The 144,179-nt window shown below is 36.9% G+C and overlaps 1 protein-coding gene and 1 pseudogene across 4 annotated transcripts; both read right to left on the bottom strand.

The window, feature by feature from the left end:
• Positions 1–54,854: 54,854 nt before the first annotated feature.
• Positions 54,855–101,293, bottom strand: Vamp7 (vesicle associated membrane protein 7). 4 transcript variants are annotated; one of them, XM_071606207.1, is made up of 9 exons: positions 101,184–101,293; positions 95,259–95,413; positions 90,315–90,372; positions 88,006–88,143; positions 85,699–85,789; positions 69,130–69,197; positions 63,814–63,873; positions 59,586–59,678; positions 56,586–56,737 (listed from the first exon to the last, which is right to left on the bottom strand). In XM_071606207.1, exons 2-9 carry the CDS (start codon positions 95,402–95,404, stop codon positions 56,669–56,671), a joined length of 723 nt encoding a protein of 240 aa, XP_071462308.1. In that variant the 5' UTR covers positions 95,405–95,413; positions 101,184–101,293; the 3' UTR covers positions 56,586–56,668. The 4 variants fall into 4 exon arrangements, with proteins under 4 accessions (XP_027778826.1, XP_071462308.1, XP_027778829.2 ...); XM_027923028.2 differs by having other exon boundaries at positions 101,195–101,293; XM_027923027.2 differs by lacking the exon at positions 63,814–63,873 and having other exon boundaries at positions 101,195–101,293.
• A 14,479-nt stretch (positions 101,294–115,772) lies between these two features.
• Positions 115,773–116,104, bottom strand: LOC114081547 (eukaryotic translation initiation factor 1 pseudogene; annotated as a pseudogene).
• Positions 116,105–144,179: the final 28,075 nt, after the last annotated feature.

The following is a 144,179-nucleotide window of genomic DNA, read 5'->3' as shown; positions in this document are numbered from 1 at the left end:
AGGTGCGATTTCAGCTGAGGCCCAGAACAAAAGGAGCAGTGAAAAGCTAGGGATCCCGGGGTCTGAAATGCACACCAGGTGGACAGAGGATGGACACCAAGAGCAGGAGTTGGGGCTGTCCAGGAAGCACAGGAAGAGCCGAGGTGGCCGAACGGTACAGCACTGAAGAGAGCCCAGCGGCCCTTCCAGGGCGGAGTGTGTACGGAGAAACCCGAGAGACAACCAGAAGAGCTGAGGGCGGCTGAAGTGCAGAGACTTGGCGAAGAGAGCTGAGTGACCTCGGAAGGGCCGAGTGTGTACGGAGAAACACGAGAGACATTGCAGAGAGCGGAGGGCAGCTGTAGTATTGAGAGTTGACGAAGAGAGCCTAGTGACCTCGGAAGGGCCGAGAGACAACAAAAAGAGTCAAGATTGGCTGAAGCATCGAGAGTTGAGGAAGACAGCTGAGTGGCCTCGGAAGGGCCGAGTGTATACAGAAAGGGCCAAGGACCGACAGGAAGAGCTCTGGGCTGCTGAACTGTGGAGCTGAGAGCCGAGGGGTTTTGGGGAGGACCGAGTTTCTTCGTTTCTTCGGAAAGCGTCGAGGGTCGAGTGCAGAGTCAAAAAGGGACCGAAAGAGCCGATGTTGGCAGGGAGTAGTCGAGGGCCAAAGAACGGGTTGAGGGGCGGCGCGGAATATACAGGTCTTGAGAGGACCTAGGGGGAGCCACGCAGAGGGCACTCGGAGGGCCAGAGACTGTGGACAGGGTCGGGAGCGGTCGGCAGGCGGGGCAGGGAGCAGGGCGGCGAGAAGTGACCCTGTGAGCTTGCCGGGGGCGGCCGGCAGGCATGGAGGAGGGAGGGGCTAGGGAGGACGCTTGGTCAGGGGCTGGATATGGCTGGAAGTGGAGTAGGTGGATGGCGAGCAGCCGTCGGGGGCGAGGCCGGGGACAGAGGAGGGGGCGGCAGGGAAGTGACCAATAAGCCTGGGTCTGGCTGGGAGGCCGGCAGCCTTGGAGGAGGGAGGACTCGGGAGGACGCTGAAGGTGGGGACTGGCTGGATTGGAAGCAGAGTAAGGGGCGGCCAGGAGATCCCAGGGCTGGCGCGAATGTCTGGAGGAACTGGGGCAGGTACAGTAGGGGGCGGTGGTGGAGGGGCCCGGGGCGCGGGTCCGGGCCTTCATTTGGCTGTCACGGGACCGACGTCCGCTGTTGGGTGCCGCCTCGCCAGGATGTGGAGCAACCCCTGGGCGTTCCGGGGCGACTTAAAACCTGCCCCAGGGGCTCTCGGTGGGCCTGGGCAAGGGACGCCTGGAAACACTGCTTGGGCTTGAAGAGGGGCAGGTAGAGCCTCGGAAAGTCACCAGAAAGACTTTCTCATACCCAGCGCTGGACAAGCCTCAAGTCACCTACCTGCGGCCTGGAGCCAAGACTCTGGTTCATCCCTGGAGGTGCGCCTGGAGGAGAGCTGGCAGGGCCATCACAGGACTTGACTGTCTTGCTGCCTTTCTCGGGAAGCTGTGAGGATCGTCAGAGGAATGCCAGTGGGCCTGGGACTTTTCCATACTTTTCCTTTGGCTGACCCCTAGTCCCTTAAATCTTTCAGCAAAGTGCTTTGTAGTAAAGAGACTCATGTTTGCATATTCTTTATGCATAAGGAGGCCCCGTGTTCTGCACTTTATATTAAGCAAAGTCCTTAAGCGCCTCCTTGGGGCAGTCCAGTTCAGGTATACCCTGAAAACAGCCAGAGGAAGTACTACTTTCACTTCTGTGGTTAGTGAAGGAAGAGGACACATTTGCGAGCCTCTGGAACCCTCAGGGAACCTCTCTGTGGAAGTTCGCAGTCCAACACCCCTCAGAGGTCTGATGGAGCTCAGGGGCACAGTGTCTTCCTCTAGTGTACACTTGGGAGACTGGGGACACAGTGTCTTGCTCCTATCTACACTCAGAACACTCAGGACACCGGTTTTCTCCCCTGTCTACACTCAGGACATGGCTTCCTCTTGTCTTGGTTTCCTTCTATCTATACTCAGAGGACTTGGGACACAGTTTCTTCTGTCTACAGTCTGCTAACTTGGGACTTGGTTTCCTCCTGTCTACACTCACTGACAGGATTTGGTTTCCTACTGTCTTCACTCACTGGAGTAGGTTTTCTTTTGTCTGCACTCAGATGACTCAAGACCCTGCTTCCTCCTGCTCTACATTCTTCTGGCTGAGGACATGGTTTTTTTCCTGTCGACACTTAGGTGACTCAGGACTCACTTTACTCCCTCCTGTCTACACTGGAAGCAGCAGGGCTCTGGTGTTAGGAAAGGAAGTGTGGATTCAACCTGGATGCAGCAGTTTTGTCAAGGAGGGGAAAGTGAAGGCCTCATCCCTGATGGGTAAACCCTGGACCCAAGCCTCACCTAAACCCAAGTCTCCATCCAAACTCAAGCCTAACCTAACCAAATAGATATCTTCTCTCCTGGCTTCTTTGCCTCTGTCCACCTGCCACTCTCCCACCTTCCTGATGCCAGGGATTTGAGGTGACATGAAGCAGAATATGGACAATGTCATCACTTTCAGCACTGACTTCTAAGTAGCCTCATCTGTCTCAATATTAGGCCACTCAACAGTTCTCCCAGAGGAAATGGGCTTTGCTACCTACCTGCAGGGACACCCTGTGGGTATGACCAGGGAGAAATAGTGCCAGGAGAACACATCTGTCCACTGTGACAGAGTCTTAAATGTGGGCTCACTTGGTCCAGCCAAAACCCACCAAAGAGCTGAGGAGGGTGTGGCGACAGAGTTGAAAACAGACCTCCAAAGACCACTTTCAGAGAACTCAATCCACTTTATTATTGTGTAGGCAAGGCTTTTATGCATAGCCTGTTACTGAGCAAATTAGCTGAGGGCCGTAATAATCCAATGAGCTAGCAACACCCTTACAAGTGGCAACCAATGGGCTAATAGGTCAGCAGTAAAAAAGCATAAGGGAAGGAACATGCTATGCACCTGAGGGTGGCCAGATTACCATGGTGATGGGGCTGATCATGGTTAGTGTTCCAACCACAAATATCCAGATTCAGTGTGCTGAATCCTGAGAGCCCCTCACACAGGCAATATTGGCTGCTTTCCAACTCACAGGCCCAACACTTGGACACAGAACCAGATGCACATTGTCCACTGTGACTGAGAGTCCTGGACACACAGATCTGGGTGCACACTCTCCACTGTGGCAGAATTGAAAGGACACTGACCATTATGACAGAATCCTGGACCCAGTCCTAGGTGGAAATCATCAAGTCTGACTGACAGTCCTGGACATAGGCTTGGGTCCAGTGAGGTTTTTGGGTGCACAGGCCTGAAGTGGTCACCGTTTGGAAGGTAAACAGAATATAGGATTCCTCAGAGATCTCTGGAAGCATCATCCTGGGCAGTGACTATTGTCCTCCTGCCATCCTCCTGGCCTGTCATTCTTCTGAACCTGAATTTCAGACCTCAGGCCATTACCTACCTGTGCCTGCAGTGGCCATGCTGTGGCCAGCCTCAGGATTCAGCAGTGATTCTGTGGGGCCCCAGCCTGGAGAGCACAAGTATCCTGGAGAAGCCAGTGTAAGGGTACACCCTCTACAAGGACAGGCAATGCCTGCTTCCTGCAGGTGTGATGTGCACCTCCTTGTACTCCAGCTGTCAGCTAATAGATGTCTGGGTAGCTGCAGGTGACCAGAGTGAGTTAAGACAGGAGGAGGGCTGGACACCAAGCTCTTATTTTTCTCTTGAGTTCACAAAAGCTTGCAGGAATCACTTTAATAGAAAAACAGGAGAAAAGCCATTTTAATTAGAGGTTTTGAGGTTCACGACAACCTACACCCCTGACTACAGTATGTGGATTTACATTAGATTGTAATAGAAAGGGGGAAATCAAGGACAGAGATGGGAGCTGCAGCATATTGATACAGTGACTGTGGCAGACCTACATGGGGTCCCCTCAGTACCTCAGTTTTGCTGACCTCTGCAGCTTCCTTTCTGGAGTGCCTCAAGGCACCTAATGACTAGGGCTCCAGCTGTCACATGTGTGCTCCCCACCTGCACCAGGAGGAAGAGATAGCAGGCGGGGACTGTGGCCTCCCTCTGTCTCCTCCCTAGAAATTCCTCACAGCCCTCTACTCAAACCTCAGTTGTGTGACCACACCAGAGCCATTATCTTAGGAGAGTGGCTACTCCCAGCACATTGCAGATCTTTTATGGAAAAGAAGAGAGTGAGCCTTGAGCTGACAAGTTGCTGTTCCAGCCACCAACCCATAAGGACTGACACCATCTGTTAATGAACTCCTTGTCCTCAGACCAGTCCTCACTACAGGAGCTTAGGGAATCAGGCTCTCCCATCTTAGGCTTCCATCTTTCTGTCCAACATGCTTGCACAGTAGTGCCTACAAAAAATGCCCTGAGCCATCCTGGCAATTGCCTTTTAACTTGTTATTTTAAAATTTATTTTGGATACTAGTACAAGTACTTGTGTGGGGGCTGGGGATGTGGCTCAAGCGGTAGCGCGCTCGCCCTGCATGTGTGCGGCCCGGGTTCCATCCTCAGCACCACATACAAAGATGTTGTGTCCGCAGAAAACTAAAAAAAAAAAAAAAAAAATTAAAAAAAACAAGTACTTGTGTGGGTGAAGGATCATTCTCAGAAAGCCAGTCCCATCCCCTGGTGGAAGCCCCTTCCTTATTTGAGATCTCACCACTCAGTCCACATCAAACCCGAACTCCACCTGCAGCCCACTCACGGAGGACTTCATCTCCATTCTCTATTGTTCCTAGTCATCACAGGGGAGATGTACCTAGAAGCTGAGAGTGTTTTGCACTCACTATGGAGATACCAGGGTGGGACTTTAAGGGTCTGGGCTCATTTGGAGATGGAACTGAATAAACCCTGAGAAGATTTTCTTCTGACTGAGAAGATTTTCCCAGCTGTGGTTCTTGTGTGTCAGGGCCCAACACCTGGAGAAAGCAAGTCTCAAGGACAAAAGATGCTGGGGGCCAGGCCTGAAAGCTGCTCCACAGATAATCTGGGTGTGGTCATGGATAGGTTGCTACATACAGACCCAAATCTGCCAAATGCAAAGTGACTCAGGGACTGGAGGAGGAAAAGTCATGGGAAAGATCACCTGGGCAGTGATTTAGAATGGGCAGCTTGAGAGAACTCCCAAGGATGGAGCCATTGGTATTTATGTTCCAGGGAACTCAATGTAACCTGCCTGGAGCCAATAAACAGGATGTCTAGGGCTAGAGGCCAAAAGGAGCTGGGAAGTTATCCTTGCTCATTCTGCCCCTGTTCCTGCCTAGGAGTCAACCTTCATTCAGAGGAAAACCCAGGTCCCAATATAGGCAGCAATGTATCTTGGATAGAAGGGGGCAGGGGAAGGAGGAGGAACTGATCCTGCAACAGGGCTCAGCATCAGGGGTCAAAGACCAGCAGAGGTCCACCATGCTTAAGTCTCCGTCAAACACAGGAAACAGGACTACTTGGTAGGAGAAACCAGAGTTCCATCCAGGACCTTTGCCTGACAGCCATGGCTGTCCTGCAGCATGTGATGTGGGATCCAATCCATTTGATCAAATCCTCTTCAGAGAGAGGAGGTGCGTCCACAAAAACCAGGTAAACACTAAGTTGGCAAATGTATTACACCAAGGTAGTAAGCAGGTGATATTTTTTGAATATTTGAAGAAAAGCACAGAGTTACAAAAATAGCTTTTACATTATCAGGGGAAAGTGCTAAGAATCAACCCTGAGAAGTGAGTGCTTTGACCTTTTAAAAAATTATTGATTTTTTAAAAAAATAAATGACAGCAGAATGCATTACAATTCTTATTATAGAGCACAATTTTCATATCTCTGGTTTTATATATAGTATGTTCACACCAATTCATGCCTTCATACATGTACTTTGGATAATGATGTTCATCGCATTCCACCATTCTTGCTAAGCCCCGGTTCCCTCCCTTCCCCTCCCACCCCTCTGCCCTATCTAGAGTTAATCGTTTCCTCCCATGCTCCCTCTCTCTAACCCACTATGAGTCAGTCTTCTCATATCAGAGAAAACATTCGGCATTTGTTTTTTGTTTTGTTTTGTTTTGTTTTTGGATTGGCTAACTTCACTTAGCATTATCTTCTCCAATGCCATCCATTTACCTACAAATGCCATGATTTTATTCTCTCTTATTGCTGAGTAATATTCCATCGTGTATATATACCACATTTTAAAATCCATTCATCTACTGAAGGGCATCTAGGTTGGTTCCACAGTTTAGCTATTGTGAATTGTACTGCTATAAACATTAATGTGGCTGTGTCCCTTGGATATAGACTAAGGAGAGGAATAGTTGGGTCAAATGGTGGTTCCATTCCTACTTTTCCAAGGAATCTCCAACCTGCTTTCCTTATTGGCTGCACCAACTTGCAGTCCCACCAGCAATATATGAGTGTATCTTTTTCCCACATCCTCTCCAATACTTATTGTTGCTTGACTTCATAATAGCTGCCATTCTGACAGGAGTGAGATGATATCTTAGAGTAATTTTGATTTGCATTCCTCTAATTGCTAGAGATGATGAACATTTTTCATAAATTTGTTGATTGATTGTATATCCTATTCTGAGAAGTGTCTGTTCAGGACCTTGGCCCATTTATTGATTGGGTTATTTGCTTTTTTTTGGTGTTTAGCTTTTTGAGTTCTTTATATACCCTAGAAATTAGTGCTCTATCTGATGTGTGGGGGGGTAAAAATTTGCTCCCAAGATGTACGCTCGCTATTCACCTCACAGATTGTTTCTTTTGCCGAGAAGAAACTTTTTAGTTTGAATCCATCCCATTTATTGATTCTTGATTTTAATTCTTGCACTATAGGAGTCTTATTAAAGAAGTTGGGGCCTAATCCCACATGATGAAGATAGGGCCTACTTTTTCTTCTATTAGGTGCAGGGTCTCTGGTTTAATTCCTAGGTCCTTGATCCACTTTGAGTTGAGTTTTCTGCATGGTGAGAGATAGGGGTTTGCCATAGTCCGGCTGGGCAAAATAACCGAGAGGTGACAAGCAACTTGAAGGTTGAAGTGGGAACTACTTTATTGCGAATGAACTCAGCGGGAACTGAGTAAGAACTCAAAGTAGCAGGCACCCAAGGTAGCAGGAGTCGCTTCTCTGCAGGACAGCAGAGGTACATATACCCAACTAATTACACACAGCTTAACTTAATTAACATCATCTAGATACAGCAGTCTGTCATTAAGGAATCCTCATCATCTTAATGGGTCGTTGGCGTTGCTTAACAAACCACTCCTCCTGGCAAAGTGCCAGGCACCATCTTGACTTGATTTGCATCCCCAACGGGTTTAATTTCATTTTGTTGCATATGGATTTCTAGTTTTCCTAGAACCATTTGTTGAAGAGGCTTTTTTCTCCAATGCATGTTTTTGGCAACTTTGTCTAATATAAGATAATTGTAACTTTGTAGGTTAGTCTCTGTGTCTTCTATTCTGTACCATTGGTCTACCCGTCTGTTTTGGTGCCAATACCATGCTGTTTTTGTTACTATTGCTCTGTAGTATACTTTAAGGCCTGGTATAGTGGTGCCACCTGCTTCACTCTTCCTGCTAAGGATTCCTTTAGCTGTTCTGGGTCTCTTATTTTTCCAGATGAATTTCATGATTGCTTTTTCTATTTCTACAAGGAATGCCACTGGGATTTTGATAAGAATTGCATTAAATCTCTATAGTGTTCTTGGTAGTATGTTAATTTTGATAATATTAATTCTGTCTATCCAAGAGCAAGGTAGATCTTTCCATCTTCTAAGGTCTTCTTTGATTTCTTTCTTTAGGGTTCTGTAGTTTTCATTGTATAGATCTTTCACCTCTTTTGTTAAGTTGATTCCCAAGTATTTTTGTTTTTTGAGACTCTTGTAACTGGGGTAGTTTTCTTCATTTTCCTCTCAGAGTATTTGTCACTGATATACAGAAATGTCTTTAATTTATGGGTCTCAATTTTATATTCTGCTACTTTGCTGAATTCATTTACTATTTCTAGAGTTTTCTGGTGGAGCTTTTTGGGTCTTCTAGGTATAGAATCATATCTTCAGTAAATAGTGCTAACTTAAGTTCTTCTTTTCATATACAAATCCCTTTAATTTGTTTCATCTAATTGCTCTGGCCAGTGTTTCAAGAACTATGTTAAATAGAAGTGGTGATAGAGGGCATCCCTATCTTGTTCCAGTTTTTAGAGGGAATGCCTTCAATTTTTCTCCATTTAGAATGATGTTGGCCTGGGGCTTAGCGTAGATAGCCTTTACGATGTTGAGATATGTTCCAGTTATCCCTAGTTTTTCCAGTGTTTTGAACATGAAGGGGTTCCTTTGAGCAGTATGTAATGTCCATATTTATCCCTTTTGATTAACTTTGGCTCGAAGTCTACTTTATTTGATACAAGGATGGAAACCCCTGCTTGCTTTCTCAGTTCATGTGAGTGGTATGATTTTTCCCAACATTTCACCTCCAGTCTGTGTATGTCTTTTCCTATCAGATGAGTCTCCTGGAGGCAGCATATTGTTGGGTGTGTTTTTTTTAATCCAGTCTGCTTGCCTATGCCTTTTGATTGGTGAGTTTAAGCCATTAACATTCAGGGTTATTACTGAGACAGGGTTTGTATTCCCAGCCATATTTGATTATTTTTGTTATTTAACTTGACTTGATTTTCTTCTTTGATTAGTTTTTCCTTTAGGGTACTACCTCCCTTTGCTAATTTTCATTATTGTTTTTCATTTCCTCTTCATGGAATATTTTTCCAAGGATATTTTGTAATGCCAGTTTTCTAGCTATAAATACTTTTAACTTTTGTTTACCATGGAAGGTTTTTATTTCATCATAAAATCTAAAGCTTAATTTTGCTGGATACAAGATTTTTGGTTGGCATCCATTTTCTTTCAGAGCTTGATATATATTGTTCCAGGATCTTCTAGCTTTCAGGGTCTGTGTTGAAAAATCTGCTGTTATACTAATTGATTTTCCCCTATATGTAATCTAATTCTTTTCTCTAGTGGCTTTTAAAATTATCTTTTTATTCTGTATGTTGGGCATTTTTATTATATTGTGCCTTGGTGTGGATCTATTGTGATTTTGTACATTCAGTGTTCTGTAGGCTTCTTGAATTTGGGTTTCCACTTCATTCTTCATGTTTGGAAAGTTTTCTGACATTATTTCATTAAATAGATTACTCATTCCTTTGGTTTGAACCTCTATGCCTTCCTGTATCCCAATAACTCTTAAATTTGGTATTTTTATGCTATCCCATATTTCTTGAATGTTCTGCTCATGGTTTCTTACCATTATCACTGTGTAGTCTACGTTCTTTTCAAGAATATATATTTTATCTTCATTGTCTGATGTCCTATCTTCCAAGTGGTCTACTCTGTTGGTGAGGCTTTCATTTGAGCTTTTATTTTGGCTTATTGTTTCTTTCATTTCAAGGATTTCTGGTTTGTTTGTTTGTTTGTTTGTTTTAGAATCTCTAACTCCCTGTTGAGGTGATCTTTTGCTTCCTGTATTTGTTTATACAGCTCCTTGTCAAAGTGATCTCTCACTGCCTGTATTTGCTTTCTTATATCTTCCTTGAGTTCTCAGAACATTTTAACCATGTACACCCTGAACTCCTTCTCTGTCATTTCTTCTGCTGTGGCTTCCAGTGATTCTAATGATGTGATGTCTTGATTTGTTTGGAAGTGTGAAAGAGAAATCTAATGAAGAGGGTTAGTAGCAAGAAAATAGATAGGAAGTAATTTAGGGTAGGCAAGTACATAGGAAGACAGTATTGTACATAAAACAAACACACATATGTATTTAGAAAAATACAAGATGTTAAAATAGTAAAATTTGGAGGAGGAAAGAAAAATGAAAGAAGAAAAAAGAGCAGAAAAAGGGCATATACAACACCTCTATATTATATTATTCAGATGACTTAGTCCTCAGAATCCTATTTCATGCAACGTTCTTGGTTTCACATATGTTGGGGATGTGAGTGCTGGAGGATAGAAGGGTAGAAGAGAAAGAGAGAAGGAAAATTTTTACCCAAAGGAAGAAACCAGGGTTGTTGCTAGTTTTAGAGATCTGTATCCTTTCTGCTTCTCTTCTCATCCAATAGTTGGGGTTGTCTGTTGTCAGCTGGTGTCTCTGCCCTCAGGATGGTGGAAGTAACCAGGTGGGAAGGCTGGTCCTAGTGCAGGATGCATGGAAGCAGGGAATGGCACCTGCCAGTCCCTGCAGGGAGACTGCACCTCATGGGTCTTTTTTTGGTACTGCTAGGATGACTTGAGCACCCAGTACTTCCCCCTCTCTTGCCTGGAGATTTCCCAGTTCCTGGTCTCTCCGTTAGGCTCCAAACTTTAGCCCAATCTCCCCTTCCCTTAGCTGTTCCCAATTGCGGGACCTCTCACACTGGGGCTCTTGTGGGCAGCATCCCGGTTGCACTGCCACTGAGTTGTGCCATTTCTGTGTTGGGTTACTGCCACTGGGGAGAGGGGGAAATTGAAAACCTTGTACCTGGCTAGCTGGAGATCTGATCTGGGAGCTGCCCCCACCTAATATGGTGAGAAGGGTGATCCAAGAGGGAGGCAGTCTGCTTCCAGTTCTGGGGTGTCTGGTAAGGTGAGGAAAGCCGGGTGATGGCATTGTGCTGGGTGTAGGTAGCAGCTGAGTGACCTGCACGGGAGTGGATCAAAGTCTAGGAGTTCTGTAGAGGTGCTAATATGTGATTCTGCAAAGGCACTCCCTAGCCCCACATTTGTTGAAACTTTGGCTTTGGGTGTCAGGAGCCAGGAGTCCAGAGTCCTGATCAAATGCTGAGGTCCGGAGCCGTGCGTGGGGTCACAGCATTTGTGATTTCTGTGGAAAGCAGCTGTAGAGGGGTCCTCTAACATTCTCAGAGATGCAGTATTCTGACTAGGTGAGATCTGGATCACAGAGAGACACAGAATGCTGCCTCCCTCTGTCCTGCTATCTTTGTTCTCCCTGCTTTGTTTGATCTTTTTCATGTACTCAGAACACAAATGAAGAAAATCAAAGGTTGCTGAAGAATCTGGGTAACGTGGGTTTACAAAATTTAAAGGACATACTGAAAAAGCCAATTAAATGTACAAGTTATTAGAAACTATAGGGAATCATAACTTCTGGAACAGGTCAAAGTCTCAGGAATGCTCAGCTGAGTTGAGGCTGGCTGAGCTTCCATGGGAAGGGTGGTTTGGGCATGAGAGCAATTTGGAGGGGCTACATGTGAGGCCATAAAGGAGGTTAGGGGAGCTTCACAGGGGGCCATGGAAAAAGGTGATAGAGGGTGACACCAGAGGGGATGAGAGGAGTAGGTGGAGAGATACACAGCTCCCTCACCACCCTTTAGCATCTCCAAGACAAGGAAGGAGGGATCTCAGTCCTTGACAGGGACACCACCTTGAGGAGGTGGTGGAGGGCTAAACTGGAGCCTATGAGAACAGGTGGTGAATGACTTGAGAGGAGGTGGTGGAGTGAAGGAATACACAGGGTCTGAGAGGACATGGTGGAGGACTAACCAGCAGGAGATAAAGGGGTTGGTGAAGGGACTAATTTTCAGGGGCCTTGAGGGGAGATTCTGGAGAAATACTAGGACAAAAGAGGAGGTTGTGGGAGAATACACTGGAGATGACAGGAGTTGGGGTAGGGCTACAGAGGGAGAGACAGTGGGGGAGGGACCATGAGAGGAGGTGGGGGAGCGCTAAACAAGCAGTGGAAGATATATCAGAGGCCCTATGGGATGTGATAGAGGGCTACACAGGAAGCTGTGAGAGAAGTGGTGGAGGGCTACTGAGCTCGTCATAAGAGGAGGTGGTCAAGGGCAACACAATATGAAGGACAGTATCTCAGGGATGCTGAGTTCTAAGGAAGTTTTAGTTTGACCATAATCCTCGCCTCTCTTGCCTATCCATAACTCTAAAACACTAACCCTATTCCCATCTCCTTTTACCCTAAAAACCCTAAATATAAGCCCACAAACTATGCACTTCTGTTTAACATCTACCCTATAACCCCCCACACATACACACACTACCACCTATCCTGCAGCCAATACCTGACCAAAAACCCAGACCATAAATTTGCTCATTCTCAACCCCAAGCATAATTCCCACTTAACCATAAAGCTCACCATATAATTTTGGTGTTCTAATATTGACCTTGAAAAGGAGCTGGGCTTTAGTGTGGCTCACTATGAAAAGATTCCAAGTTCTGGTCTCACTTTTGTGCTCTGTGCAGGTTTGAGCCAGGTTTGTAGGTACAAGGAAACTCTCTGAAAGAGCACTGTGTTTGCCCATTTGTCCAGTTAGGGCCTAGTAGCTGCAATGGACCAGCAGAGCCTGTCTCCATCTGCTCTCTTCTTGGGAGATTGGTTGTCAAGGTTTTTAGCCCTCATTCCCTCCTGACCTGCGGGAGAGATGGGGAGAGCACGCCACCACTGACCGTCAGCACCCAGCCCTCCAGAGGACAATCAGGGAGACCAGTCAAAGCAGGATCTCATTTAATGAGAAAACACACACAGCTAATGTAATGTACAGGAGCTAATCAGGATAAAGGTCATCAGGGTGGGGAGAGTTCATGGGTACACCCATCCTACAGGCAGTAATGGGAGACACAAGCTGTCCTCAAGGGTGGAAGGGATCTGAGCCTATCCTAGAGGTGGTCCAATTTTTCATCACAACCCATGGCAACTCCTTCTGGCTGATTGCCAGGCACTATCTTAGCCACATGTGGCCCCAGGACCAGGAAGCAGGTAGCAGTCAGCAAGTTAGGTTTCCTCTTTTCTGGTGCAACATGCCCTACATGTTGCATGCCCTACATCAAGTTAAGTTTCCTCCTTTATGATGCAACATGCCCCACATGTTACATCATGCCCTACAATTGGTAATGTTGAATGATGCCAGTAACTTTCTGCCACCACCTCGCCTGGCCTGTAAAGGGTGACTCCTGGTCTGGCCTGCATGGATGACCAGTCAGATTGTGCAGTGGTCACTCTTGGCAGAGAAGAAGCTACGTTTGGGCCTGAGATGAGCCAGGACATGCCTGGAGGGTCTGATGAAGGCTGCTGCTGACTCTCAAGACGCTGGAAAGTGAGTTTGAAATGTACAAATGATCTTTTTTTTTTTTTTCAATGTGTCCTGGCTGTGTTCCCAGAGGCTGTGCCCAAACACCTGTGCTTAGTTTAAATTTCAGCCTTGGCTTCTGAAATTACTGGTACCTCAGGCTACCATATCTATCCATTTCTAATTTTGGATGGTTTGAATTATCTTCCAAGTTGTTTATCCTGATCCTGCAGGAAAGTTCTTTTTGAAGGTTTGATTTGGGTTCACTTGAACATGCATTGATATTTCTTCAGACGTAAGACATAGTTAACATCTAGCTAGAAAAAAAATTATATACTATTAGCATCCCATAAACATTTTTTGTTTGTCTTATTTTGTTTGGTTGTCATCTACTCCTTCATTCATTCAATCATTTATACCACAGCCCTGGGCATCATATACTCCAGGGAAAGCCTCTACCCACTGAACTCCATCCCCAGCCCTGTGAGGTTAGCAATTTAAGGTATGGAAGATGGCATGTTCCCCCAACAATGCTAATCCCAGGAAATACAGCCTGAGACACAAAGAATTTGTTCTTCTTCCTTAAAGAAGAAGCCCAGACTTCTTGGATACCCATATACATATTTAAATAAACTGTCTAGTGACTAAGGTGGCTGAGGTTGGATGGTATGTTTAAAATGATCCTGTGTGAAAGAATTCCCCACGCAAAGACACTTCGCCAGGAGAATTCCAATTTTATTGCAAAAAGCTGTGTGCTTATATAGAACTAAGGGGGAGATGGTAGGGCTTAGATAAATGGCAGGCAACCCGTTTATTGGCAAGTTCTTCCAGATATCAGCTCCGGAGCCCAGGAATTAGTTCTCATTGGAGCTAAGGTTCTCCGCCAGCGAGATTTGAAATTGGTGCCGGCGGGAGAGTTCACTCGGGCGGGAAATTTTCGCGCCACTGCAGAAAAGAAGAAGGTAGGAAGAAGAGGTCCTTAGGCGCCATGTTGGTTTTTTTTCTCTGGGGTATGGCTGCCGTTTATACTTTTCCCAACACTGTGTAGTCTCACAATACCCTGTCTCAAAAAAAAAACATAAAAGAGTCTGAGGCTGGGCTGGGGTTGTGGCTCAGCAGTAGTGTGCTTGCCTAGCACATGCGAGGCCCTGGGTTTGATCCTCAGCACCACATAAAAATAAATAAATAAAGGTATTGTGTCCAACTACAACTAAAAAAAATTAATATTAAAAAAAAGGCTGAGGCTGAAGGTAGTATGGACCTGGGTTTACTCCTCAGCATCGCAACAAATAAAATTATTTGGTACTGTCTTTCCTTCCCTCTATTACTCTCTATTTTCTCATTTCTCTCTGAAATGCTGCCTTTATTCCAGGAAGAAAGAGAAACTAGACTTTTCCTTCTCTGTTTGTCCATGACTTTCTGTTCCTGTCTTCATGATAGTAAGAGATCATGACGTAGTAATTATATGACCATTAGAGGACACTCTAAGGATAATATAGTAGTACTCCTGGCCACTGTGTAGACACTACATTATGATTAACATCACAGTGTAGATATTATTTTAGTTTTAGAGGTTGCAGTGTGGACATTATATTGGTGTTAGAGGCCACATTGAGGGTATTATATTAGTGTTCATGACCACAGCACAGATGATATATTAGTGATAGAAGCTTTAGTGTGAGTATTTGTGTTAGAGGCCTCTCTGTGGAGACTGTATTAATGTTGAGGCCACATATGGATATATTAATATTAAAGTCCAATGTAGATATTCTATTAGTATTAGAAGCCCCATATGGAGAATAAAGTAATAAAGTAGTAATAAAGGGTCCTGTATGGACATTACACTAGGGAACATGTGTCTTGGGTGTAGGTGGAAACAGTGGTCACTGAGTTTCTTTCTACAAGAAGTTCTTTCTCTACTGGGTTCTCTGAGGTCTCCCTCCCTGCTTTCACGGTGTGAACAGGAAGCTTTCACTCATCGCTGCAGGACAAACCACAGCACCTCATTTGTCTCTCTCTGTCTTGAGGTCAAGCTTGACTCTCTCTGGATTTGACGCCTCCATTCTGAACACCGTGGGTTCAGAGGTGGTTCATGCCCTTTTGGTGGCCACCAGGCTGCAACACAGGAGGCTGTACTTCAGCAGTGTACACAAGCCCCCATCCTGACATTCTTGAGAAATGTCTGAAATTCAGTACTGTATTCAGATTGTTCTATGATCTTGGAAATTCAAACCAAAATGAACACCATTAACCATGATTTTAAAAAAATGGTTATGGAACAAGTATTTGGAAACTATATTGAACAAAATAAATGTAGACACAAACTGGTCTACAAAAATTTAGTCAAAATAGTCTATGACTGAAATTTGAGAAAAAAACTTTTAAAAATCTAGAAAAAAAAAAACAAGAAAATCTATGCAACCTTAGACTTACTGATAAGGTTGTGTGGGGCAGGGTTCTGGGGATCAAACCCAGTGCTTTGCACATGCAAGGCAAGCACTCTGATACTTAGCTACATACCTAGCTCTTTGTGATAAGTTCTAACACAATACTAAAAGCCAATTTACAGAAGAAAAATGTTGATAACAGACTTTATATATTTTCACCAAGAATATGTTTACACTCTTGTAATCCCAATACTCAGGAGGCTGAGGCAGGAAGACAGTAAGTCTGAGGCCAGCATGGGATATATAACAATACCCACTCTCAAAAAGGGATGGAGATGTAGCTCAATGGTAGAGCACTTGCCAACATGTATGAGGTCCTGGATTCAATCTGAAGCATTACACAAAAATTAAATTTTATACTTTGTAAAGGAACTCATTTAGAGAAGAAAAAGACAAGCCACAGACTGGAATAGATTATTTACAAAACACATTTTTTGAAAAGGAATTCTTATTCAAAATACAAAAAACCAACAACTGAAAAACCCAAGTAAAAATGGGTAAATGCCTGAACAGACCCGTTATTTCAAGTTCCTGGATTCTTGTTCTGAGGGTGCAACAACCTATTATCACAGTACAAGAGAGAATTAGTAGCAAACATATCATTCCAATAATATAACATGTAGAATGTTTTACTATATTCCCAAGATGGGAGCCATTTAATTTATAAAGTATTTGATCAGCTAGAGATGCAGAGCCCATTAAATTTGTCCTGCTTTTTTAAGTATATTGGGTGCTCCAATGTATCCCCATGAGGTTTAAGCCATTATTATTGCTATGATAAACTCCATCAGATGATTTCTAATTTTTTCCAAATTTCATTGGGAAGCAGAAAAATTGACTGACATAATACAGGCCTACTTATATCTAGCATGGCATTTAAACCTTTGAATTTGGGAGTAGAAAGCTTATTATTGATATCTATAATAATAGCTTTTAGAATATTTAATTTAGTTGTAAACTCTTACTAATACTTACCTGATTGCATAGGACTTTAGAAATATTTTGAGTCAACTTATTAAGAAAATGAGCTTAGTTAGATTACATTTTTTACAATTTACAGGATATCTATTATTTATTTTTATTTCCATTTCTCCAATAATTAAACATAAGAGGATTGAATAGAGGCTTGCAGGTCATAGCAGGAACCCTCCTTGAAGTTCATGCCTATAAAGTTAGATATGAGGCCATTTGCAAGATGGAGAAAATGAGGCAACAATTAAATGCCAGAGATCTTTTTGAATATCATCTTCCCTGAAAGTTAGAATATTACCAATGAAATTTTCAAGGATCATTGCATCATAAGAGAATGGATTATGTCCATAAATATAGTGAATATGGGGTCAGATATAAGCCTGAAAGAACACATTAAGATATGTTGGACCCAAATTATCATCAAATAAGAAATGACTATTATAAATCCAAATGTGAGTTATTGATCTTTCTAATGTAACATCAATCAGTTTGCCAGGCTTTAATTTGGCCTTCATTATATGGCTGTAAATAATACCCAAACAACAGGGAGTAATCTATATCATATGGATTTTTAAAGAATCAAAATGATAGTATATATAATCTTATTTTTTATTCAGAAAATAGTTTTAGATAACCCAATTATATTGCTAGCTTCTTAGATCTTTTACTAAATACTCCAAATTAAAACATAGTTGTTTGCAAATTTCTTTTAAGAAGTAGAAGTAAAACACATTTAGTAGCAGTGCTTCCACATTAAATCCTCCTGACTTTGGATTTTCTATTGGAAGTGGTGTCTTGATATAACTGTCTTTCATCAATTTTTTGAAGATTAGTCCACAACATATCTATCACCTCTAGAGATTTTATGTTGCACTGGCAAAACATTTGTACACTTCAGTCACTCAGGAAAGATACCAAATTCTATTGCAGAATGATTAGGGCAGTAAAATACTGGTGGATATTCTGTGGAAATAACTGGCTTGTTATGAGAAAATTTTATTTCAATTCTATTTTAATAACTGTACAGATATATAAATACAATCTTAAGTTCTAAGGACCAGTATGACTTGTTGGTCTAGGTCCTTCCTATGTTGTCCTTTCCTCAAAAGTTTTCATTATTAGTAATAAATAAAAAAAATTATTTCCTATGCTCACTAAGTATATATATATATATATATATATATATATATATATATATATATATAAAGATGTATATTTATGCCTTCTATACCTTTATAGAGGCCACATCTCATAAGTTAAAACTCTTCCTCTCGCATCATTCCAAGTTAAGATACCCATCCAGGTTCATTTAAAATAAGGTTCATAGGACTATTCTAGGCCATTATGTACAATTTAAGGCTAATGATACAATTTAAGGCTAATGATAAAGTTTAGGGCTGCGGTTGTGGCTCAGAGGTAGAGCACTCACCTAGTGTGAGGCACTGGATTTTGATCCTCAGCACCACATAAAGTAAAATAAAGACATTATGTCCACCTATAACTTAAAAATAAATTAATTTCCACAGATCCCTAAGGTCAGAGGAGCCATCACAGGACCCCCCAAAAAGGTATCTCTGTCTATTGTGTGATTATTTTGTGCAGCTCAGTTCGCCTGAAGTGATATTGAATGTTTAGTTGTGAGGAACGCGACAGGTATCTTAACTTGCAATGATGTGAGAGGCAGAGTTTTAACTTATGAGATGTGGTACGAAGTTACAGAAGGCATAAATAGACATCTTTTTTAGAATTATATATATATATATATATATATATATAAAATATATACAAACATATATATATTTAGTAAGCATAGGAAAAATTATTTATTACTAATAATACAAAATGAAATAGAAGAATGAATAGTCTTTTACTTGTCAATTTAGAAAAAAATTTATTATCATTAAATCTAATGTTGATCCAAGTATGGAGAACTAATACTTTAAATATTGATGGGTAAAGTGAGTCAGTAGTATTGTTGGGACAGTGATTTAATGAATTACTTAGAAAAATTTAAAATTTCATATGGCATTGACTCATCAATAACATCTCAAGGGACTTACATCAAAACAATCTTTATGTATAAAGATATAACCATATGAATATTTTTAATAATTTTGATTTGAAGGCAGTAAGATTAACATAAGGTTTTGGATAAAGGAAGTATATGATAAAAAACTTGGCATTAAAAGTAACATTGTAAAAGAGCATTAACAATATATAGTTTTAAATTATTTTATAAGTTTTAAAAATATTAATATGATCCTATATTTGTATAAAATATGTATATCTATATGTATAGAAAATAGTTTAGAATGCTGTGTATTAGATATTAACAGTGGTTATCTGTGAACAGTAGATTTTTATGAGATTTTCATGTGTACCTCTTAATTTTTGGAACAATGAGTTTCTTGGAAAAAGTTAGGTAAGGTGTTTTACATGTATGAAGACATGAATTGGGTGTCAACATACTTTATATACAGAGATATGAAAAATTGTGGTATATATGTGTAATAAGAATTGTAATGCATTCCACTGTCATTTTTAAAAAATCAATTAAAAAAAGAAATTAATCTCAGTTTATCATTTGAATATCAGCCTATAAACTTTTGTATGTAATTTTTTGGGTCAATATAAACTAGTTGACATATTTCAATGTTATATCTACAATATGAAATGGACAAATTAAGAGAACCTTTAATCCCTTCTTGAGGGGAGATGTTAAAACATTTTTATATCTTATGATATAAGCTAGTATCTTTCAATTGTCTTTTTAAAATATAGCTAAGTCTACTTCCCAGTGTAAGAGTAATATGTAAGCTGTATAATATATTTATATAATTATAGAAAATCATATAAATAGATTTTTAATTATTTTGTTATTATATGAGTTGGTAACAGATCACTATAAAAATTTTTAGTTTGTAAAGCATTAGTTTAGTAAAATGTTCTCTTAAATCTTATAAATATTTATATATTTAGAAAACAGAGATATAATTGATATATAAGAATTAGTAATAATTATCATAATTATATTGATATTTTAAAATCAATTAAATTTAGCTTTTAAAGAGAAATTTGAACTTTGGGATTTAAGGTTGCAATTGAAAATAATAATTTGTTTAAGTAAAAATGTATGAATCTTTTTTTTTAAATATTTATTTTTTAGTTATAGTTGGACACAATACCTTTATTTCACTTATTTATTTTTTATTTTTACGTGGTGCTGAGGATCGAACCCAGGGCCTTGTGCATGTGAGGCAAGTGCTCTACCGCTGAGCCACAACCCCAGCCCCAAAATGTATGAATCTTAATGTCTTAAAAATTAGCCCCTTTTTAAGTAATAAAACTTAGCAGGCATAACTAATTTTTTTATTGGAATGAGAGTAGATTAATATTTTAAGAAGTTCTTGTCATCTCAAGGTATAGGTTAAAATTTTGGTTTATATTAGCACATTAATATTTGCTCTTAGAGGAAAGCCTCAAATATTTTAAATTGATAGTTATATATATCTCCAATTAGTTACATACTAATTGTTCTCTATTTACTCAAACCTTCTATATTACTTACTTAGACCTTCTGTATGTAACCATATAAATATTTTTCTATCCAGAAAAATATTTTTCTTTGTATAATTAAAGCCTTCAATACATAAAAATCTTTTTACTCAGAGATGTTTTCTTTCTTCCTTCTAGGACTCTCAAATTTTTCTTTCCTCCTGTAGAAGCATTTCTTTCTTTCCTTCTAGAATTCTTCTTTCTGCTTACATTTTGGAACAATTCCTCTAAATCTTTGAATCCAGGTAAATTATTGTATTTTAATAAGAAGAAATATTTCAATGATAATGTAGCCAAAGCTTTTGGACACCTTTGTACATAGAATTATATCTGTTTACCACTTTATGAAGACCTAAACAATAGTTAGGAGTTAAGATTACTTGATGTTAGCATCTTAACTTTATAAGTCAGTATCTCTTGAAATAGGCATTTATATAATGAATTATATTTACGCTGAATTTATCTTTAACTGTAAAAGGCAGGGCATCAGGTAAACACATAATAATATGAGTTATATATTTCCTGTTGAAGAAAAACTGTTAGAAGCAAATAGACACGTGTTAATGATCCTACAAATTAAAAATTACACTAGACTATTTAACCGGCTGGAAAAATATGTATTAAGAATGAAGATATACTTTATTTTTATTTAATTAGCCATTTTAAATTGAGTCTTATTAAGTCATGATTTAAAAGTATTTGGATCCATTTTTATTTTACTTTAACTATTAAGAATGCACTCTTTTATCTATGGAAACTTTGACATTATGTAATGTAGTTAAAATAGAATTTTCATGCATATACATATTTAATCCTTGTGTTTGCATATTTAGAAATAAGAAGAATACAAATTTTGGCCATTATGAGAATGTTGTGCGATTAAACATTTCAGATTGCCAGCTTTTGTTCTCATAATGGTCAAATTTACAATTAGTATCCCTAAAAAGAAAAATAATGAGTGAGAAAACATAAGTAGAACATCTTTTATCAATGCAATAATTTTTTGCAACTCTTTCTTAGTAGTATGGCTGTAAAGAGCAGGGGCAGGGGCTGGGGATATGGCTCAAGTATTAGCACGCTGGCCTGGCATGGTGAGGCACTGGGTTTGATCCTCAGCACCACATAAAAATAAAATAAAGATATTGTGTCCACCTAAAGCTAAAAAAGTAAATATTAAAAAAAAAGAACAGGGCAAGTTCCTTGGATAAGTCTGTTAATGGAATTAGAGATTAGTGTATTTAACAGTACCGGGAAAAAATTAAGAACAAGACTGTTAAAGAGGCAGGAATTTGTTGGTTTGGATTTTGCCTGTAAAATTCTTGTTGTTGTTGTTAGGGAGTATTTATTTAGAAACATGAAATAAAATTTTGTAGCTGGGTGTTCCTGTTTAAGGCACAGAGACTGCCACGTGCAGGCTCCACAAAGCTGGAGGGTGGGGCTGGAAGGCCCAACAGAGAGTTAGTGAGAGGGACTGAGAGAAGGCCAGAGAAAGCAGTCCGTGGCTGTGGGAGGGTGCTGGGAGCCATTAGCCAAGTAGGTATGACAATTTCCTTGCCAGCGTACCCCATGTTGCAGTGACATTGAATGTAGGTGACCTTGTTCAAGGACCAAGGCGGATTAGGGCGTTCCCGGTTTAGGTTCCAGGTTTAAGGTTTAAGATTATTCCTGCTGGGAATAGGGCGTATCCTGCTGCCTGAGTTCCCCTTGAGTTCTCACGGGATTCAGACAGTATATTTTGGAGATAGAAGCCCAGTGGAGGTGGATTTGGGCAGAGAACGTGGATTTCCCCAGAACGTGATTGTAGACGGCTCGTGTGAGTTCGGGAATAAAGAGTTGCTGTTTGAATCTACAAGCTGTGTGGTGGCTCGTGATTGTGTGCCCAGCCAGACTGCGGCATTTGTGCCCAGCCAGACTGTGGCAGGAGGGGGGCTTGGAAGAAGCCCAAGCAGAAAAAAATCCACCAAGTCGCTTGCAGCATGGCCAGAGCCACTCCCTCGCAACCTCCATGCAAACTGATATTTCACCTACAGCCCTAGGGTCCCCAACCTGCATGCCATCCTGACCTGAGTGCCCTCCATGCCTGTCCATCTTAAGTTAGAATACTGGTAGTCCTGGCTAGACCCTGCCAGGCCGAGAACAGCCCTGTTGGTCCTGGGTGCCGTGGGGCCAAGAGCCTTAGCAGCCATGGCCCTGCATTGCTTGCTCTGGGCCAGGTGAGCTGCTATTCATCCCAAGAGCTTCCCCAGCTGCTTGAGTTCGCCTAGGTCTGTGAGCCTCCACCATTATGCGTCTGGCTCCCAGGCAAGCCCTTGTGCTGCTATTTGCCCTTAGAGCTTTCCCAGCTGCCTGTGCTCCATCTTGCACCACCTGCAGGTCTGCCTGCCTGCACCTATGGACAGATTTCTCCTTATCTGTAGGCTGGTGTCTGGGCTCTTTTTATATCTTTTCCTTTTGTTTTATTATTATCTTCAGAATTGCAAAATAAATTTATTTCACTGAAGACAAAGAGTTCCATGTGCTTAACACCCCATAATAAAAATTCTTTCCTTTTTCTCTCAATATACTAATCCACAATATTCTAATCCAGAATATGTTAATCCACAATATGCTAATCTACAAATGGCTTTTCCTGTGCAAGAGGGCCAAACACCCACTAGTTACTTTTCAATTCCATGTGACGAGGTTCCCTGTTCCAGGCACCAGTTCTCGCCCATGTCCTGCAGGGGCAATAAAAATGGGGCTCCCCTTGGTGGAATGAGCTGGCTGAGAATAAAAGCTAGGAAAAATAGGACAATAAAAAAGCAAAGGACACAGAAAGTAGTTTCAAGAGTGGGGGCAGGACAGGCAAGCCAATCAGACAGATCGAGCTTCTATACTATGGCAAAATGGAGCTGTGCCTGCTTTATTTATATCAAGAAACATCAAAGGTCTTCCACAGAATGTTCTTTACCAAAAAAGGTTAAAGGTGGGCTATCTAGTTCCTGATGGGTTATGTCCATTTCTGGAGCTATATGAGGGATCTTCCTAGCAGAGCAGAGATAAAGGTCATGTGCATTGAGCAATCTCTTGCAGTGGGAGAGCCATGGATAGTTTGCAATGTGAAACCTAAATCTCCCTGGCTACCATACCCAGAGAAGATCTGTTGTGGAGACAGAGAAGGCAAGGCACCAAAGACAGCAGGAAACAGTTTTATTTGGCTGCAGCCAGGTTCAGCGGGTACAGCCTTTGCTGTAATCAACCAATCCCCTGAACCCCGAGTTCAGGGAGTTTCAGGGTTTTATACCAGCATGAAAGGGAGGAGCTCAGAAGTTCACAGTCTGCAGAAGGTCACATAAAAGCAGCTTTTTCTTTCACTGTTCTGGGCAAGTTAACCCTTCAAGGACAACCCCTGAGAAGGGGAGAACTTCTTCTCCCCTCTCTCTCCTCCCTCTGCCAGCTGTTACCATGGAGCCCATTTGTAACTTATCTTCAAAATGTAGACCTCTCTGTGAAGCCCAGCTCAAGGCCAGAGGCCTTGTTTGCACATTTCTTCAAAGTACTATAGTGGATACGTTTGTGAAAAATTAGTAAGAGGGTGTCCAGCACCTGGAGTGCTGGTGTCTTCTCGGCCAGTGGCCAAGTACACAGGGCCTCACGAAAATAGGAAGTTTATCTACAATGAACTCTTTTTGCTGACAGTCCTAAAATCAGCCATGGTGAAGAGGGCTTTTCTGTGGAGAAAGGGGGTGCCACTTCAGATCCTCATGTAATTCACAGTTGGCTTCCCACAAGGAACCAAGATCAAAGAAGAAATGTTAGAACAAAAGATAATCCTAACACCTCTGTCATTCAGGAAATATGAGGATTTTAGAAGTGTTGCAGAAGAAACTGGGGGCAGGTCAAACGTATTTTTTTCTTATTGTGTCACAACATCTAATCTGAAACAATAATGAATTTATTGCTCATAATGGAAAAAGGAATTAATTACATGGCAGAAACTAGGAGCCAGGTTTCTCATGCAGGGATGAGAAGTTACAGATACAAGGAGTGAAGGCAGAATGATCTGTGTCAATCCATTGACTGAAGATGTCAGTATAAACTCATGTTTAGCAGAGTACATACATAGATTGTTCCTCATGAAAACAGTTATAATTAGGTATGTGTGTGTGTGTGTGTGTGTGCGTGCACATGTGTGTAGAGTAGAACACACATATACACTTCTTTGCATTGTCAGTTGTGAGGGTCAAGATACAATGGGCATATTTAGCTGACAGATGGAAGTTTTCTTTTTTGTAATTTGTTTTAATTAGTTACATATGTCAGAACAATGACCTTGACATATCATACATTTGAATCAGATGGGATATAGTTTCACATTTTCTGAGTATACAGGTTGCAGAATCACATTGGTCATGCAGTCACATATATACACACAGTAATAATAATGTCTATTTCATTCTACTATCCTTCCTATCTCCCCAACCCCTCCCCTCCCTTCCCATCACTTCTCTCTACCTAATCTAAGATAAAGCTATTTTTTTTTCCTCACATCTTCATACATGCATTTTGTATAACGATGAGTGTCTCCTTCCACCAGATGTAAGTTTTCAATACCATTGTCTCTCCACTCCTTAAGTGTAGGCTCTACACAGTGATGTCCTTTAAAACAATATATGCAAGGGCTGGGTATGTAGCTCAAATGGTAACTTGCTCGCCTGGCATGCGTGGGGCGCTGGGTTCGATCTTCAGTACCCATTAAAGAAAATAAAGATGTTGTGTCCACCAAAAACTAAAAAGTAAATATTAAAAAAAAATTTCTCTCTCTCTCTCTCTCTTTAAAAAAAAACAATATATGCAACATGGACATGTGGAGAAAAGTAACTTTACAAGAGAAACCTGACAAACAGTACCTCAGCCAGGTGATCACACCTAATAATAACAAGATATTACACCTTGAGAGTGTGAGACAACAGAACAGCACTTCATCTCTGTGACCTGCCCTCCAAAAACCCATAACCTCAGTCTAAATATGAGGGGAAAAAAACTAATGGAGGACAATCTATAAATACCTGATAGGTTCTTCTCAACACTGCCAAGGTCACTGGACCAAGCAAGATCAGAGAAACTCTCACCACCAAGAAGAGCCTATGAAGACAGAATGACTAAAAGTTATGCAGGATCCTTGATGGGGTCCTGAAACAGGAAGAGACAGAAAAGGGAACCCAAACAAAACATGGACTTCTGTTAATATCATGACAGTATTTGTTTGTTCATCATGAAAAATAATATAAAATGCTAGTACCTCTGGTATAGCTCATATAAAACATAATAAGGGAAAAAACTAGGTCAAGTCTACAATGGGAAATCTCTGTATTTTCTTTTTCTTTCTGAAGATAAAACTACTCTAAATAAATAGATCATATATTATGCCACTAAACAACTCTTAGCAAATATAAAAAAGTAGAGATATTACCCTGCATTCTATCAGATTATAATGGAATGAAATTAGGAATCAATGATAAAATTAAAAAAAAAAGCTATTCCAACACTTGGAAACTAAATAATATGCTATTGAATGAACAATGGATTGCAAAAGACATCAAAGAGGAGATTAAAAAATTCTTAGAAGTGAATGAGAATGTATGAATGTATCGAAATCTCTGGGACACTATGGAGGCAGTACTAAGAGGAAAGTTCATTGTATGGAGTTCATTACTTAAAAGAAGAAAAAGTTGGGCTGGGGATGTGGCTCAAGTGGTAGCATGCTTGCCTGGCATGTGTGAGGCACTGGGTCTGATCTTCAGCGCCACATAAAAATAAAATAAAGATATTTTTAAGAAAAAGTCAACAAATAAATGACTTAATGTTACAGCTCAAAGCCCTAGAAAAGGAAGAACAAATCAACACCAAAAACAGTAGAAGATAGAAAATAAATAAAATCAGAGCTGAAATCAATGAAATTGAAACAAAAGAAATAATTGAAAAAATTGACAAAACAAAAATTGGTTCTTTGAAAATATAAATAATATTGACAAACCTTTAGCCATGCTAATGAAGAGAAGAGAGAAAACTCAAATTACTAACAGATGTGATGAAAAAGGAAATATCACAACAAACACTACAGAAATACAGAAGATAATTAGAAATTATTTTGAAAACTTATACTCCAAAAAAAATAGAAAATATTGAAGGCATTGACAAATTTCTAGAGTCATATGATTTGCCCAAATTGAATCAGGATGATATACACAATTTAAACAATAGAAAGACACCATTAGAAGCCTACCAACCAAAAAAAGCCCAGGACCAGATGGATACACAGTCGAGTTCTACAAGACCTTTAAAGAAGAACTAACACCAGGCTGGGGTTTTGACTCAGTAGTAGAGTGCTCGCCTAGCATGTGCAAGTCCCTGGGTTCAATCCTCAGCACCACATAAAAATAAGTAAATAAAATAAAGGTATTGTGTCCAACTACAACTAAAAATTAAATATTAAAAAAAGAAGAAGAACTAATACCAATACTCTTCAATTTATTTCAGGAAATAGGAAAAGAGAGAGTACTTTCAAACTCATTCTATAAGGCCAATATCACCCTGGTTCCAAAATCAGGCAAAGACACATCAAAGAAAGAAAACTTCAGACCAATGCCTCTAATAAACAGATACAAAAATTTTCAATAAAATTCTGATATATCAAATACAAAAACATAAAAAAGATAATGCACCACAATCAAGTAGGGTTCATCCCAGGGATGCAAGATTAGTTCAACATGCAGAAATCAATAAATGTAACTAATCACATCAATATACTTAAAGATAAGAGCCATATGATCATCTCTATAGATGCAGAAAAAGCATTTGACAAAATACAGCACCCCTTCATTTTCAAAACACTAGAAAAACCAGGGATAACAGGAACATGTCTCAATATCATAAAAGCTATTTGTGGCGAGCTTCTCTGAATGATTACACCTTCCATTCCTGAAGCACAAGGCTCTGAACAATCACTACATTTCATGGTGACTTGGGCATTGTCCCATCTCAAATTGCAAGGTGGGTCTCCAGATGTAGGCATCACCTGTGGGGGTTGAGCTACACTCACCTATTCCCTTGTAATCCTACACCTTGCCTCATTTAAACAGCTTCTTCCCAATAAATGTGTTCAGCACATGCTCCTCTCTCTCACAGGACCCAAAGAAAAAGGTATTTCTCTGTCTCTGTGTGATTATTTTGTACCAGCCCAGTTCACCTGGAGTGACCTTGAGTGTTTAGTTGTGGCAACAGCTATCTACGCTAAGACCCAGGCAAACATCATTCTAAATAGAGAAAAATTGAAAGCATTCCCTCTAAAAACTGGAACACAGGGATGCCCTCTTTCACCACTTCTATTTAACAGTTCTTGAAACACTGGCCAGAGCAATCAGACAGATGAAAGAAATTAAAGGGATACACATAGGAAAAGAAGAACTCAAATTAGCACTATTTGCCAACAATATGATTCTGTACCTAGAGACCCAAAAAATTCCACCAGAAAACTTCTAGAACTAGTAAATAAATTCAACAAAGTTGCAGGATATAAAATCAACTTCCATAAATCAAAGACATTCCTGTAATATCAGTGACAAATCCTCTGAAAGGAAAACTACTCCATTTACAATAGCCTCAAAAAATACTTGGGAATCAACTTTACAAAAGAGGCAAAGGACCTCTACAATAAAAATTACAGAACATTGAAGAAAGAAATTAAAGAAGACCTTAGAAGATGGAAAGATCTACCTTGTTCTTGGATAGGCAGAATTAATATTGTCAAAATGATCATACTAACAAAAGTATTTACAGATTTAATGCAATCCCAATCAAAATCCCAATGACATTCCTCATAGAAATAGAAAAAGCAATCATGAAATTCATCTGGAAAAAATAAGAGACCCAGAATAGCTAAATCAATCCTTAGCAGGAAGAGTGAAGCAGGTGGTATCACTATACTAGACCTTAAACTATACTACAGAGCAATAGTAACAAAAACAGCGTGGTATTGGCATCAAAATAGACTGGTACACCAATGGTACAGAAGAGAGGACACAGAGATTAACCTACAAAATTATAATTATCTTATATTAGACCAAGGTGCCAAAAACATTCATTTCAGAAAAGATAGCCTCTTCCACAAATGGTGCTGGGAAAACTGGAAATCCATATGCAACAAAATGAAATTAAATCCCTATCTCTTACCATGCACAAAACTCAATTCAAAATGGATCAAGGACCTAAGAATTAAATCAGAGACACTGTGCCTAATAGAAGAAAAAGTAGGCCAAAATCTCCATCATGTTGGATTAGGCCCCTATTTCATTAATAAGACTCCTATAGTGAAAGAATTAAAATCAAGTATTAATAAATGTGACAGATTCAAATTAAAAAGTTTCTTCTCAGCAAAAGAAACAAACAGTGAGTTGAATAGAGAGCCTACATCTTGGGAGCAAATTTTTACCCCACATACATCAGATAGAGCACAAATTTCTAGGGTATATAAAGAACTCAAAAAGCTAAACACCAAAAAAATAAAAAATAAAAATAAACAAATAACCCAAACAATAAATTGAACAAGGACCTGAACAGACACTTCTCAGAAGATGATACACAATCAATCAGCAAATATATGAAAAGGTGTTCATCATCTCAAGCAATTAGAGAAACACAAATCAAAACTACTCTAAGACTTCATCTCATGGCAGCTATTATGGAGACAAACAACAATAAGTGTTAGCAAGGATGTGAGGACACATTCACACACTGCTGGTGGGACTGCAAATCGGTGCAGCCAATCTGGAAAGCGGTATGGAGATTCCTTGGAAAACTGGGAATGGAACTACCTTTTGACCCAGCTATTGCCCTTCTCGGACTATTCCCTGAAGACCTTAAAAGAGCGTACTACAGGGATACTGCCACATCGATGTTCATAGCAGCACAATTCACAATAGCTAGACTGTGGAACCAACCCAGATGCCCTTCAATAGATGAATGGATAAAAAAAAAAAATGTGGCATTTATACACAATGGAGTATTACGCAGCACTAAAAAATGACAAAATCATGGAATTTGCAGGGAAATGGATGGCACTAGAGCAGATTATGCTAAGTGAAGCTAGCTAATCCCTAAAAAAACAAATGCCAAATGTCTTCTTTGATATAATGAGAGCAACTAAGAACAGAGCAGGGAGGAAGAGCAGGAGGAAAAGATTAACATTAAACAGAGACATGAGGTGGGAGGGAAAGGTAGAGAAAAGGGAAATTGCTTGGAAATGGAAGGAGACCCTCATTGTTATACAAAATTACATATAAGAGGTTGTGAGGGGAATGGGAAAAAAAAAACAAGGAGAGAAATGAATTACAGTAGATGGGGTAGAGAGAGAAGATGGGAGGGGAGAGGAGGGGGGATAGTAGAGGATAGGAAAGGTAGTAGAATACAACAGTTACTAATATGGCATTATGTAAAAATGTGGATGTGTAACCTATGTGATTCTGCAATCTGTATTTGGGATAAAAATGGGAGTTCATAACCCACTTGAATCTAATGTATGAAATATGATATGTCAAGAGCTTTGTAATGTTTTGAACAACCAATAAAAAAAGAAATTATGGCATTTGCAGGTAAATGGATGGAGTTGGAGAAGATAATGCTAAGTGAAGTTAGCCAATCCCCCCCCAAAAAAATATTATGCCAAATATTTTCTCTGATATAAGGGGGCTGATTCATAGTGGGGTATGGAGAAGGAGCATAGGAGGAATAGATGAACTCTGGATAAAAGGGTCGGAGGGGAAGGTAGGGAGTATGGGGGTAGAAATGAAGGTGGAATGAGATGAACATCATTACCCTAAGCACAAGTATGAAGATAGGAATGGTGTGAATATACTTTGTATACAACCAGAGATGAAAAATTGTGCTTTATATGTGTAATATGAATTGTAATGTATTCTGTCATATATAATAAATTAGAATAAAAAAATTTTAAAAATTCTTATCAAATGAAGGAATAACAAAGGGAAAAAACTACCCTAAATTAAAACTTTATGACATGGTTACACTTTATTCAAATAACACTTTATTTAATTATACTGTTAATTAACTAGTACAGATATACTTTAAAACAATTTTAGTTGTTGATGGACCTTTATTTTATTCACTTATTTTTATGCAGTGCTGAGAATTAAACCCAGTGCCTCACACATTTAAGGCAAGCGCTCTACCACTGAGCCATAACCCCATCCCTATAACAGATACTCTTAACTAGTACTGAATTTTATTAAGAGCACTTGTAGCACAAAATTAAATAATTCAAATCAATATATAATTCAAGATAAGTGCTTCTTTTGCATTTTATGTTGAAGTAATTACACACGTGTAAAATTATTTATAATGTTCTATGCTGTCACTAGGTTCTGGGTGTGGCTTTGAAAAACTTTTATCACTTTAGAGAAAAAAAATAACACTTAGAAACTATATTTCAAATCATGGCTTAACTTTCTCAAAAGAGTGACTTTGTAAAAAAATATTTTCTAATGGCAAATCCACTCAGGGTCACTGGATCACTTATCCCAAAGAATCTTTGTCTTCATTTTGTTTCTGTGCATATCCTTCAGCACCAACAGAATCTAATATTTTCCAATACGACAAATAGTCAAAGAAAAGAAAAATAAATCAGGATTGGCAAAAATGATGAGTGTTACCTCCTGAGCAGAAGGGTTTAAGGACACCGGCATCCATCTCCTCCATGAAGCTCTGCAGGAAGTAGTGAGCCCAGAGAAGCACAGGTGGCAGTAAGTCCAGGAGTGACCCTAGATGATGCTGTGTTGTGGGAAAACACTCTGCCTTCTAGAAACCACAGGAACTATTGGATGCCCAAATTCTTTTTATTTGTTCTTTTTAGTTATACATGACAGTAGAATGTATTTTGACACAGTATACATACATGGAGTATAACTTTCCATTATTCTGGTTGTACATGATATGGGATTACATTAGTTGTATATTCATACATGAACATAGGAAAATATGTTTGATTCATTCTACTATCTTTCCTATTCCCTCTCTCTTCTCTTCATTCATTCCCCTTTGTCTAATCCAAAGTGCTTCTATTCTTTCCTACCCACCCCCATTGTGAATTAACATCTACATATCAGAGAGAAATTTGGTCTTTGGTTTTGGGGACTGGTTTATTTCACTTAGCATGATTATCTCCAGTTCCACACATTTGCTGGCAAATGTCATCAAGCCATTCTTCATGGCTCAGTAATATTCCATTGTATAAATATATCATATTTTCTTTATCCATTCATCTGTTGAAGGGGACTTAGTTTGGTTCCATAGTTTAGTTATTGCAAATTGTGCTGCTGTAAACATTGATGTTGCTGTGTCAACTTAGTATGCTGATTTTAAGTCCTTTGGTTATATACAAAGGAGTGGAATGGCTGGGTCAAATAGTGGTTTCACTCAAAGTTTTCTGAGGACTCTCCATACTGCTTTCCAGAGTAGTTACACCAATTTGCAGTCCCACCAGTAGCCCAAACTCTTTAATGAAAAGAAAAAGGTAAACAGGATGAGTGATGCTTTCTGAGCAGAAGAGTTTAAAAGGACACCATGGTCCATCTCCTCTATGACACTCTGCAGAAAATGGTGAGAAAGGAGGAGCACAGGTGACAGCTCAGTCCATGAGTTATCTTAGATGCTGCTGTATTGTGGGAAAATACATTACCTTTTAGAAATCATAAACAATTTAGTTGAACTACCATGTCATTTTATTATTACTATATCCTGTCATGAAGCTAATGAAAACTAAAGTATCTATGGGAATGGGTATGCAGCTCAGTGGAAGAGTGCTTGCCCAGCATGCAGGAGGCCCTGTGTTCAACCCCTCAGCACCACAAATGAAAATTAAAAAGATATTGTGCGGGGCTGGGATTGGGACTCAGTAGTAGAGCTCTTGCCTAGCATGTGTGAGGCACTGGGTTTGATTCTCAGCACTGCATATAAGTAAATGGACAAAATAAAGGTCCATCAACATCTAAAAAAAGATATTGTGCCTTATTTGTATAATCAAATAGAAACTGAATAATTACTGTTGCTAGGAAAACATGTTGGACCTGAAACACAGTTGAGACTATCAGAATCAAATTATTCTTCCTTAGAATCAAATTACTCTTCCTTACAATTGATTGCACAGCTAGACTATCATAAACAGTGGTGTCACATCATAAAGCATGTTCACATTAAGGAAACCATCAAAACAACAAAAGGCTATATTGGTTGTTGTAAAGAAGAAAAATGGACATAGTATAGCTTAGAAAATTAATAACAAGTTGGAAACATATAACACTGACATAAAAATCTTCCAAGACAAACCAGGCATTTGGATGCATGCTTGTAATCCCAGCTACTTATGAGGCTAAGACAGGAGGATCACAAACTTGAGGCCTGCCTGGACAACTCAGTGAGAAACTGCCTCAAAATAAAATAAAAAAGGGCTGGGAATGTACCTCAGTGCTTCCATAGCATGTGCAACTTGGGTTCAATACACAGGGACAAAAGAATTCTCCAGGCCAGACATATAATAATAGACAACTATATAAAAAAGGGTAGAAGCCAATATGTTGACCTCCTAAAAAAATTAAACTAAATTTCTACTTTGTTCACCTCAAAATACTAACATGTCAGATTTCTGCTTTTATTAATTCAAATATAATAACCCTTTAAAATGTGATAAACAGAATATGTACTTTTAAATGAATCCAACAATATGAGATATAGTCAACTCTGTTCTAAAACTACCTTATAAGAACATAGGAATACTGGCATTAAGAGAAAATGTACCCAGAATATCCAAAGCAATGCTGAGCAAGAAGAGCAATACTGGAGGCATTGCAATACCTGATCTCAAATTATACTATAGAGCTATAGTAACAAAACAACATGGTGTCTGTAAAAAAATCAAAAGGAGACAGAAGCAAGATGCAGAGGCAAAATGGTTGCTCATCTAAGCTGCTGAATTTATTTATACCATTAGTTTACATTAGGTCACTGGCACCATTAGTACATTATTGTTTATTATATCACTAAGTAGCTAACAGCAGGTTACAATGAGTTCAATTGTGCAGAATGTTCCAGCTGTGGGAAACAAGATGCCTATTATTCTCTGGGAGTCTGCTCACCAGAGAAATTTGCTGTCCTGTATATTCCCACAGTCAGAATTCTTACAGGTGTCAGCAAAAAAAAAAAAACAGACCTAAATATCAATGGAACAGAAGAGAAGACACAGAGGCAAACCCACATAGATACAATCATCTGATACTCAGATCAGCACCAAAAGCATAAATTGGAGAAAAGACAACCATTTTAAACAAATGGTGCTAGAAAAACTGGATATTCATATGTAGAAAAATGAGACTAGATCTTTATCTTTCACCCCATACAAAAGTCAACTCAAAATGGATCAAAGACCTATAAATTAGACCATAAACTTTGCAATCATTAGAAGAAAATATAGGGGCAGCATTCCAACATATTGGCACAGGCAATGACTTCCTTAACAAGACACTACCCACCTGCTCAAAAAATAAACCCAAGAGTCAATATGTGGACAGCATCAAATTAAAAAGCTTCTGCAAAGCAAAGGAAACAATTAAGTGCATGACATGGGAGCCTATAGGAGAACATCTTTTCCCACTACTTCTCCATCAGAGGATTAGTATTCAGAGAATATAAAGAATTCAAAAAACATACACAAAAAATCCTACAAATAGACCAATCAAGAAATGGGCAAAAAACACACATTTCTCAAAAGAAGAAATACAGATGGCAAACAAAGCTATGAAAAATATTAAGCCACACTAGTAATCAGTGACATTAAAATCAAAGCTATATTGAGATTTTATCTCACTCAAGTTAGAAAGGCAATTGCCAAGAATTCAAATAATACTAAATGCTGGCAATGATGTAGAAGAAATGAACACTGATACAAGGTTGGTGGGACTGCAAATTAGTAGAACCACTCTGGAAAGCAGTATGGTGATTCCTCAAAAAACCATCATATGACCCAACTATCCCACTCCTTGGCATTTATGTAAAAGTACTAAAATCAGCATTCTATAGTAATATAGACACATCAGTGTTTATGGCAGTACAACCTATAATAGCCAAGTTATGGAACTAGCTCAGATGCCCATAAATAGATGAGTGGATAAATAAAATGTATACACACACACACACACACACACACACACACACACATACACACACACATAATGAAGTTTTACTTAGCTATAAAGAAGAATGAAGTTACAGCATTAGCTGGTAAATAGATGGAATTGGAGAACATCATGCTAAGTGAAATAAGCCAGATTCTGAAGTCAAGGGTCAAATGTTTTCTCTCATATTCAGAAGCTAAGGGAAAATAGGGGGTGAACACCATGAAAACAGAAGGAAGATCAGAGGAAGAGAAAAGGAGGGTTGAAAGGGAGGGTGGAGGGATAGGAAAGGGGAGGAACAGCAGATCGAGGTTGACCAAATTACCCTTTGTGCATGTGTGATGTACCAAGAAGAATTCCATCTTTATGTATTCCTATAATAGTCCAATTTATAAAAACAATAAATAGATGGGGGAGGCCAGGGGAGCAAGGTGGGAGAATGGGTTTGGGGGAAGAAAGGGAAGAAAGGAGGAGGTACTGGGGACTGAAAAGTAACAAATTATATCCCATGATTATGTCAAAATAAACCCCACTATTATAATGATGTACTAGCAAAAGGGGGGGGGATAAAATGTAAATATGGCACTTACCAGACAAGATAACATTTACTAAATATGTGTGTGTGTAATCTGAAAAGTAGAAATTCAAGTTTCTGAAATCAAAAGCACATTGGTACAATTTCAAATGATAAAAGTTAATAGAGTTCTCCACTAAGAACTTCTGGTAATATATGATCATTTTAATGACATAGGAATATATTTTCTAAATTTGAAAAGTAGAAAAGAATGTGTGTTTAACAAAAAAGTTTATTTTTAGCAAATGTATCTGATTTACAAGTAGCTACTGACTTGTCTTGTAGGAGTTTTGTGTTTGGGATTGGGGTCTCTGATAAACTTCATGATTGTGGCATGTTTGATGACTAGGAAGTTTCTGTGCAAAGGTACAGAATTCCTGGCTGCTGGGAAGTTTCTGTGCAAAGGTGTAGAATGCCTGGCTACTAGGAAACTTCTGTGTAAAAGTCATGGGATGCTGGCCACTGTAGCAATGCTCTTCACAAGGGTTTCAACCTTGATCTTAGGTACATAACTCTTGGGAATAGAAAAATTTGTTTGATAGATAACGACAATGTTTCATCAAGCTTCAGTGCTCCTGGAGCTGCCCACCTAATAGTAACTTCAGACAATGGACTATCTTGAGAACTTCACAAAGTTCCTAACATTGCATATTGTAACTGTGAAATGTAACTGCAATTAAGCAACTTTATTGATACTCTAAACAATAATGTGGTTATGGTACTAATGACCTAATATAACCTATTGGTATAAATAAATGTGGCCGCTTGGACAAAGGGCCACTCTTCTACCTTCCCTGCCCCTGCACCTTGTCTCTGTGTCTCCTTTCTTTGAGATTCTTTACATTGTTTCTTACATATTATAATGTTTTGAGTCTTGAAGAAAAATTATCTATAGTAGTTTTAGGCATAATACAATATCAATAGATGCATTAAAATATTGCCATCTTGTTTCTATCTTCTAATGAATTTGCAAATTTTGGTTAGAATAATTTCATCTAAAATTGAAAGAGGTCTGGAGTGTATGTATAAATATATAATCTTTTTAAACAATACCTCTGACATTTGGGTCCTGTAAAAGACATCCTATATTTGTGTACAGTGCTGGGATTGAACTCAGGGCCTCACACATACTAAGCAAGTACTCTGCCAATAAGCCACACACACAGTTCCCAAGCAGAAATTAAAAATCATTTGGGATTATGAAAATTGTCAAACAAACCAAGATGCTCCAATAATAGAATCCATTGACAATACAGTAGAAGAAATGTCAGAGAAGGATTTTAGAAGGCACATAGTTAATCTGATCTGGGACATAAAAGATAATATAAGGAGTAAAATCAGACATAAATTTCAGGAGGTGAAAGATCACTTCATAAAGAGATAGAGATTCTGAAAAGAAATGAAGCAGAAATCCTCAAAATGAAGAAATCAATAAACCAAATTTAAAATTCAATGGAAAGTATCACCAAAAGACTAGACCAATAGAAAGACAGAAACTCAGACAATGAAGACAAAATATATAATCCTGAAAATAAAGTTGACCAGGCAATAAAGATGGTAAGAAACCATGAACAGAAATTCCAAGAATTATGGGATAACATAAAAAGATCAAATTTAAGATTTATTGGGATAGATGAAGGCATAGACATACAAACCAAAGGTATGTACAATCTTTTAAATGAAGTAATATCAGAAAAATTTCCCAGACCTAAAGAATGGAATGGAAAATCAAATACAAGAGGCTTGCAGGACCCCACATGTACAAAGTTACAACAGACCCACACCAAGACACATTATAATGAGAACGCCTAACATACAGAATACGGATAGAATTTTAAAGGCCACAAGAAAACATAATCAAATTATGTATACGGGGAAAGCAATTCAGATCTCAGGTGATTTCTCAACCAAGACCCTCAAAGCTAGGAGGTCCTGAATTAACATATATCAAGCTCTAAAACAAAATGGATTCCAACCAAGAATTTTGTATCTAGCAAAATTAAGCTTCAGATTTGATGATGAAATAAAAACCTTACATGATAAATAAAAGTTAAAAGAATTCACAACTAGAAAGCCTGCACTTCAGAACATTCTCAACAAAATATTCCATGAGGAGGTAATGATTAAAAAAGTTAGAGCCAACAAAGGGAGGAGCTACACTAAAGGAATAGTTAAAGGAGAAACTAAGTTAAATTAAAAACCAGAAATAAACCAAAATGACTGGGAATGCAAATCACATCTCAATAATAACCCTGAATATTAATAGCCTAAATTCATCAATAAAAAGACATAGACTGGCAGATTGGATTAAAAAACAGACCCAATAATATGCTGTCTCCAAGAGACTCATCTCATAGGGAAAAGACATCCACAGACTGAAGGTGAAAAGATGGGAAAAATCATACCACTCACATGGACTGCATAAACAAGCAGGGGTTTCCATCCTCATATCAGATAAAGTTGACTTCTAGCCAAAGTCAATCATAAGGGACAAAGAAGGCCATTTCATATTGACTAAGTGAATTATACATCAACAAGACATAACAATTATAAATGGTTATGCCCCAAACAATGGAATATCTACATACACCAAATAAACCCTTCTCAATTTCAAGAATCAAATAGACCACAACACAATAATACTGGGTGACTTTAACAGAGCTCTCTCATTACTGGATAGGTATTTCAAACAAAAACTAAACAAATAAACTATATAACTAAATAATACAATCAATAATTTAGACTTAATGGACATATATAGAATATTTCATCCTTCAATGAGTGAATACACTTTCTTCTCAGCAGCACATGGATCCTTCTCTAAAATAGACCACTTAGCAAATACAAAAAAATAGAGGTAATACCCTGCATTCTATCATATAAATCAATGATAAAATAAAAAATAAAAACTAACACCTGGAGACTAAATAATGCATTATTGAATGATGAATGGATAGCAGAAGAAATCAGGGATGAAGTTAAAAAATACTTAGAGGTAAATGAGAATAGAGATACAACATATCAAAACCTCTGGGACACTATGAAGGTAGTGCTAAGAAAAAAGTTCATTGCGTTGAGCTCATTCATTAAAAGAATATTAAAACAATGAATAAAAGATTTAACATTATATCTCAAAGCTCTAGAGAAAAAAAAACCACAAAGCAATACCAAAAGCAGTAGAAGACAGGAAATAATTAAAATCAGAGCTGAAATAATGAAATTGAAACAAAAGAAAAATTCAAAAAATTGACAAACAAAAAGTTGGTTCTTAGAAATAAAGAAATAAAATTGATTAACCCTTAGGCACACTAACAAAGAGAAATAAAGAAAAAACTCAAATTTCTAAAATTCATGATGAAAAAGGAACAATGGACAGAAGATAATTAGAAACTATTTTGAAAATGTGTACTCCAATAAAATAGAAAATCTTGAAGACATTGACAAATTTCTAGAGACATAACCTACCCAGACTGAATCAGGAGGACATGCACAATTTAAACAGATCAATTTCAAGAAATGAAAGAGAAGATTCTATCAAAAGCCTACCAACTAAGAAAAGCCTGGGACCAGTTGGATTCTCAGCAAAGTTCTATAAGACACTCAAAGAAGAATTAACACCAATACTCCTCAAATTATTCCATGAAATAGAAAAGGAGGGAAACCTTCTAAACTCACTGTAGGAAGTTAGTATTATCCTTATACCAAAACCAGACAAAGACACATCAAGAAAAGAAAACTTCAGACCAATATCCCTCATGACCATGAATGCAAAAATTCTCAATAAAATTCTGGGAAATCACATACAAAAACTTATTAAAAAGATAGCGCACTACAATCAAGTGGGATTCATCCCAGGGATGCAGGGTTGGTTCAAGATATAGAAATCAATAAATGTAATACATCACATCAATAAACTTAAAGATAAGAATCATATGATTATCTCAATAGATGAAGAAAAAGCATTTAATGAAATACAGCACACCTTCATGTTCAAAATACTAGAAAAACTAAGGATAGTAGGAACATACCTCAATATCGTAAAAGCTATCTATGCTAAGCCCAATGCCAACATCATTCTAAATGGAGAAAAATTGAAAGCATTCCCCCTAAGAATTGTAACAAGACAAGGATGCCCCCTTTTACCACTTCTATTCAACATAGTCCTTGAAACTCTAGCCAGAGCCATTAGACAGATGAAAAAATTAAAGGGATACAAATAGGAAAAGAAGAACTCAAACTATCACTATTTGATGATGACATGACTCTTTATTTAGAAGATCCAGAAAACCTCTGGAACTAATAAATGAATCCTACAAAGTAGCAGGATATAAAATCAACCCCCATAAATCAAACACATTCCTATATATCAGTGATGAATCCACTGAAAGAGAAATTAGGAAAACTACCTCATTCAAAATAGCCTTAAAAATAAAATACTTGGGGATCAATCTAACAAAAGTAGTAAAAAGATGTCTACAATGAAAACTGCAGAACATTAAAGAAAGAAATTGAAGAAGACCCTAGAAGATGGAAAGATCTCCCATGCTCTTGGATACAGAATTAATATTATCAAAATGGCCATACTACCAAAAGCACTATACAGATTGAATGCAATTCCTATTAAAATCCCAATGACATTATTCACAGAACTAGAAAAAAAATCATGAAATTCATTAGGAAAAATAAGAGGCCCAGAATAGCTAAAAGCAATCCTTAGCAAGAAGAATGAAGCAGGAGACATCACAATACCAGACCTTAAACTATACTACAGAGCTATAGTAACAAAAATGACATGGTATTGGTGCCAAAACAGACACATAAACTAGTGATACAGAATAGAAGACACAGAGACAAACCCACATAAATATAATTCTCTCCTACTAGACAAAGGCACCAAAAACATTCATTGGCATAAGGATAGCCTCTTCTGGAAATACATATATGGCAAAATGAAATTAAATCCCAATCTCTCACCCTGCATGAAACTCATCTCAAAGTGGATCAAAGACTTAGACACTAGAATGAAAAACCTGAATCTAATAGAAAAAAAGTAGGCCCAACTCTCCATCATGTCAGCTTAGGACCTGATTTCCTGAACAAGAAGTGCAAGAAGTAAAATCAAGAATCAATAAATGGGATGGTTTCAAACTAAAAAGCTTCTTCTCAGCAAAGAAAAAAATAACATGAACAGTGGGCCTACAGAATGGGAGAAAATCTTTGCCACCTGTACCTCAGAGAGAGTATTAATCTCTAGGATATATAAAGAGCTAAAAAAAATAACCCTTAATTCCAAGAAAACAAATAACCCAATCAATAAAAGGGATAAGGAACTGTACAGACACTTCATAGAAGAAGAAATACAATCAATCAACAAACACATGAAAAATGTTTAACATCTCTAGCAGTTAGAGAAATGCAAATTAAAACTACTTCTATGATTTCATCTCACTCTATTCAGAATGGCAGTTATCAAGAATACAAGCAACAATAAATGTTGGCGAAGATATGGAGAAAAAGTTCACTTATACATTGTTGGTGGGACTGAAAATTGGGGCAATCACAATGGAAAGCAGTATGGAGATACCTCAGAAAACTGGGAATGGGACCACCATTTCACCCAACCATCCCACTCCTTGGTTTATATCCAAAGGACAAAATCAGCATACTACAATGACGCAGCCACATCAATGTTTATAGCAGCTCAACTAACAATAGCTAAACTATAAAAGCAACCTAGGTGCCCTTCAACCAATGAATGGATAAAGAAAATGTGGTAGATATGTACAATGGAATATTACTTAGCCTTAAAGAAAAATGAAATTATAGCATTTGTCAGTAATGGGTGGAGCTGGAGAATATCATGCTAAGTGAAATAAGCCAACCCCAAAAAAACAAATGCCAAATGTTTTCTCTGATGTGTTAATGCCAATTCACAATAAGTGTGGGTGGGAGACTAGGGAAAAATAGAGGTGCTTTGGATTAGGCAGAGGGAAATAAAGTGAGGGGACAGCATATGGGGGTATGAAGAATGAACTGGAAATTAATACCCTATGTGCATATATGATTACCTGACCAGTGTGATTGTACATCATGTACAACCAGAATGAATGGGAAGTTATGCTTTATTTATGTATAACCTGTCAGAATGTATTCTACTGTCATGTATAACTAATTAGAAAAATTTTTGAAAACAAATACATGGTAGAGAGGCAAATGTTTGATCTCCTATATATCAGTGACAATGTATAGAGAATTTTGGAATTTGAAAACTAGAATAAGAAAACTTAAAAAGCATTACCATTTAAAGTATAGCACATCCCCAAAATGCCCTTAAATATAAGTCTTAAAGTATAATAATACTTTTGGAAAATCTTTTTAAAAATATATTTCTTCCCTCTCATCCCTCTGCCCTATCTAGAGTTTGCCTATTCCTCCCACGCTCCCCCTCCCACCCCACTATGAATCAGTCTCCTTATATTAGAGAAAATATTCAGCATTTGTTTTTTTTTTGTGATTGGCTAACTTCACTTAGCATTATCTTCTCAAACTCCATCCATTTACCTGCAAATGCCATGATTTTACTCTCTTTGCTGAGTAATATTCCATTGTGTATATACCACTTTTTTTATCCATTTATCTACTGAAAGGCATCTCAGTTGGTTCCACAGTTTAGCTATTGTGAATTGTGCTGTTATAAATGTTGATGTGCCTGTGTCTCTGTAGTATGCTGATTTTAAGTCCTTTGGGTATAGACCGAGGAGAGGGATAACTGGGTCAAATGGTGGTTCCATTCCTACTTTTCCAAGGAATCTCCATACTGCTTTCCATATTGGCTGTACCATTTTGCAGTCCCATCTGCAATGTATGAGTGTGCCTTTCTCCTTAAATCCTTGCCAACACTTACTGTTGTTTGTATTCTTGATAGCTGCCATTCTGACAGGAGTGAGATGAAATCTTAGAGTAGTTTTGATTTGCATTTCTCTAATTGCTAGAGATGATGAACATTTTTGCATATATTTGTTGATTGATTGTATATCCTATTCTGAGAAGTGTCTGTTCAGGTCCTTGTTCAATTTATTGGCTGAGTTATTTGTTTATTTGTTTGGGTTTTTTTTTTTTTTGGTGTTTAGCTTTTTGAGTTCTGTATATGCCCTAGAGATTAGTGCTCTATCTGATGTATGTGGAGTAAAAATTTGCTCCCAAGATGTAGGCTCTCTATTCACCTCACTGCTTTTTTCGTTTGCTGGGAAGAAACTTTTTAGTTTGAATCCATCCCATTTATTGATTCTTGATTTTAATTCTTGTGCTATAGGAGTCTTATTAAGGAAGTTGTGGGGCCGGGAGTTAGAAATGATGTTGGAATGTGATGGACATCATTATCCAAAATACATGTATGAAGACAAAAATTGGTGTGAATATACTTTATATACAACCAGAGATATGAGCAATTGTGCTCTATATGTGTAATATTAATTGTAATGCATTCCACTGCCATATATAAAAATCAATAAAAAAGAAAAAATATTTTTAGTTATAGGTGGACACAATATCTTTATTTTATGTATTTATTTTTATGTATTGTTGACGATGGAACCCAGTGCCTCACACATACCAGGCAAGCACTCTACCACTGAGTTACAGCCCCAGTTCACTTACAGAAAATCTTAAACACAATCAAAAGAAATAAAATAAAATATAAATAAATACAGAGATATTCCTTGGTTAGGTCTCAATATAGTTTAGATGAAATTCTCTTAAACTTGATCTGTAGATTTGGTGCAATCCCAGTCAAATGTTTTGAACCTAGAATAGATGACACTGTCTGGAAAATAACAAATGAAGGATTCACAAATCTGAATCCCAACACTTGTCAGAAAGCTAACACAGGAAGAAAATGTGATGATGGTGCAGGAATAGACAGAAATAAATGAAGATGAGAGGAGAGCTCAAAACACACCCACATACATATAGACAGCTTGCTTTTACAAAGGGATTAAAGCCTTCACTGGAGAAAGGAGTGTCTTCTTCAAAGATGGTGATGGGTCTCTGGGTGCTGGGCCCTCCCTGTACTACTTGCACCAACCTGAGGTTGTGCCTATGTTTACAGGAGAAACGGACAGAGGCAAACTTTATAAATTACCAAAAGTCACTCAAAAGGTTCCATGCATTTACATTTAAAAATATTTAGTTGTAGATGGACACAATGCCTTTATTCTATTTTTTATGTGATGCTGAGGATTGAACCCAGTACCTCATGTTATGGGTCAGGCTATATGGGTAATGACCAAACAAACTCCATTTTACCCTGAGACTCCATATCATGTAAGAAATGCTTCTCCCATGGGAAAGTCCCACCTCTGTGCCCATTAGTAATTGCCTAGCATAGTATACTTGGCAACACAAAGTAGCAATTCTTATACAATGTAAAATTGTTCTCTTAGGTTTCCATTTTTCTTGGGCGATATATCTTGTCAGAGATTGATTGTCTAGACATTAATAACCATTCTCTAACTTGTACTCAACTAGGGTCATTTTGACCCCCTTCCCTTCTGCTTGCTTTCTTCTATGCCAACCTTGAAAATCCTGTGGGAAATACCCATGTACCCATTGCATTGTCTCGCTAACTGCCCAATTCAGCTTCTTTACCTGCTTGCTTGCAGCTACTTCAACCCTGATGTGGGTTTTGTGATTTTTGCCTTTAAATATCCTAAAATGCTCAGGCTCGGGGCTAATCCTTGCAGAGACAGTAATGGGTTCTGTGGGGAGCAGTCATTGGCTGCCCAGCTAAATAAATACTCTTCAATTTGGACAAAACTGAGACTTGGTATGTTTTCTGAGTGACCTGCCCCACAATACCTCACACATGCTTGGAAAGTGCTCTACCACTGAGCCAGAACCCCAGCCCCTCCATACATTTACATTTAAAATGTGAAAATGTAACAATTCTAGAAGAAAAGCAACATGACCACAAGTTTCATGATGAGTTTTTAAATGCAGTTCAAAAACAAATCCAAGAAAGAAAAAAATTGATAATGTGGACTTTAAAATTGACATGTCTACTCTGTGAAAAAATCATATCAAGTGAACAAAAAGATCAGCCACAGACTGAGGAAATATTTGGAAAATTCATACATGAAGTATATCATATACTATAGCAAGAATCTCAACAATAAGCAAACAAATAATCCAATAAAAATGGGTTAGGGTTAGGGCAGGGGTTCTCATCAAAGAAGATATACAATTGGCAAAGAAGGATAGAAAATGTTGCTTAGCATCATTTGTCATAAGAAAAAGTAAACTACAATACTGTAATAGCATTGTGCATGTATTAAATGGCTAAATTTTTTTTGCAGTACTTGGGTTGAACCCAGGGATGCTTTACCATTGAGTTACATCCTCAGCTCTTTTTATGTTTTATTTTGAAATAGGGTCTTGCAAGTTGCCAAGGCTGGTCTTCAACTTGCAATCCTCCTGTCTTAGCTCCCCAAGACCCTGGGATTATTGGCATTGAATTCCTATTTTGAATTCAGTATCAGTTGGAGGATGTGGAACAAGAAGAACTCTCATTCATTGCTGGTAGAATGCATAATAGTTCACCACTTTAAAAAAAGTTTGATAGTATTTACCAAAGTTAAACATGATCTAACCATATAATCCAACATGATCCTAAGAATTTAGGAATTGAAAATATATCTAAATAACAGTATGTAATTCCATACAACAGTTCTATTCATAATGACCAAACATCTTAAGAAACCAGGCTCGGGGCTATTCCTTGCAAAGACAGTTATGGGTCTATGGGGAGTGGTCACCGGCTGCCCAGCTAAATAAAGACTCTTCAATTTGGACAAAAGAAATTTATTCACCTATTGTGCTTCAATAGGTGAATAAATTACAGAACTGCAGTGCATCAATGCCATGTATTCTGTGGGATCTCTGAGCTCCCCCAGGTCTCTGCTCTGGTCTACACCTGGGCCACCTTGCCTTTTTTATCTCACAGTGGGGCAATGTGGGTTCTATATGGGAATACCTGTAGATGCAGATGAATGAATACCTGTAGATGCAGATGAACTCAGGAGAATGCAGGTGCAAAAACTCAGGTCTGCATCTTGGCCCACAGGAGCCTCCTTTGGAAGGACAGCCAGACCTGGAAGCAACTGCAGGAGCCCTACAGGGCCACACCTGCCAGGGAAAAACTGGAGGGTGACTCCAATGATCTAACTCTGATTAGCATGGAGGACCTTGTACTGTACCTTGATTCCCCCCAAACAACTTTCATTTATTTCTTTTGACAGGCAGCAACTACATTCTAAGCCTGCCTAGTCCAGATATATTCCTTAAGAAATTAAGTGTTCTGATTATTCCATGCCATAATTTTGGCCATTTAAACTGAAATATCCTACCTTTATCTGAAAGGATGGTGCTATAGTTTGAATGGTTGTTCTTCACAATTCATTTGTTGGAAACTTACTCCCCAAAGTCATATGCTGGGGGTTTTTAGAGGAGGGACTTTTGGTAGGTAATTGGCTCATGATTAGTCCATTCATGAATTGAGTGACCAATAGGTCACCAAGGGAGTGGCTCTGCTATAAAAGCAAGCGTTGTCTAGCACACTTGGCTTCACCATGGCCAGCACTGCCTCAGGACTCTGAAGAGAAGCCCCACCAGAAAGAAGGACCTCAACAGCTCCATCTCCTTGACGTTGTACTTCCTGGACTCCAGAACAGTAAAAAATACATTTATTTTCTTTATGAAGTACTCAATCTCAGTATTAAGTTATATAAGAACAGAAAACAGGCCAAAAGAGATGGTAAGAACAAAATAGATGATCAGTAGATAAAAATCAATTGAATTTGGGTGTGTTGGCACATGCCTATAATTTTGGTGATTTGGGGGGAGGTTGCAGAAGGAGGATCCTAAGTTGGAGGCCAGCCTCAGCATCTTAGTGAGACCCCATCTCAAAATAAAAAGTAAAAAGGGATGGGGATGTATCTCAGTAGTAGAACAACCCTGAACTCAATCTCCAGTATTTTAAAAAGTCACTAATGTCAGTAATATAAGAATAATTGAAATTTGAAATTTAAAAAAATACCTTTTACAGAGGCTGGGGCCATGGCTCAATGGCAGGGCACTTGCCTAGCATGTGTGAGGCACTGGGTTCAATCCTTAGCACCACATATAAATAAATAAAATAAAGCCATGCTGTCCATCTACAACTACAAAAAATAAATAAAATAAAATATACCTCTTACAATAGCATTCAAAAAAACTAAAGTACTGAAGTGTAAAAGTACCAAAATATGTACAAATATGCATTCAGAAAACTATAAAACATGGTTAAGAGAAACCAAAAGAAATATGAATAAATGCAGAGATACTCCTTTTTTAGGAACAGTAAAATCATTATTGTTGGTTGATAATTCTTTTTAAATGCATCTATAGAATCATTAAAATCATTGTCAAATTCCACTAAAGATACCAACCAACAGACCCCAAACTTAGAACAAATAGCATGAGTCTGAAGAAGGAAAGTTAAAGGACCTAGACTCAGGTTTCAAACACTTCTAAAGTTACAGAAGAAAAAAGAGTATGCTATTGGGGAAGGAATAGACAAATGGAAGGTGAAAAATGGAACTGAAAAGAGAGCCCCAAAATAAACCCATGTAAATATAGTCCACTGATTTTTTTTTTGTCAAAGGAACAAAGGAATTCAATGGGGAAAAGTGTGTTGCAAAATGGGCTACAGAACAATTATGAAAAAAATTGAACCACTGGAACACATATGGAAAAAATGAACATAGACATAAACTCTATGACTTACCCCAAAAGTCACTCAAGATAGTCCATAAACTTAAATTTTCAAGTATAGGAAAATCTATACAGCCTATTTGTCCTTAAAAAAGAATTCAGAAACAGAAACTTATATAGGGAAATGTTCTGGGGGAAATTAGAGCTCTGTCCCTCCTTTTTACTTAACTATATATCCTGACATCTGTCCATGTTAGTGTACAGCAATTCACACGAGCCTTTCAATCCTGGGATAGAATTTCACGATGGGCTGTGTGTCAATTGAAGCCTCAGTCCTCTACTGATGAATACTTGATTTTTCCAATGTCCATTCTATAAGCAGCATTACCCAGAGCACAGTAGATAAAGCTGTATAACTTGTTGCATTGAACAGCTGGACAATACACATCAGTTCCTCCTGGGGTGCTGGCTCCACAGGAACAGCTCTGCCCAGTTGTCCCTGAAAACTCAAGCAGCATTGTCATGAGCAGCAAATGACTGATGGTCTTTGAACTGCCGAGAGATAGAGGTAATGCCCCTCTGGAGAACTCTTGTGTCGCTCCCTGCAACAAGGGTACGTGGGAGACAGGCAGGATCAGCCTGTCATCTCTGAGGCACCAGCTGTCGGAACCGCCCTCCGACAGAGGTAGTGAAGCGCACTAGACCGGCTAGTGTCTCCTGGGCTGAGCTAGAGGGTTTAAGTATCGCGACCTGGCCCGCCACCCAACCTGGCCCACAATCGCACCGAGTCGGGAGTTGAGTCAACCATAGAGGTGCAGCAATCTCAACTTTATTTTGTCAGGGACAAGGTTATATAGTGATAGGAGGGAGTAAGAAGAGACAGTAGCAAGAACCAATAAGGGGCAGTTACGTCACTATCACTAAGGGGCCTAGGCAGATTTCAGATTAAACCATTAGGCGGGACTAAGGTCAAAAGCCCCTGCATGGGCTAAAAGCCTGTGAACACCAATCCAACCAGGTCACGTATATGGAAATGCTCTAGAAGACCCCATGAGGCCACCTCAGCCAACACCCAATAATGGCCACGGTCCCAAGGGAGATAAAAGGTCCCAACACTCTTGGTGTGAAGGTACCAGTGGAGATTGCTTGATTGCTATGGTGACATCCTGTTTAAAGGGAAATTCTTTGCTAGGCAAGGAATTTTATCAGTTTGTAACCTTGGGTTCAAATGCCTGCTGCCCAGAAGTAGAGAATTATGGGTGCAAGCTGATAAATTCTAATTGGTCTGCTTTTACCCTCAGATTTGGTTTTGTTTATCTTGAAGAAACTTTATCACAATAAACCCTTTTGATGTTTAAACCTATATAATAAACATACCAAACTTGTTCATGGTCAGTCTTCCTCTATCAGAAATTGGCTGAACCACTGTGCCCCAGATTTTTCTATACTTTTGTGGGTGTTTGTCTTTTCTTCATCCCCTCATTAACTGATCTGGGTACTTCTGAATAAATTGACCTGTAGGAGGCAAAACAGCATTCTGGCTCCCCAGAAGGCATTGCAGAGGGCCTTGCCATCTGGCCACTGCACCTGGAAAGCCAACACAGCATTATTGCAAGGTGGCCAGCACCTTGCCAGGGTAATTTTTCCTGCACAGGAGGGGATAAACCACCTGAGAAAAACATAGTCTGAAATAATTGGTGAAGAAATAAGAGACTAAGTCAGAATTAGTTTTTAAAGCAGAGCACCTGATAAATTCTTCCAGTCCTGGTAGGAGCTGGAACAGAAGAGTTTTTAAAATGGCTCTGATTCTTTATTTAAAGGAGAGCATCAAAGGCAGGGATAAAGTTTCAGGGGTGGACTCTTGCTTCATGGTGTCTTGAAGTCCACAGGTTGATTGGCATCTTGACCAGTCACACCCATCTCTGAGAGGCTGTGTTGCTATGTGGCTGAAGCAGGTCACCCCATCTCTGGACCTGTGTGGGACCTTTGGCAGAGAAGGGTGGGAGTTCACATGTATTTGGACCATCTCACCACTGTGAGTTCCCAATACCAGATTTTCTCACTCAATGGCTTCCATGCAAATTGATCTGGTCCATGCATAGTTTATGGATGGCTCTTGACAGAGCATCACATGTAAAGATACCTTTGCCAGACTCTAAGGCCTGCCTTCCCCATGGCCCCTTATTGGCTCTGTCAAGGTCCAGACTCTGGACTCAGGAGGGGATGCTGCAACTCAACCCCAGTTCCCTGTCCATTTTTTTCACCACCTGTTTTTTCATTGCAACAGCACTAACTGAACCATCTTCAGCCATGATCAGTGGTCAGGAGTTAAGGGTGATGCATACAAACCTTTACATGGCTGGAAGGCTTAGGTCCATGGTGCCTAGGATGGCAGATGGGCTGGCGGCATCTCTGGGGGGCTTGGAAGAGGCACAGTGCTGGTATAAGCTCTGTCTCATAGGTGACAAGATCTGCCAGTCCTGCTTTTGATGTATCAGGATGGGCTCTGTCTTAAAGGAACACTAAGTGACAAATCCCCTGTTCTGCTCAACACATCAGGATGGGCTTTGTCTCAAGGGGACGCTAATGACAAGATCTTTCTGTCCTAATTTCTACATATAGGTCGGGCTCTGTTTTAGGAGGACAGTAGGTGACAAGATCCCTACCCCAGCCACACATCTGTACAAAAGGAGCCATTCTGGGTGCTCAATCCCTATTAAGAACATTCTTCTTGCAAGGAAGGGTTTATAGGGTATCAGGAAGGAAATATGACATACAGTGAGCAGATCACTCCATAGGTCACAGAGAGCAACTGAAAACAGTCTCAGAACAAGCTAATGAAGATGGAGCCAGTGAGCACAAACATGAAGGAGGAGATGGCAAAGAAGGACAGGCCTGAGGTGGGAAGTACCAAATCAGAGGAGTGGAAGGGACAAGAGGAACTAGGCAGGCACAGTCACTCAGGACAACAGTCAGTGATTCCTAAACATGGCAATACATACCTAATGTGACTATACCATTGCACTCCCAGTGTTCACAAGGGAAGTGAAGGTAAATGTTCAGAGCACACACATCAGAAATGTTCACAACAGCCTTCTCTGTAACTGACCCAAACCACCAACATGCAAAAGCCATTCACAGAAAGATAGATAAACAACCATAAACCACCTATCACCACACAATATTGCTTAGCAATAAAAAGAATAAACCATTAGTGCAGCCAACAACAATGAATTACACTGAGTGAAAGAAGCCAGAGCAAAACACAAAGTAACCCTAAGTCTATATTGTATGTACATCAAATTCTAGAAATAGCTTATCTGCAGTAACAAGCAGATCCATGGTCCTAGGGTGGCAGGGTCCTGGTGGGTGAGTTGGAGAGCAAGTACTATTGTGACCTTTGTTAGGGTGGTGGCTTCATAGTGGATACAGAAGCCACACTGAGAAACTACTGGTCACCCCTAAACACATGCAGTTCACTGTGTGCTAGTCACACTTCAATGAATCTGTTTTAAAGAAGGACTTCAGGTCCTCAGATCAAACCAAGGATGGGGAGGAGGCATTAAAGTCAGAGGATCAAGAGGAAGGTCAAGACTGACACATGGAAATGTCAAGAGACCAACAGGCCACCGATGGCCCTGAGGCATCTGTCCTACCCCAGCTCCCTGCTATGAAGGCAACAGCATGTACCTCTGTGTGGTTTAATGTTCAAACGATCAGGCTATTTCAGCAAGCACAGCATGGATGCAGGGGCTGCTCCCCTTTCTCACAAGTTCCCTGTAATTCTTCCTCACTGGGCACCTGCTTTGAGTCACCTAGTCTTCAGCTCTAAAATAGGAAGGCCCCTCTACCCTGGGAACCTGATCCTGATGGTCCCTAATGGAGATAGGACACATGTCCACTGGAATAGGATGGATGGTGGTGAGCCCCTCCCCTCCAGAAAACCCCAAACCACCTCGCCACACCCTTCCATTCCTCCCCTATGTCTCTGCAGTCCCCTGGCCTGTCTCCCCAGATTGGAGGCCTTGGTCATCTTCTCTCCAACAGAGGACCCCAGCCCACCCACACCACAGTGTCCACTCTGTCTCTGTGGTCCCTCAGAGACCTTGGTCATCTTCTCTCCACCTCTGACAGTCCACATTTTTACGTAATTAACAGAAAATTCTCACCTAGGCTGCTCAAGACTCTCCCCAGCCCCTTCAAAACTATAACTTGGAATACAAAATCAGGATCTTGATGCTGACCAGAACCTTGACAGTCTTTATCTGGGAAATAAAATGCCAGGAAGAGGCTTCTGGGGGCCCAAGGTGATCTTGGGTAAGGGATGAACACTGAGCACCATCCAACAGACAGGATGCCAACATCTGCTCTGACATTTGGGGATGTTCTTCTGTTCGAGGGAAAAACTACTGTTGTTTTTCCTATTTGTTTGCTCTTTCATTTTTTCCACCCACATTTGTGGATGTGCTGTAGTTGTAGATAATTATGGAACCTGTTGTTACATATCTGTACATGCACACAATATAATTTGGCCATTATCACTTCCTAGTACTTCCCCTCCCTCCCAACTACCTGCCCCTTGGTCTCTTTCCTCTATTAATCTCTCCTTTATGAGATCTTTCCCATCTTGCATTTCCACATATGAGAGAAAACATAAAACCTTGACCTTCTGAATTTATTTTGCTTAAAATGATGGTCTCTAGTTCTATCCATTTTCCTGCAAATGACATAATTTCATTTTTCTTTATGGCTGAATAAAATTTCACTGTGTATATATACCTCTTTATCCATTCATTTGTTGATGGACACTGTAACTTGGAGAGACTTAGTAGTTTACAAAAATCCATAAAGATAGAAGAATCTGAGATAGTGAATCTGTAAATTGGGAATGATCCTACTTGATTGTCCCAGCCTGCGGCTCTTGGGGTTTACCTCTGGTGGAGGATGAATTCAGGAGCCTGTGGTGTGGGCTCTGTCATCAGGAAGCTGTTCACCTCCTCCAGCCACCACTTGTGCCTGGACCCTGCTCCAGGTACATGCTCTGGAGATTGCTGCTAAGTGGGATGGTAGAACCAGCAAGCAAAGAAATTTCACAACCTGCTGGAGGGAGGAAGAAGCATGGTCCATATGTAGCACAACCATAGCCTCAAGTAGGGAAGACGACACTGCATCTGGTCCAGCCAGCCAAAGTCATGTGACCCAAGCTCACCTCCACCACCACCCCCAACTCCATCCCTGGCTTCAGCCTCTTTCTGAGGAAGGATCTGTCCCAATGTTGATATGAATGTTCCTGCCAGGCTTCCAGTGAAAATACAGCTCTGCTGACTTCGACAGCTTTGCCATTGTAGCCTCAGGCCACCCCCATGCCAGACTGAGTCAGGATCTGAGGCATGCATGTTCCCTCCCACAGTGAATTCATCCTCTCCCAGGGGTAATCCCCCTAGAACCACTGGCTTGGAAGATCAGGTAGGATAGTACCCAATTTATAGATTCACTATTTCATTTTGTGCTGATTACCTTTCTTTATGGATTTCTGAAAACTATCAACAGTCTCTCCATGCTGTATCTTTCAAAAAACTGAGAATTTTTGTAGGTCTTCCTGCCCAAGTGGGTCTGTGAAGAGAGATATGGAAAGGTTTGTGAAAGCCACAGCCTCAGACGTGATGCCAAGACCTGGTGGTAGGCTTGTTCCAATTGGTCAGCAAGGCCAGAAGTCCAGAGAATTAGTTGTATGTGGATTGGAGGAAATTTAGGAAAACCTGGGGCACATTAGGCACCTAAGGATTTTCTGTCTCACTGCCCTGACCTTTGGAGGGCACTGGCTTCCTCTTCTGCTCTACTTTAAGGTTAGGGTTAGGGCATGTCATCCAAGGATTCCTCAATTCTCTGGACACCTTTCTTCTAGTAGCTCTAAGCAGGTGAGCTTGCCACATGCCACTGCCCTGGGAGAAGCAGGACCAGTCTGCCAACAACCTGGATTAGGGCACTGAACAGTACTTCTCACCAAGGGAGAAAGAGGAGTACTGGATGCTCAGGATAAGTGTTCATGAAATGATATCTGAGTGGTCTGAGTTTTACAGTTTAGAAAATAAACAAAAAGGAGGTTACAGCAGACTAATGGTTACAATTGCATTGGGTGACAAGAGTGGCACAGATTGTTGATTTGGAAGTGGTCACCTGAGTTATACATGCCAGGTGGCAAGGAAGAAAATGTTTCACTAGGGTTATTACCTCTATGGTATCAGGGAGTCCAGTGAAACCTGTCACGATGAGTCAGAAAGAACTAGATGACTGTAGTCTCCTGCCTTGTGCCCGCTTCCCACTCCCACTGGAGAATTTTGTGACTTCATGTGTGATGGCAAAACCAGGTCTGGTTGTAAAATGAAACTTTAAGAATCTTATGAAAAACTGGTGCCAGGGGAAAGGATTAGCTCCCCTCCCCTTCTGTCAGCCTTTCTTCAAGAAACCTAATTAACCATAGGTCCGTAACTTTTGGATTATAAATAGGGGTCTGACTACTTCCCTTTGAAGTGTAAATATCCCTATTCCAGGCTTCAGACACAAGTCTACAGACCAGTGAAAAGAGCCAGTTTTTCTCCTTACAGCACTCTGGCTTCTCACTAGAAAGCCAGCACAAGGCCTTCTATCTCATAGACTATCAATTTTATGACACCAGATAGCCTATAAATGGTGTGACAAACTGGGAATGGGGGTTCAGAATTTGATCTCCTCTGGACCCACTGGCATAAAATAAACTTTGAGTTCTCCCATTCTCTAAGTGCCGTTTGTAGCTTCTTGACCCCTCTGCTTCCTGCAACACCTTTGTGACATTTTGAATCTTTTCTCAAGGACAGCCAGTCATCAGTACCTCTGCATTAGGTGAGGCACATATTTGTATAAATCAAAATTCTATATTCAATTCCTTATACTAATCCTGTCTTGTCTCTGTTCTCCTCACCAAATTCAAACTGATACACAGGTGAACCACAACCACTACTGCCACCACGTCTACCCATTTATTATTCTTGAGAAAATGGAACTGTGAGAAATAAATCTGCTTCTAATGTAGAATCCCATCAGTAGGGTTTAGAACTGTTATTATTGTCATTATATTCATTTCCATAAAGATATTCTGGGAAGCAACTCAATTTCTTTGCCTATCTGGAGGCCAGGAAAGATAGGTACCAACATAGTTGCATAAGCAATAAATAACTGAGTGTAAACCACGTTAATTATTCTTAAGGAAATTTCTGGATTGTGATATTATTTAACCTTGGGGAAAAGGATTTTAAGGAAAATAATTGGTATTATTTTGTTGTTGTTGTTCATAACAACCAATTAAACAGCAACACAGAGCAAACTTCAGTTGAAATCTGGATGACACTTAGGGAAAACTTAAATGTAGTGTTTTAAGTTACTCTAGCCTGTACAAAGACATTATATAATACCAGAATTCAGCCCCCTATATTCACAGACCCTAAGGGACTGATACCTCTTTGTTGTGGTCTAGATTTTTGTATATTTTATCTCTGTTCCTCCTTTTTTATGTACCAGAGATTGAACCCAGGGTGCTTAACCATTGAGCAACATCCCCAGCCCATTTTATTTTGCAACAGGGTCTTGCTGAGTTGCTGAGGCTGGCCTTGAACTTGTGATTTTCCACCTCAGCCTCCCAAACTGCTGGTATTACAGGCATGTGACACTGTGCCTGGCTTTCCCACCTTATTATTTGAGCCATCTCTTTCAGAACCAATTATATATATATATATATATATATATATATATATATATATATAGTAGTGCTATACATGGAACCCAGAGACTTGTGTATGTATGCTAGGAACATTCTCTACCACTGAGAAATGCCCCAGTTCCCCAAAGTCATGCAATTTTATGCAGAAAATATTTTCAAAATTATGTTAAATGGGATGGCACTCTCTGGGATTGTTTTTCTGTTTAGTCTAAATCAAATGTTGTGGAAGTCTGGAGTCATTTCAGGATCTTTCACTGTTTTCAGTGTGGCCTAAATATTTTGTTTAGTTCTTTTGTATCTTTTGGTTCTGAAGAAATTAAACACACCTGGCACTATACTATAGACATTTACTAAAAGGATTCAGGTAATATTTCTTAATATGTTTACAACATAAAAATTTCTTTTGTTCTGTACACTAGGCTTAAATGTCATAAGAAGAAACTACATCCAGGAAGAACTTCTAAAACAAGACATTCATCGTATTATTCTTAAATTTTATTAATGTCTTCAGTTTGTGTATCATTTACAATGAGACATGTACATCAAAAAGCATTCTCATACATAAATAGACCAAAAAACAAATTTAAGTAATCAATCTCTAAAACATGCCCATCTATTTTGTTCAGGTGTGTATGAGAAAGGGAAATAAGTTTTAAGCCTTTTTCTTTGGATCAAAAGCATCTGGATATTATTCAGGAATGCCAAATGTTTTTCTGAAACAAATGTATTTTTCAAAAGTAAATGGTGATGCAATTAAAAGGCGTTAGTGTTTATAAAGACTGGAAAAACATTTGTGGTGTGCATGATCAACAAGAAAATAGATGCAGTGAACCTAAGGTACATGTCAAATAAATGAATTAGGTAGCATGAATTGAATGGTACAGATGGAATAAAACTTACCATAAGGGACTCATATATATTCAAGGCACATGACTAGGCTAAACAGGTGGCTAGATTCTATAGACTAATTTGTTCTTTAATTGGGAAAGGAGAAAAGTAAAATATAACTTCATTTAATGGCACTTATTTATATATAAACGCAGTTAGATCTGGGTTAGCAAATGGCTTCCTTTCAGATACACACCAACCACGAGATAACAGATGTCAGAGTAGCTGAAGCAGTATGATTACATCCCAATTTTTGTGCAATGCAGTAAATGGATGTTAAACTGCTATGTGTTGTGTCTATACATCATACTGTCTATATTCAGGTTTCACAAAAGAATTCTTCAACATTAGGCAGATTAAAGGATTTAGTAAACCATAAAGGATGCTCAAACTATTACTCAACAAGAGTCAATTCCAAACTCTGGAGTTGAATGCTGACTGTATTCAGTTTGGGCTTTTCTCAGAATGGAAAAAACTTCCCAAACTACCCCACTTTCTATAGCTAAAATGCTAGCATACCTACTATGATTCCCTTGTTTTTCTTTGGTGAGTCACAGGAATTTGCCTCCCACCCCTCCATTACCCATTCTATTAACAATAGGATTGCTATATAATATTCAAAGAAAAGGAATATATAAAAACAATAAGCTTTAACAATATTTAAACCATAATCTTCTCCAATCAACTACAACAGGAAAACAGAAGATAATAAGCTAATCACTGTATTGTAAATGATTAGTGCCCTTAACTTTATTCCTGAAAGTGAATACTAGGAGGACAAGAATAATCTGTGTGCTTCTAGTGGGCTAGCAAAATGTTCCCCATCTGATTGAAATAAATATGTATAATACTTTACCCATCTGGGCTCCTGAAAATAAGCAGCACCGACAATTTAATTACAATTCCCCAAATAACGACCATTCTTCATTTATATTGTTTTGAAGCACCTAAAACTCTTCAATAACAAAATACATTAAGATGAATGGTGAGCAATATTATTTGTCTCTTGAATACTTTTACGTGCACATACAAAGCTCCTCTATAGTTTTAGTAGACATCTCTTAAAACGGGTGGTATCCACCTTGGCAATAGCTTTGTGCAATTAAAACCAAAAATGTTTTTCAAAGTAGGTAACACTAGTTAACAAACCAAAGAAACAAACCAAAGCATTTTTAAGGCTACTGCTGTAATGACTGGTTTAATCTGAAGTTCATTGGAATAAATTGGTTGATAGGACAAAGATAAATCTGGAGACATAGACTAAGATTAAAAAAAGCATCAATGAAAAGAGGGCTGAAGAGACTAGCAGACACTTTCTGCCAGTAATGAAAGGCTTGGGTCACATGGATTATTTTTAACTCCTTTTTCTCTTGTATCCTTGGTCAATGATAATTTTTTCTTTCTTATTTCTTCACACAGCTTGGCCATGTAAATCCACCACAGAGAGGTGACACAATAATATAGATGAACACCTGGAAGAGCAAGGCCATTTTATTTTCTTGAATCTATCATATATGCCTAAATAATACATAAGGGTTAGTAAAGCTCTTTTAAAGAGACATTTCTGATTCCATTATAGAAGTGGTTATGTACGAATATGACAAATTAACAAATTATTTTCAAAGACAGGAGCAAGTCACAATTATCCTTTCTGATATAACTTGTCCACTTGATTTCACTATGCTTTCTTCAGTGACAGAAAAAACATGGGGGGTTATTGATCTTCATTGGTAACTAGGCAGAATGAAGGCTATGTGAGTAGCCCTTACTGATGCATCATTAATGCATTATAAAAATCACAACCACTATTTCCTTGAAGTATGATTTTACTATTGATTATATTTTTAGATTTTGTATATGAATTTGATTTTTATTATTAGGATAGGAATATATGAAAAAGAAATAAAAAGTAATAAACAATATATTTCATGCCTCAACTATATAAACTGAACAAAATTATTGCTATGAACGTTTCAGTGGATAATGACATAATAATTATGATTACCAAATCAAAGAAAAGTTAATGGTGAAACACTGCAAAATGCTGGCTCTATTATGAATATGTTAGCTTTTTTAATTCTAGTATTATCCTAAAATAATATCTATTTGCTTACATTATTGCATTCTAAACTGTAGACTTATTTTATACATTAGGTTCACTGAATTAAACTTAGTCATTTTATTTTGCTTTACAACTTTTTTTCAGATATTTAAGGGACTACTATCACTACTCATATACTAAGAAAAAATGCATTTAGGAATTACATGTCTCATTCCCCAAAAGTGAGCAAAGCATTTTGCCTTCCCTATATAATACTGATGTGGAGGGGTTAGTTACATAACATTCCAGTTATTAATGAATAGGTTAAACTACACATACATACACACATACATAATACATATTCTACAAAAATTTTCTCAGAAAACATACATATAAATTTGGTGTAAAGTTGACCATTTGCCACAGCAAATTATAAGGAATTATAAAGCTGAGGTACAGTATGTTAGATGACAATATCTTTTTACTAAATATTGATAATGCATTTACAGTAGTTATAGATGGACAGAAAGCCTTTTTTGTTTGTTTATTTTTATGTGGTGCTGAGGCTTGAACCCAGTGCCTTGCACGTGCTAGGCAAGCACTTTACCACTGAGCCACAACCCAGCCCCCTCCTTTCTTTTATTTAAAAATATATATTTTTTTACTTGTAGATGGACACAGTATCTTTATTTTATTTATTTTTACATGGTGCTGAAGATCAAACCCAGTACTTCACATGTCCAAGGCAAGCACTCCACCACTGAGCCACAACCCCAGCCCTCCTCTTTTCTCTTAAATTAGATCTAACTGGCTAAGGTGCAGAAACCTTAAGTAGAGGTATCAAGGAGAAGTAAAGCAGAGTTGAAGACACCTGCTCACAGATAACTTTGGGCTTCTGAAAGTAACGGGAGGATAGGGAGGAAAGGCAGGTTTTTTGTTTGTTTTGGTACTAAGGATTGAACCCAGGGGCACTTAACCACTGAACCACATCCCCAGACCTTTTTTATATTTTATTTAGAAATAGGTTCTCACTGGGTTGCTTAGGGCCTGGCTAAATTGCTGAGGCTGGCTTTGAACTCATGATCCTCTTGCCCCAGCCTCCCAAGCCAAGGAAAGGCAGTTTTACCTAGCCATGAAATAGCCCAGGGTAAAGCTCCCCTCCCTTCTGCAGTGTCTATCAAATTTTTTTATTCAGTACCTCTACATTTGTTGGGTAGGGGAGGGTGCTGGGAATTGAACCCAGAGCCTCATACATGCTAGGAAACTATTCTGTTACTGAGCTATGCCCCCAGCTCCTCTTTACAATTTTAAACATTACTGAGGATGACAAAGAACTTTTGTTTAGAGGGATTACAAATATCAACATTTACCTTATTATAAATTAAAATTTTAAACATGCATATTTAGTTTTAAAATAGTCAAAAGGTGGGGCTGGAGTTGTGGCTCAGTGGTAGAGTGCTTGCCTGGCATGTGTGAAGTGCTGGTTTGATCTTCAGCACCACATATAAATAAATAAAATAAAATAAAAGATCCATTTACAACTAAAAAAATCTTTTTAAAAAACAGTTAAAAGGCCAAATGTTCTCTCTGATAAGTGGATGCTGGTCCATAATGGGGGCAGGCAAGGGAAGAATGGAGGAACTTTGGATTGGGCAGAGGGGAGTGAGGAGAGGGGTTATGGGGGGGAGATGGTGGAATGAGATGGACATCATTACCCTATGTATGTGTAAGATTGCACTAATGGTGTGACTCTGAATCTTGTACAACCAGAGATACAAAACATTGTGTTCCATTTGGGTACAATGAGTCATATGTATTCTGTTCTCAGGTATAACTAATTACAACAAATAAAAAATAGTGACAATAAACCTCTTAATATAAACAGTAATAATATTTCTATAAAATATATTAACCAGGCATGGTAGCACATGACTGTTAGTGCCAGCACCTGGAAAGCTGAGGAAGGAGAACTGCTTGAGCCTAGAAGTTCAGGACCAGCCTGGGAAGCATAGTAAGACCTGGTCTTAAAAAAAAAAAATGATTACATTTCTGTGAGGTCAGTTTTATATTACATATAAGAATTCTCAATAGGAAAGAGGGGTTTAAGTTGAGAAAATATTTCATATTGATTTTATGGGAAAGCCACCTTCTAGTGGTCATGTGTTTCACCATTAAAAATGTAGCTCATTTCAGAATATTAATCATTGACAAGGAATTCCAGCACCTAATTCCTTAGAGGCTGAAAACCAAAATCATACACTAAAAGGACAAAAACTTACAATTGATACAATGATAATGATGACTGTTAGCTTGATATTCTTCATACACATGGCTCGTGCAAGATTTCTGCTGGTAGTTTTGAAGGTGACAGACTAGGAAAAAAAGCATATTATTTAAACCTTGGCACTGACTGCATCAATAATATGTAGTAACACCCTACAAATATTTTATTTTCATTAAATGTATTTTAAGTTCTAATGTCCTTTAACCCTCCCCTCCCTTTACAAGATGAGAGTGGCTATTCATGATTACTAGTTTCCAGGAGCAGAACTCTACCAGACCTATGATAAGCAGGCCTATAACTACAGAGGCTTCATCTTTTTTCTTCCCACTGCAGCAATGTACATGATATTAAGCACCAGAAGTAGTTCTTTCCATCTAGCAGAAAAGCTTGTTCCTCTTTAGGTTTCCAAATAGAAAGGCTCCTTCTAAGCCAGTTGGCTGCAAGCATGATGGCACATTCTGCCCACTATACTCTTGGGACTCTGACCCATAAAAATCTGTTTGATCTGCATAGGAAAATATGTATTTACTTGTATGAGGGCCAAAACCCATAGAACTCCATTCCTTTGGTTATCCATTTTTGTTTGCATCATCAATTTCTCAATATCTACTGAACCATTCCCACCAGGACACAAGCAGGGGCTGGAGTTGTGGCTCAGTGGTAGAGCGCTTGCCTAGCACATGTGAGGCCCTGGGTTTGATCCTCAGCACCACATAAAAATAAATAAATAAAATAAAGGTATTGTGTCCATCTACAACTAAAAAATAAATATTAAAAAAGACTCCCTAATAGCCCAAGAATTCCACTCTTGGGTACATACTGAACAGAAATGTATGTGTAACACCAAGAGCCACATGCAAAAATATTTCTAACAACACTACTTTTCACAAGTTAGAAACTACCCAAATGCCCATCAAATGACCAATTCATAAATAAATTGAATAAAATTTTATAAATTTATATAATGCATAAAAATGTATAAATATACAGTGCATAAACTATAAAAATTTATAAACATAATTGCATAAAATGCATAATGGAATATACCATGTAGTTATTGAAATTAAAGTCCACCACTATATTTATATAATCAACAATGTAAACATCATGAATGAGTCTCAAAAACGTAATTTTTAACATAAGAAGCTTACCAAATACAGTAAATGCTGCAGGGTATTATTCTATGGAGAGAAGTCAGAAGAGTGTTGACCCTTGGAGGGGAGTAGTGACTATGAGGACAGAGGGAACTTAATCTGGGCATTGGTTCCACAGGTATATTCACTTTGTGAAAATACAACAAGGGGTACACTATGGTTGATGTCCTTTTCTACTTATAAACTACACTTCAATAAATTGTTTTCTAAAAATCCACTTTCTTGACCATACATTCATGCCCATCCACCTTCTCTACAAAGTCTCTCTAGTAGAGCAGGTGAGAGGGGCACTAGCCCTCAGATTTCACTTAATGCAGAATAATAAGATGACACGTGGAAGGACAGACTCAACAGCTAAGGGAGCATATGCTACATATCCAAACAGATTACATCTAGCCCTAAATATACACATTGCATAGAATATATGCATCGACTTGGATATATGAGAAGAATCTACAAAGGAAACAAAGCCAAGCAATCAGAGTAAATGGGCCTCAATGGAAAAAAACTTAATGTAGAAAAGAGAGAATGATAGTAATAAAAATTTATAAGAAGCATCTTCACATATAAAACATCATTACATTGATTTAAGAGTTCATAAGTTAGGGAAGACAAAAAGGGAAAAATTTGATGGTATAATAGTCTAAGATATACATTTTAATAAATATGCATAGTTTTAGAAAATTATAAATAGCAGAAAATAAATGGCTAAAAGCCATTTTTGTGGCAACAACTTGAAAAATTGTCCCAGAACACATAATAAAATGTGTATGATATAAATTATGAAAGATGTAAGTAAGATACTCAGAAAACTGATCAAGCAAATTCAGGATCCATTTACACAAGCAACAGATATTTAACAAGTGCTTACTATCTTCCTGGTACTTTTAGGTACCTACTAGCAGGTGCAGAAGGAGCCAATATAGACAAAAGAGAAGAATCAATAATCAAAGAACCACCAGAAGGAAGTCCCCAAACTAAGAATGACTTGAATCTTTTGATATAACACGTCAGGTATGTGGCAAGAATACTGAAAGAAGGCGCATACTTTCCATCTCCCAGTAACGTTTCAGAACTCCAAGCTTTTATGTTTTACTTTTTATTTTTTTCTGCTTTGAGATATAATTGATAGCTAAAAATTACAGATATTCAAGGAATAATACGTGATGTTTTCATATAGGTAGCGCGCTTGCCTGGCACGCGTGTGGCCCGGATTCGATCCTCAGCACCACATACAAACAAAGATGTTGTGTCCGCTGAAAACTAAAAAATAAATATTAAAAAAATTCTCTCTCTCTCGCTCTCTCTCTCTTTAAAAAAAAAGATCTGCTCTCATGGCATATTTGAAATATTCAATAATAAAAATATTACTATTATTTTTTGAGTACTGGGGATTGAACTCAGGGGCACTCAACCACTGAGCCACATCCTCAGCCCTATTTTGAATTTTATTTAGAGACAGGGTCACACTGAGTTGCTTAGTGTCTTGCTTTTGCTGAGTCTGGCTTTGAACTCATGATCTTGCTGCCTCAGCCTCTGGAGCTGCTGGGATTACAGGCATGCGCCACTGAGACCAGCTCAATATCTTATTAACTATAGTCACTATATTGTACATTAGGTCTCCAGAATTTATTCATCTTATAACTGCAAGTCCATACACTTTGACCAATATCTTTCCATTTTCCCTCTTCCCCCAGCTCCCTGGGAACCAGTGTTCTATGCTCTGCTTCTATGTATCCAACATTTTAGCATTCTTATTTAAATTATTTCATTTAGTATAATGTTCTCTAGATTTATCCATGTTGCTGCAAATGGCAGGATCACCTTTGTCTTTATGGCTGAATAACATTCCAATGTGTGTGTGTGTGTGTGTTTGTGTATCACCATTTCTTTATCCATTCATCCACTGGAAGACACTTATCGACTGTTTCCATATTTCGGCTATTATGAATAATGCTGCAATGAGCATGGGTGGAAAGATCTTTTTATTTTTAGTTGGAGATGAACACAATACCTTTATTTTATTTATTTATGTGGTGCTAAGGATCAAACTCAGTGCTTCACATGTGCAAGGCAAGTGCTAAGCTACTACTATTGAGCAACTACCCCAGCCCACAAAGATAGATATTTCTTTGAGGTATTGGTTTTATTTCTTTTGGGTGTAAGACATGCTAAAGACCAATTGCTGGATCATATGGTGGTTCTTGTTTTAGTATTTTGAGGACCCTCCATAATGTTTTCCATATTGGTTATATCAATTTACATTCCTATCAACAGTGTGCAAAGGTTCCTTTTTCTCCAAACCCTCATCAACGCTTGTCCTCTCATCTTTTTGATAACAGTCAACCCAATTGTGTAAGGTGATATCTCCCTGTGGTTTTGATTTGTATTTCCCTGATGATTAGTGATGTTGAACTTCTTTTCATATACCTGTTGGCCATTTATGTCTTCTTTAAACATATATCTATTAGGACCTTTGACAATTTTTTAAGTAGGTTATTTTTTGTTTGCTATTTGAGTAGTGTAAGTTTCTGTGAGTCCTTCTAACAAACTATCAAATGTGAAGGTGGTTTTGGGAACCTCCAGACTAGTAATTAGTATCAGAAGTGAGGGTGGTTTTTGGAATTGTGCCTTTTAAACTGAATAACTGCTTAATTTCTCAGTTTCCTAAACTCTTTGCAATTAGTTACAAAAAAGTATCAACATTTAGAAAATTATAAGGGGAAATTATCTTAATTTTAGATTTCTATACCACTCAAAACATTGTTCAAATATGAACGGGAACAAATTCATTCCTGAAAAGATTTAGATTGTTATGAAGAAAACGTGTCAAGACATCTCAAATAAAAACTAAATCGCAATAAAGACTTCAAGAAAGAGGAAGATAACATGGATTTTTTAAAAAAAGTAATAAGCAATGAAACAAATATATCTAAACAGTTTTGTGATTCAATAAATTGGAATGGAGATTCCTTCACAATTCTCAGGTCAACACCTGAACACTGATAGATGTTTAAGATCATGTTAGCTATTAAAAAAAAAAAAAAAAAAACAATTGTCACAACTTACCAAACCTTTCCATGGGACTGTGTATGGGGGTAGGCTGAAGAGAACAAGATATAAAAATTCCTGTGGGAATGACAAAGAAAATCTGAAAAGCTGGATAATTTCTTTAGCAGCTGTAAGGAGACTCGGGGAGCTGCCATACCTCTGTAGTAGACTGGATGATAGCTCCAAAGATATGTCCAGATCACAATCCTTGTGAATGTGACATTATTTGGACTAAGGGTCTTTACAGATGTCAACATTCTTCAGTGAGGAGAGCATCTTGGATTATCCAGATAGGCCCTAAATGCCACCACAAACATCCTTACAGAAAGAAAGTAGGAGGGATTTCTCTCTCTCTCTCACACACACACACACACACACACACACACACACACACACGCGAGCTGATATGAACATGGAAGTAGAAACTGCATTAACACAGACAAAAGCTGAGGAATACCAGCAGCCAAGAGAAACCAGAAGAAGAAAGAAACAAATTCTCTTAAAAAGCCTCTGGTATAAGATAAGGGGCAATTTCATTCTTTTGCATGTGAACATCCAGTTTTCCCAACACCATTTATTGAAAAGATTGTCCTTTCTCCAATGCATATTTTTTTAGAACCCTGTTGAAAATTAGTTGGCTAGACATATCAGTTTACTTTTAGGCTATTTTATTCCATGGGTTGTATGTTGGTTTTCATCCCAATACTATATTGTTTAGATTGTCACAGCTTTGTAGGATATTTTGAAGTCAGTTTAGTTTTTTTTTCCTCAAGATTCTTTGACTATTTAGGATCCTTTTTAGTTCTACACAGATTTTAGGATTTTTTCTATTCCTGTGAAGAATGTCATTGATATTTGATAGGAACTGTATTGAATCTGTAGATCACTTTAGGATGTTATAATAATATTAATTCTTCCAATCCATTAATTATATAACCTTCTGTTTATTTGTGTCACCTTCAATTTCTTTTACTAATGTTTTAGTTTTTATTGTAGAGATTTTCACCTACTTGGTTAAATCTATTCCTAGGATATTTATTTGTTTTGTAGCTATTATAAATGGATAACTTTCTTGACTTCTTTTTCAGATAGTTCACTATTGGCATATAGAAATGCTATTGATTTTGTATGTTGATTTGTATCCTGCAACTTTACTGAATTTGTTTATTAATTCTAACAGTTTTTGGTGTAATTTTCAGGGATTTCTACATATATATGATCAAGTCAAATGTAAATAGAAATAATTTGACTTCCTACTTTCCAACTTGAATGTTCTTTACTTTTTTCTCTTGCCTAATTCATTGGGCAATGATTTCTTCAATCAATGTTTTATAGTTTTCAACATATAAGTTCTTCATCATCTTGATTAAGTTTATTACTAATTATTTTGTTCTTTTTGGTGTTATTATAAATGGAAAAGATGTGTGCAGTGAAAAATACAAACATTGCTGAACAAAATTAAAGACACTCTAAATAAATGTTCAAGCACTGGAAGACTTTACACCATTAAGGTGATAACAGCACCCAAAATGATCTATAAAGATTCAGTGTAATTTCTATGAAATCCCAAAAGCATTTTTTTACAGAAGTATTAAAACATCCCTTCTTAAATTTCATACAGAATGTCAAGGGACCTTGAATGTCAAAACAATCTTGAAAAAGAAGAACAAATTTTGAGGACTTATGCTTCCTGATTTAAAAACTTAGTACCAAGATAATCAAAGCTGTGTGGTACTGGCATAAAAACACACAGATCATGAAACAGAATACAGAATCCAGAAATATAACTTCATATATATGGTCAAATGGTCTTCAGTAAGGGTGTCAGGACCTCTCAAGGGGCAAAGAAGGGTCTCTTCAATAAATACTGTTGCCAAAACCAAATATCCATATGCAAAAGAATGAAGTTCGACCCTTATATAACAAAATTTAACTCAAAATGCATCAAATACCTAAACTTAAGAGCTAAAACTATAAAATTCTTAAGAAAACATAGGACAAAAGCATTATGTCACTGGATTAGGCAACGCTTTCTTGGATGTAACACTGGAAGCACAAAAACTCAAGAAAAAAAATTGTCTAATGAATTTAAAATTTAAGAACTTTTGCACATCAAAGGACACTAACGTAAGAGAATGAAAAGACAACCCACAGAATCGAAGAAAATATTATCAAAGCATATACTGATAAGGGGTTAATACCCAGATTATATTTAAAAAACACTCCTGAAACTCAGTAATTTAAAAAAAACCCTATTTAAACATGGTCAGATGATTGAATTATTTTTTTCTAAAGAAGATAGATAAATGGACAATAAGCACATGGAAAAAATATTCAACATCATTAGTTGTATTACATATCTAATTTTTTTTACATGTTATGATATCCTAACATCTTAAAAAAATATTCTGGCCAAGGAGAGAGTACCTCTCTTAGGGGCAGCTAATTCTCAGAGATAGCAAAGGGCCCAGAAAGGAGCATGTGTTTGATATGCAAATTGATCAATCCAGAGCTGTATCTCCTTTTTCTGGCTCAGGCACTTCAAGAGTCAATATCCTTTTGTCTTATCATCTCAGGGCCAGATACCAGGTAACTATAGACCACCCTGATAACTTAAGAGTCCACTGAGGTGCTGGGGTTATAGCTCAGCAGTAGAGCACTTGCCTTGCACATGTGAGGCACTGGGTTTGATCCTCAGTACCATATAAAAATATATAAAACAAAAAGATATTGTGTCCATCTTTAAAAAATATTTTTAAAAGAGTCCACTGAAATTATATAAGATAGTCAATCTTAAACTGTTTTACTCTGTTCTATCTTGCCTTTCCTGCAGAAGCCACAATAAAAGCTTTAGTATTGAATTTTCCCTTTCTCCTGGTCCTTCGGCTTTCTAAACACCCTGGTGTTTTCCTGTAACCCCATGTGGCATGTGATGACTCTATCTCTGGGACCTAAAAGCATAATAAATTTCTTTCTTCCAAGACTCATTCTCATCTCCTCCACTGGCCCAATAGCTTTACCATACCATAGCAAATGTGTATGTTCTTAAAATATTGGAAAATACAAAATATTAAGATACTACTTCATATCCACTAGGATGACTATAATATAAAGGTGGAAAGTAAGTGCTTGCAAAGAGTAGAGAAACTGATACCCTCACACATTGCTGATGGGAATGCAAAATGGTGCAGCTGCTACGGAAAAGTTTAGTGGTTCCTCAAAAAGCAAAACATAGAATCACTATATCACTCAGCAATTTCATTCCTAGGTATAGACCCAAAGGAACTGAAAGCAGAATTCAAATAGATATCTGTACACCAATGTTCACTACAAATTATTCATAATAGTTAAAAGGTGAAACATCCCAAGTGTCTATCTATATATGACTAGATAACAAATGTAGTATATAATACAATATATGGAATATTATTTAGCCATAAAAAGGAATAAAGTTCTGATACAAGCTACAATAAGGATAAACCTTGAAAATATCATGCTCAGTTAAACAAGCCTGACACAAAAGAACAAATATTACTAATTCTACTTACACGAGATACCTAGAACAGGCAAATTCACAGACAAAGTTGATACGAAATATTAACTATGGGAATTGGGAATTTTTGCTCAGAGGTCCCAAGTTTCTGTTCAGGGTGATAAATTCCTTTGGAAAAAGTATCAATGGTTGGAACACACTGTAGGTGTATCAATGTCACTAAATTTTACACTTAAAAAATGGTCAAAATTGCAAAATTTATGCTATACATTTGCAACAATTTAAAAAACTGGTAATGCAATTTATCAAAAATCACTGAAATATGCAACTTAAATGGTTTATTTATATGGTCTGAGCTCATTTCTCAATAAAAGTGTTAAAATAACCAGTAGAAATGATAAAAGAACAAAAAAAAGTAATCAAAAGAAGATGGAGGAAATAAAAAACAAAGAGCAAGATGGCTCACTTAAACCCAATTTAATCAATTTTATATTACATGTAAGAGGAATAAATAATAGATTTCACATATTCAAGAAGGTAGAGGAAAACATGCACATGTGAGGGAGACACATAAAAGATTCAAACCGAACTAGTAGAAATGAAAAATATACAGGATGGGATTAATAGCAAATTAAAAACTACAGAAGAAAAGAAAATTTGGACATAGCATTAGAAGCTATCCTAAATAAAACAGAGAGAAAAAGACTGAAGAAAATGAACAGAGCATCATGAGTTGTGGGCGAACTTCAAGTTTAACTGACGTCCCAAAATGGAGCTAAACTGATCTACTTCAAGGTGTTATGGTTTAGATATAAGGTGTCCTCCAAAAGTTCATGTGAGAGACAATGCAAGATTTTTCCGAGATAAAATGATCAGATTATGAGATGTTTTTAACCTAATCAGTACATTAATCCACCCATATAGATGAATTAATTGGGCAGTAGGTAATATAGGTATGCAGGATGTGGCTGGAGGAGGTGGTCACTGGGCTGTGTCTTTGGGGTTTATATATTGTCCCTGGTGAGCAAAGCTCTCTCTACTTCCTGGTGCCATGTCCTGAGCTGTTTTCCTCTTCCATGTCCTCCTGCCAAAGCTATGGAGTCATCTGTCTATAGTCTAAGATCTCTGAAACCATGAGCCAAAATAAACTTGTCCTTCTTTACACTCTGTTCTTGTCAGGTCTTTTGGTCATAGCAGTGAAAAAGCTGACCAAAACACAATCTGCAAAATTGTGCTCTGCGTTTAAATTTGTAATTATGTTACCCAATTGTAATTGATCTCTGCCACACATCTGTTCACCATATATCTATCAACTTTTTCCAAATGTTGATTCATTTAACCACATAGAAAATGTGAAGACATATGTAACTAGTATAAGTAGGTCACAAGGACACACTATCTTACCATCTTCTTTAAGGCTTACCTCCTCTTTCCAACCCATTCCTTTGGCTTTATACAAGGAAAGATGAAACTATCTTTAAAAAAAATGTGAATTATCCAGTTTTCAGGACTCATACTGGGTCACAAATGGTGTATACATTTATTTGTTTCATATTTTACAGATTTGTAGAGAAAAAAGACTAGTACATAATGTTGAGGTTGTGAATTATGCAGGCATCATCTTCCAAACCAAAGCTTACTTAATGGCTACTAATACATGGTGGCTTTTTTTTTTTGCTATGCCTCACTGTTATCCTCCTTACCACAATATAATCACATAATGGAAATAAGAAAGGAGAATAACCAGAATATTGAATTTAAGACATTTCTCAATTAATTAGCTATCATTTGCAGTTTCTCTAATTTATATCCTGAAAAATATTATCACATTCCATACTTACTGAATCCACGAGATTTTCTGTTTTATCTATCAATAATTCCAATCTTTCTCCACGCTGAGCTACTAGATCTGAAAATATGAGAAAAAAATGTTTTATATTAAAAATATGCAATTTTTGTTTTTGTTTTTTTTGGAGGGAAGGGGGGTATCCGGAATTGAATTCAGGGGCACTCAACCACTGAGCCGCATCCCCAGCCCTATTTTGTATTTTCTTTAGAGACAGGGTCTCACTGAGCTGCTTAACACCTCACTAAGTTGCTGAGGCTGACTTTGAACTCACGATCCTCCTGCCTCAGCCTCCAGAGCCCCTAGGATTACAGGTATGCACCACCATGCCTGGCTTTGTGTTTGTTTAATTGAAATTTTATTTTAATTTAGATGGTATTCTTGACAGCTCATATTTATAACAGAAGTGCTTACACCTTTAAGTAATAAAAGAAATTTGTTTTGTTCTGCCATGTCATCCTGCCATGATATGCTACCCTTATCAGAGGCCCAAAGCAATGGGACTACTTGATCTTGGACTGATACCTTAAGAACCATGGGCCAAAATAAATCTTTCTTCCTAATAAATTAAAAAATATTTTAGTAAAGCTCATCAAATAAAGTAGGGGTTGACATTTTTTTTTCCTGTAAAGGGCCAGTTACTAAATATTTTAGGCTTTGTGTGCCATACATTCTCTATTGCAATTACTTTCACTATGCCAGAAATAGAAAATATGTAAATGAATTGTTATAACTGTATTCCAATGAAATTTTATGTAGAACAACAGGCAGTAGACCAGACTTGACCCAAGAACTATAGTTTGTAAATCCCTCTCTTCCAGTGTCTCTTTCAGCGACACAGAAGCTCTCTTCTTGGTAAGTACAGCTTGGGGACTCCCTTTTTCCCACAGGTCCCAGTCAAGAGCTATTCCCTTTTCCAAGGAAAGGCAGGTTACCATCCTTTATCATTCCACTCTCTGCTCAATTCTGTGCTGCAGAAGCTCAGTTATGGGGAGGAAGAGCTAATAGGTTTGGGGTTCCTTTCCTCTACTTAGCCTTTACCCATAGGACAGAAGCTAACCTCAGATGGCAGGCCAAGAATACTGGGTCCTAACTGCTCTTCCTTCTATTCAGAGTGAAGTTTCCATGCTATGAGGGAAAAATGAAGAAGAAGAGGTTACCCAGCCCTCCATTGGTAAGGAAAGGGTGCCACTCCAAGAGAAGTAGTCCACTGTCACTATTAATAACTACAGAGCAGTGGCTCAGAGATTTTTTTACCAGGGGAAAGGTAAGCCTTATGAACACAGAGCTTTCCCTAGGGTGACAGACTATTTGGAATAGAGTACAGGGAAGTTCAAGCCTAAGGGTACTATCAAAAATGAGATGTTGGAAGTAAGCAAATAACATGAGACTGCAACTTCATGAGAAAATCAAGCTAAACTATGGGCCAGCTAAAAATTTAACAGAGAAACACAGAAAAGGCAACTAACAGGAGCCCTCCTAGGATCAGAACAAGCCTCCAAAACTGCCCCTCAAATGGAACCCACATCTAATTATATCAGATTGGAGCAATTTACCTCTGGGGCACTATCAAAAGCAACAAACTAGCCTGTAATTAGTGGAGACTCACAACTGAGTAAGAGACAGCAGCAAAGCAATAGGAAGTTTAACAGAAAAATCAATAAAACAGATACTCAAACAGATATATGTTATTCCAGAGTGACAGTGTGCATACCCAAGGCTATTCCTTCTGAGGATTGGCACTGGAGGATGCATACTGTGGAAAAAATGAGCTTTAATTATAAAGTCCAACTCAATCACAAAACAAATAAACAAGCAGACAATAAGCCCTGGGGGGGGGGGGGCGGAATCAGTACCTCAAATTGCTAAAATACATTATTTAAAATGTCCATTTTCAACAAAAATTATGAGGTATAAAGAAACAAACAAAAAAGCATGACCCATACATAGGAAAAAGAACATGGAAGAGAAAAATGACTGAGGAATACAGCTGCTGAAAGTAGCAAAAACTTCAAAGTACCCACAATACACATATTCTGTGAACTAAAGGAAACTATGCTTACAGAAGTCAAGGGAAGATATGATGACAACGTCTCATTAAATAAAGCAATAGAGTTAAAATTAATTTTGAAAGGACCAAGTAGAAATTGAGCACTATAAAATAAATGAAAAATTTACTTGAGGAAATGAGCAGTAGATTGGAGCAGAGAGAAGAATCAGCAAACTTGAAGATAGGTCAACTTAGAGTATCTCTTATGAAGATACAAAAAGAATGAAGAAAAATAAACAGAGCCTCAGAGAAATGTTGGACACCAAAAATGCACCAACATATGAGTAATGGGAATACCATTGGAAGTGGAGCTAGAGAAAGGAGAAAAATATTTGAAGAAATATTAGTGAAATCCCAAATTTGATGAAAAACATTAATTTACACATCTAAAGAATTAAAAAAAAATTACAATAAGGAGAAACAGAGAGTTCCACAACTGAATACACCCTAGCTAAAACAAAGACAAGAAAAATCTCTCTTTTTTTTTTTTTTTTGGTACCAGGGATTGAACTTAGGTACAGTTGACCACTGAACCACATCCTCAGCCCTATTTTGTATTTTATTTAGAGACAGGGTCTCACTGAGTTGCATAGCACCTCGCCATTGCTGAGGCTGGCTTTGAACTGTTGATACTCCTGTTTTAGCCTCCTGAGCCACTGGGATTACAGACTTGTGCCATCACACCCAGCAAGACAAGGAAAATCTCAAAAGTAGCAAATAAAAGCAATTTATCACACACGTGAGAAAACCAGTAAAAGATGACTTCTCATCAGAAACAATGGAAGCCAGAAGGTAGTGAGATGACATTCTAAGTGACGAAAGAAAAAAAAAATATTTCAACCAAGAATCATCTATTAAATAAAATGATCTTTTAAAAATGAAGGTGAGGGGCTGGGGTTGTTCTCAGTGGTAGAGTGCTCACCTAGCATGTATGAGCGCTCGCCTAGTACTGGGTTTGATCCTTAGCACCACATAAAGATAAGTAGTACATGAAGGTATACCAAAAAATGAAGGTAAGCTGGGCATGGTGGCACATGCCTGTGATCCCAGCAGCTCGGGAGGCTGAGACAGGAGAATCATGAGTTCAAACCCAGCCTCAGCAACAGTGAGGTGCTAAGCAACTCAGACCCTGTCTCTAATCCTTTTTTTTTTTATACTTTTTTAGTTGTTTTTTTTTTTTTTTTACAGGGCTGAGGACCGAACCCAGGGCCTTGCGCATGCTAGGCAAGCGCTCTGCCACTGAGCTAAATCCCCAACCCCAGATCCTGTCTCTAAATAAAATACAAAATAGGGCTGGGGATGTGGCTTAGTGGTTGAGTGCCCCTGAGTTCAATTCCTGGTACAAAAAAGAAATGAAGACCAAGAAAAAACATTCAAGCTAAGAATGTGTCACTAGCAGAATTGTGTTATAAATAAAGAGGGGCAGGGTTGTAGCTCAATGGTAAAGTGCTTGCCTACCATGTGTGAGGTGCTGGGTTAGATCCTCAACACCACATAAAAATAAATAAATAAAAATAAAAACAAAAATTTAAAAAAAGAAATAATAAAGAAAAAATTTCAGGCTAAAACCAGAATGCCAAACTGTAATCTAAATCTACACATACACACACATAAAGATAAAGATAATTATGTACAAATGTTTGTATAAAACAATATATGTATTATTTTACTGTTGGTCATATGCCATACAGGGATATAATAAATTTTAAAATAAAAGTATAAAGGAGATGAATACAAAAGTGTATTGAAGCAAGGAAATAATAGATGATAGTAATTCAAATCCCTGGAAAAAATGAAAATAACCAGAAATTGTAAGGTTTATAAAATAAATTTACTGAGTTTGTTACATATATGGACATATTATATGCTGAAATAATAGCACAAAAGGGGGAAGAATGAATAAATTGTGTAAGAGTAACATTTACGTATATCATTGGAATTATATTTATATAAATCTGAAGTCAATTATGGTAAGTAAATATGTATAACATAAGCTCTGGAGAAAATACATATATAGTGAAAAAAATCTATATAGGACTTAAAACTCAGAAAATAGTCACTAAATTCAAAAGAATACAGTAATATAAAACCAGAAATAAATAAATAAGACATAATTTGTCTAGAAATTAGAAAATAAAATAGCAGACATAAATCCATATATGTCAGTTAGGGGTGGTGGTGCAGTCCCTGGATATGGTGATACATGCTTGCAGTCCCAGCTACTTAGGCACCAGAGGGAGGATCTACTCTGTCTCAAAACAAAAAATTCTTACCACATTATATAACACTAAATATCAAATGATGAAACAACATAATAAATGATATTGTTAGACTGAATAAATTAAATCCAACTGTATGCTCTTTACAAGAGATACACTTTAGATTCAAAGATACAAATAAGCTGATAAAAGCAACCAGAAGAGAGCACACAGAAAACAAAGTATATTTTAAAACAAAAGCCCATCAGTAGAGATAAAAAGGACAGTCTTTAAAGATAAAAGGGCCAACTGATGAGTCTATAGCTAATTATGAACATAATAAATGCACCTAAAAAGAGAGACTGAAAATATATGAAGCAAAAACTGACAAAATTAAAAAGAAAGACAATTCAACAATAATAGTTGGAAAGTTTGGTATAAAATTTCAATAATGGCTAGAAAAACTAGGCAACAGATAAACAGAAATTAGAAGACTTGAACAATACAATAAATCAACTAAACACAAAACACACATACAGAGCATTCTACCAGCAATAATACAGTAACATTTTTTCTCAAGTGCTTATAGAATATTCCATTGGTAGACAATATATTTGGTCATAAAATGACCCCCAATAAATTTAAGTGATCCTCTATAACTACAAAGGAACACAATTAGAAATCAGTAACAAAAAGCAACTTGGGAAATTCAAAAATATATAAAAATTAAACATCCAATCCTAAATAACCAAATGGTCAAAGAAGAAATCACAAGGGAAATTAGAAAATATTTTGACATGAATGAAAGTATAAAACAACATACTAAGACTGTTGGGAAGAAGTGAAAGCAGTGTATGGAGGGAAGTTTATAGCAGAGTACACCTAGATTAAAGAGAAGAAATTTGCTATAGTATTTGGAAATATAACCTTTGGAAGATAATTAAATTTAGATGAGATTGCAGAGGATACATTGCTGTCATGATAGAACTAATTCTCTTATAAGAAGAGACATCAAAGAGCAAGCTCTCTTTCTCCTTGTCATGTGAGGACACAGGGAAAAGCTGCTGTCTGTAAGTCAGGAAAAGAGCCCTCACCAGAATGTGACCATGCTGGTAACCTGATCATGGATTTCTAGCCTCTAGATATGTGAGAAAAAAAATTCTATTGCTTAAGTAACCCAGTCTGCAGTATTCTGTTATGGTGACCCAAGCTAAAACAAATTAATCTCAAGTCAATAACCGAATTTTTCACTCTATAAGACTTCATAAAGAAACACTAACTAAATCCAAAACTAGCAGTGGTAAAGAAACGAAGATTAGAGCAGAAAAATTAGGGAAGACATATATATATATAAACAACAACAACAATGAAACCAGAAATTGGTTCTTTGAAAAGTTCAGCAAAATTGACAAAGATTTATACAGAATGACCTAGAAGATGAGAGGGAAGACTCAACTATCACTAAAATCAGGACTAAAAGAAGAGGCAAATCACCATCAATCTTAGAGAAATGGAAAGAATCCTATGGGAATGCTATTAACAAAATTTTGTCAACAAATTAGATAAGTTAGAAATGGGCAAATTCCTAGAAAGATACAAAACACTGAAACAGACTCAAGAATGAATAGAAGGGGCTGCAGCTGTGTGGCTCAGTGGTAGAGTGCTTGTCTAACATATGTGAGGCACTGAGTTTGATTCTCCACACACATAAAAATAGATAAATAAAATAAAGGTATTGTGTTCATCTATAACTAAAAAAATTTTAAAAAAAAAGAATCAATAGAAAATCTGAACAGAACTACAAGTACAGAAATTGAATTAGCAATTTTTAAACTCTGCCCGAAGAAAGGTCAAGGCCCCAGCTGGCTTCAAAGGTGAATTCTACCAAACATTTCAAGAATAATTCATATCCAATTTTTCACAAAATTTTCCAAAAATAGAAAAGAACACTTGTCAACATATTTTAGAAGGGCAGTATTACCTTTGTATCAAAACCAAACAAAGACATCCATCACAAGAAAACAACAGACCAAAATCTCTTATATAGACATTAAAAATCCTCAATAAAGTATTAGCAAAATGAATACAGCAATAAATAAAAAGGATTATATGGAATTTATGTGGAATTTATTTTAGAAATGCAACATTCATTTAATATCTGAAAATCGGTTACTATAACATATCATATGATTAAAGAACAAAAATAATACATTCATTTCAATATATAAAAGTTTGACAAAATCCAGTATCTTTTAATGATAAAACTACTCAACAAACAAAAAATAGAAGGGAATTTTCTCACTTGATAAAGGGCATCTGTGAAAAACCCACGTCTAATTTCATACCTAACTGCAAAAAACTTCCCATATCTCCCTAAGACCAATAATAAGAAAATGATACACACTTCCACCACTTCTATTTAACACTGTACTGAAGGTTATAGCTAGAGCAGTTAGGCTATAGAAGGCAATAAAGGCATCTGGAATGGGAAGCAAAAAGACAAAAAACTTTAAATACATTCAACAAAATTGTGTGATACAAGATCAATATAAAAATCAACTGAAACTCTATGTATTAGTAATGAACAATACAAAAATTAAAGAGAAATATTCTACTTATAATAAAATCAATAATGACCAAATGGGATAGGAAAGGCAGCAAAATTCAACAGACACTAGTATGACAGTATGTATAAACGTGGATGTGTAACCGATGTGATTCTGCAATCTGTACACGTGGTAAAAATGGGAGTTCATAACCCACTTGAATCAAATGTATGAAATATGATATGTCAAGAGATTTGTAATGTTTTGAACAACTAATAAAAAATAATGACCAAATGGGATGGCATCAAACTAAAAAGCTTCTTCATAGCAAAGGAAACAATCAAGAACAAGCGAGAGTGCCTACAGAATGGGAGAAAATCTTTGCCACCTGTACCAGAGATAGAGCATTAATCTCCAGGATACACAAAGAACTTAAAAAACTTAACACCAGAAAAATAAATAACCCAATCAATTAAAGGGCAAAAGAACTGAACAGGCACTTCACAGAAGAAGAAATATGAACAGTCAACAAATATATAAAAAATGTTCACATCTCTGGCAATTAGGGAAATGAAAATTAAAACTACACTGAGATTCCATCTCACTCTTGGCAATTATCAAGAATATAAGTATCGAGGACAGAAGATGGCAGGCCAGAGGGAGGCAGCATTCTGTGTCACTCCATGATCCAGATCTCACCTACTTGGAATACTTCATCTATGAGAGGGTTAGAAGACCCCTATACAGCTGATTTCTGCAGAAATCACCAGTGCTGTGACCCCGCGCAGGGCTCTGAGCCTCAGCGTTTGAGTAGGACTCCAGACTCCTGGCTCCCAAAACCCAAAGCCCGCAGTTCTACCCCATGTAGGGCTCTCAAGTGCCTTAGCATAAGCACCTATCAGCACCTCTGCAGAACTCTCAGACTTCGCTCTGCTCCCACGCAGGTCACTCTACTGCTACTTACCCACAGCACAAAGCCATCGCCTGGCTCCCCCCACCTCACCAGACACCCCGTGCTGGAAGCAGTTGCCTCCATCTTGGATAACCTTTCTCGCTATATTAGGTGGGGGCAGCTCCCAGACTGGATCTCCATTCTGGCCAGGTACCAGGTTTCCAACTCCCTCTTTCCCCAGCAGCAATAACACAGTAACTACCCAACACAAAAACAGCTCTCAGCTGGACAGGTGTGCAGTGCGACCAGGGCACCACCCACCTGGTGTGAGCCTTGGTGTGAGAGGTCCCACAATTGGGAACTGCTAAGGGAGAGAGAGAGATGGGGCTAAACTTTGAGGCCTAACAGAGAGACCAGGAACTGGGAAATCTCCAGGCAAGAGAGGGAGATAGTACTGGGTGCTCAAGTCATACTAGCAATCCCAAAAGGAGACCCATGAGGTGCAGTCTCCCTGCAGGGACTGGCAGGTGCCATTCCCTGCTTCCAGGTGCCCTGCCCTACGACCAGTTTTCCCATGCTGGCTACCTCCACCATCCTGAGGGCAGAGACACCAGCTTACAACAGACAACCCCAACTATTGGATGAGAATGGAAGCAGGAAAGATACAGATCTCTAAAACTAGCACAACCCTGGTTTCTTCCTTTGGGTATTTTTAATTTTTTTTTTCTCTTTGTCTTCTACCCTTCTATCCTCCAGCACTCACATCCCCAACATATGTGAAACCAAGAACGTTGCATGAAATAGGATTTTGAGGACTAAATCATCTAAATAATATAATATAGAGGTGTTGTATATGCCCTTTTTCTGCTATTTTTTCTTCTTTCATTTTTCTTTCCTCCTCCAAATTTTACTATTTTAACATCTTGTATTTTTCTAAATACATATGTGTGTTTGTTTTATGTACAATACTGTCTTCCTATGTACTTGCCTACCCTAAATTACTTCCTGTCTATTTTCTTGCTACTAACCCTCTTCATTAGATTTCTCTTTCACACTTCCAAAGATATATTAACTCTATATCCTCAAATCCCACCTCCTCAGCATGTCATCCTAAGCCCCACCCCCAGTTCATTGTCCACTGTCAGAAACTGTAAATCTTTTTACGAAATTACTGATTATATTTTAGATAATAATTGAATCCAACATTTCTGTACATTGACACTAAACTGTGAACATCTTAATAACAACAAATTGTTTATACGTGTTATATTGTTGATATTGGGATCTGTTAACATTGTCCTTCCCCACAAAGGAGGGATCTTGGAACGAACCCTACAAGAGCACTACAAACCTGTAGGGTAAAACAATAACACCTGTAGGGTAAAAACAGTAACACCCACAGAGCTGGAAAGGAAGACATATGAGCAACATGAAAAGACAAGGGAAGAAAGTGCCCCAAACAAATCAAGACATCACATCATTAGAATCATTGGAAGCCACAGCAGAAGAAATGACAGAGAAGGAGTTCAGGGTGTACATGGTTAAAATGTTCTGTGAACTCAAGGAAGATATAAGAAAGCAAATACAGGCAGTGAGAGATCACTTTGACAAGGAGCTGTATAAACAAATACAGGAAGCAAAAGATCACCTCAACAGGGAGTTAGAGATTCTAAAACAAACAAACAAACAAACAAACCAGAAATCCTTGAAATGAAAGAAACAATAAGCCAAAATAAAAGCTCAAATGAAAGCCTCACCAACAGAGTAGACCACTTGGAAGATAGGACATCAGACAATGAAGATAAAATATATATTCTTGAAAAGAACGTAGACTACACAGTGATAATGGTAAGAAACCATGAGCAGAACATTCAAGAAATATGGGATAGCATAAAAAGACCAAATTTAGGAGTTATTGGGATACAGGAAGGCATAGAGGTTCAAACCAAAGGAATGAGTAATCTATTTAATGAAATAATGTCAGAAAACTTTCCAAACATGAAGAATGAAGTGGAAACCCAAATTCAAGAAGCCTACAGGACACCGAATGAACAAAACCACAACAGAGCCACATCAAGACATATTATAATAAAAATACCCAACATATGGCGAGCATGCGGGAAAAAAGTACACTCATACACTGCTGGTGGGACTGCAAATTGTGCAGCCAATATGGAAATGGAACCACCATTTGACCCAGCTATCCCTCTTCTTGGACTATACCCAAAGGACTTAAAAACAGCATACTACAGGGACACAGCCACATCAATGTTTATAGCAACACAATTCACAATAGCTAAACTGTGGAGCCAACCTAGATGCCCTTCAATAGATGAATGAATAAAAAACTATGGCATATATACACAATGGAATATTAGTCAGCAATAAAAGAGAATAAAATCATGGCATTTGCAGGTAAATGGAGGGAGTTTGAGAAGATAATGCTAAGTGAAGTTAGCCAATTCCCCCCCAAAATGTCGAATGTTTTCTGTGACATAAGCAGGATGATTCATAGTGGGGTAGGGAGGGGGAGCATTAGAGGAATAGCTGAACTGTAAATAGGGCAAAGGGGTGGGAGGGGAAGGGAGGAAGCAGGGGGTTAGCAATGACGGTGGAATGTGATGGACATCATTATCCAAAGTACATTTATGAAGACACGAAGTGGTGTGAACATACTTTCTATACAACCAGGGGTATGAAAAATTGTGCTGTATATGTGTAATAAGAATTGTAGGGCTGGGGATGTGGCTCAAGCAGTAGCACACTCGCCTGGCATGCGCGGGGCACTGGGTTCAATCCTCAACACCACATACAAATAAAAATAAAGATGTTGTATCCACTGAAAGCTAAATAAATAAATAAATAAATAAATAAATAAAAGAATTGTAATGCATTCCACTGTCATTTATTTTTAAAAAATCAATAAAAATTTTAAAAATAAATTAAAGAGTATAAGTATCAATTTGGCAAGGATGTGTCGGAGGGATACACTCATTCATTGTTGATGGGACTGCAAACTGGTGCAACTACTCTGGAAAGCAGTATGGAGATTTCTCAAAAAACTTGGAATGAATCCACTTTTTGACCCAGTTATCCCTTTCCTAGGTTTATGCCCAAATGATTTAAAATCAACATATTATAGTGACACAGCCACATTAATGTTTCCAGCAGCTCAATTCATAACAGTAAAGCTATGGAAGCAATCTAGGTGCCTTTCAACATATGAATGGATAACAAAATGTAGCATATATAAACAATGGAATATTACTCAGCCATAAGGAAGAATGACATTTGCCAGCAAATGGATAGATCTGGAGATTATCATGCTAAATGAAATAAACCAGTCCCTCAAAACAAAAGATGAAATGTTTTCTCTGATAATGTGGAAGCTAGCCTACAATAAGTGGGATGGTGAGGAGAAGAATAGACATGCAGTAGATTAGATAATGAGGAATGGAGGGCAGGGAGGGGCAATAGGAAAAGGAAAGACAATGGAATAAATCTGGTAATAATTTTCCCATGTACCTATATGAAACACAGTGAATCCCACAATCATATACATCCATAAGAATGATATCCTAACTAGCATAATATATATTCCATGCCTATATGTCAAAATGGATTCTATTATCATGTATAAGTAAAAAAATCATCAATCAATAAAATAAAATAAAATATTTAGTAATAAAGCAAGAAGGATGTTTTGAGAGATACTGCTAAAGATAAATTACTCTGACACTTGTTAAAAATTGTAGGACAGTGGAAGAGATCTGAGGGGCAGGAACATTGTGGCAGGGCTGGCTGGGCTGAACATTCAAAGACAAGATGCAGGACCCCAATGCAGACACTGAATGGAATGACATCTTACGCAAAAGGGCATCCTTCCCTCAAAGGAAGTCTGAAAGAATTGGAGAAGGTGGAAAAGGAGGAGCAGCAAATTCTCTAGCAGTCAGTGGTGCAAACATATGAAAAGAGAAAGGATAATGAAGATAAATTTAATGAGGAAGACAAATGGGCTACTGAAATGTATAGGCAACAAAGACTGGCTGAGTGGAAAGCAACTTGACTGAAAAATAAATTTGGCAAAGTTTTGGAGATCTCAGGAAAGGATTATGTTCAAGAAGTTATGAAAGCTGGTGAGGGCTTATGAATAGTCTTGTACCTTTACAACCAAGGGTGAGCTAATCTTCCACATGGTCTATAAGCTGTTGGTTGGAATTTATGTCTTGAACCTGTATTAAGCTTAATATCAGAGGTTTTGTGTTTTGTGTTCCACTAACATTCTGTATTTTTATTGCCAATTTGCCAAAAACTTAGTGCCTGATTCTCATCTTAAGGCTTTCAAATTAATATTTATTAATGATATAAGCGCCTTTGTTAAAGTATGGAATGAAGACTTAATATTCTTTTATTGGAAATGATTCCTGGATGGAAAGGAGAAATACTAAGGAATGATACTGGCCAAATTATACTGTTATATTAAGTACATGTGTGAGTACATAACAACAAATCCCATCATTATGTACAACTATAACACACCAGTAAAACTACGGAAAAAATTGTAGGACATATTTTATTTAAGGCTATTGCAAGAGGGGTCTTAGTTCAACTCATAACATAATAAGGGCAATGAAAATCTATCGCCAGTGTACACAATATAGTGTTAGTGGATGGAAAATTACTAAGAAGAGACATCACGGGCAAGGGGGTTCTTGCTAAATTGTTCTAAAACAGGATTCTTGCTAAGAGTGAGCCAGACTTATATATTAAATGTAGGGGATGAGGAACTTGATCAGATATTAGGGTCACAGATATCAAGGGTGGAATATTAACTTAGCAGGAGTCATTTTAAGGCTTGCTTTAAGCAGGCCAAGGACAGAGCCCAAGGATGAAGCCTAGCTGAATAGTGAGTAGGCTCAGAGAAGTCTGCCTGAAGCTTAGTCAAACAGAGTCTCTTTTGTCATGTAAGACTTTTACACTGAAAACTATAAAACATTGTTGAAAAAAATAAAGATGTAAATGAATACAAAGATGTCTCACATTTATGGATCAGAAGTTTAACAGTTTAAATAGCGAAACTCCCAGATTCAACACAATTACTGAAATCCATGATAGTTTTTGTTTGTTTTGTTATGCAGAAACAAACAAGCTCACCTTAAAGTTCAGAGAGAAATAAAAGTACCCAGAATGGCCAAAGCCATCTTCAGAAGAACACAAAGTTGAAAAATTAATATTTCCTGATTTTAAAACTTATTACAAAGCTATGATAATCAGGAGAGTATGGTACTGGCATAAAGTTAAATGGAACGGAACCAAAGGTCCAGAAATAAAGCCATACATTTGTGGATAACTAATTTTCCATAAGAGTGTTAAAACCATTCAATGATGAAAGAAACTCTTCAACAAATGGCTCTGGGACAAATATATATATTTGGACTACTTCCTTATACCAAACACACAGTGACTCAAAATAAATCACAGATCTAAATGTAAGAACTAAACTATAAAACTCTTGGGAGAAAACTCTTGAGATTTAAGTCTTGGTAACCTTGGCTTAGGCAATTATATTCCTAGAAATGACAAGAAAAAAATGAACCAGACTTTATTAAAATTTAAAACTTTTGTGTTTCAAAAGACACCATAAAGAAAGTGTAGAAAAACAACTCACTGAATGGGATAAAACATTTGTAAATTGTGTGTCTGAAGGGTGTACTACCTAGTAAATATAAAATACTCTTATAGTTCAACCATAAAAAGACGAATAATCCTCTTAAAAATGGCAAAGGATTTTTTAATAGATATTTATGCAAAGAGAGAAAATATATGAATGGCCTCTAAGTACATAAAAAGATGTTCAACATCATTAGCCATCAGGGAAACACAAATCAAAAACACAATGAGGGTTGGGGTTGTAACTCAGTGGTAGAGCGCTTGCCTAGCACATGTGAGGCACTGGGTTCAATCCTCAGCACCACATAAAAATAAATAAATAAATAAAATAAAGGTATTGTGTCTATCTACAACTAAAATATGTTTTAAAAACACAAGGAGATACCATTTCACACAAGCTTAGATTTAGTAATACATTTTATCAAGGACATGGAGAAGTTGGACCTCATAAATTGTTACTGGAAATATACAGGAAAATTTGGCCCTTCTTCAAAATGTAAAACAGAGTTACCATGAGACACAGCAATTCTGTTCCTATGTATATATACTCAAGATATCAATGGATGTGTAACTGATGTGATTCTGCAATCTGTATACGGGGTAAAAATGGGAGTTCATAACCCACTTGAATCAAAGTGTGAAATATGATATATCAAGAACTATGTAATGTTTTGAACAACCAACAATAAAAATTAAAAAAAAAAGAAAAAGAAAAAAAAAGATAGCTGAAAACATGTTCAATCAAAAACTTGCACACAAATGTCCACAGCAGCATTATTAATAATGGCCAGGAAATGGAAAGTACTTAAATGACCATTAATCGATAAGGGAATATTAATCAGTTATAAAAATGAATGAAGTACTGAGAGATGCTACAAGATAAATGACTCTCAACATTGTTATGGTAAAGCGAAAGATGCCAGGACACAAAATGTCACATGTGATTCCATTTATATAAATTGTCCAGAATAGGCCAAATTTATAGAAACAAAAGGGAGATTAATCATTGCTGGGGCCTAGGAGTTGAGGGGAAATGGGGAGTGACTGAAAATGTGTACAGCGTTTCTTTTCAGGGTGATAAAAATGTTCTAAATTGCAGCCATGGCTGTACCACTCTGTGAATATAATAAAAAACAATGAATTGTATACTTTAAGTGGGTGAATTACATGATATGAAAATATTCAATTATGCAGTTACAAAAGTCAAAGGAAAATAACTGCAAATATGTTTTCTATATTTCTGATTTGCTGTTTCTATACCTCTAAAAACAAGTCATTTAGAAGTTGACTACAAAGGCTGATTTTTATATATATATGATTACATTACAGATGATTCTACATCATGTACAACCAAAAGAATGAGAAATTATACTCCATTTATGTATAATGTGTCAAAATGCATTCTACTGTCATGTATAACTAATTAGAACAAATTAAAAAAGGGTGATTTGCTGGAAATTTTATGCATCTGCAATAAATAAATGATATTGTAGTAGTGGTCAACCTTCTTTTTCAGGCAGAATACATACATTTGGTGACAAAGAAAAAGTGAGAAGCTTTAGTAGTTCTCTTGACAGATATTCTAGTCTCTGTCTAAATATATTAGTAAAACTAAAATCAAAGGGGAAATCACTTTAGTCAAGACACATACAAAGAAACAAAAATGGTTTTGTATTTTATTAATCCTATTCCTAGGAATTAATCTCAAGCCAAAAAAAGATTAAACACTATTATTTTAATGCAGATCTCTTAATCAGTACTATTTAAAGAATGTTTGAAAGTGGTTTAACTAAGTCTAAGCACACTATTAAGTCCAATTGACATTACTTTCACAGCAAGACACAGCATTGATTTACATCCTTCATCAAGCTCCTTATCTAGTAGCAAAACAGCACTCTGAGTAACACAGCTCTAAGGAACCTAGGTGTCCAAAATAAGGACATGGTTAGGTAAACTGTGATATATTACCTAAATGAAATACTGTATGAGGATAAAGTGACCTAAAAATAGTTGACCATTATTCAATTCTTATTATATGTCAGTCACTGTACAAAGTTCTTTCTATATACTATCTCATTTATCCTTGTAATCTTAGGTTCTATTATCAGCATTTTTTTTTGCAGGTTAGAAAATGAAGCTTAGAGAAATTAGAGGATTGCTAAAAGGCTAACAGCTGGCAGGAAATACAATTAAAACTAAAATTCAGGCATATGACTCTAAATCTAGCCACTTTACTATACTGCCTCCACAAAACTGAATATAAACTATATTAAGTATAACTGGGGATAAAAATTTAAAAGGAAACAATGGAAATGAATCTTAAGAAAAATAAAACTTGGAGTAAAATTTTAAAATGGTTTTCATGATTTGTAACTGTTCTAAGAATAAATGTAAAAGTAATTCAAATAGTAAATCAAAAATTATGAATAGACATTTATAATATTTGACCATGTCTCAAATATAAAGCAGTTATATAATGACTTCATTCAATTCTGTAAAAATATTACTTTTAGAAGATATATTTAAAAGGGTGGCTCTCTAACTTGAATATGCATTGGAGTCCCCTAGAGAGTTGTGAATACACAGCTTGCTGAACTGCATCCCCAGAATGTCTGATTCAGCAGGTTTGGTTTGGGTCCCCAAATTTGCATTTCTAATAAGCTTCCAGGCGATGTTGATGCTGCTAAATACTAACATCATCTTAAATTTAAATATCACTGATAAATCAATTAAAAATAAATATGATACATCTCTTTGGATTATTTTAACATGCAAAGCATCTTATTTTGAAGAATACAACAGTATTTTGCCCCAATTCTTTTTCTTTCAATCAAGAGTCACAAATTCCCTAGGAAGGTCAAATAGTTATATTTAAAGTATTTACTGATAATATTAGTTGTCTGGGTATCACCAAACAAAACTGACAAAATTATTCTAAATTGCTAAAATAAGGTTTTTGTAATTTAGTCTTCTTAAGCAAACTAATAAATTTAGATTGAATAACAATCATGAATACTAAGATAAAACCATTCATACAAGCAGATAGTACCATAGGTAAATAACCTCCATGTCTCGGCCATATTTCAATTATCTTCTAATAGTGATAACAGAAAACACTGTTTGAGCTTCTCTAGAACAATTTGATCATAATCAAGTAATCCATTATCATTTCTGTCCATATGCTTGAAACTATGCCATTGAAACATACCTATGTTTCTGACCATGATTCCTTTCAGTTCATCCACTTGGGCTTGAGTCTCCATCACTTTGTCTAGGCCCTTATTCTCAGAGTGATGCTTCTATAAGAGAATAAGTTTTAACCTATGGCACCCAGACATTATTTACAATAGGAAAATAAAAGCAAGAAGAATGATAATTTATATTGAGAAATGCTATAAAATTTATATTACATAAAAGATATATTCTGCTTCACTATAAAATGGTATCAGACCGAGGGAAAATACTGGCAGCATAAAAATGCTTCTGTGTGAAATATAACTGTTACAGTATAAAAACAGCATCTTACATAAAATAAAATAAAATGTATTATAACATATCAAATACACACCTGATACTCATGGGGCAGAAGTGAAAGAATATGTAATCTATTTTCAGACAAGGAAGAGAAGAGAAAAAAAGAAGACTATAGTTGGGGTAGAAGAAACAGAACAGAGAAAAGGCACTCTAAATTGTTCCCCATTTCTTAGGTTTGATGAGTTAGGGACAGGCTCAGTTTCTTAGTATCTGTTCTATCTGCGGGGTTAATAGCATGCATCCTATTTTCATTTATTTCTCATAGAATCTAGAATCTAAGACACTGATCATAATATGTATTTTGAAATTATTATACATAACTAACAATTATGGAGTATTTAATATACACTGTTCCAGTTACTTCAATATGTTCAATGCTTCAACCTGGGGAGGGGGATGTTATTCAATCTACCCAAAAACTGTATAATGAAGATGCTTCCATTATCTCCATTTATAATGGGAAGCTGACATAGGTTTGCTCAAAGGGTCACATGCAAATCTGGAGCTACTGACAAACCAGCAAATTTGAAAGCTTTTCTGCCAGCTGACCCTACTTACTTTCGAATGTGCATTGGTATATATTTTGTTGGTAGTCTTTTTCTCAGCTTCACATATATGAACATTCCAAAGTGGGAAGTGTGAAACAAACCTACTGCTTAAATGATAAAGGTTTTATAATTAAGTAATTTAAAGGGATTTCATTTCCAAATAAATGAACACACAGGCACACATGCAAATGCATGTATTTAGAGGTATAGTACTCAAAAAGAATTTTAGAAAGAACACTAATAGAAGTGAAAAGTATTTAATTAAAATGTATTTATTTTCCACATTCAAAACAGAATCATAGCTAGCAGTTATGTGTTTGTACTCAAATAGTTTCATGAATAAAAGGTAAGCATCTTAAAAGGTGCTAAACATCATTAGAAATCACGAAAAATGTAAATTAAAACCATAATGAAATACCACTGTACATCCACTAAAATGGCTAAAATTAAAGACAGACAAAAGTGTTGACAAGGATGCACAGACACTAGAACTGCTGGTGAGAATGTAAAATGGTACAATCACTTTGGAAAAAAGTGTGATAATTTAAAAAATACACATCACTTACCATATGACCCAGCAATTCCATTCCTAGGTATTTACCAAAGAGAAACAAAAACATATGTCCACACAAAGACTTGTACGTGGAGATTCATAGCAGTTTTACTCATGATAGTTGAAAACTGAAAACAACCCAAATATCTAGCAACAGGTAAATGGATAAACGCACTATGGTATATGCATACAATACCACTCAGCAAAAAAGGAAGCAGACTACTGATTTACACAACATGGATGAATATCCAAAACTTTACACTGAGCAAAACAAGCAAGACACAAAGTGTACATACTGTATGATTCCATTTATAGGAATTTCTAGAAAAGACAAAACTAATTTATAGTGACAGAAAATAGATCAGAGGTTGCATAGGGAAGGGGACTGACTGGGAAGGGACATGAGAAAAACCTAATGGCATGGAAAGGCTGTCTGTCTTAACTTTGGTGATATTTCAAAGGGATATACATATGTAAACAATCACTGATTTGACCATTAGGGATTTATACAGACAAACAGATTTTCAAGTGATTAATGTGAAGTTTTAAAAAAATTAAATTTTAACTTATGGAAGGGTAGAAAATTTATATAGAGAATAAAAGACCACTTGGCATGTTGAGTGGATTTAAACAATATGATCTTTAATGTTCTTCCTAATCCTGAGATATTCTGGCCATTATTAATGGAAAAATATCATTAATTATTAGCTTTCTATATTAAAATGGCCCCTTCACATTTTTAACAGGGTTTTTTATTATGTTAGCTTATAGTAACAAACAGAAAAGTGTATTGCAAGTCAAGACTCCCTATATTCATGTGCTTTAAGGTAATAAAGAAGAAAATATGAATAAAAATAGTATATCCTGAGGAAGATCTTACCAGTTGTGCAGCCAAGACACTTGAGAACTCGCTATTCATGGCATATGGAAGTGCTGTCTGTGCCCTTGAGCCATAAGTTGTCTGGAACCTCTTCTTTACCTCATTCAAAAAATTGAAGGCTCGGGAACGTTCAAAATCCTGGAAGGCACCCAACATAGAGCTTGTATTTACAAAGTAAATAAAGATTATGTGGATGATTAGCAATAAAACAATAAAAAGCAGTAATATTTATTGAGTAATGACTATAAGGAGAACCTAGCACTGATCCCATTTTATAAATAAGGAAGAAAAACCTCTGAAATGATAGCTAACTTGCTGAAGTTCCAACAACTAGCAAATGAAAGAGGTGAGAATCAAATCCAAATATGTCTGTCTGGTTATTACCAGCAGAAGATAATGGTTCCTAGGTTATCAACTTCTTGAGGTCAGGAATTAGGTTTTACTTCCTCCATATCTTTCATCTATTAGAAAGTCCAGCATAAGAATATGTTCAATAAATTCATAATAATAATAGTCTTTCAAAGATAACACTATTGATAGGAACTTTGAATTGATATTTTCTAATAGTGGTTACACATTTGAAAGGGTCAAGTGACCTACACTTGTCTAGTTCCAGTCAGTCAAAAAGTGTATTTGTACGTGTATGCATGTGTGTGTGTGTGTGCATGTGTCAGCATGTAGACAACTATAGCTCATGGAATATAAGGTTCAAATCTGACCATTCCAGGCCTTCTGATATTTCCATCTACTCCAAGCTTTCACATCATTTACTTCAGATATATTTGTATTTTTTCTAATTTTAGAAAACACTGTGAAACCAAGGCTAAAAATCACTGTGATGATCACTGTGGTTGACAATCATTTCCATTTCACCCAAGATACTTAGTCATAGTCAAGGGTTCTTAAACTGGGATCAGTAGACAAAATTCAAGGGGCTACCGGACTTAGATAGAAAAAAATTGCACTATTATTTTCCCTAAACTTTAACTCAAATTTCAATTGTCAACGTAGGTAACCAGAGTAGTATTAAATTGTAACTTTGTCACCTATAGAAATCTTTGTTTTTCATATACCATCACAGGTTTCTAGATATCTTGAAATATCATTTACACTCATCATCATTTCAAAATTATTATTAGCTATTAGACCCACAGCAAAGTCTTAATAATGAGTTCTTAGAGTATCCATATTAATATATTTTAAAAAAAATATCCTGAAGGGGCTGGGGTTGTGGCTCACCGGTAGAGCACTTGCCTCACATGTGTGAGGCTCTGGGTTCAATCTTTAGCACCACTTAAAAAATAAATAAACAAAATAAAGGTAATTGTGTCCACTTGCAACTGAAAAAAAATTTAAAAATCCTGAATAGTTTGTGTGTGTGTGTGTGTGTGTGTGTATTTTGTTTTCAATATATTTGGTTTTGTTTGGAATCATATGTGTCTATTTCATTCATTTAATGACATTCTGAGCAGGGCTCACAGGTGACAAAGGAGTCTGTGACAATAAAGATTAGGAACACTGATCTACAGCAATCATGCCAATTTCATGACTCTACTCAGTGAACAGTTTAAAGATGAGCATGTGAACAGTAAGACATGAAAGTAAGCTCACTTTCAAAGTGAGATGAGGGGACGGTGTGCCTCTAGGAAAAGTTTTCTCATTCCTACAATAAGAGAAACAAGTATATAGTCCATCTTCTCTGTATATGAATACATAAGCACGTAGCTCCATGCAACCCTAAGGGGAACCTGTCTAGAAAGAAACTGACACTGAGGAAAGCAGAAGAGAGAAAGATTCTTGATGACATCATTAAGTTACTGAGTATTTTGGGTCTAGAGTCAACAAATACTCAAAAAAGAAAAAAAAAACTAACCAATGTAAAAATACAAGTTTACATAGCCGATCATAATGTGTTGTGATTCTATTTTTCCAAAGTCTAGGTACATTAAAAATTCATTAACTACTTGAGGAATGAAATAATCTTTTTAATATTCCAGTTGAACAATTTTTTGAGAAACTCTGATGCCAAAGAATCCTAATTATAAAACCAATTCTCATTACACAATAGGATAAATGTAGAAGCTACAAGAGATTAAGTTAGAACTATACCAAAACTGAACTGATTTGTACATACCCAGGTTATCAAGTTTTGTCACATGCTGCTGTATATGACAAATGAAAAGTATTGAAAAAATTTCCAGCAATGCCAAGTTTGCATCACTGTTACCCATCATAGGTATATGTAATTAAGAACTGACTATATTAACAGTACACATAGTTAAATAGCAATATGTCTTTAAGTTACTTACATCATCAGTGATACAAAGATATACAATCCTGTCTTGGCAGATGTAATGAAACAAATAACTGTAGAATAAAAGATATAAAACTTACTGTAGTTATAAGCAACACTTTTATCTTCTATGTATGTATAAGTAATTTCAGTACTGCCAATACCACATTATTTACAGATTCAGTCTATTCTCCTCTTCCCGTCCCCCCATACATCTGTTCCTCTCAAGTTAAACTGAATAAGAAATTAAAAGAAGGTCTTAACTGTAGCTTCACAGTAAAACGGCATGTGGATTAACCTTGTGCAAAAACATAATTGGTACCTTAAGACTGGAATAAGAAATGACATATGTGAAGGGACACATGATTAAAATTAAGTCCCAATGGACCATATAGTTTTCCTTTCTTTTTCTTAATATTGCAAAACAAATTCTCAACATTTGAATATCGACTTTGAGCCAGTTACTATGCTACATGTTGAAGATACAAAAGAGAAAACCATCAGTTCCTGCCTTCTTAGGCATCACAGGGCATGGAATTACAGTGCTGCATGGAAAACAGGATGATGAGGAAGTTAAAGGAGTATATAGAACTCTGGGGACATAGAAGAAGCACATAATGGAGATCTGCCCAAGAGTTAAAGAGAATTATTCTTGGAAAATGAGATGTCTGTTCTTAGACCTAAAGAATAAATAAGAGATGATAAGGTAAAGAGTCAGTGAAGAGTGTTCCAGAGTGAAGCAGAAAGTATAAAGGCCTAATGGGCTAGGTTTGTGGCTTAGTGGCAGAGCACTTGCCTAGTATGTGTGAGGCACTGGGTTCAATTCTCAGTACCACATGTAAATAAATAAACAAACAAACAAACAAATAAATAAAATAAAGGTATTGTGTCCATCTACAACTAAAAAAAAAAAATTTAAAAAAAAAGAAAGGTATAAGAGCCTGGAAATAAAATAGCACATAATAGATACAGGAAAGTAAAATTCATTCATATAACTAGAATACAGAATGTATAGAAAAAAATATAAATTGCCTGGATATTTAAGATGCTGGAGAAACAAACACCAGGCTATACAAGACTTTATAAACCACACTGTACATTATATAATGCATAGTCATCCAAAGTAGAGCCTGGGGAGAATATGATCAGATTTGCTGATGATTCCCAAATCCAGATCTGACCTATCTCCTGAGCTTTAATCCTAATACACTACTGTCTATTAGACATGATCCAACTGGATATACCACAGAGAACTTAAAACAGGTCTTAAAATGGAAGTCATCATTTCCCCCCATAAAATTAGTCTCTCCTAAACTAGACTTGGGAATAACTTGGTATACAAGCCATGAGAGATATCAAGATATGATCCCTACCATCAAGGATCCTATAGTTAGGGGACAGAGACAATCAAAACTGCAATTATAAGTGTGATAAGTGCAACAATTTGAATAAATACTAAATGCTATGTAGATATACAAAAAGGAATCATCTAACCTAGTCTGGTGTTTAGGAGTTTCTAGATATCTAAACTCAGGAAGACAAAAGCAGATTTTAAAAAGCCTACATATGATAGGGACTGGAGGTATAGTTTAGTGATAAGAGTGCTTGTCTATCATGCATGAGTCCCTGGGTTCAATCCCCAGCACCACTAAAAAAGTAAGTATGATAAATATACTCCAATAAAAGGTAACAGGTATTATAAAGGCTAGGAATAGAGAAGGAACCTAGCACTGAACTATAAATTGCTAAGTATGGCTGCAGGATAAAAATGAGGACTAAATTAGTAAAAAACAAGGCCAGAGAAAGGAAAAGGGCCAGATTCAGAAAAATTTCCCAAATAATGTTAAGGAACTTTACCCTAAGGGCAGGGAGTGCCTGCTAAAGGAAGGGACATGATCAGAATTGCTCTTTCAGACAGATTAAAAAGTATTTCAGAGGCTGGGGATGTGGCTCGGGCGGTAGCGCGCTTGCCTGGCATGCGTGCGGCCCGGGTTCAATCCTCAGCACCACATACTACAAAGATGTTGTGTCCACCAAAAACTAAAAATAAATATTAAAATTCTCTCTCTCTCTCTCTCTCAAAAAAAAAAAAAAAAAAAAAAAGTATTTCATTTGGGACCTATAGAATGAGCAAAAGTTTACCAGAGGGCCTATAAGGGAAAAGACACTTGCAGAACATATAAAATCATGAAAAAAATGTACCAATGATTGAAATAACACTAAGTCAGGAAATGGCAAGAATTCTTATATAGATAATAAAAAAAGGTCAGGAATGGACAAAATTGCACAGGATTCCATATGCTTTCCCCTGAGCATTTTCCTGGGAATAAACTATAAATACACACTTTGTAAGCCTAATAGGTTTTTGAAGAAACTACAAAACTGTACTCATAAGAGGCTGGGGCTATTTAACCCTCACAGCAAGAAAGTATCATCAAGGGAATTTGAACTACAGATTTAAGGTAGGAGCAACCAAAAGCAAGAAGACCAGTCAGGAGAAAGCTATCTGAAATGACAAATAACGAAGGCCTAAATTAACATTGTGACAATGGGATAGAGGAAACATAATGGATTGAAAAACATGTTGTAGGAGAATGGTAAGGAACTGGTAAAGAAGTTAAATATTATTCTAAAGTTTTAGGGTTAGTCAACTGAGTGGCTAGTGATGTTGTTACAGTAAACAAGAATAGATTTCAGGGGAAAAGTGTTTAACATACAGTAATAAATGATATTTTATTGAGATGATGGAACATGATTATAGGACAGAAACCAAGTCACCAGTTTTAAAAAAAGAAATCTCAGTGATAGAGCCTCACCTCAGAGGATACAAGGGAGAACTGAATCAGGACACAGATGAGAGGCAGACAGATAGTATTTTCTTCTACTAAAATTTACATTCTAATTGGATTATGTATTCTTAGCTTCCCTTGTAGCTACATGTAGCTATGTTATTAAGCTCTGGCACATAATATTATGAGTGAAAGATATATGCCCTACTTCTAAAAGGATTCCATATGCTTTCCCCTGAGCATTTTCCTGGGAATTGACTATAAACACACACTTTGTAAGCCTAATAAGTTTTTGAAGAAACTACAAAGCTAAAAAAAAAAGAAACTACGAAGCTGAACTCATAAAAGGCTGGGGTTATTTAACCCTTACAACAATCTCTGGGCCCCTAAACCCACAATGCAGAAAGCAGACTACAAAACCTATACAGTTCCTGAAAATGACACATTCTCCAATATCCATTCTGGATGTGGCAAAAAGACAATAGACTAGGAAGAACCTCCTGGACAACAAATGCGGGAGTCAGGGAGAAAGAAGAACCACTAATCACTCCCCAGTCAGAACAGAGAGTCTTTGAAATTTCTGTGAAGCAGTTATCTGATCATTGACAGGAGGCAATAGCTTCTACATATTTCTTTCTCTTCTATTTCCCAAATGAAAGTTTTTAACTCTCACTCTGGTGATTCTTTTCTTATTTCACCATTGTTTATAGTATTGGGCTGGGAGAGAAGGTGAAACATATGACTTATTATTTAGTTTACAGTCTGTGAGCCACAGGAGCAACCCCTGGGCCTGATGGAGAGGACCAAGTATTACCCCAAATCTCTGGACTAAGAACAAAATGCAACAACCAGATGAGTCTTTACAGTTACATTTCTCAGAGAAGAGGCATATTCTATGTTTGAAAAGAGGAGTTCACTCAGATATTTGTATGGTTGTAGGAGTAGAATGGAAGACTAAAATCCATTTTCTGATATCTTTAAGTTCCTCTAGAGTCATGGAGCTTTAGCCGAGATTTTGACCACACAGACAGAGATGATATCTCCTGGTCTCCCTCTTAGCTGAGTTACCTACATGACTACACAGTGTACAATAAAATGTCAGGCCACTTCTGGGCCTTACCTTTAAAAAATATTGGAAAAGCACTGAGTTATAAGAAAAACTGAAAGAAGCTGCTTTTTCAAGAGTTGGAAGGCACTGATTGAGAATGGCAGAGCCATCCCACCAGCTCTGAACCACTCACCTCTGAACTATCTTATTTAAATTAATTCTACATCTTGGGGTCTCTCTCATAATAGTTTAGATTGGACTATAAATTATAAAAGTGGTTAGCCATAGAAAGTATTAAGGATCTCCTTCTGAAATAAGAACTAAGGAAATAAGGATGGGTTAAGTAACAAAAGATTTTTAAGCATCAATGAGGAAGGTTTACCAAGATTTCCCATTTATGTCCTTTCAACAAGCCACCAGTACATTTTTCTAAAGCAAAAGCTGTCATAACTGACTGAAAACTTTTGATGCCTTCTGGCTGTCCATACTCTTAACATGCCCTACAAGGCCCTACATGACTTTTCTTCTACCCATCTTTCTGGATTTATCTTTACCATCCTGAGTACCAATCACAGAATAATAACATGCGGTTCCCAAAATATGATCTCATGTCTACATGCTTCTCTACCTGCTATTCCTTCTACCTGAAATGCCATTACCTACTAATCTCTAATATAATCGTGGATTGACCATCTCCCTCATTAAACTCTAATTTCATTGAGGGAAAATACTGCCTTTCTTGTTGTTTCCCCATCACCAAGCAAAGTACCTATCAATAGTTAAGGACTCAGTAAATATTTACTTAAAGAATAAATAAGAAATATTATTTATTTTATATATACCATTTTACCTATCCAAGAACTCCATAGCAAAGAGATTTTTATGTTTAACATTTTCATATCGTCCTTTAAAATAGTAATATCACTTCAATGATAGAATAAAAATAATCACAAGTTAAAAATATAAATAATAAAGTCAGATATTTTCGAAGCTGGTGAAAGTTACTGTTCTATGAGTGTACTCAGGTTAAACTACCTAGAAGCTTGCTTTCTAGCTTTCTACTATTCTGATTAGAGCAGAATTCCTTTCTTTCACCCTCTACCAGATGTAAAGCAGAACTCACTTGCCATGTGAGTATGTTAATTTGTTATTTTCAGAAGGTATCTTAGCCAGAATCTGCTCTGTCACCTCCAGGAAGTTTCCTCCACACCAAGCATGTTTGGCAAGGATAGTGGTTCCCCTGGCAACAACAGCAAAAAGAATGGCCATGGTGTCAATCTATTAAAAGGAAAAAAAGACAGATTTAGAATATTTTTGACATGATCTTTCAAAAGTAACTTACTATCATTTATCAAAATATACCTAGAGACAATACTGAATGCAGTACTAGAACATGAAAATTAACAAAAGACCTAATAGGAGCTGGGGGCAGAGCTCTGTGGTAGAGTGTGTACCTGGCATGTACAAGACCCTGGGTTTGATCCCCAGTACCCCTGCTCCTGAAAAAAAAAAAAACACCAAAAAAAAAAAAAAAACCCAAAACAAAACAAAACAAAAATCCAAGGTCATAGTCTTCTACAAGCTTACAACCTAAGCCATACTGATATGCACATAAGAATGATAAGTTTTTTGAAAAGCAATGACCAACGATAGCAAAAGGACATAAAGATGTCTTCATACTTTAACATAATGATCCCTTCCTGAAAATTTATCCTAGGGAACCAGTTTAACAAAAGTTAGACTCTAGATTCAAAAATGTAGATATTAAAAACAATAGCCCACATTTATTAAATGTTCACTATATGACAGGCAACAGTTTTAAGTACTTTAAATTATTATTATTTTTGGTACCAGGGATTGAACTCTCAAGAGCACTTGACCACTGAGCCACATTCCCAGCCCTATTTTGTATTTTATTTAGAGACAGGGTCTCAATGAGTTACTCAGTGCCTCGCAGTTGCCGAGGCTGGCTTTGAACTCATGATCCTCCTGCCTCAGCCTCCCAAGCTGATGGGATTACAGGTGTGAGCTACTGCACCCCGTGCTTTAAATTATTAATTAATTTAATCCTCCTAACTCAATATGATTATATAATATTACAATATTCCTATTATAGATGAGGAAACTGAAGCACAGATGACTTACATAATTTCCCCAAAATTACAGCTAGTAAGTGATAGAGCTATGACTTACTCTGAGGCAGTATGATTTCAGAAAATACAATGTTAGACTATGGTATACTACCTCTAGTATAAAGGCATTATCTGTAATAGAAACAAAGTGAAAGTAACCGAAACCTTTCACAAAAAAGAAATGGTTTTATAAATTATGGTAATATCTTGTATAAACAAAAAATTCCTAAAACAATATGGCATGAGTTTATTTTCCTTATGTTTGGCTGTGCATATGTGCTATCCCCTCCCCCAACAAGAGACCAGTTTCCCTTATTTAATGGCATAAACTTATAGACATGAATAAACACCTTATTAGTCTTCAATTTACTCTTCAGCCTCATGTTATCTGTTAACATGTTTATTTCCACCCAACAGGCCAGTGGTTCTCAAACTGTAGTGAGGGTATGAATCACCTTGGGTGGCAGAATGAGAGCCACTTCTAAAACTCCAATTCTTGGCATCATCTCCTAAAATTCTGATTCTGTAAGCTTTAGGTGGGACCCTGGAATCTGTATCTGAAACAGTCTTGTCTGAATGCAGGTAATTCATACTTTGTAAACACAGGAGAGAATGCTTGGGGCCAGGGAATCTGCAGATTCCTGACTGGAATTCCAGTACCAAAGGGCAGTAAATAGAAGGAGGCACCCATCTGTCTCTTCAGCTAAACTCCTCTTGTGTTCTCCATTCTATTTTCTTTTTTTGTAATTTTTACTTTGTTATAAATGACAGCAGAATGCATTACAATTCATATTACACATATAGAGCACATTTTTTCATATCTCTGGTTGTATACAAATATATTGACACCATTCATGTCTTCATACATGATCCTAGGGAAATAATGTCCATCTCATTCCACCATCTTTTTTACAACCCTTGCCCCCTCCTTTCCCCTCCTTTCAATCTTATTTTCTAAATGAAGTTGATCCTCAGGATCATGTCCTCAATCATCTTTTACTGGAATTCTCCTTACATATATGTAGCAAGCTATAGTTTCCAAATCACTGTCTCATACTTTTTCACCTTTGATCCTTAAATCTCCCTTAACCATATAACATGTTCCAGTATCCAGTACCTATTTCTTAACATTTTTTTTTTTTTGGCACTAGGGATTGAATCCAGGGGCACTTAACTACTGAGCTACATCCACAGCCCTTTTTTGCAGTTTATTTAGAGACAAGGTCTCACTGAGTTGCTTAGGGCAACTAAGCCAAAAAAAAAAAAAAAAAAAAACCCTCGCTACATTGCTGAGACTGGCTTTGAATTCATGACCCACCTGCCTCAGCCTCCCAAGCCACTAGGATTACAGGCATGCACCATTTTAACTCTTCAACTTACAATACTCTGGCTTTTGCCTTGGCACTCCACAGAACCATGCTTCCTAAGATAATCAACAGCCTCTATATTGCAAAACACAGCACTCACTTCTCTATTCTCTTTCTACTTGGCTTTCCAGAAATAGTCAACACCATTAACCAGTCCTCCTTCTTGAAACACTCTACATCTCCAGCTGCTTTTTCTGTCTTCTTGATGACTTTCTCCTCTCTCTAGTAAATTTTGAGTTTCCCAGGAATAAAGAATATAAGTTACAGAGACACAGTGTTTTAGTCAATAAAAGTAGTTCCCAATTACAAATCACTCTTTGTTGGTACACAGCAAAAGAAACCTAACTTTCCTTTTATATGTCATTAATAGGAGATCCTTCCCCTGTCCTATACTATCAAACATCCCACCTATAATCAAGTCTCACCTGCCTGCAATGAAACACTCTTGAAGTTGAATGTGTAACATCTTTATGAGTATTGAAATAAGAGAAACAACAATGTCAGAAAGAATACTGTATTTGAAGTCACAAAATCTAGCTCTGCTAATTATTAGCAATATATGAATGCCTAAAACTACAGAGTGCTATATAAATATAATACTTATGAAGAAAAAGAATGAAAAGATAAGCCAGAGAGAAGAAAAAAGATAATGAAATATAAAAGAAAGCCCTGTTTCAACACTGTTCCTCCCTGTTTTCTTATTCACTCCTCACTTGGTCCAAGAGCCATCTTCCCAATTATACTTCATTCCTGCTAATAATCTTCTATTAGTTAGTTTCCTGTGGCTGCTATAACAAAGTACCCCAAAATGTGTGGCTTAAAACAAAAGAAATTTATCTGCTCACAAAGGCCAGAAGTTTAAAATCAAGGTATTGGTAGGGCTATGATCTCTCTGAAATCTGTAGGGGAGAATCTGTCTTTGTCTCTTTCTAGTTTCTGTTAGTTTGCTGGCAATTCTTGGTGTTCCTTGGCTGGTAGCTACAGTACTTTTATCTCTACCTCAGTAGTCAAATAACACTAAAATGTATAAGAGTATTCTAGATCATAAATATGTATACATTATAAATAAGCAAAGACACACAATTTAGGGCTGCATTTGTGTTCATGACTATGAAGGCAAAGGTGCCAAAAAATCCCCCTAAATGATAAGGCTTAATTTTTAATGTCTTAGAAACATGTCTGGGTGATCTCAGGGTGATACATTCCTAAAATCATAAAGCAATCATGACTCAAATACTCTTATATTCCTGTCATATTTTTAAAACAGTTTAAAAGTTGTGGTCAGTAGTAATAATTTACAATTGAAAGATATTACATGAAATAAGACTTTAATTTCATTTTTAGAATTGAGTCTTTTATCTAAGACTCTGAAAATGACAGTATAGCAGAGTAACATTAAATTCTCTCAGACTAGGGCTGGGGTTGTGGCTCAGCAGTAGAGCACTTGCCTAGCATGTGCAGGGTTCTGGGTTCGATCCTCGGCCCCACACACACAAAAAAAGGGTATTGTGTCCAACTACAACTAAAACAAAAATATTCTTAAAAAATTATCTCAGACCTATGAGAAAATAGTACTCAAAGATGCATTTGTATCTAGTGAAAAACAAATTATACTATATGTGGTGTATGAACAAAGGTTGTGCAACTGTTCAAAGAAACAGAATTTAATTAATCATATAGCACATGGTAATAGTCAATGAAAAACCAAAGAAAGCATTCTGTATTACTATATTATTAAAAGGAGATATGTTAATTCTTACAACAGTTCATTGCAGAAAGTTTCAGAGGACATATACAATGGAAATTAAGGGTTTTTTTTCTATCTTGTATCATGAGCATACTATTAAATTAGTTGCCCTACTAAATTAATGAGTGGGGCACAAAATACTCTGGAAAGAGATAAAAAACTCATTTTAGAAGGGATGCATGAAACAAGAGAAGGCATGAGGTGAAAAAAAAAACTTAAGGAGAGTAAATAAACCAATCTGATGAGATGGAAGAAAGCACATTTGGTGAACAAAAAGGTTGAGGAATAAGGTTGATGGCTTAATATAGAGAAGACTTTGTATAAATCAAGCTATTTGAATTTGATTAAATGAGGTCTGTTTCAATTCATTACATATATACCAATGGTTTACTATATGACAGCCAAAGTAGTAGAACTGCCATTCAAAGGTGAGGAAGAAGGGACTACTATACTTAATGGAACCATAATATAATGAGGAATAGACATGAAAAAGACAGATAAACCATAAATTCTGATGTTATAATGTTAGAGAAGACATAAAAAATGAAGAACAAGGGCTGGAGTTCAGTGGCAGAGCACTTGCCCAGCATGTATGAAGCACTGAGTTTGATTCTTAGCACCACATAAAAATAAATAAAATAAAGGCATTTTGTCCATCTATAACCATAAAAAATATAAAAAAGAAGAAGGAACACTGGTATGATAGGGAGACAGATGAGGTGTTTAAAGTGCAGTCACAGATCAAAACTATCTTATTGGTATCAAAAATGTTCTTTTTGGACAATGGTTGAGACTGAACCCAATCCCTCTTACTTTCTGAGGATAAGACTATCCAGTCAAGTCAAGCACATATTTTATTTTGTATTAAACAATTTAAAACATCACTTTGACTTTTCCCCCTGCCTATCAAATATGCAAATTTGTGACAGTAGCAATTTCTTATGTCTTGTTTACAGCTAGCCATAATGCCCACCCTTATTAGAGTGTCTAGCATATATCGGCTGTTCAATAAATATTTGTTAAGTGTATGAATGAACCTGGCCTCAGCCACAGTTATTGAAAGTGAAAGAATTGTGTAAAACATGATAGTGATAGTAGTTTCTGGGTTTAAAGATGGGAGAATGGTGGTACAAGTAGTAGATGCCAGTTAATAAGGCAGAATGAAAATGAATTGGTAACTGATTGGTTGTGGAAATTATGGGAGAGGGAGCTATGAAGTATTGATCAAAGAGTAAAGTACATGATCAATTTGATAGATATTGGTCATCAACAAAAATTACAATAACATACATCTCTGACGCTGAGAAAATAGGTCTGGGAAGAGAAATAGGTCTTACTCAAACTGAGCTATGTCAACACTGGGAGATGTAGGAAGGGCTCATGGGGTAAGAGTTGACAAAGGAGCAAGATCAGCCCGAAAAAGGTGAAGCAGAAAGTGACGTCATCGAACAAGGGTATAAAGAGTTTTTAGAAGACTGGCGATTTCAAGAGAGTGAGATACTACAGAAAGGTCTTGCACAACGGTAATTAAGGGATAAAGTTAACATTTCCTAACCCATAATGACAACTTAATTGACGCATTCTGACATTCTTAAACTCGAGGCCTTTTCAGCAGCATAAAACAAAAACAACGCACTTCGCCCAAACTGGATGTGCCCGACAATTCCAACTGCCGACATAGAGAAACCTAAGTCACCTTTGCAATGCCTCCTCGCACCATTCAGCACCTTCCTGTCTATACCTTCTCCCTCCCTTCCTCCGAGGTTTCCTCCCTCCCGCAGGGCACGCCCCACTCCATTTACCAGTCCGGCACCTTGTAAATGCAAGCGAGCTCGAGACCAAGAGGATCGGGCGGCTCTGCGTTGCTGTCTGCCGGTACACGGAGGATAGGACCGGACGCTGCTGACTTCCGTGTAAAGCGCCCCGCCTACGCGTGGGCTCCTGGGAGCGTAAGCGCTCCTCCAATGGGAGCAGGCGGTATGGTTCTGCTGTGTTCCAAGCCTCTGGCACTTCCCCGGAGCCGTACTGCATTCCGGGAGTGGTAGTTCTGACTGGAGTGTCGTGGGGTCTGTCATACATTGTGTCTGCAACAATTGTGGTAACGTCAAACGCTATATAATAATCCATGGAAACGAGCGGATACAAAGCAACAAAAAGAATCTACGAGCACTGAATTAGGGTTTACTGTCAGCAAATCGCCTGTTGCTTCACAAACATGAATTCATCTGACAGGAACTCCCTCTACTTTTGCCATGAAAATTTCTAACTTTCTTGTCTTCCTCACCATTTCTTTCTCCCATTCTTTTGCAATAACGACAACTACTTTCCTTTGCTCTAAGTTGGCCCCTTTATATCCGTTTTCCCTCTTTCCAACACAGTCTAGCTCCATTGATGAACCCCTCATTTTCATCATCCCTCATGGACTACCTACTTATTTGGGGTTTTTTCTTAGCAGCATTTGAAGACTGTCAAAATTCCTCTTACCTATACCATTCCATGCTATACATTGTCTATAACATTCCAAAGTCAAATTTCTCATTTTATAAGCTTGAGAAATACAACGTTTCTTGGAAATTTATCTTTATTATTCCTTCGATACTTCCTTTCCTTTTTTATTATTATCTTTCCTTTTCTCATATTCCAGTTAACCACATGCCAGCATCTAATTCTATTATTAACACCTCCTAAACTTCGTTTTATATTTTTTCATTGTTCTGTCCCTTACCATTCTTGGAGATTTCCTCAATCTTCCATTTCACAAATTCATTCTGCAGTCATTCTATTATCCCATCTATCTTTACTTTTATTTTAACATAATCTTTTCATTTAGTTGTTTCTGTATCATCTTACTCTTTTGTTATTATGCTTATTATGCTTCTAAAAATTATTGTTGGTACCTATTTCAATATTTATGTGATCAACGACCTAGTTTTTCTTTTGAAAAACGTATGCTGCTTACATGTTATTGACCCATGAGCCTTTATTCTACCTACTTACTTGAAAATATCCAAAGTCCAGAACTCTTTCAGATACAAAGAGCTAGACAAATTGACAGGAGTAGAAATGAGCCTCACTGTAGACAACTCTACCTCCAGAAATGCAAATAATCATTCTTCACCCCATGAGACATCTGCTCAACTCTCAGCTCTCTCCTCAGCTCTCCAAGAAAGAACCTTTAGGAGAAGGTACACCAAATACTGTATTTTACTACCTTTGTGGTTTTGAAGAGGAGGATTCGATTGGTAAAGTAGCTATTAGTGATGCTTGTTAATCCCCACTTGTTTTCCTCACCTCACCTTTGCAGACTTTTTGTGCTTCCTTGATTTTACTCCCAAGAATACCTGTATCAGATATCTGAGTTATTTATTTTAAATACCACTATGTAATCTTCTATTTTGAACCAACACAGACAACACACTCCCAAAGCTACAGAAGTAGGATATCGAACTTCTTCCCTCCAAAAAATAAGCTCAACACTATAACTTGGTATTTTCCCCAGCTTCCCTACTCTAATATCCCAATATGGGAATTGGGAAGCTTTTCAATCATAGTGAAGTGTAATTGTAATTTACAACTTTTAGGAAATATAGATCTTTCTAAATAAGAGGAAACAATTTTTTTCTGACCTCATTGGTGATAGCTTTGTATATTCAGACGTGGAGTTCAGTTTGAAAGTAGGAGCTGGGAAATCTTTAAAAAAACATGCTCTCCTTGGGCCAATCAACTATACTTAGGGAAGAAGGAACATGTAAAAATCTCAAATCATGTGATTGGAATAAGAAGAAGGAGAGTTTCCAGAATAAGGGTAGTACTGAAAACGAAAACAATAGATATTCATTGAACCTGAATTGTTTATTCCAGTTTTTAATTCCTTTTTTTTAAAAAAATGGAAGTATTCATCTTATTCATTTGTAAGAAACTTTTATATGTATTTAGGACATAAACCCCTCAGATGTTTGTTATGTTGCAAATGCCTTTAACATTGTTAATATTTTATCTTAGTTACAGTACTTTAAAGAAATTTTAGGTTTTACGTAATCATATATATTATATCCATCTTTTCCTTGATGCTTAGGGGAAAAGGCCTATATCAATATTCTGACACTTTCGCCAAGGTTTTTTGCTTTCATTCTTATGTTTAACTCTTTTTTCTACCTGTTTTATATTTTGATGTATGCTTATAAGAAAATTATCAAATTTTATTTTTTACTATATTTTATTGAACTATTTTGCAATTAATTTGAAATGATTTATTATATAGCAAGTTTTATTATATAGCAAGTTTTTATGTATAGTTGCATCTATTTCTTCTATTATTGGTTTCTAGTCCTTCACTGGAAACAAATGTTCTAATTACTGCAGCTTTATAATGTTTTAATATCTGAAAGGGCAAAACACTCCCTAGTATTTGTTATTCAGAATGATGTTGGCTATTCTTGTGCATATATTTTCTATGTGAACATAAGGATCATTGTATCAGATCCCTCTCCCCAAATAATCCTATTTGGCTCTGAATAGAAACTGTATTAAACCTGAAAATTAAATTGCAAAAAATTAAAAATCTAATGACATTGAAATATTACAATCCTGAAAGCTTATGACATTTCCCCTTCTAGGAACATGGAGGTTGGTTTGTTCATGCAAGTATTTTTTTAAGTCCTTTAGTAAGCTTTTAAAATATTACATTTTCTAGTATTATACAGATTCTTGTTTTGTATCATATTATTATGTTTCTTAAAGAGTTTACATTTTCAGCATATATTCTAAATGGTTATTATTTATTTGATGGAAAACTATATATTTTAAATTTTATTTTTACCACAACATATTACTTTACTCTCATGTTCCAATGGGTTTTTTCCAGTTAATCGCCTTGAATTTTAAAATTACAAATAGACAAGAGTGAAATTTATAAATAAAGTATTTCTATAAAGTATGTAGTATGTATAAAAATGCTGCTCTTTCTGGTCAGTATTTGTAAGTCTTATTTATTTTTAAGATTTTATATTATTTATTTGTTTATTTAGGTACTGAGGATTGAAACAAGAGCTTAGCATTCTTACCACTGAGCTACACCTCAGCTCTTTTTCACCATTATTTTGAGACAGGGTTTCATTAAGTTGCTCAGGCTGGCCTTGAACTTATGATCCTCCTGCTTCAGTCCCTCTAGTAGTTGGGATTATAGGTATGCATCCACATGCTTGGCTCTACGTTTTATTTCTTTTTCTTGTTCTACTGCATTGAAAATTACTTGCAGAATTATGTTATGTTGATAATGGTCATCCTTCTCTTGTTTCTAAGAATGAGTATTGGTTCCAGATATACGATTTGTATCATGTTCAGGAAATATCCTTTTACCATAGTTTCCTGAGGTCTAAAAAAATCTAGTTATGGATGCTCAATTTTGTCACATAATTTTTAGATACATTTTATGAGGAATTATTTTTAAACCTATAGATCAAATAGTTCATATAATAAATTTTCTGGTATTGAATTATTTTTTATTCCTGGCATAAATTGTGTTTAGTTGTGATATACTCAATTTGCTACCATTTTTAAAAAATTTTTATCCTAAGGTCATAAGTGATGTTATTCAGTAACTTTATAATATGCATTTTTCTTTGAATTTTGATATTTATTTCATTCAAAATTAGGATGATCTTCTGGAACTGTTAAAAATATCATGACAATATTTATTCCATGCAGGCTTTTAATAATATACCTGATAAACCTTATTTTCCATTAACTTAATTTCTTCCATTTTTTTATCTATTTAAACTTTGGGGTGGGATACCAGGATTGAACCCAGGGGGCCTTAACCACTGAGCCACATCCCACCCCTTTTTATATTATATTTAAAGACAGGGTCTTGTTAAGTTGCTGAGGCTGGCTTTGAACTCCCAATCCTTTCTCCTGCCTCAGCCCCCTGAGCCAGCCACTGGGATTACAGGCATGTGCCAACACACCTGGATTCTACTAGAATTTTAAAATTTCTCCTATAATCAATTTAGTACTTTCTTCTAGATAATCTTTTTTTTCAAATTATTTTTAAGTGTCACCAGTGATATTTGTTAGGTTTTCACCTTGTGAAATTTTCATGTTATACCTACTTCTCTTGAACATTGTGTAATTCTTCTGTCTCTCATTGTTCTTGAACAGACTTACTAAACATAGCAAATTGATAGCTATGTACCATAATCTGCATTCTGTTTTTTTTTTTTTCTGGGCACAAAAACAGACTACATTTTCCAGACCTTCTTGCTGAAGTAGACAGACAATTTAGAGTAATTATATGAGTTTTGGCCAATGGTATGTGTGACATTTGCAGATCTGACATTTAGGAATTTTCCATGTACACTCCTCAATGTTTGTTTCTCCTTTCAGTGGACAAAAAATGAGATAACCAGTGCAACTTTGGGTGCAATTTATTGAAGACTGAAGAGCCCTGAATGACCATGTAGAAGCAAAGCATCCCTTGCCTACTAAGCTCATCCGCCTTATACTATTATATGAATGAGGAACTTTAAGTGTGCTTGAACCAGTAAACATTTTGAGGTCTGTTTGTTTCTAATACCCTCAATAATTTTTTTCAACAATAGGCTTCAATTTATCAATTTTTCTATTTTGAAATTATATGCAGTTATTTTTTATTAATTTTCCCATTTACTTTGTGCTGGTGTTACTGTTGCTGTTTTGCTATTCTATTTCTAACTTATTAATCAATATATACTACATTTATTTTCAGTTTTGTTTAGTAATCAAGGTGTGTAAGGAGTTACAAGTTCTTCAGACTATAATTTTTACAGCAACACGTTTTGAAAAATAATATTTTCAGTGTTCATATCCTTAAATCATTTGTAGTTACAAATTTTGTAAGGGTAAGCATGTTATTTATTATAATTAGCATTTTAAATATTTTATTTGGGGTTAACATGTATAGATTGTACATATTAAGGCAGGTGAAAGCGTGGGATGGGAATAAATGGTGGTTGGATTTGATTAGGACATACTATATGCATGTGTTGAAGTATTACACTGAATCCCATTAATATGTAGTTGCAATTTTGATTTCATATTTGATCCAGAACTTATTTTCAAGATGTTTTAATTTTTTTTTTCCAAATAGTTGGATCTCATCCATGTCCTGCATGGGCGAGGGAAGGGTTCCCTTCCCAAGGGATGGGCTGGCTGAGAAATAAAAGCTAAGAAAATAATACTACAAAATAACCACAGGACACAGAAATATAGTTTCAGACTAGAGGCTGTGATGGGCCAAGCTGACCAGCTGGGTACAGCTTCTAACAAAGAATGGAGCCCACACCCGGTTTATTTATATCAGAACAGATCAAAGGAATTAGATAGAAAGTTCTTCGCCAAAACAGGATAGAGGTGTGGGTAGGGTCACGTCCATCTCTTGTGCTGTGGGGGATCTCTTGGCAGAGCTGAAGGGGAGTTCACATGTAATGGGCAATCTTAATAGCGGGATTGCCACTATGTTCCCAAACACTGGATCTACCCCTTCACTGGCTTCGATGCTGAAAAGGTCCTCACACATTTCACGGGTGGCTTTCAGCAGTTGGGGATTTTATGCAGACATTTCTTAATTTCCAGTTTATAACATTGTGATTAATGTATTTAGTTTTCATGATCTCTGTTTTGAGACTGAGTTTTCATTTATGACTTAGTACATTGTCAATTTTCCCATACTTCCAAAAAAGTTTCTTTTTTCATATGAATGTGGATATCTAACCACATTTTTCAGTTGTTAGCTCTTTTTAATTTTTTTATCTAGATAATCTGCCAAAAACTCTCAGGAAAAATGTGGAATGACTTAGAAATATGCAAAAATGACTGTGTATCCATTTAGTGGAATACTGGGCAATGGAATTCCAGTAATCTGATTCTAGAGAGATTTATGACTTTGGCTTTGACATGACTTTTACAAATCTAAAAGTTGTAGAATACTAATGGTAGTATAAAAGATTTTTGTCCATAGAAATGCAAATGAGTATTGTTTAATACATATACAACTGATTTACATAATATATAGTACATATGAATACAAATTTTCATCTGTTAGCAAACATATATCTACACTTCATACTTTTTCTTTTTAAAATATTTATTGGTTGTTTTTAGTTATGCATGACAATAGGATTCATTTTGACATAATTATAAAATTATGGAATATAATTTGTTCTAATTCAGTCCCTAGTACTTCCCATTCTCTTCCCTTCCTCCCTCCCCCTGTTCTCTTCCCTCTACTGTACTGCTCTTTCTGCTATTTACTTAGTTTTTTTTTAAATTAGAGTCTTCTAGATGTACATGATGGTGAGATTCACTGTGGTATATTCATATATGTACATAGGAACGTTAGCTCAGATTCATTCCACTGTCTTTCCCTAGCCCATCCCTCCTCCCTTCCTTTAATTCCCCTTTGTCCACTCCCACTGATATTTCTTCTATCCTTTTTTATTTTCTCTCCCCCTTATTTTGGATTAGCTTATGCATATCAAAGAAAACATTGGACCTTTGACTTTTTGGAACTAGATTATTTCACTATGCATGATAGTCTCCATTTCCTTTGATTTACCTATAAATGCCATAAAGTCATTCTTCTTTATGACTGATTTATACTCCATTGTGTATATATACCATATTTTATTTATCCATTCTTCAGTTGAAAGGCATCTAGTCTAGCTACATAGCTTGGCTATTGTGAATTGTGCTACTGCTGTAGTGGTGGTGTCACCTTATTATGCTGATTTAAAGTTTTTTGGGTTTATATCAAGGAGTGGGATAACTGGGTCAAATGGTAGTTCCATTCCAAGTTCTTAAAGGCATCTCCATACTGCTTTCAAGAGTGGTTGCACCAATGTTCAGTCCCACCAACAATGTATGAGTGTACCCTTTTCCTCACATCCTTGCCAACATTTATTGTTACTTTTTTAAAATGCTTTTTGTGATTGAGATATATATATATATATATATATATATATATATATATATATTTTTTTTTTTTTTTTTTTTTCTTTTCAATCCCCCCTGGGGATTCAACCTAGGGCTTTGTGCATGCAAGGCAGGCACTCTACCAACTGAGCTATATTCCCAGCCCTTATTGTTACTTGTATTCTTAATAATTGCCATTTTAACTGGAGTGAGGTAGAATCTCAGTGTAGTTTTAATTTATGTTTATCTAATTACTAGAGATGTTGAACACTTTTTCATATATTCGTCGACCATTTGTATTTCTTCTTTTTTGAGGGGGAGGTATTGGGGTTTGAATTCAGGGGCACTCAGCCACTGAGTCACATCACCAGCCCTATTTTGTATTTTACAAGACAGGGTCTTACTGAGTTGCATAGTGCCTTGCTTTTTCTGAGGCTGTCTTTGAACTCATGATCCTCTTGCCTCAACCTCCTGAGCTGCTAGGATTACAGGCATGCACCATTGTATTCGGCTGTATTTCTTCTTTTGAGAAACGGCTGTTTAGTTTCTTTGCCCATTTCTTGATTGGATTATTTGGTGTGCGTGTGTGTGTGTGTGTGTGTGTGTGTTAAGTTTTTTGAGTTCTTTACATATCCTGGATATTAATGCTGTATCTGATTGAAAACAATGCTCTTCATTGTTTCCTGTGTTGTGAAGAAGCTTTTAAATTTGATGCCATCCCATTTATTGATTTTTTAAATTTTACTTCTTGCTCTTCAGAGTCTTGTTAAGGAAGTCAGTTCTTGAGCTGACATGTTGGAGTGTTGGGCCTATTTTCTTCTATCAGTTGCAGGGGTTCTGATCTAATTCCTAGGCCTTTGATTTTGTGCAGGGTGATAGATAGGGGTTAAATTTCATTCTATTACATATGGATTTCCAGTTTTTCCAGCACTATTTGTTTAGAAGATTTTCTTTTCTCCAATGTATGTTTTCAGCACCTTTGTTTAATATGAGATAATTGTATTTATGTGGGTTTGTCTCTGTGTTTTCTATTCAATTCCGTTGGATTTTGTGTCTGTTTTGTTACCAGTACCATTCTGTTGTTGCTACTGTAGCTCTGTAGCATAATTAGATCTGGTATTATGATGACTCCTGCTTTGCTTTTCTCACTAAGGATTACTTTGGGCTAATCTGGGTCTCTTTTTTTTCCTAATGAATTTCATAACTACTTTTTCTAGTTCTGTGAAGAAAGTCTTTTCAATTTTTATGGGAATTACGTTGAATCTGTGTAACACTTTTGGTAGTATAGCCATTTTGACAATATTAATTCTGCCTATCCAAGAACATGGGAGGTCTTTCCATCTTTTAAGGTCTTCTTTGATTTTTTTTCTTTAGTGTTCTATAGTTTTCATTGTAAAGTTCCTTTGTTTTTTACCTCTTTTGTTTGATTAATTCTGAAGTGTTTTTTTGAGGTTATTGGGAATGAGATAGTTTTCCCAATTTCTTTTTCAGCATATTTATCATTGAAGCATAGAAACACAATTGATTTCTGGGTGTTGATTTTGTGTCCTGCTACTTTGCCAAATTTATTTATGAGCTCTAGAAATATTCTGGTGGAGTTTTTTCAGGTCTTCTAAATATAGGATCATGTCATCAGCAAACAGAGATTATTTAAGCTCTCTTTTCTAATTTGTATTCCTTTAATTTTTTTTCTCTTGCCTCATTGCTCTAGCTAGAGTTCCAAGGAGTGGTGAAAGTGGGCGTCCTTGTTTTGTTCCTGTTTTTAGAGGAAATGATTTCATTTTTCTCCATTCAGAATAACATTGGCCTTTTTTGTCATACATAGACTTTACAATCTTGGTATATGTTCCTTCTGTGCCTAGTTGTTCTTATGTTTTAAACATGAATGGGTGCTGTACTTTGTCAAATGCTTTTCTGCATCTATTGAAATAATCATGTGACTCTTGTCTTTATCTATTTATGTGGTAAATTATGTTCATTGATTTCCATATGTTAAACCAAACTTGCATCCCTGTGATAAAACCCACTTGACCATGGTGCACTGTTTTGAAAAGAATATATTTAGTTGTAGATGTACACAATACTTTTATTTTATTTATTTTTATGTGGTGCTAAGGATTGAACCCAGTGCCTCACACGTGGTAGGCAAGTGCTCTACCACTGAGACCAACCACAGCCCTGCACTATATTTTAATGTGTTTTTCTATGTCATTTACCAATATTTTATTATGATTTTTGCATCTGTGTTCATCAAGCATATTGGCCTGCAGCTTTCTCTCTTTGATGTTTCTTTGTCTGGTTTTGGTATCAAGGTGATTCTGGCTTCTTAGAATGAGTTTGGCAGAGTTTCCTTCTTTTCTATTTCATGGAATAATTTGAGGAAGATTTCTATTCGTTCTTCTTTAAAGGTCTGGTAGAACTCTGCCGAGAATCCATCCATCCACCATGCGACCAGCCACTGGTTTCATTAAAGAGGTTCTTGGCATAAAAGTTAACTAGTGAGATCGAAATAAAACACACAGACTCAGTTACCTTTTTCTATGACCAGGTCCGAGACGGCTCCCCCTCTGGCTCTCACCTCGAACCACCCGGTAGGGCAGCAAGGATTACTCAGGGCTAGCAGGAGAGAGAGAGAGGGAGCACGCCAGGGAGTAGCCTTTTATTGGGGAACAAGAAATTCAGGGGAGAATTCCATCCAATGAAGGTTGAGGGGGGCCGCACTCCAAGGTCAGGGTCAGTGATTGGCCCCCGGGGTCAGTGGTCAGTCACACCCCCACACGGACAGGCTCTCTCATCAGGAGAGGGCCGGGAAAGCTCTGACTCAGTTAGCCAGAGCGCCTCAGACCCAAACCGGGAGTTGCCCAGTCACGTGTGAGAATGGCTCCCCACACATCCAGGCCTGGGCTTTTCTTTGTTGAAAGGCTTTTGATGGCTACTTAAGTTTCATTACTTGGAATTGGCCTGTTTAAATTTTCTATATCCTTCTGGTTCAATTTGGTTAGGTTATATGTCTCTAGGAATTTGCCAATGTTTTCAAGATTTTCTAGCTTATTGGAGTATAAATTTTCAAAATGGTTTCTGATGATCCTTTGGTAGTAGATGTGCTGATATTTCCTTTTTCATCTAAGATTTTGATAATTTGAGTTCTTTATTCTTTCTTTTGGTTAACTTAGTTAAGGGTTTATCAATTTTATTTATCCTTGCAAAAACCAACTCTGTTTCATTGATCTTTTGTATTTTTTATCTCAATTTCTTTGATTTCAGCTCTAATTTTAATTATTTCCAGTCTTCTACTGATTTTTATATTAGTTTGTTCTTTTTCTAGGTCCTTCAGAATAATGCTAGGTTATTTATTTGGTATCTTTCTATTCTTTTAATGTCTGAGCTAAATGCTATGAGATTCACTCTTAGAACTGCCTTTATATTGTCCCAGAGATTTTGATGTTGTATCACTATTCTCCTTTACTTCTAAGAGTTTCTTAATTTCTCTCCTGATTTATTCTGCTATTAATTCATCATTTAAACATGTTTTATTTAATCCACAGTGGTTTCTGTTTTCTATTTTATCATTGACATCTAATTTCATTTCATTATGATATGATATGTAAGGTATTATCTCTATTTTTTGTGTGTTTGCTAAGATTTCCTTTATGGCCTAAAATGTTGTCTATTTTAGAATATGTCCCATATGCTGCTGAGAAAAAAGTGAATTCAATCTATAGATGTCTGTTAGATATATATTATTAATTGTATGTTTTAGTTATGTAGCATCCACTTAGTTTTTGTTTGGCTGATATATCCAGTGACTCCTTCATATTTTCTTTTAAACCAATTTTAACACATTATTGATTCCCTCATTAATTAGTAAGCTAAATAGAGTCTTTGACAATATTTATTTTATATTTGTATAAGTCACAATTTTACTGTCTTGAAAATTACCCATTAATATCATAAGACAAATTAAAAATGTTTCCATTAGCATTATTTTTATCTTAGTACTATCATATTTACATTGTTAATTGAACATTTTACCCATATAAAAGGGCATAATTAATCCTTTTTATTGTTGTTTGCTTAGGTGTTTTTTCTTTGATGTACTCATTGTGATCTTGCCTTTTAAAATAATTTTATAGGGCTGGGGATGTGGCTCAAGAGGTAGCGTGCTCGCCTGGCATGCGTGCGGCGCTGGGTTCGATCCTCAGCACCACATACAAATAAAGATGTTGTGTCCACCGAAAACTAAAATTAAACAATAAATATTAAAAAATTCTCTCTCTCTTAAAAAATAAATAAAATAATTTTATTTTTATTTACTAATTTTCACTATGTAAGCAAAACCATGCTATTTATAAAGATCATAAACAATAAGGAAATGTATCAGTTGATAAATAAAATTCTTCTTTTCTACCATTCTCATCTCCATAGTAATGCATTTCAAACATAGCCCCCTTCTTCATTATTTGCATAAATACACTCACTCAATGCATAATACTCTGTAATTTGCTTTGTTCATGTACTGCATCTTAGGTAAATTTTGATACTAGTATATATGGCTCTACTCCATCCTCTTAAAGGACTATGTAATATTTCTTTGGATAAGTGTTTCATAAATAATTTAACAAGTCATTTTGTTTTTTGGTACTGGGGATTGAACTCAGGGACACTTAACAACTGAGCCACATTCCCAGCCCTTTTTTATATTTTTATTTAGAGACAGGATCTTGATAAGTTGCTTAGGGCCTCACTAAATTGCTGAGGCTGGCTTTGAACTCATGAGTCTCCTGCCTAAACCTCGCAAGCCACTAGGATTACAGGTATACACCACCATGCCCAGCTTAACAAGTCATTTTGATGGACATGTAGGCTATTTTTAGTGTTTTTTTGTTATAATGATTAATGCTTCCATTAACATTATATATTCATTCAGTACATGTTTATTTCATCTCTATGAGTGTATTTTATTCACAATGTGAAGTAATAGATGTTTTACACAGGTATGCAACATGTTCTGGTTTAGACTTTTTTTCTTAAATACATGAAAACAGTGGAATGCATTACAATCCTTATTACACATATAGAGCACAATTTTTCTTAACTCTCTATATAAAGTATGTTCACGCCAATTTATGCCATTATACATGTACTTTTTTGCATTACAATTCTTAATACACATATATACCACAATTTTTCATATCTCTGTTTATATATAAGGTATGTTGACACCCAATTCAAGTCTTCATACATGTACTTCGTATAATGATGACCATCACATTCCACCAAGAGATTACTCTGACTACTGTATGGAAAATAAATTGTAGAGAGTAAGGATCAGAGGTAGGATTAGTAAGATATTTTAGTAGCCTATGCTCTAGGATATGTGCACATGGAACAGGAATGTAGTGATACAAGATCTATATTAAAGGCAGAGTTGACATTATTTGAAGCTGAATTTACATATATATAAATTTGTTCCCTCTGGATTTTTTTTCTTATGGGTAAGTCTAATCACTATTTGTTGCATAATTTCTTTTTCACTTACTAATTTGAACTACAGTTGCTCCTTGACTTATAATGGGGTTACATCCCAATTGACCCATTTTAGTTTGAAAATATTATAAATTAAAATGTATTAAATAGTTAACCTACTTAACATCATAGTTTAGCAACATATATACTGTAGAATATCAGTAGTTTACCCTCATGATCATGTTACTGACTGGGAACAGCAACTCACTGCCACTGTCCAGCATTGTGTTAAAGTATCATTGTAACAAATATTGTTACCTGGGAAAAAATCAAAATTCAAAGTATTGTTTATGCTCACCGCAGTTCCCACTGTAAGGTCTGTCTACAGAAATGATTGATAAGAGGTCTTCACAGATGCCCAGTCTTCACACATTTGTTTCTTAAAGTATTCGTGAATTCTGTGTCTTCTGGACACTCTAGTGTTGGTGAATTGGTCTTAAATGACAAATTTATTGTAATATTCCAATGTCCTTTCTACATTAAACTCAGGCATGTCTAATCTTTCAAATTTGTTCACTGTGGGCCACCTTTTTTTTCTATATTTCAGCCAAGAAATCAAACCAATGGTTAGAGCCCTTCCAAATCCCCTCAGTTGCAATATTAAATGCAGAATCTCTGTTTAGTTAGTCCTAAATAAATATAGCCAGATCAAACTTTATAATCCTTCCACCAATATCTTACATTTTTAATGTCCATTCCAACACATGTTCCCTGAATTTCTGCCTGTATAAATTAGAAAACTTTAGATTTTTGGAGTACAGCACATCTCCTCATAAATGACACTTTTAACCACACCCCGAGAGGCCTGTTGGGACTTTGAGCACAGTTAGAGGTCTAAAAACAAAGGGAGGAGATGGGGATGGTTTCTGAGGAGAATTAACATTGTCATGTGTGGAAACTGCCTCATAGAGGGCCTTGAAATTTTTCTCAGGTAACATAGAGTTAATTCCCTCAGACAGAATAAAGAGACCACTTCCACTGGCAAACAAAACTTGATAATATATAGGGGCTTAATATTCCCAACTTTATCAGAATCTTCTCTTATGTACCCATCCCAAGTTATAGGATCCCATTCTTTCTTGATCAATGCTCTCACATTTTTTATTTATTTTATTTCTGAAAACAAGTTTTATTTAAATAAGGGTTTAAATACATTACATAACACTAAAACTAGAAGGGAAAAAGAAAACCAAAAACCAGTTTATCACTTCACATGGCACTGGGAAGATGTTGCTAGTGAGTTGCAAGCTCTACAATTAGCTACAGGACTGATAACATCAGTTTGGTATTTGTCAAAAGTTTAACTCATATTAAGCTGGCCTCACATTCTATTGTTTTGGACACCCCTTAGCTAGAATATAGTCAAAGACCTTTGTGGCAAGCTAGATGTTACATCACCTCACTGGAAGGAAGGTGGCCTCTGAGTTCTGCCCACCTGGTCAGGTTAGACACCAGGGATTGTTTTTAAAAAACAAAAACGAAACAAACAAAAAACCAAAACTACTAAAGACCCCATCTAGTGGTACAGCTGCCTACCCCATCCTCCTGATCAGGTCATGACACTCTGAGGGCAGGGGCCTCAGCTGAGGGAGAGTGGAGAAGCTTCTGGTCAGACACAGCCATCTGATCATGGGGCTCTGGGCTTTGCTGAAACATCATGTTATTGCTTTGTTTCAGGGTGGACACTTCCAGGTACCTACTGCTTGACCTCTGTTTAAATGAGGGACTTCAAGGCTAGACAGCAGGGCTGTTTTCAGTTTATTACATGAAGGAGTTACACTAGTCCAAGTTAAAAGTGGACCCTAAATGGTTATATTATACAAGCTGTGAGGTTTTTAAACTTGTGACAAGGGACAGAAGGGAAATTCTGTTCATGCAAGGAAATCCTCACTTAAGCTTCAGTGAGCCACAAACACTTAAAACCCATGAACCTTTGGCTGATCGTCCTTAGCCAGTCCAATCTCTACCAGGAACTGGCATAGGTTCTTGCTCTGGTCACCCTGTAGCTGAATTACTTCTCCATATTCTGGATGCTCAATTACAGTACCATGGCAGGCAAATTTATTGTTAAACGCCTTCACTAGTTTCTTTTTATTGTAATCATCAGATCCCTTGGACAGTAATAAGGGTCTTCCTGCCATTTCTCTGTTGAATTCTTGTAATCCTCAGTGGCAGCAGGAAGCAGGTCATCACTCTTACTTGCATCAGCAAAGGGGTGGAAAGAGTGGAGGTTCTTGATAGCACACATACCATATGATTCCAGGATTCCTTTTCCTGGCCTGCTGAAGGCCCCTGCTGGAAAAGTTGGGGCAGTGGAGGTGGGGGGCACACGGAGCATCGGGAAGCGAGGCTGCTGAGTCCTCGGTGGCGGCTCAGTGACTGGGGCAGGGCCCATGTTTTTATTTTTAATTGGTAATAATTTTACACATTTATGGGGTACAGCGTGATATTTCAGCACATGTATAGAGTACATAATAATAAGATAATGGTAATTGACATAACCTTCACCTTAAACATTTATTACTTTTTTGTGTTGCAAGTATTCAAAATTATCTCTTACAGTTATTTTGAAATATGATGTTAATTTCTGTCCTCCATAGTTATACTGCCATGCTACAGAACATTAGAATTTATTCTTCCCATCCAACTGCAACTCTGTACTTGTTAACCATCCTCTCTCCATCCTCCCTTATCCCAACTCTTCTCAGTGTATAGTAACCACTATTGTATTTTCTACCTCTATGAGAGCAGCTCTTTTGTATCCACGTTAGCAAAAAATGCAATATTTGTCTTTCCATGCCCAACTTGTTTCACTTAACATAATGTCTTCCAGTTCTATACATGTTGCCACAAATAATTAGATTTCATTCTTTTTCTGGATGAATACTATTTCATTGTGTATATGACCACATTTTCTTTATCCATTCATCTGTCAATGGACACCTGGATTGACTACATATCTTGATTATTGTGAACAGTGCTGCAGTCAACATGGGAGTACAAATATTGCTTTGACAAACTGATTTCATTTTCTTTGGGTATACACCTAGTAGTAGAATATATGGATCATATAGTAGCTATATTTCTATTCTTTTTGGAATATCTATACTGTTTTCCATAATGGCTGTACTAATTTACATTCACATCAACAGTGTGCAAAGGTTTCCTTTTCTCTACATCCTCACCAGTGTGTGTTATCCTTAGTCTTTTTGATCATAGTCATTTTGACTTGGGTAAAGTGATATCTCATTGTTGTTTTGATTTAATTTCCTCAGTGATTAGTGATGTTGAGCATTTTTAAACACACCCATTGGTAGTTTGTACGTTTTCCTTTGATAAATGTATTTTCGGATCTATTACACAAAATATTATTAACTTTGATAATATTATTTTTATTTCTTTTCCTATTTATTTATTTATTTTTGGCACCAGGGATTTAACCCTGGGGGTGCTTAACCACTAAGCAACATCCCCAGCACTTTTTATTTATTTACTTATTTATTTATATTTTAAGAAAGTGTCTTCCTAAGTTGCCTAGGGTCTTGCTAAATTTCTTGCATTGGACTCACAATCCTCCTGCCTCAGCCTCTTGAGCCACTAGGATTAAAAGTATGCACTGTCATGCCTGGCTTATTTATTTACTTTTTCTATTGAGTTTTTAGTGTTCCTTATGTATTCTGGATATTAGACCCTTGTCATGTATGGTTTACTAATATTTTGTCCTATTCTGTAGGTGGTCTCTGCACTCTGTTATTTTCTTTGCTGTGCAGAAGTGTTTCAGTTTGACATAATACCATTTATTTGTTTTTGTCTCTGTTTCCTGTGCTTTTGGAGTCTTGTTAAAAAAAAAAAAAGAAGAAGAAGATGGCGGCGAATAGAGTGCGTCGCCCCCATGTACCGCGTCACTGCGCAGGTGAATAGCGAGTTTAGAATGGCCAGAAGCTATCTTGTTAGGAGTTTCCAGCAAAATTGGGGTGCACTGAAACCTAGAGGAAGGATTTCCAACACCTGAGGATCAGTTTCTGTGGCTCAATCGCGAGTGAACCGTGCGCCTGGAGATTCAGGCTGATTGATCAGCGGCCAGCCCTGCAGCCAGAGCCTGTGCGCTGAAATGCCAGCAACGCAGAGAAACGGTGCTACAGATTCTGTGGGGTCCTGCCAACTGTGCCCTCACAATGCTCCAGGCTGAGTTCTGGGTTTGAGACGGGGGAGAGAAACAGTCCAGATCTGCCCTCCACACTGGACACCCCACCGAGGAAGCCAGCGGCCACCATCTTGGAGAGCTGACATCACCATCGCCAGTTTCCAACAGATCCAACCTCATTACAGCAAGTTCAGCGATAGAACAGACGTTGAAAGTGAGAAGATCCTGGAACAACGTATTTCAAACGCTGAAAAATAATGGATTCCAACCAAGAATATTGTATCCAGCAAAATTAAGCTTCAGGTTTGACAATGAAATTAAAATATTTCACGATAAACAAAAGTTAAAAGAATTCGCAGCCAGAAAACCAGCACTGCAAAGCATTTTGAGCAAAACACTACAAGAAGAGGAAACGAAGAACAGCACCCAAAACTAACAGTGGGAGGTAACTCAGTAAAGGGGGGGGGGAATAACCAAAGAGGAAAAACAAGCCAAATTAAAATAAATAAATAAATAAACATGACTGGAAGTACAAACCATATATCAATAGTAACCCTAAACATTAATGGCTTAAACTCACCAATCAAGCGACATAGGCTAGTAACTTGGATTAAAAAAAAAAAAACAGACCCAACAATATGCTGTCTTCAGGAGACTCATCTGACAGGAAAAGACATACACAGGCTGAAGGTGAAAGGTTGGGAAAAATCATACCACTCATATGGTCCTCAGAAGCAAGCAGGAGTGGCCATCCTCATATCGAATAAAATCAACTTCAAACCTAAGTTAATCAAAAGGGATAAAGAAGGACACTATACACTGTTAAAAGGAACCATTCACCAACAAGACATAACAATTATCAATATGTATGCACCAAACAATGGTGCTGCAATGTTCATAAAACAAACTCTCTTCAAGTTCAAGAGTCAAATAGACCACAACACAATAATTATGGGTAACTTCAACACACCTCTCTCACTGTTGGACAGATCTTCCAAACAAAAGTCGAATAAAGAAACTATAGAACTCAATAACACAATCAAGGGGATCCAACATGGCGGCGGGCGCGCAGAGATCAAGTCTCTGACCTCTCCAGCTGCATGGGCATAGGGAGTCGTAAATTGTCTAAATGCTGTTTGCTCAGGATCACTAGGCAATGCTGAGCTGATGTGGATCTGGGGCAAACAGTCTGGGCCCCTCAGAACACACACACCGAGCCCGGATCGGGTGCATTCAAACTCCGGTTCGCCTGCTTCTCGTGACTCAGCACTAAAGATCCCCCTGAAATAACTGGTCGGCCCGTCTGAACTTACAGAGGTAAAAGCCAACCGAGCCTTCATAGGCAGTGGCCACAGGACTGAAACGGGGCTTGGGAGAGACAGTCAGGACCCACCCGTTGCATTGGTCACCCGGCAAAGGGAACAAACGGTCACCATTTGCACGGGATACCACCATGGCAGAGAACTGACGTCACGGGCAGAGGAGATAACTTCATTGAAACCCAGCGTGACAGGTGTGTAATCCCCTAGCCATGTCTCTCCACACAACGGGGAAACCTTAAGGGCCCCTCCCAGCTCTCCCATAAGGGCCCCTCCTAGCTCTCCTGTGAGCGCGATAGCCAGACCGAGGGAATCAGGAGTGGCGCGGGACTCGCGGCGCGGAACTCCCGGCTACCACTCCCACCAGTGCTGACAACTGAGGTCTCTTGCACCAGCTACTGGGGGCGTGGCTACCGGAGGGCAAGAAAATTTGCTGGGAGTTCTCAGCCCCAAGCTCTACAAACTTAAGGTCTGAGGGAGGCAAACAGGGAGAGTGTGCCCAGGCGTTCATGAAAACAGGGCTCCCAGGAGCAGCAGACCTGGCATGTAGCCAGTATTGTGGTGAGCGTCACAGGTGAGCACGGCCTGGCTTGAGGAAACACAAGAGAAGGCCCTAGACACTCAGGATTGGAGACCCGCCCAGTCTGGGATGAAGAGCTGCTGCACAGTGAATGGTTCCCACCTATTGAGAGGAGAAGCTTGGCCCAGTGGGCACAGCTCCACCTACTGGAAGAGAAGTTAATCGAACTCTATGACTGCATTTATTATTATTTTTTTTCTTTTTCTTTCATTTTCATTTTTTGTTGGTGTTGTTGTTCTTTAACTTTTTTTAATGTTTTTAATTTTTTTATTTTATTATTATTTTTTTAAATTTTCATTTTCATTTTTTATTATCATTATTATTTAAAAAAATTTTTTTTCTTTCTTTCTTTATTTTCTATTTTTTCTTTTGTCTTTTCATTTCTTTTCAATTTTCTTATTCCCCCTTCCTTGAATTCTACCAGCCTACTCTCATTCTCTTTAGTGACTTCTTCCCTTTCCTTCTAATATCTTTCCTCCCAAGCATCAAATAAATTTATAAGAGTAAACAGTAACTCAGCAGTCAAACAGAACAAGAAGTAACATGAGCAGCATAAAAAAGCAAGGAAGAAAAGGAATACAAACAATGAAAGACAGCCTAAATATTCAGGAAGACCTAGAGTCATCAGAAAAATGGTCATATAAAGAACTCAAGGAATACCTTAGACAGATGGAATGGAATCTTAAAGAGGATACGAGACAGCAAATCCAAACAGTGAAAGAACACATTGAAAATGAATTACATAAACAGATAAAAGAAGAAGTTAAGCATCTTTATCAGGAGATAGAGATTATAAAAAAAATCAAACAATAATTCTAGAAATGAAGGAAACGATAAACCAAATTAAAAACTCAATTGAGAGTATCACTAACAGAGTGGAGCAAGTAGAAGCCAGAACGTCAGATAATGAAGACAAAATGTATCATCTTGAAAAGAGTCTAGCCAACTCAGAAAGGCTGGTAAAAAATCACGAGAAAAACATCCAAGAGATATGGGATAACATAAAAAAACCAAACTTACGAGTCATCGGGATAGAGGAAGGTACAGAGATTCAAACCAAAGGAATGAGTAACCTGCTGAATGAAATAATTACAGAAAACTTTCCAGAAATAAAAAAGGAAACGGATATACAAATTGTAGATGCATACAGGACACTGAGCACACAAAATCACAGTAGACCAACGCCAAGACACATTGTTATGAAGATATCCAATACACAGAACAAAGAGAAAATATTAAAAGCTACAAGAGAAAGGAGGTAGATTACATTCAGGGGTAAACCAATAAGGTTAACAACGGATTTTTCATCACAGACGCTGAAAGCAAGAAGATCCTGGAACAATGTATTTTAAACACTGAAAGACAATGGATGCCAACCAAGAATTCCGTATCCAGCAAAATTATGCTTCAGGTATGACAACAAAATAAAAATCTTTCATGATAAACAAAAGCTAAAAGAATTTGCAGCCAGAAAACCAGCATTGCAAAGCATCTTGAGCAAAACACTACACGAGGAAGAAATGAAAAACAATAACCAAAACCATCAGTGGGAAGTGCCTCTGTAAAGACAGAGGGCAGGGGGAAAGCTAATCATGGAGAAACAAACTAAATTTTTTAAAAAAAGAAGATAAATAATCAAACATGGCTGGAAGTACAAACCATATATCAATAGTAACTCTAAACGTTAATGGCTTAAACTCTCCAATAGAGCGACATAGGCTGGTAACATGGATTAAAAAAACAAATACAACAATATGCTGCCTCCAGGAGACACATCTGATTGGAAAAGACATACACAGGCTGAAGGTGAAAGGTTGGAAAAAAATATACCACGCACACGGTCCTCATAAGCAAGCAGGGGTGGCCATCCTCATATCGAATAAAATTGACTTCAAGACTAAGTTAATCAAAAGGGATAAGGAAGGACATTATATACTGTTAAAAGGAACCATTCACCAACAAGACATAACAATTATCAATATTTATGCACCAAATAAGGGTGCTGCGACGTTCATAAAACAAATTCTCCTCAAGTTCAAGAATCAAATAGACCACAACACAATAATTATGGGTGACTTCAACACACCTCTCTCACCATTGGACAGATCCTCCAAACAAAAGTTGAATAAAGAAACTATAGAACTCAATATCACAATCAATAACCTAGACTTAACTGGCATATATAGAATATATCAACCATCATCAAGTGGATATACTTTTTTCTCAGCAGCACATGGATCCTTCTCAAAAATAGACCATATATTATGCCATAGGGCAACCCTCAGTAAATATAAAGGGGTGGAGATAATACCATGCATTTTATCTGATCATAATGGAATGAAACTGGAAATCAATGATAAAAGAAGGAAGGAAAAATCCTACATCACATGGAAAATGAACAATATGTTACTGAATGATCAATGGGTTACAGAAGACATAAAGGAGGAAATCAAAAAATTCTTAGAGATAAATGAAAATACAGACACAACATATCGGAATCTATGGGACACAATGAAAGCAATTTTAAGAGGGAAATTCATTGCCTGGAGGTCATTCCTCAAAAAAAGGAAAAACCAACAAATAAATGAGCTCACACTTCATCTCAAAGCCCTAGAAAAGGAAGAGCAAAACAACAGCAAATGTAGCAGAAGGCAAGAAATAATTAAAATCAGAGCGGAAATCAACAAAATTGAAACAAAAGAAACTATTGAAAAAATTAACAAAACTACAAGTTGGTTCTTCGAAAAAATAAATAAGATCGACAGACCCTTAGCCATGCTAACGAAGAGAAGAAGAGAGAGAACTCAAATTACTAACATACGGGATGAAAAAGGCAATATCACAACAGATGCTACAGAAATACAGAAGACAATTAGAAATTATCTTAAAAACCTATATTCCAATAAAATAGAAGATAGTGAAGACATCGATAAATTTCTTAAGTCATATGATTTGCCCAGACTGAGTCAGGAGGATACTCACAACTTAAACAGACCTATATCAATGGATGAAATAGAAGAAGCAATCAAAAGACTACCAACCAAGAAAAGCCCAGGACCGGATGGGTATACAGCGGAGTTTTACAAAACCTTTAAAGAAGAATTAATACCAATACTTTTCAAGTTATTTCAGGAAATAGAAAAAGAGGGAGCTCTGCCAAATTCATTCTATGAGGCCAACATCACTCTGATTCTGAAACCAGACAAAGACACCTCAAAGAAAGAAAACTACAGACCAATATCTCTGATGAACCTAGATGCAAAAATCCTCAATAAAATTCTGGCGAATCGGATACAAAGGCACATCAAAAAAATTGTGCACCATGATCAAGTAGGATTCATACCTGGGATGCAAGGATGGTTCAATATACGGAAATCAATAAATGTTATTCACCACATCAATAGACTTAAAGATAAGAACCATATGATCATCTCGATAGATGCAGAAAAAGCATTCGACAAAGTACAGCATCCCTTTATGTTCAAAACATTAGAAAAACTAGGGATAACAGGAACTTACCTCGACATAGTAAAAGCTATCTATGCTAAGCCTCAGGCTAGCATCATTCTGAATGGAGAAAAATTGAAGGCATTCCCTCTAAAATCTGGAACAAGACAGGGATGCCCTCTATCACCACTTCTATTCAATATAGTTCTCGAAACACTGGCCAGAGCAATTAGACAGATGAAAGAAATTAAAGGCATAAAAATAGGAAAAGAAGAACTTAAATTATCACTATTTGCGGTTGACATTATTCTATACCTAGCAGACCCAAAAGGGTCTACAAAGAAACTACTAGAACTAATAAATGAATTCAGCAAAGTGGCAGGATATAAAATCAACACGCATAAATCAAAGGCATTTCTGTATATCAGCGACAAATCTTCTGAAATGGAAATGAGGAAAACCACCCCATTCACAATATCCTCAAAAAAAAAATACTTGGGAATAAACCTAACAAAAGAGGTGAAAGATTTATACAATGAAAACTACAGAACCCTAAAGAGAGGAATAGAAGAAGATCTTAGAAGATGGAAAAATATACCCTGTTCACGGATAGGCAGAACTAACATCATCAAAATGGCGATATTACCAAAAGTTCTCTATAGGTTCAATGCAATGCCAATCAAAATCCCAGCAGCATTTCTTGTAGAAATAGATAAAGCAATCAGGAAATTCATATGGAAAAATAAAAGACCCAGAATAGCAAAAGCAATTCAAAGCAGGAAGTGTGAATCAGGAGGTATAGCGATACCAGATTTCAAACTATACTACAGAGCAATAGTAACAAATACAGCATGGTACTGGTACCAAAACAGGTGGGTGGACCAATGGTACAGAATAGAGGACACAGAGACCAATCCACAAAGTTACAGCTATCTTATATTTGATAAAGGGGCTAAAAGCATGCAATGGAGGAAAGATAGCATCTTCAACAAATGGTGCTGGGAAAACTGGAAATCCATATGCAACAAAATGAAACTGAATCCCTTTCTCTCACCATGCACAAAAGTTAACTCAAAATGGATCAAGGAGCTTGATATCAAATCAGAGACTCTGCGTCTGATAGAAGAAAAAGTTGGCTCTGATCTACATATTGTGGGGTCGGGCTCCAAATTCCTTAATAGGACACCCATAGCACAAGAGTTAAAAACAAGAATCAACAAATGGGACTTACTCAAACTGAAAAGTTTTCTCTCAGCAAGAAAAACAATAAGAGAGGTAAATAGGGAGCCTACATCATGGGAACAAATCTTTACTCCTCACACTTCAGATAGAGCCCTAATATTCAGAGTATACAAAGAACTCAAAAAATTAGACATTAAGATAACAAATAACCCAATCAACAAATGGGCCAAGGACCTGAACAGACACTTCTCAGAGGAGGACATACAATCAATCAACAAGTACATGAAAAAATGCTCACCATCTCTAGCAGTCAGAGAAATGCAAATCAAAACCACCCTAAGATACCATCTCACTACAGTTAGATTGGCAGTCATTATGAAGTCAAACAACAACAAGTGCTGGCGAGGATGTGGGGAAAAGGGTACACTTGTACATTGCTGGTGGGACTGCAAATTGGTGCAGCCAATTTGTAAAGCAGTATGGAGATTCCTGGGAAAGCTGGGAATGGAACCACCATTTGACCCAGCTATTGCCCTTCTCTGACAATTCCCTGAAGACCTTAAAAGAGCATACTATAGGGATACTGCTACATCGATGTTCATAGCAGCACAATTCACAATAGCTAGACTGTGGAACCAACCTAGATGCCCTTCGATAGATGAATGGATAAAAAAAATGTGGCATTTATACACAATGGAGTATTACTCAGCACTAAAAAATGACAAAATCATGGCATTTGCAGGGAAGTGGATGGCATTAGAGCAGATTATGCTAAGTGAAGCTAGCCAATCCCTAAAAAACAAATGCCAAATGTCTTCTTTGATATAAGGAGAGCAACTAAGAACAGAGCAGGGAAGAAGAGCACGAGGAAAAGATTAACATTAAACAGGGGTGAGAGGTGGGAGGGAAAGGGAGAGAGAAGGGAAATTGCATGGAAATGGAAGGAGACCCTCATTGTTACACAAAATTACATATAAGAGGATGTGAGGGGAAAGGGAAAAAAACAAGGGAGAGAAATGAATTACAGTAGATGGGGTAGAGAGAGAAGATGGGAGGAGAGGGGAGGGGAGGGGAGGGGGGATAGGAAGGGCAGCAGAATACAACAGACACTAATATGACAGTATGTAAAAACGTGGATGTGTAACCAATGTGATTCTGCAATCTGTATACGGGGTAAAAATGGGAGTTCATAACCCACTTTAATCAAATGTATGAAATATGATATGTCAAGAGCTTTGTAATGTTTTGAACAACCAATAAAAATAAATAAATACAATAAAAAGCTCTATGAAAACTATCACCCTAATAAAAATGAGCCCAAAGCCTGAACAAACACCTGGCAAAAAGATAGAAATCACCATGTAGGAAACCACTCTACAACACAATTCACTGGGAATGGCACATTCAAATGATATTCCATTGCACACTATCAGAATGTTGAAGGTCTGAATGCCAACAGCACTGAAGGCTGGATAGGATGTGGAAGGACTGCAGCATTCATTCAGTACTGGTGGAACTCAATGCAAGTTGGCCACTGTGTGGGAATGTGGGACAAAATGTGCCCTTCCATACGGCTCACCAATCATGCTCCTGGAGTTGACCCATAGCAGTTGATTCGTGTCCACACAAAATCTGCATATGAATGATAACAACTTATAGTTGTTATAAGTAGGATGCAAATGAGTTGCCCTTCAGCAGATGAGTGTTTAATGAAACTGTTGGACATTCATGCAATTTGATATCATTCATTGATAAAAGAAATGATCTACCATGTTACCGAAAGGTATCAGGATTCTTGACTGCATATTGCTAAGTGTAAAAAGTTTTCCCGAAAGATAATATTCAGCACTCTAACCACATTACATTCCAGAAAGGGCAAATGGTGCAGATTATTTTAAAAAAATCGGTGTTTGCTAAGGTTTGTGGGATAAGGAATGATGAATAGGTGGAGCACAGCAGATTTTTTGCGTATGGACCTATTTTCTCTGACATCCATAGAATGTACAACACAACCTTCAGAATACAGGTTAAATGTTTAAATGTTTGTATATAAAGTAAGGGACTGAGTTAATAATAATGTGTCAATATTGATTCATTGGTGATAACAAATAAAATAAATAAACTAATGCCAGCTGGGTCATAGGGATATCCTTGGGGCTGTGAGGGATGTATGGGAACTCTGTACTTTCACTCCATTTGCTATAGACCATAAAGTGCTCAAAACATTCCATTAATTAAAATAATCAATTAACTAAACATCAGATATTGTAATGAATCAATTCTGTTCTATTGATATAAAGAAAAAGGTACCCTGACATTGGAATTGACTCTCTATTCAACTGTGCTGTACGGTGCATTTTGAAATCAAAGAGGCAAAAGCTCATCTACTATTTTAAATTTTTTGGTTACCGCAGTACTTTACAATTTTACATGAATTTCAGGATCTTTTTACCAATTTCTGCAAGAAAAGCCTAGTTGAATTTTATTACAGATTTCAGGGAAGCTGAAGATTATTTTGAAGGAGAGTTGCCTGATTAAGAGTGGTATTTCTAATCATTAAACATGAAAAATCTCTGTCATTATTAAGATTTGCTTTAATTTCCCCCAAACAATCAATATTTTATAGACTTTAGTGAATACAATGTCCCTTCACTAACCTTATTCTTAATTATTTATTTTTTATTGTAAATGAAATTTTTAAATTCTATTTTTGGATTGTTAGCTATTCAGATATAAATATATCTTACTTTATATGTTGATCATGTGCTTTGTAAATTTTCTCTACATGTTTATTTGTTCTAGTATTTATGGACACCTTTGATTTTCTACATACAAGATCATGATGTTGTAGTAAAGACGGGTTTACTGCCTTTCAAAAAAAAAAAAAACTTGCCAATTCCAATGTCCTAAAGCATTTCTCCTGTTTCTTCTAGGGGTTTCACAGTTTCAGGTCTTACATTACATTTAAGTCTTTAACCCATTTGGAATTGATCTTTGTTAGTGGTGAGAGATAAGGGGCTTCAGTTTTCTGTATGTGGATGTACAATTTTCCCAACACCATTTATTAAAAAGACTGTCCTTCAATGCATGTTCTTAGCACATCTTCAAAAATCAATTGGTGGTAGATGCCTGGCGTTTTTTTCCCCAGGGTCTGTATTCTATTTGTTATGTATGTCTGTCTGTCTTTATGCCAACACCATGTTTTTTTGATTATTATAACTTTATGGAATGTTCCGAAGTCCAGGTAGTATAATGCTTCCTTCTTTATTCTTTTTGCTTAAAATTGCCTTGTCTTATGTGTGTATGTGTGTGTTTACATAAAAATTTTTAGATTTTTTTCTAGTTATATGAAGAATGTCATTGTTAATTTAAAAGATATTGCATTGAATCTGTAGATAACTTCAGATTGTATGGACATTTTAATTACACTGATTCTTTGAATCCATGACCATAAAATGTCTTTCCACTTTTTGTGTCTTCTTCAATTTAATTCATCAATGTTTTATAATTTTCATGGTAGAGATCTTCCAATCTCTAGTTAAACTTATTCCAAGGTATTTTTTAGCTATTGCGAATAGGATTTCTTTCTTTCTTTTTAATATTTTTTAGTTGTAGATGAACTCAATATCTTTATTTTTATGTATTTATTTTTTTATGTGGTGCTGAGGATGGAACCAAGAGCCTCATGCATGTGAGGCAAGCACTCTACCACTGAGCTACAACCCCAGCCCTAGGATTGCTTTCTTGATTTCTATTTCAGATAATTCACTATTGGCATATAGCAGTGCTGTTGAGTTTTGTGTGTTAATTTTATATCTTTCAAATTTGTTGAATTAATTTATTTGTTCCAGTAGTTTTTGGTTTAATTTTGGGGGTTTTCTATGTATAAGATTATGTCATCTGCAAATAGCAACAATTTAATTTCCTCTTTTGCATGCCATTTATTTTCTTCTCTTGTCTAATTGTTCTCATTAGGACTTGTAGCACTGTGTTTAATAAAAGTGATAGAAGTGGACATTCTTATCTTCTTACACATCTTAGAGCTTTTACCCATTCAATATAATGGTTTTGTTGGCTTGTTATAAATGACGTTTTTATGTCGAGGTAAATTCCTTGTATATCTAATTTTTTTGCATTTTTATCACGAATAGATATTGAATTTTATTGAGAAGATCATGCTATTTTTGTTCTTAATTCTGTTAATGATATGTAACATGAATATTGATTTGCATATATTGAGCAATCATTGCATCTGTGTGATGAAACCCATTTGATCATGATGAATAGTCTTTTTAGTATTTGATTTGATAGTATTTTAGGATCTTTGCTTCTATGTTCATCAAGGATACCATCATGTAGTCCTCTTTTATTGTTGTGTTCTTATCTGGTTTTGATAGCAGGATAATGTTGGCCTCATAAAATATGTTTCTATGAATACATTCCTCATCTATTTTTTGAAATAATGTAATAAGAATTGGTTTAGCTATTTAAATATTTGTTAGAGTTCAGAAGTGAAGTCATGTGGTCCTCTGCTTTTCTTTGATGGGAGGATTGTATTAGTGATTCAATCTTGTTACTTGTTATTGGTCTATTCAGATTTTCTCTTTCTTCATGATTCAGTCTTGGTAAAGTATATGTGTCCATTTATTCCAGGTTATCAAATGTGTTGACATATAATAATATCGAATGACCTTTTGTATTTCTGTAGTGTCAGTTGCAATGTTCTCCTTTTCATTTCTGGTTTTGTTTGAGTCTTCTCTCTCCTTTTCTAAGTTAGTCTGGCTAAGAGTTTGTCTATTTCATCTTTTCAAGGAACCAGCTCTTTGTTTCATTCATCTTTTTATTGCTTTTTAGCCACCATTTCATTTATTTCTGCTCTATTCTTTATTATTTCTGAACTTCTACTAACTTTGGGTTCATTTGACTCTTGCTTTTCTAGTTCCTTGAAATGCAGTTTTAGTTATTTATCTAAGATCTTTCTGTCTTTTTATGTGTTCACAAATTTCTATAAATGCTCTTGCTATGTCCCATAGATTTTGTTGTTTGTCTCCATTTTTGTTTCTTTCCCAAAGTTTACAATATCTTTTTTACTTCTCTGGATCCATTGGTGTTCATTTCAAAAGTTAAGTTGCTCAATTTCCATATATGTATATGATTCCCAAAGTTTTTCTTGTTATTGATTTCTACCTTTTCTGTATTGTAGTCAGGAAATATACTTGATATTGTCAATTTTTAAGAATTTATTGATACATATTTTGTGGTCTATCATATACTCCATCTTGGAGAACGTCCCATGTACTGATGAGCACAACACTGGGAAAGGACTTTTGGATGGAATATTCTGTAGATATTTGTTAGGTCTATTTGGTTTAGGTTACAATTTAACTCTGATATTTCTTTGTTGATATTCTGCCTGGATCATATGTCCATTACTGAAATTTTTGTGTTAATGTCTCCAGCTATTATTGTAGTGGAGCCTATCTCTCCCTTTAGGCCTTTAGGTCTATTAATACTTGCTTTGTGTACTTAGCTTCTCCAGTATTGCTCCAGTGTTGGAGATTTTATATATATAATTGGTGCATTATAATTATACATAAGAGTGGGATTCATTGTGCCACAATGAATCTCACTTTTATGTATAATAATAATGCACTAATAAAATCCATTAAAACATTTTTATTGTAACAATCTATTTTAAAATGATAGCAGCATAACCTGATTGTAAGGATAAGAATAAAAATGAACAAAGAGCAAGAGAAAATTCTTAGTTACATTCAGTTACTCCCCACATTTTGAATTTTTGATAACCCATTTTACATCTTGCCATATTGCTTATTGCTTAACATATTCATACAGTTATTATTTTTATTCTTTTGTATTTTATTCTTCATACTAAAGATATGAATGGTTTATATATTATGCTCACCATATTAGAGCATTCTAAATTTGTATCATTACTCTTACTAGGAAGGTTTCTACCTTCCTATGTTATCTACTTACTCACTAATGTCTCTTTCTTTTATTTTGAAGAACTTCCTTTAACATTTCATATAGGATAGGTATGATGGGTATTAATTCTGTCAACTTTTGTCTCTAAAGGATAGGTCTGCTGTGTACAGTATTCTTGGTTGGCAGTTTTTCCCCCTTTAGTACTTTGAAAATCTCATGCCACTTTCTTGTGGTCTTTAAGATTTCTATTGAGAAGTCTACTGTCAGGCAATTTTGGACACCCTTATGTGTTATTTGTTTGTCTTATCTTGCAGCACATTTCTCTGTGTTGTCTTCAAGCTCATTGAATTTCCTTAAAATAGCTCTTTTAGGGCTGGGGCTGGGGCTCAATGGCAGAGTGCTTGCCTCGCATGTGTGAGGCACTGAGTTCAATCCTCAGCACTACATAAAAATAAAATAAAATAAATGCATACTGTCCATCTACAACTACAAAAAGATTTTTAAAAATAGCTGTTTTAAATTCTCTGAGAATTCTTCCATACTGAATACTCTCTGATCAGTTTCTGGCATCTTATTTTGAATATTAGGTGAGATAATGATTTCCTGAATATTCATTATGCTTGCTGGCATGTGACATTGTCTGGGTATTGAAGGGTTAGGTATTTATTTCAGTAGTCCTCATCTGGCTTTGTGCCTATCTTTTCAGAAATTCTAAGCAGTCTCCCTATTTTCTCTGAGCCTGTAGTCACTTCTATGATTTCAGCACTAGATGGAGCCAAAGTCCAGTCCAAGGTTGTGAATAATCTGCTATTGGTATGTTGTCACTCTTCCAGTACCACAGGGTGATAGAACCCAGGTTTGTCTCAAATCCATACTTAGTGTGTGGTTCAGAATGAACCAGGGGAGTACCTGGAAAGAGGACTCCATCTCTTCAAGCCTTTCCCTGGGGCTGGAGTAAGCCCAGATGTCTCATTCACAGTCACCAGCCTGTTGTCAGGCACTATAGGATTATGCATGGCTCTGGACAGAATTACCATGGAATCACCAGCCCCAGACTCCCATGTCATGTCTGTGGCCACCAACGCTGCCAAGCTAGGTGCTGCCTTAAGCCCACAACCCACCAAGACCAGCACAACACTGGGGAAGGACTAAGGCCCACAATTCTATGGGATTCCTACTTCTGTGTCGAATTAATGGCCCGAAAATGCTGCAACTGGTCACAACTAATGCTTGCCAGAATAAAAGTCAAATAGCCGGGGCTACCTGTATTCCCCCTGGCACCAGGACTGTTTCAGACGCTCCAGTTTGGGAAAGGGGGCTGTTAGGATACACCCAGTGTTGGGTTTCGCCAGTTCAGCACTAATTTCCATGGAAATGTCCTGTGCTTGCTACCCTACTAAGTCTTGCTCCACACTATCCTTCCCAAGGTTGGGATAATGTTGGTGAATTTAGTTCCTTAGCTGTGTAGGTTGATGGTTAGCTGAGTCTCAGCAGAGTCTCATAGCCACAAGAACCTGCAGTCTCAGGTAATCAGCCCACACTACAGCTGGTGATGATGCAGGTCAAAATGTGGGTCTGTCCTCCTAGGGCACAGGTTTCTCCCTGGTGCCAGGGTAGGTCTAGAGCTCTATCAGTGAGCACTGGCTTAAAGATAACAGTGCTTCCCAAGTTTGGGAAGTGAGTAGTGGAGACAGTTCCTTAGCCACTAAGGCTGTCACTAAGTTAGGTTGTATTATGGTTAGATATGAGGTATCCCCAAAAAACTCATTTGTGAGCTGATACAAGAATTTTCAGAGGTGAAATATTGGATCATGAGAAGTATAACATAATCAGTGGATTAATCTATTGATATGGATTAACTGGTTGGTAATTGTAGGCAGATGGAATGTGGCTGGAGGAGGTAGGTCACTGCAGGTATGCCATTGGGGTTTATATTTTGTCCCTGGTGAATGGAGCTCTCTCTGCTTCTTGGTTGCAATGTCCTAAGCTGCTTTCCTCCACCACAACCTTCCACCAAAAATGGCCTCAGAGGTATGGAGTTGGCCCAGAGCTATGGAGTCGACTATCTATGGATTGAGATTTCTGAAACCATGAACCAAAATAAAATTTTCCTGCTCTAATTGTTCTTGTCAGGTATTTTGGTCACAGCTGCACTAGTCACCTTGAGTCTCACAGCTACAGGGACCTATACAGTTGTAGAGCATGGAAATATTCCCCAGGCTCACTTCCAAGTGTCACAGTCTTATATAGGTCTGTGCCTGATGTTGGGACAGGACTAAAATTTCCATTTGTGGGTTCTGGTCTATGTGGGATGCCTTTGTTTTCTACCTGGACTTGTTTTCCTCATGGTGTACCTAGAACTGAGCTCCAAGACAGAGTCCTGTTATAGCTTTTGTGCCCACTCTGCTGCCTGGGGTTGGAGAAGTGGTCTTTTTGCTGCCTGATGATTACCAATTCTAATGTCTTAGTCTGTGGATATTGACCTGGCAGTAGAGGTCATGGTGCTCCTTATAGTACTTGGTTTTAAGTCTAAGACCTGAACTCATTTCGCTTTCTCTCTCCTCTAAGCAAAAGATTTCTTTCTCTATGCTGCACTGTTTACAGTTGGAAGTGGAGTGACATAGGCAGCTCTTCCCTTCTTACCTTCCTAAATGCATCTTTTCTTTTTATTATACTGAAAGCAACCACTATGGCCTTTCACCCAGTTTCATTAGTTCTTCTGAATCTACTTTGGTGAATGAATAACTGTTCAACTTGTGCATCTGTGGGGATATGATTTCCAGAAGATGTTACTCAACAGTCATCTTGCTTTACCTCTCAAAAGACATACTGTTTTTTATTTTGATGTTTTAAAAACTGATTTGAAATTGCTCTTACTATATTTTAGATAATAATCATTTCTTATTTTTTGCCCATTTCTCTAAACTGGTGACTTTTTTCTTTTTAAAATGTTGAGAGTATGATTTACTTCCAACAAAATTTACAGATCTTAAGTGTTCACTTCAGTGATTTTTAACAATTGTATGTTACCATAGTAGGCTGAAAAACTTCCCCTTCCCAAAGAAATAAATACATGTCCTAATATCTGGCACCTTTAAATGTTACTTCATATAAGCAAATAAAAATGGTCTTTGAAGATATAATTAAGTCAAGGATCTTGAGATGGGAAGTTTATCCGTATTATCTGATTGGACCTAAATGCCATCACAAGTGAACTTATAAGAACATAACAGAGGAATATTTGGCACCTAGAAGGCAATGTGAAGATGACAGAGACTGGACTAATGCTGGTATTAGCCAAAGGATGCTTTAGTTACTGGAAGCTAGAAGAGGTAAGGAATAGGTTCTCCTCTAGAGCCTTTGGAGGGGGATGTAGCTGTTTTTTCACCTCAATTTTGGTCCAGTGAAACTGATTTCTTACTTATGTCATTCAGAATGACAAACTTTTTAAGCAACAAGTAATTTGCAGAAGGAACAGGAAACTAATATATGGGGTCAACTGGTTTTGTACAAAAGTTCAGTCAATTCAATAAGATAAGGAAAATCTTTTGAATAGTGCTGGAAACTAGATATCCATATGGGGAAAATCCCATAATCTCTCACTTCTATTACTTTAAAAAAAATAAATCTGAAATTATATACCCAAACATAATACCTATCACCATAATGACTCTTTGAGGAAAGATAGGACAGTATTTTTACAAACCTGAAGTAGACAAAGATATGTGAGGTATGCATAAGATTCTGGGTATAATGCAACCTGGATAAAATTTCTCTCCATCTGTGGACCTATAAGACTAGAAATCAAGTTATCTGTTATCAAAATACAATAGTAAGACAAGCATAATTTAAAAACTATGGACAAACCAAATTTGTAAATGGAGAAAATAGAAGGATGAAAGGTAAAATTGGCAAACAATTTTGAAATCCAGCAGAGGAAATTCAATTAGGCTTCAAGGCTATAGAGTATTTCTTTATGCCTGGAGACTAAATCTTTTGCACCCACAATTCTGCCCTGTGGGCCTGTGACTTTTAGTGTCCCTGGCTCTGATCTCTACAACCAGGGATAGGGCCTCTGCCTCTGTGCCTGCTGATGCCACGTTTAACACTAAACCTGAATCCTAACAAAATCTTGAATTCTTAAATCCTAAAATTGAGCCCCTGTAGCCCAAGCCCCAACACCATCCTCATTCCAAGCTTAAAACTGAACTCAAATCATAAATTTAAAACCCCAGGAGAAGGAAAGATGGTAGATTAGAGGAAGGGCACCCTTCCCAGCAGTTCCTCAGCTCGAGATTTAGAAAGTAGGAAGACTGCTCTTCAGTGAGATGTTTAACAAAGGGAATTCACTATAGCTCAACATTGATCAGTAAAAGAAACCATAGAAACACAAAATCAGAAACTTTTAATACAAGAAATAATACATTAGAGACATGGGAAGTGTGGTGGCCTCGGTTGCTGAGGGCAGGGGAACATAGAGAGAGGAAGGCATTGTGAAAAAAAATGACTTGGGAAAACCTGTGAAATGGAGAGGGAGGTTGATTTTAATGGAGCTAGAGACAGTGGGGGATGTTGTTGAATGAAGAGCAACAAAAATCACTCAACCCACAGGTGTACACTCTGGTGGAAACTAGGGTCATTTGTAGCACTGGTTGCCAGGGGAGTGAGCAGAGACTGGAGATTGGAAACTTATAAGGGAAGTCACCAGCCTGACCCAGCAATCACCTATTATGGGGGCTCAGAGTGTGCTTGGACCAGTGTGACTGAAACAGGGTGATCCAGGGTCAGGATACCAAGGAAAGAAGGCTCTCTTTGTTGCTAGCATCCCCTAAGAACTATTGAGGATATGCCAGTAACTGGCCAGACAGCAGCATCTGGACTTCTGGGCTCATCTTGGGTAATTCACATCCATAGTGGTGAAAGTGAGACCTACGGAGGCTTAGACTGTACACCCTAAAAGTGAAATTTATGGCATCACCCCAAGACCCAGATGTCCAGTAGAGATCAGCATATCCCCAGCAACATTGGGGGTATTGATTCAATTTCAAATACCCACCAACAGAGTTCCAAAGATCAGCCAAGACTAAATCCCAACTGCTTGAGCTTCCAATTTAGAACTCTGCCTCAGCCTCACTAAAGAAGTACACTACTTGTCAACCCCTCTTAGCCTATCCCATCCTGTACTGGAAGAAAAGAAGCTGAAAGGTACACCCTATTTTATCTTCACTTTAGAAATTTTTTATAACATTTAAAAATTTTTGTAGTTGTAGATGGAAAGAATGTCTTTTTATTTGTTTATTTTCATGTGGTGCTGAGGATTGAACCCAGTGCCTTACACATGCTAGGCAAGTGCTCTTGCTAGAACCCCAGCTCTCACTTGAGAAATTTTAATCCCATTATCTGATAGAATTAGATAGTTTATGTAATTCCCAACCCATTTGTCTTGTTATGATTATGAATATAGTGGTCGATCTAGTGGGTGTCTGCCGCTTAATGTCTGATTCAGTTCACAGTTGTTTATTGTTGGTGTTGATGTTAAATTCTGACCTCACCATTCCTCTACAGGTGGTAATTAATGCTATGGATATCAAGGTAGACACCAGACATAAATTTTAATGTAAATCTTTTGCTAAGATTATTTTTAAGGCTGTACATCTTTTGCTAACATTATTGATATTCTTGGCTCTCCATTTCTCTAAGAGGGGCTGGAAACTGATCGGGACACTTCAAGTTCACAGAGTAGAGATCTTCTGCTGAACAATACTCAAAACTCAGCCAAGAAGCAGCAAATATCACCCCATACATGATACAGACCCACTAAGCCTCAACAATACCTCGGCACATAGAATAGGGGAGAGAAAAATCCCAAACCAACAACCTGGCCCCAAGGAGAAGCAGCTAGAGGGAGACCACACCATGGCATCTACATACACATGAAAAACAGAAGCCTCAGAACAAAAAAGATAACTATATGCAAAAAGACATGGGAATAAAAGAGGACAGGGAATCTATCTCAACTGATGCATAAGTCCAAGACCTCTGAAAACATTAAAAAACAAGCAAACAAATCTTCCCCAAATTCATAATCCCCCAAAAAAGCTCTCATAGGTATAAAAGTGGATGAAATTCCAAAGAAAGATAATAAAAACTAATCAATAAAATGTTCAATGAAGTAAAAGAAGATCTAAGGAATGAATTAAGATAACAAATACAGGAGGTGAAAACTGTTTCAATAAATAAGTTGATATATTAAAAAGAAACCAATCAGAACTCCAGGAAATTAAAGACACAATGAATCAAATTAAAAATTAACATGAAAGTATCACCAATAGATCAGATGGCATAGAAAAAAAAAAACCTTCAGATCTTGAAGACAGCCTATATGAATTTAAAGTATTCAGTATGCAATAAAGGAGGATGGTAAAGACCATGGTAAATGTTTTAGTTAGCTTTTTATTTTAAAAAAATGTTGTGAACAAAAGATGTGACATGAACAATTAAAGAAGGAAAAGTTTATTTGGCTCATTGTTTCGGAGGTCTCAGTCCATAGATTGCCACCTCCATTGCCCTGGACCTGACAAGGCAGAACATGACAGTAGAAGGAGGAAAGCAGTTCAGCCCATGATAATCAGGAAGCAGAGAGAGCTCCACTCACTAGGAACAAACAATATATACCCCAAAGGATTACTCCCAGTGACCTACCTCCTCTAGCCACACTCCACATGCTTACAGTTACCACTCAGTTAATCCATATCTGTGCATTAATGCACTGATTAGGTTAAAGCTCTTATAACATGATCATCTCACCTCTAAACTTTCCTGCATTGTCTCACACATGAGCTTTTTTGGGACACCTCATAAGTAAACCATAATAATCAGAATATGCAAGCATTCTGGTTCAACATCAAGAGATCAAAACTGAGAATCATTGGAATAGAAAAGAAGATGAATATACAGGATAAAAGCATTAAGAATATTTCCAATGTGATAGTAACAGAAAATTGTACCCATATTAGAAATGAGATATATATCCACATATAGAAGGTATATAGGACCCCAAATAGATGAGATAAAAATGAACCCCTCCAAGACACATTATAATTAAAATGCCTAACATATAAAATAAGGAAAGAATATTAAAAGCTTCAAGAGAAAAATGTCAGGTCACATTAGAGGCAAACTAATAAGGCTCACTTCTGACTTCTCAACTCAGACCCTAAAATCAAGGAAGATCTGGAATGAAATATTCCAATCTCTAAAAGAAAACAATTGCCAGCCAAGCTTACTATATCCAGTAAATCTGTATTTCAGAATTGGTGGAAATATAACAAATGTTCATGACAAGGATCAAATAAAATAATTCATGACTATTAAGCCAGAACATAGAAAACACTTAAAGACATACTGTAAACCGATGAATTAAAAAACAAACCCCAAGACTTCCAAATAAATGAAGCTCACTAGAAGAGAAAGTAACTAAATGAAAATCAAGACAGAATTAAATATAGCAAACAAACCAAAAAGACAGAAATTAATAATAATAACACTGAATGTAAATGACTCCTCAACTCCCCAATTAAAAGGCATAGATTGGGTTGGGGATGTGGCTCAAGTAGTAGCGCACTCACCTGGCATGTGTGAAGCACTGGGTTTGATCCTCAGCACCACATAAAAATAAAATAAAGACATTGGGTCCACCTAAAAAACTAAAAAGTAAATATTAAAAAAAGACATAGATTGACAGAATGAATTTAAAAATAAATCCATTTGCAAGAGCCTCATCTTATAGGCAAAGACATCCATAGGCTGAGAATAAAAGGATGGTAAAAATTCAATTTAAAAGAGGTTTGGGGGGCTAAGGCTGTAGCTCAGTGGCAGAGTGCTTGCCTAGCATGTGTGAGGCACTGGGTTCAATCCTCAGTACCACATAAAAATAAACAAAGGCATTCTATCTATCTACACCTATAAAAAATTCTTTTAAAAAATGGGTGTGGGGCTAGGGATGTGGCTCAGTGGTAAAGTGCTTGCCTAGCATGTGTGAGACAATGGGTTTGATTCTCAACACCACATAAAAATAAGTAAATAAAAATAAAGTTTCACCCACAACTTAAATTTTAAAAAGGAGTCTGAAAACAAGCATGAGTAGCTATTCTCACACATTACAATTAAAAGACATTAACTGGCAGAGTGGATTAAAAAAAAGAAGAAGATACAAGTATACACATTTTGCAAAAGATAGCCCATACAAATGAAGTCCAAAACCAAGCAGTAGTAACTATGCTCGTGTCTAGCAAAGCAGATCTCAAGTAAAAATTAATCAGAAGAGAAAAAGAAGACCACTTCATCCTGGTAAAAGGAAACAATTCAGCATTAAAACAATATTTCACCCCCAAACCCTTGAATTTGCTTTCTCCTCAGCAGCTCATAGAACTTTTCCAAAACAGACCATATTCTAGGTCATAATACAAGTTTTAGCAAATTTCAAAACATCAATATAATCCCATGAATTCTATCAGATAATAATGGAATAAAACTAGAAATCAACAGCAAGCAAAATAAAAGAAACCACATAAAAATGGAGATTGAATGGTGCTCTTTTAAATGAGGAATGGAATATAGAAAAAATGAGAGAATAAGTCAAGAAATTCTTAGATAAAACATATCAAAATCTCTGGGACAGTGTGAAGGTAGTTCTAATAGGAAAATTTATAATATTGAATGTCTACATTTAAAAAAATAGAAAGATTCCAAATAAATAATCTAAGGTTCCACTCCAAGACCTTAGGAAAGGAAGAACAAACTAATACCAAAATCAGTAGAAGACAGAAAATAAGAAAGGTCAGTGCCAAAATTAGTGACATTGAAAATTTTTTAAAAATACACAGGATCAATGCAAAAAAGGGTTAGTTCTTTGAAAGGACAAATAAGATTGATAAACCCTTAGCTAAACTAACCAAAAGAAAGAGAAAACCTAATAAACAATATTAGAGATAAAAAGGAGATATAACCACAGACACTTCTGAAATCCAGAGGATCATTAGAAATTATTTTGAAAATTTAAATTCCAACAAACTGGAAAATTGAGAATACATTAATAAATTTCTAGACACATATGACCTACCCAATTTGAATGAGGAAGAAATAGAAAACCTAAGCAAACCAATAACAAGTAATGAATTTAAAATACCAATTAAGCCTTCCAACAAAGAAAAACCCAGGATCAGATGGATTCTCAGCTGAGTTCTACCAAACTTTTAAAGAAGAAATAATGCCAGTCTTTCTCAAATTATTCAATAAAATTGAAAGGGATGGAACACTCTGAAACACATTATATGAAGTCTGTATAAACCTGATATCACAACCAGACAAAGATGCACTAAGGAAAGAAGAGTACAGACCAATATCCCCAATGAACATAAATGCAAAAATTCTTATTAAAATATTATCAAACCACATTAAAAACACATCAACACATCAAGAATATAATACACCATAATCAAGTGGGTTTCATCCCAGGAATGCAAGGTTGTTTCAACTTATGCAAATCAATAAATGTAATTCACCATAAAAATAGACTTAAGGACAAGAATCATACAGTCATCTCAATAGATGCAGAAAAGGTCTTTGATAAAATACAGGACTCATGCATGTTAAAAACACTAGAAGAACTAGGAACAGAAGAAATTTACATCAACATTATAAAGGCTATATCTGACAAACTCAAAGGCAACATCATACTGAACAGAGAAAAACTCAAAGTATATCCTCTAAAATCAGAGTCAATGATGTCCACTCTCACCATTTCTATTCATTAGAATCCTTGAAACTTAGCCAAAGCAATCAGACAAGAGAAGGAAGTTGAAAGGATACAAATAGGTAAAGAAAATTTATCTATGTTTGCTGATGACATGGTCTTATATGTAGAAGATCCAAAAAACTACACCAGAAGATTTCTAGAGATGATAAATGAATTCAGAAAAGGAGCAGAAGGTCTCTGCTGACAGGCAGACCCAAACTGGAGCTCAGGCCCTGGCCCAGGACTGCCTCTGCTGACCTGCACAGGAGCCCAGGCCCAGGGTAGGCCCAGGTCAATCACGCCAACTGGCAGACCCCTACTGGAGCACAGACCCCTACTGGAGCTCAGGCCCCAACCCAAGACCACCTCCACTGGAAATAGAAAACCTAAGCATACACATGGGAGCCCAGGCTTAACCCACTTCCATCTTGAAATACTGTAGCCATCACCATAGCTTTCCCCACTCAGTAGCCTCTACCTTGAGACAACAGACAAGACCTAGAAGCAGCTGCATCTCGGAGCAGGCATCCAAAAGCCAGTGTAAGACCCAACTTTCAGCCCCATCTCTGAAAGAGATTGCATCCATCTTGGGACACCTCCACTGCTATCTGGAGTTACCTCCACTATTGTCACCACCACCTATAGTATTAGTAGCATCCATTGTGGGACTCTGGCAGGGTCTGGAAGCCCAATGCCAAGGTGAGGTACAGCTAATCTGCATGGATACTACAAGATTATAGGGTAGAAACTGTAATACCTCAGATCCACACTGCAAGAAAGGAAGACACATAGACAACATGAAAAACAAGAGAGGAAATTGCCCCAAACACACCAGGATAACAGAACCCATGGACAGTGCAGTTGAGGAAATATCAGAGAAGGAGTTCAGAATGTACATAATTAAAATAATCTGTGAATTAAAGAATGACCTAAATTTAGCAAATGCAGGCAAAAATTGATCATTCCAACAAAGAGATAAGAGAGCAAATACGGGGAACCATTGATCACACCAATAAAGAGTTAAGGGAGCAAAAACAGGTAGCAAAAGATTATGTCAAGAAAGACATAGAGATTCTGGAAAAAAAATCAGAAATCCTTGAGATGAAGGAAATAATAATCCAAATAAAAAGCTCAATCGAAAGCATAACTAACATATTAGATCACTTGGAAGACAGAACATCAGATAATGAAGATAAAGTATATAATCTGGAAAATAAAGTTGACCACACAGTGAAGATAGTAAGAAACCATGAACAGAACATCCAAGAATTATGGGATAGCATCAAAAGACCAAATCTAAGAGTATTGGGATAGAGGAAGGCACAGAATTTCAAACCAAAGGAATGCACAATCTCTGCATGAGATAATATCAGAAAATTTCCCAAACATGAAGAATGAATTGGAAAATCAAATGCAAGAGGCTTACAGGACACCCAATGTACAAAATTACAACAGATCTATACCAAGTCACATTATAATGAAAATGCCTAGCATACAGAATAAGGATAAAATCTTAAAGGCTGCAAGTGAGAGGAATCAGATCACATATAGGGGGAGACCAATTCGTATCTCAGCAGATTTTTCAACCCAGACCCTCAAAGCCAGGAGATCCTGGAACAACATACACCAAGCTCTGAAAGAAAATGGATGCCAACCAAGAATCTTATATCCAGCAAACTAAGCTTTAGATTGGATGATGAAATAAAAACCTTTCATGATAAACAAAGTTAAAATAATTTATAGTGAGAAAGCTTGCACTACAGAGCATCCTCAGCAAAATATTCCAGGAGGAGGAAATGAAAAACAACAATGAAAATAGCAAAGGGAGGAACATACTAAAGGAAAGGCTAATAAAAGGAGAAACCAAGTTAAGTTAAAAACCAAAAATAACCCAAAATATCTGGGATTACAAATCATATTTTAATAATAACCCTGAACATGAATGGCCTAAATGCATCAATTAAGACACAGACTGACAGATTGGATTTTAAAAAAGACCCAACAATATGTTGCCTTCAAGAGACTTGTCTCACAGGAAAAGACATCCACAGACTGAAGGTGAAAGGGTGGGAAAAAAAAGTACCACTCACATGGACCATGTAAGCAAGCAGGGGTTTCCATCCTCATATCAGATAAAGTGGACTTCAAACCAAAGCTAGTGAAAAGGGATAAAGATGGACATTTCATACTGCTTAAGGGACTCATACATCAACAAGACATAACAATTATAAATATCTATGCCCAAACAGTGGGGAAGCTATGTATGTCAAACAAACCCTTCTCAAATACAAGAACCAAATAGACCACAACACAATAATATTAGGTGACTTTAATGCACCTCTCTCACCACTGTATAGATCTTCCAAACAAAAATTAAACAAAGAAACTATACAACTCAATACTACAATCAATAATTTGGACTTAACAGACATACATAGAATATTCCATCCATCAACAAGCAAATGCACTTTCTTCTCAGCAGCACATGGATCCTTGTCCAAAGTAGACCATATGTTATGCCACAAAGCAACTCTTAACAAATATAAAAAATAGAGATACTACCCTGCATTCTATCTGACCATAATGGAATGAAATTAGAAATCAATGATAAAATTAAAAATAGAAGCTACTCCAACACCTGGAGACTAAATAATATGCTATTGAATGACCCATGGATAACAGAAGATATCAGGGAGGAGATAAAAAATTCTTAGAGGTAAATGAGAACTCCAATACAACTTATCAAAATCTCTGGGACACTATGAAGGCAGTGCTAAGAAGAAAGTTAATTGCATGGAGTTCATTCATCGAAAGAAGAAAAAGTCAACAAATAAGCAACCTGATATTATAGCTCAAAGCCCTAGAAAAAGAAGAATAAACCAACACCCAAAGTAGTAGAAGACAGGAAATAATTAAAATCAGGGCAGAAATTAATGAAATTGAAACTAAAGAAACAATTGAAAAAAATTGACAAAACCAAAAGCTGGTTCTTTGAAAAAATAAATTAAATTGACAAACTCTTAGCCATCTAATGAAAAGAAGGAGGGAGAAAACTCAAATTACTAAAATGTGTGATGAAAAAGGAAATATCATGACAGACACTATTGAAATACAGAAGACAATTAGAAAATATTTTGAAAATTTATACTCCAATACAATAGAATGCCTTGAAGACACCAATAAATTTCTAGAGGCATATGATCAACCCAAACTGAGTCAAGAGGACATACACAATTTAAACAGATCAACTTTAAGCAAGGACATAAAAGACACCATCAAAAGCCTACCAATCAAGAAAAGCCCTGGACCAGACAGATTCTCAGCCAAGTTTTACAAGACCTACAAGGAAAAATTAATATCGATACTCCTAAAATTATTCCATGAAATAAAAAAGGAAGGAACCCTTCCAAATTCATTCTACAAATCTAGAATCATCTTGATACAAAAACCAGGTAGAGAAACATCAAGGAAAGAAAATTTCAAACCAATATCCCTGATGAACATTGATACAAAAATTCTCAATAAAATTCTGGCAAATCACATACAAAAACATATTTTAAAAATAGTGCATTATGATCAAGTGCGGTCCATTCCAGAGATGCAAGTTTGGTTCAACATACAGAAATTAATAAGTATAATTCATCACATCAATAGACTTAAAGATAAGGATCATATGATTATATTAATTGATGCAGACAAAGCAGTTAACAAAATACAGCACCCTTTCATGTTCAAAGCACTAGGAAAACTAGGGATAGTTGGAACATACCCTAAAATTGTAAAAGCTATCTATGCTAAGCCCCAGGCCAACATCATTCCAAATGGAGAAAAATTGAAAGAATTCCCTCTAAAATATGTAACAAGACAAGGATGCCCCCTTTTACCACTTCTATTCAACATAGTCCT

This window comes from Marmota flaviventris, chromosome X (genome assembly GCF_047511675.1).
Source record: "Marmota flaviventris isolate mMarFla1 chromosome X, mMarFla1.hap1, whole genome shotgun sequence".
Taxonomy (NCBI): domain Eukaryota; kingdom Metazoa; phylum Chordata; class Mammalia; order Rodentia; family Sciuridae; genus Marmota; species Marmota flaviventris.
This window is presented reverse-complemented; position numbering and strand designations above follow the sequence as displayed.

Bases quoted from the DNA above. Each gene is read 5' to 3' on its own strand.
- Vamp7 (XM_071606207.1), bottom strand. From the start codon at position 95,404: ATGGCCATTCTTTTTGCTGTTGTTGCCAGGGGAACCACTATCCTTGCC. The intron at 63,874-69,129 runs GTAAGTATGGAA...TCATTCCCACAG, and splicing joins CAGAAAATCTCGTGGATTCA to GAATTTTTATATCTTGTTCT. The intron at 56,738-59,585 runs GTAAGTTTTTGT...TTGCTCTTCCAG, and splicing joins TCATTATCATTGTATCAATT to GTGTTCATCTATATTATTGT.